The sequence below is a fragment of the Lethenteron reissneri genome, chromosome 23, assembly GCF_015708825.2.
Source record: "Lethenteron reissneri isolate LAM-NWPU_2019-01 chromosome 23, ASM1570882v1, whole genome shotgun sequence".
Lineage (NCBI taxonomy): Eukaryota > Metazoa > Chordata > Hyperoartia > Petromyzontiformes > Petromyzontidae > Lethenteron > Lethenteron reissneri.
The window spans coordinates 7,268,419-7,372,092 of record NC_083801.1 but is presented as its reverse complement, the minus strand read 5'-3'; the positions used below and the strand labels follow the sequence as shown (position 1 = coordinate 7,372,092).

Here is a 103,674-nt window from a genome sequence, read left to right as displayed (position 1 = left end):
GTTGGGTTTAATAGTAATATTAATTGCACACGTTGTGTTGGGGGGGGGAGTGAAGAGTACGTGAAACTTTGATGAATTTACCTCAGAGTCGCGTGGTGGGTGTCGAGGCCTAGTAGAGTGCAGAGCCTCCGGCCTCGCCTAAATTGCCCACCCGGCAGAGGCAGGGTACGGGTGGCGTTTCCCCCCCCCCCCCCCGCGCTACAATAATACTGTCTAATGCCTATTATTTTATTATCTACGGAGCCTATAATAGTAGTTGAACACATTGGGGTGGGAGGGGAGTGAAGAGGACGTGAAACTGTGATGAATTTACGTCAGAGTCACGTGTAAATGCATGCGCCTATTTTTAAGGGGAATTTAAAATGGCGTCCACCCCGCGCCGAAGGCGTCGCCACCCGTTGCCAGGGGCAACCGCCGTCCAATGAAACTGCTGCCCGCGGCGAAGGCGTCGCTACCCGTTGCCAGGGGCAACCGCCGTCCAATGAAAGCGGCGAAGGCGTCGCTACCCGTTGCCAGGGGCAACCGCCGTCCAATGAAAGTGCGTATGGTCCGGCGACACACAGACACACAGACAGACAGACAGATTCACGATTTTATATATATAGATGGGAAAAATTTGTTTGGTATACGTCATTTTCGGGATAAGTCCTACCTTCTGGAACGAATTAACGACGTATACCGAGGTACCACTGTAATTTGACTTTACTTCTGACCTACCGCCAGAATCAACCGACCATTGCTCAATGCGAAAAGGCACAGCGTCTCTGCTCAAACGGGTCATGGGGGCACCATGTATTTATGTTGGCGGCCCCGAGGCAGTGGTAGAAATTTCAGATTCCCATGGCTGCATTAAGTTCTGTGCAGGATTTGAACAAGCAACCTTGAACTTGTGAATCTCTCTCACCACAGTGCCACCCTGCCAGGCTGCACATTAACCCGGAGACAATATGGCATGTGGCCGTGGTGCAACTCTAGAACCCATTCTAGATTTGAAGTTTTCGTGACTGCAGGGATCCATACTCTTTGGTTCTTTCGGTAAAGTCACGTAGGTTATAAAATAAAATAAATTAAATCACGACGTTTCGATTGCAACACAAGCAATCATCATCAGGTGGGAAAACCACGGCAAGAAAAAAACATTCTCTCCCACTTCAGCAAAAACATTTCTTGCTGTGGTTTTCCCACCTGATGATGATTGTTTGTGTTGCAATCGAAACGTCGTGATTTAATTAATTTTATTTAATACCTACGTTACTTTACCGAAAGAACCAAAGAGTATAGAATCCACCTTTCTATGTTGTTATAAGATTGTACCATGTCATTTCATTCATTGACTGCTGTCCAAAAACATAATGTGACAAGATGATTTTTGTGTCATTCGATATGCCTTGGAGATTACTATTGTTTTGAACACATTCTGTAAAGCAACATGGTGTCTGTGCCTTACAGTTGGAGTTCACTGTGATATTGACTGTCTGAAATTGTGAGGCTGGGCTTGCAGAAGCTTTGAGAGTGCAACGTTGGCAAAAATCCAAACACTTCTGAAGGCACAAATGCTCTGATATTGCTCGTTGGACAAGAACCCCAATATATTTTAACAACTCAACCATAAAATTAAGTTGTTCATGGTGTGGAACGATTTTTCACAATCTGTATTTGAATAGTTTGGTTTCCCCAAAGGACATATGTTCACGACTGAAACTAAAATTTTCCAGATAAAGCCCCACATTTTGATAAACGTCATAATGTATTACAAACACAGCATTAACTAGCAGGCATTCGGTGATGTCTCAACACAATGCACTTTGAACTCAATGTTCTCTAAATCATATCGAACATTCAACCTAAACCCAGTGGGAGGCACCTTTCAACATGATCTGCAGCAATATTTGAAATTACGTAAATGGAGCAAACTTTAAACCTCACAACTCACGTTTCTTATAACATTACATTGATTTTCTGTGTAGTTCTACAAATTCCTTATATTTGAATTGTAATCAGCGTGTATTGCATTGCGCTAATCATGGTTTATTTATGATACAGTATTATATACAGTTCAAGCAAAACTATTTATTATTAAAATATCCATTTCGTTAAATTACAGAATATGAAATGGTTTGCTTCTGCTTCATCAAATGAGAAAGATTAATACTGGTAAAAGTGACCCCTGCATTTTCAATTCACTGCACGATGTGGGCCTCCCCAAAGACAGAAGGCCACCGAGATGACTAGGGGATGTTATCTCCTTCGCGTGGTACACAGAAGGTCGTGGGTTCGACCCCGACCCCGACGATGCATATACATTAGGGGCCGTCCATAAATGACGTCACGCACCTAGGGGAGGGGGGGTCAGATATTTGTGACGATGTGTGACGAGGGGAGTGGTTTGAGAAATGTGACGTCACATCAAAATGCGCAACTTTAAATAAATATATAATTGTTATAACAACACTAATTGTTATAACAACACTCCTACAGCATCAGAGGGCAGCACCACATTAAATACGCACTACAATGACGTTCGTTTAAAGCGATTTGAAGCATGTTTTATTTTCAAAATGGAAATATGGTTTTGGGGGGGGGGGCGCAGAGCTTTGTGACGTCATATTTGAGGGGGGGGTCTGACTTTTTGTGACGCCGTGTGACGAGGGGGGGGGGGGTCAAAAATCGTCCAAAATCGCGTGACGTCATTTATGGACGGCCCCTTAGGAGTTCCCGTGTACTCTCTCCCTGTGGTCACATGCTTTTTCTCCGGGTTTTGCCCTTCACATTTATAAACTTGCTTTTGATTATGTTACTGCTACTATATAAATCCCCTCGTAATGATATAAGCCACTTTGATCAGCTATCACCATGTGTGGCCAGTTCGCCTTTGAAAAATAACGAATGGGTCAGTGGGCTTTACCTGCTTTAAAAAAAATCGATATATAAAATCACGTAAAATCCTCTGCTCATTTTGCCGATCCAATCCATCCCACACATGACACATTGGTTTCTGCGTCTCCCCTTCGAGCGCCTGCTTGTGTGCATTTCCTTGCTGGGAACCGTCCGTCGAGGCGGTAATTCGCCTGGGCGCTGCCTGTCCCTCGACACAACACCGTGAATGGTGCTGGATCTCATTTCGTTATTTTCAAGTAAATTTTACGGTAAAAGAAAAAATGCATCGCTCCCTTTTTCTCAGAATGTCAATGAAGTACACACTTCAAATGATGCATTCTCGGACGATATTCCACGTGGTAGCGCTTGGTGGCTAACTTTGGTGAGGTTTTTGAGAGAACGTATCATCATGAAAATGATGAGATGCCGCCCATGTATGATTTTACGCAACATAATTTGCATCTTTTATGTACAGTATAGAACATTTCATCTCATATCTGCGGTAGGGTTTTTTTACCCCACTTCATTCAATGTGCCTCTGTCACCACCCAGTGGTTGAGTTTTAAGATTGACTTTTGGCTGAAAACGGCACAGTACAGGGTACGAACATTGAAACACGTTCCTTCGGAGTGGGCAGGTAGGAACTTGGTTGGACAGCGCATGCGTGCACGACAGACAGACAAATCATCCCTGGTGGGTAGTGTGGAACCTGTTGGTCCTACCTGTAAAATAACTGCAGCCCTGAACTATACGGGAATGCAAAACAAGTACAGAATACATCTTCTTTGTTCTTTCGGTAAAGTCACGTTAAATTGAAATAATACCGACCTGGTCTTCACCTGAGGACGGCTGCTTGCGTTGTGGCCGAAACGTCGTGAGAATTATTTTATTATGTTTTTATTATTATTATTTTATTATTTCCATTCTACGTGACTTTACCGAAAGAACCAAGAAGATGAATCCCTGCAGTCACGAAAGCTTTAAATCGAAAAGTACAGAATAATTATAGATCAAACGGTAAATAAAACAAAACAAAGTGTTACATTTCCATGTTCATACGTGTAGACTTTTGAAGTAAGTGCTGTTCGGGAGTACACGACCTGATAAGGGACCGTCCATAAATGACGTCACGCACCTATTGGGGGGGGGGGGGGTCAGACATTTGTGACGATGTGTGACGATGGGGGGGGGGGGGGTGAGAAATGTGACGTCACATCAAAATTCGCACTTTAGACAACACGTTCTACTTAATTAAATATACTTTTTAATAAATGTTTTCTCCTACAACATCAGAGTGCAGCGGCACATTAAATACGCACTACAATGACAATAGTTTAAAGCGATTTGAAGCATGTTATATTTTTTTGGGAGGGGGGGGGGAGCTTCGTGACGTCATATTTGAGGGGGGGGGTCTGACTTTTTGTCATGCCGTGTAACGAAGGGGGGGGGGGGGTAAAAAATCATCCAAAATCGCGTGACGTCATTTATGGACGGCCCCCAAGGCCACGATGAAACATGATCGGGGTTAGTGTGGATGCAGCCTGAGCAGGGTTAGTCATCAGTCTGCTCAGTGCTGATGTTAACGCACCACACAATGCAGTCGTTTGATGCCAAGTATGTCAATTGGAGAGTCGGCTGTGGCGAGATGTTAACCATCTCACCTGGTGTACAGGATCCCGACCCTGACGCCTGCTGTATATTTGGAGTTTGCGTGTCTCTCTCCCCGTGGTAGCGTGGATTTTCTCCGAGTCCTCCGGTTTTCCCCTCCACATTTAGAAGCATGCGTTTAAAGTACAATATTGAGCTGCGATACATTTCCACAACATTTGTGGCGAGGTTGCTTTGGAAAAAAAGAGGTATTTATTTGAGTGGGCGTTATCTGATGAAATTAAAAGTTTAGTTTATCATGAATACTGGCTATGGACAGTCTCTTACATGGTTATTCGTCAGTAAGCGTGGTGCGGATATGATGCTGCCAACCCTTATAAACCAAGTTTTGTAATATTTATTGCACTTTATAGAGGCACCTCAGAAAGCGCTGTTAACTCTGTCGGAGTGAAGTTATCATTTGTTCGAAGAGCATTCACAATCTCGCGTACCAAAAAACTGTTTTTGTTTGTAGTTGACTCACAGCGAGATATTCGAGTAAAGTCGACGAGCATACAGTATATGGTGTTATATGCCATTAAGGGGTGGGGAAATATATGGCCCGTAATCTCTACCCTCTCCTGCGACTTCATTCCACACGACCTTTGCTGCCACATGCGACCGACCAAACATAATCCTGTATCCTTCGCTGCAAAAATCTTAGCAGGGTGGTGGTGGTGACGACGCACGCCTGTATTGGAGCACTTTGGAGGCAGCTAGGATTGATGGATGACACAAATGTTGTTAAACTCCCTTACCATGGGCATCGAGGGACCATACCCTGGTTCGCCAGAAGGTGGCACAGCTAAATGTGGACTCCACCTGTTCCACACGTAGGCTTTCGCGACCAATATTCACAATGCTTTTGGGTTAGAACGCGTCAAAATAAGTGTCGTTAACCCACCCGACACAGCTAATTCATAAGGTTTGTCACGTAAACACATTTTTGGCATATCGCCTGATGATGCTGGTTTTAATCACCAGTAAAACGCCGTACTCAAATTTAAATGTTTTGGGTTTACTCTCCAACACTAGTGTGCTGAAGTCATAATTGGCACATTTTATTTACGAGACAAACATTACTAATTGGCGACGTCGGATGGTGGCGGGTTAATGACACGTTTATATTTATGCGATCTAACACCCCAAAAAACTATTATAAATACACCTGTTCCGTCTGTATGGGAGTGTTGCCCTGTCGAACGCGTGGGTTTCCTCCCACATGTACACACTAATTAGCCAATAACATCTTAACATACAGAGGACCACAGAGATCGGGTAATTTGTTGGCCCCGGCTCGCCGATGGCTGCCTTACCGCTCGTCTTTGCTTCCTTGTCCCATAGCAGTCATTTTATCTTTGAGAGTGAGTGAATACGAGTTGCATTTAAACTAAAACACATTCCTGCGGAGGGAGCTGGGAGGAACGTTGGGTTGCTCGGTCAATGGCCAGGGTCAACGGCGGCGTGGTGTATTCCGGAAATATGGCCGACTGAGGGCGGGTACAAGCCGGCGAGAGTAGGTTAAACGTTGAGTTTTATAAGGGCACCACCCAGCCCCACCCCTCCCATCCCCCCACCCAGCCCCACCCTCCCCACCCAGCCCCTCCCCACCCACCCCACCCAGCCCCTCCCCACCCTCCCCACCCTCCCCTCTCCACCCAGCCCCACCCCTCACATTTTTGGATGCACGACGGACGGACGGACACAATAATCCCCTGTGAGCTGGTGTAACCAGGAGGTTCCTACCAGTATCAAGATGTGAATATTTTCGACTTGGCAACACCGTATTTAGTTTTGGCACACGCAGTAATTATTGTCACTTGCGAAGGCTTCTTCATACCCCGTCAAAACGCGCGTGAGTTTTCATGTTATTGTTTTGTACCGAGGGGTGTGTAATAATGCATAACCTGCCAAGGGTATTGGGACGTTCTATTCGGCCCTCAGTAAGGTTAAGGTTCCAGTACAGTTTCACTTAAATCTTGAAGGTAGCAATATAAATACCTTGTTCAAAACCCTGTATTTACACATATCCTGTTAAATAAATACACGACGAACACTCCTTATGCTGCAAATTAAAAGGCAAATGTGCAATTACTAGCTCACGACACTACTGCCAGAAAGGCCTCTTATTAGAGGTCACCCTGGAGATTTATTTTAGAAGGGCTACAATTTATCCAATTAGCTACAACTAAACTGATAATTACAGTATTATATATATAAAACATCTGCATCATCACCATTGTTATCAGCAGCTGTGGTTAATCCGCTGCTGGATGAAGGCCCCTTGAAGCTGCTGCCATCTGTCATGATCATGTGATGTCATGATCGCTTCGGTGAAGCAGGTTATTCCCATGTTAATGTTTCAGCGTTTTCCTCGTCCTTGTACGGTTTGTCTTTTCGTGACCTTTGGTTTAGCACCGATGGTAAGCAAATCCGTTTCAAGGACAATAAATTAAATAATATGTCTGATTTTTTTTTTTACCACAAATATGCGTGGTTAATGCAGACTTGATACCTTGTAATGCGTCTATTTGGTGTTTGAACATATTAACACCTGTATTTATGCCGGAAAGGGTAAATCCTTTTCTATAATTTTATATCTTTATACTGGCAAAAGGGTCCCATAGATATTAAGAGGAGGAAGTTCCACCTGTCACACATGAAGAACTAAGCCCTTCGCTGTATGGAAGAGAGCAAAGCTCTTCGACTGGATGGTATAACTGTGGATATTATCAAAGAAGCGGGGTCAATTGTTAAAACGAGTGGACTTCGCTAAATATTTACACAGAAGGGAATTACCACGATCATGGAATAATGGTCTAATAATTCTATAACAAAAAAGGGTGATAACAATAACGTTTCAACATTCACATGAATAACACAAAACTCAATAACTAATGATCCATATTCTTAGGTTTTTTCGGTAAAGTCGCGTAGGTAAAAACATCAAAATTAATGAAAATAATTTTGATGTTTTTACCTACGTGACTTTACCGAAAAAACCTAAGAATATGAATCCTTGCAGTCACGAAAGCTTCAAATCTAGAACTAATGATCCATTAGCCTTTTCTTGAATGTACATACATTGTTCGTGAAGATCATTGGAAGTAGTGGCTTATGTGTGTGAGCTGTTGGGATTGTGCCCCACAAAACCTTTTTTTTTGGTTAAAACAAAGTATTTTAAATGAAAACACAGTTAAAATTTGCCACAGATCAATGCAAAGCTACATTGTGTTCGATATCACAGTTAACGTAGCCACATCCTAAAGCTAACATATCGCACAACATCGCCCACGACTAAAATGAAAATTACACGACACTTACAACAACATGCTATTCAACACTCAATTTAACTATTTGGGATAAATGTTGACAAACTAGGCTTAATTGTTCGGCAAATACATTATTATTTTTGTTCTTCTCTTTTGATCAAATGTAGGACTGTTTATTTTATTTTGGCTAATTTGCTGAAAACAAGAAACAACATTACTGTACGCAACATGTACTATTGATTTAACCAAGTTAAAGTTACAGCAACATACGTCCACTTGTACAGTTTTGTCGTGAAGAGTAAATTTTTTTCACCGGTGATAATAAATCACATGAGTTTTGACACCACACATTTTAATAATAATAAAACCAATACAAGTAGCACATTATCTTACTCAACCATTACATTACCATGGCAATCAACTTGATTATTAATGCATTAGTAGACGCTGAAATACCACACCCTCGCACTCCTCACATCGTCATCTATTGTAAAAACCAAAATGAATTTTTATTGTAACTTTTGCTTTTACTTTAGAAAGTGCGGCAATTTATATTCCGTTCAAGCATGAAAGCTCAACCCGGAATGACTACTCCACTTACAGCTCCAATCCACCATGAATTATTACACTGGATGCATTGAATAATTATAGCGCCACTTCCAAATACTCGTATCCCTGAAGAAAAATTCCCAAAACGAACACACTTCAATTTTACAAGGAAAATGTAAGCAAAAAACAGCAACACCTGCCATTCGCCACTAAGTGACTGAGGTCACCACAGCGCCTGTGCCAGCCCAGGTGCACTTTGAGGCCACGTGAAGTGTCGAAGGCTCGCTGACAGGAAGTCATGGGACTGACCCAGGTGCCATGGGTTGACCGACTGAGATGACTGGCAGATGCACCAGCGATGCCCCCGACTGTGCCAACTTGTTGCATATTAGCCACATGGCGCTAGGCTCGTTGTTGAACATCGCTCCTCTGCCCTCCGTTGGTTGTTGGAGGGCGACTGCCTCCAACTGATTAGAATCATACTTCACGAGCCTCCTACATAGAGGCGATCTTGACACCGCTGGCACCAGTCTTTGGCAATTCCACTCAGCTCCACATCCTCCTGCACCGCATCAGTCCTTCTCTTCTCCAGCCTGTGTCGTGCCCATTTACCTCCGTCTATCCGGCCAAACAGAAGTTACTTGGGCATGCGGTGGCTTGACATATGGGCTATGTGACCCAGTCAACGCAGCCTTGCCTGCCGGAGGAGCTCACAGATGGGAATGGGTCCTGGGTGCCAAATGCTGTTGTAGTGTGGAGCAGTGGAGAAGCAGTTCACGCATTGCGCTATAAACCCAGCGACCTGAGTTTGATTACGGGCAACCACTAACATCGGTGTCGAGTGATATTTGAACCTACCCTATCCCCCCCTTTACCCACCTCCACCAACCTGCACTCATCAACATGAAGTATAGCAAAACAGCCCCCATGACCGACACAACTTGAGGAGGCCTTCATCCAGTAGTGGATTGACTAAGACATTAATTAAGATATATGTATAATTTACTGCTGATATACTACCCATACAAAGGCTGTTTAATAAAAATAAAAGAAGCTCAAAGCATCATTACATAGTCCATCACTACAACGCAAACAGAAGTTTGATCTTTTCCCTGGCTGGATGTACTATCTTTGAACTAATTTAAAGCTGACCAAAACAATATTAAACTAATTATAAAACATGTTTGGAATATGTTAATGCACAGTTTGGTTACCTAGGAAGACATACAGGCACTCCGATTTAAATTTGTAAAGCACGTACAGACTTTGGAATTACACATTCGCATGTTCACACAAGATGACTTCATTATGGCAACTAGAGTGCTGTAAATTCGAAAAATGCTGAATGTATTCGGCATGTATTTCCTGAATGTGTCCTAATTAAATTCCTTGCGATGAACACAACTGTAGAATCAGAAGGCTACAAACTAAATACCACGCACCCTTTTTTAAACAAGGTGCTCTTCTCTCCCTCGGCCTTGCATATTGTGGCACATTCTGGTTTGCCTAATCGCTGTCCTCTTCCACGAACGTCACGTTGTTGTTGCTCTTCAGCAGCTTGACGCCTGCAACAGAAGCACGTGGAGGATCGTCGATTTAAATCCACGACAAATGAGATATTAACGGACACTTGTGTAAGCAGGTGGATCAATTTAATTGCATGCGACAACCTTGCTAAGTGAATGGAGTTGGGAGCCTAGCTACCCAAGGGACCGTCCATAAATGACGTCACATGATTTTGGACAATTTTTGACCCCCCCCCCCCCCTCGGCACACGGCGTCACAAAATGTCAGACCCCCCCTCAAATATGACGTCACAAAACTCTGCCCCCCCAAAAAAATTAAACATGCTTCAAATCGCTTTAAACCATTGTCATTGTAGTGCGTATTTAATGTGGCGCTGCACTCTGATGTTGTAGGAGCAAGCATTTATTAAAAAGTATATTTAATTAAGGAGAACGTGTTGTCTATATTTATTTAAAGTTGCACAATTGTATGTGACGTCACATTTTCAGACCCCCCCCCTCGTCACACATCGTCATAAATGTCTGACCCCCCCCCCCCCCTAGGTGCGTGACGTCATTTATGGACGGCACCAAACCCTTGCAACTTTCTGCCTCGGTGGTAACAAAGGTACTCGGTAATATGATGGCATTGTTGTTGGATAGAAGCGTAAAACTTACATTACAGCAGTTTTCAGTATGAATTCCTTGTTCAAAATGAATTGCCTCAAAAGATTTGCAGGATAAAAAATGTACTTCGTCTTTTCTGCTCATTTGGTTCATGTTCTCTCCTTGTTTTTCTAATTTTAAATGAATACATCGTTATTTTAAAAAGCCACATCTAAGGAGAGAATCTGATATATGCATGCAATTTGATCTGGAAACAGCTTCATACAAATTCAACGAAATAGACAAAGTAGGAGGAATCTATTTTGTTCAATTGATTCTGTCATTGAAATGAAAGTGAGATCATTTTTGAAGAGAAAAATTGTTATGCAATATTTTGATAGAAGCGGAGAGTCGGACACAATGTACGTCTCAGACACGTGGTTGATTATCACAATAATTAAGATGTCAAAACATTTGAAAATCCACTCCACAGATTTACAGAAAGATGAATGGCATGGATAAATATGAAAAAAACCACAAGGGATTGATTAGTGAATTGACAATAACGAGGCATCGTAATCAGTACTCAAAACGAATCGACTTGGGGAGGGATATATTGACAAGTATAATGGAATGAAAACCAAGAAAGAGGGTAGAACAAAGGAGACACGTGATGATGAAATTAGTGTACATATTTGGGGGGTGGGGGGGGTATAGGTGAATGTTTGGTGGTGAGGAGTCCGAGTTGAGGCTCTTGACAAGACACACACATCCTATATTGATCATAGTTATATGAAAAACATCCACTGTTAAGATTAGGTTCAATGCGAGAGATAGTTTTAATGCTCCATTGAGGTTAAATGGAACTTCATCATTTACCTAACTAAACATTCAAATGTTGGTTTACATTTGCATACATTCAGCTCTTCTCTTTTGGGAGAAGGGACGCAGATTACCATTTGCCAATCCAGATGGGGGCACTGTTACAGAGTGGACACTCTGCCATGGACTACGAGAGGGAATTACTTTATAATTCGCATAACAGTAATGCGGACATTTAATAGGCTCATGCCATGGGTTAAAAACATTTCACACAGAAATAGCATATGCAAGTGTAGCATATCATGGGGATGAGGGATGAATCGGTGGCTACTGCATTGTGCTACGAACCTGGCGATGTCAGTTTGATTCCCAGCCACGGATAACATCAGTGGCGAGTTATCTGAACCGGTAGTGGCATGCCATCAAGCCACCTTCTTTACCAACCCACAATGAACAGCATGGTGAAGTATAATCAACCAAGCCCTATGACTGACATGGTTTTGGGATGTCTTCGTCCAGGCAGTCGATTGACAAAGAGATATAAATTATTGTATTATTGTGATTGGAGTGTGCTGCTTTTGGGCTGGCAAGAAAGATAAGTAGAATGAGAAGCAGGGGAAAAATATGATTCTGATAATGACAGTGTGTATCCAAAAAAATAATACGTTTGTTAGGCAATTGCCTTAATGAATAAGCGTGATTTAACTCTAAGCGAATTGAAAAAGTTTCGCCATCATTACTGTCATCGTCCCATTCAAAAGAGATAATAGCACAGATTAATACCGGGACGGGCTGTGAAATTACGTTTGGGAATAAGTGCTCAGCAGTTTATTTTACTGTATGGTCCCCATTACTGGAAAACACGCAACCAACAATAAACATGAATTATTTGCACAAGCGAATGCATTACTTGCCATCGGAGCCACACTAGCATCACAGTCCCAGTGCAGCTGTACAGTACTTTAGCTGGAAGAGGAAATGTTTATAAATAATTGATTAGCCAAGATGAGGTAATGTCTGAGTGCGGCTTCAGGCAAGAGTGCGAATGAGAAATGGAAAATGTTGATAACCTTGTTAATGACAAACACACAAAAGCACAAACGTGCACACACCTATTGGGCACGATGTTAAGCAACTTAATAAAGACTCTCCACTGATATTACCTACCATGTTGTAGTTTGTTAATTTAAATCCTTTTTAAATTTCACCACCTTCATATACAACTTCACTCGGTACCTTCTGGGTAGTTTTATCCCGGAAAGCTTTCACTTTTTGAAAGTCGTATTTCACATGATACCCCAACAATAGCAACCTCCATGGTGTGATTCTCTTTTAAATAAATATGTATAACTTGCCCCACTGAATCCAACTTTGTTTCTAATTACCAGTCACTTATTGAGCCAAGATCGACCAAACGAAGTTAATATTAACCCACGAGAAACATATATTTTAATAAAACAGTTTCCATTTAAAGCATGGGCATATTTGTGTCCTATCTGATTGAACAAAGTACATGGGTACCTGTAAGTGCTCGACATGGCATATGATGCAACGGCATCACTTGAAGTATACATGAGTGTTTATGGTGATTTTTCTCCAGAAATTGGATGAAGCCGGATGAGCTGACAGAACAAGAACCACTCAGATTGTGGGTTCAAGCAATATGCCCCCAAGTGATATCAACTAATAAGTTAGTCTGGCTACCAATGACTGTACAAAAAAAATCACTGTTTATAATTAGTGATTTTTATGCTTCTTTGAGAGATAAATCGCAGTACAAAAGCATATCAATCATAACTTAAAGGATGTGAAGCACCCATATGCACAGCTAATGAAGCATCATCCTGTGGGTTGTGTTCTGACAGTGGCCATGCCACCTTTTCCACTCCTTAGTGGTGGAGTTCGTGGCTCTTTTTGTTTCCTTACTTCGCCGTGAACAATTCATGGACAACCATTTCTACTAATGAGGGGCACTATTGCACTCCTCCACCCCCCTCTTTCCCCACCCTCAAATGGGCACGGCAGAGTGGGTACGGCCGGGTAAACTACTGGGCTGTGGCCCAGACAATGGGCGAGGAGTGGGCATGCTGGGGCATGCTGGGGCATCCGGTACAGCTCACGAGTGGTTAATATTGCGTCCTCCCCCTTCCTCTGTGTCAGGAAAAAACAATACCAAAGCAAGCAAGCCATTTATTGGTAGGAAGGCGGCGGCTGTGGCATAAATCAGCTAATTGCACCAGAGATGGCGTCTGTCTGTCTTTGAGTGTCTGTCCCATACCCATATCTGTCAACCCCTTATCAGTGCCTACCTTATTACAGACCAATTTAGACCTTATTGGTCACCCTGTACCTTTATAAATCTCTATGTTCATCCTACAAAATCCCATCACAAGGGAGAAACACAAACAAATAGGCACATTTTTTCTTGCCCGTATTGAAACGGCTGTATGCCATATGCACCTGAAAACTCAATTTCCCTGTACAAGAATACAGGCAAACCGTATGGATTGGCAGGTATGCACACAGCGCATATACAGAGACTTCTATATATCCTTAACAGACTGTTGGGGCAAGTGCTGTAAGCAAGCACCTATATTAAGGCCAGCACTGTACACCAGGGAGTAGGAGGCCAGCACCATGCCCGACTGCCTTTGTCTCCCCAGTGGCGATGTCTACACACCACACCAGGTGTTGCTCGTGAGCTAGAATCAACCTCAGATGTCTGGGTTTCTAGCACAGCACTAAACTCATCTAAAACTAAACTAATTTTATTTTACCAGGTAAGGCCCACTGAACTATATAGCTCTTTTTCAGAGGCGACCTGGCCACAAATGATAGTCCAATTAAGTGGCCTATGTGGAAACGTATAGCAGCCTAATAGTCTAAACGCTTGTTTCTAAATGTGGAGGGGAAAACCGGAGGACCCTGAGAAAAATCCACGCGACCACGGGGAGAACATGCAAACTACACGTCAGGGTCAGAATCGAACCCACGACCCCCTGTATACCAGGCAAGGGAGTTAACATCTCACCACCCTGGTGCCCTGGTTAGCACGTTAACAGCCCACATATATATATATGCATATACACACATCATAATTGATAGGATGTGAAGCATAAAATACACACATACACGCATACATACAAGGCCAAATAGCTGCTGTGTCGCCGAAAAGATTGTTGATGCAAATGTTGTCATGCAACATTCCTTCAGGTGAGCATGATACACAAGAGGTGGTGTGGCCAGCAACTGAGTGATGCACACACAAAGTCAAAGATTCCCCATGTAGCCTACATAGACTGTTGCGGCAAGTGCTGTGAGAGCACAACTCTGAAAGATCTGCATGGATCACCGGCAGCATGGTGCGCTTAGCACCATGCCTGGCCACCCATGTCTCCCCATTGCTGAAGTTTAATGCACATCACACAAGTTGCCGATTTAACCTAGCCCCCTAAGTTTTAATTGGTTGGCAGCACAGAGCAGGCCCATTTGCACACCCATTGTGCAGGTGGGCAAAGCGGGTCTGCCATGGTCACAGAGATCAAAACCTCCACGCTTGACATGGTGGCACGAGATCACAGCTTTGACTGCAATATCACAAATAAGTTATAAATCATATTATTTATATTTATATTCACATACGTACGTATGTTGAACTTCTTTCACACCACACGTAGCCAACGGTGCCAATCGGAGGAGTGGGGGACGGTACAAACTAAACACACAAAGCAGTTTTAAAGAAATCGTTTTTTCGATCTCGTTTTAAACGTGCATAGCTCCAGTGGCTTTCTAGATACTACTCTCCGTATACAAGTGACTTCATGATAGTCTGGAGTAGTTAGACTGTACAAGGCTAGAGGCGACGGTCGTGCGCTGCTTGGCGCGAGCTTGCCTGGCACATGGGGGATGATGCGATGCACGGGCGTGTCCTTGCGTCGAGGTTTTTGGAGTTCAGGCTCCACCGTTTTGGCGACACTTGGCTGGGAGTCTCTGAGCGAGGCTGCACAATCCCTCTGGCCCACCGCACTGCAGCCTGAAGGAGGACCGAGCGGGGAAAGGGGACAGTTGAACGACGGGGGGAATTCACTGGAGCGTCCCCCCCCTTCGTGGATGGTTTTTGTGACGAAGCTCGCAAATAGCTTTTATCGTAATATAACTGTCCATCACAGATAATTGCTGGATTATTTGCAGAGGTCGCAAACGGGTTTTGATTCCTTACCCGTACCCGTACCTGACCGCACCAGGATCGCAAATGGGTACCCGGCTACCCGTACCTGGCCGGGTACGGGTAGCCGGGTATCGGGTAGGGTACGGGTATCGGGTACCCGGTTGCGACCTCTGATGATTTGTCATGCAGATTTAGCGCCCGGTGCAATGTATTAAAATGTGTCGTCAACTTATAAGAAGGCAAATTAATGAATACGTGTATTGAATTATTTAGGCGTCTCAAAGTAGTCTATTATAATAAACAACACTTTGGAGGTGTTATTTAATTTCTTATAGAGCAACAGAGTAGGGCACAGTTTGTAAAGGGAGTGTTAGTGTAATTGTCCCAAAAGGATGACTGGTATACACGTAATTGCATTGCATTTAAACAAACAAGAAAATTATGTATACAAGGCACCAGCAATTAGTGGTCTGCACTAATGCACTAAAAAAAACAGTTTGCCATTTATAGAATTGGAAATAATGCAAAGCCCTTTATTAAGCCACTACTGGGGTCGGCCATGGGGGTACGATTAACGATATTTCACCACGCTGGTCAAAGACAAATAACTAGGCTAAAGACAGTCACTGTATCACTACTCTACCAATTTTATTTGTAAAAAATCAATAATAATTTACATTTATTTGGAAGGCATCTTCCATAAATTAGTTAACGGCACTATAATGTTTTCTGGTTTTAGCTTAAAATTCAGGACAGTTATATAAAACAGGCACTGTACATGGCAAATTCCAACGATCATTCCGGGTGCACGTTTGAAGCCACGGTCTTCATCGCCACCAACGCTGAAGACAATTTAAAGTAATTTTGGATGCACAGTTATATAATGAAAACAAATATTTCTAGATCCTGATAACAGTTGAATCATAAAGTAAGCGAAATAATTAGGATTTATATATATACAAATTTTAAATATTTTTTCTTAGGGGTGAATGTGTCTTTTACGCAAATAATGTATGTAACTTAAGCTATCCACAATGAAAGAAAAAATCCATTAAACAAAATGCATGATACATTGTTGTATTTCCTTACTCTTAATATAAAGGGGTATTCCTACTATACATATTTACCTCTTATTTTTTGTTCGACAATACAAACACCGCAATTGTTTATGGGGATCGCGGGCTCCTAAAAACTGCAGAACAAATAAACCAACAAAACCACAGTGAACAGATGTCACAATCACAGAATTTACTTATAAGCTCACCCACGTACAATAATAATATCACTGATCTATCCCATGACCGAGGCCAGTCCAGAATTAAGGGAATTGTGGGGGGGGGGGGGGGGGGGGAGAAAGTGGTGTGGGGTGTTTTTGCTGGTTGGGTTTTGGGTTACATTTCTTAATGATCTGTCCCAGCTGGACCTAGCTCAGGCACCATGGGCTAAGTGCAGCATTATCAGTGACAACCATTAGTGTGTCACCCCTCGCTCCACTGCCTACCCCTCACCCGAGCCCACTGCCCCCTCACCTGTGCCATTAGTGCTGCCCTCGCCATCTGGCCTGGCCGGATCTGGCCAATTGTGCTCCTTCTTCTCAGCCACGCCCTTGTGTTTCCTTGTCAAGCCGTCTGCATCACATTCATGAATCTGCCAAGCAGGTACTAGTAGCAGGAACATTACACGTGTGTGCCCGTGTGCGGTGATCCGTGTAATGTGCGCGCGTGTGTCTTTATAGACGTGCAATGTCACTCATTGGGGTTGTTTAACCATACTTCACCGGGCTGGCCTGTGCAGGTTAGAGAAGAAGCGTGAAGGCCGGTTCTGTGCTCCCACTTCTCCAACCCACACCGACCAATGGTGATGAAGTACGGTCAAACAACTGCCATGCCTGCCACACCGTGCAGAGGCCTTTATCCATCAGTAAATCGACTAAGGCCTGAAAACGAGCAATTTAGCTCGCAATCTCACATTTAAATTGAGTACAGTACTTCCTTGTTAGAAATCAACACTGATTGTGCAGTGGACAGACTGGCCTATGACATAGGAACATGGAATTTCCACCACCGTTCAATAGAGCTGAGCACTTCTCCATGCTCATTTGAGCAAGAGGATGACTATACTGGATGTTGAAGTGGGCGCGGATTAACTTGCATATTCGTCTATTATAGGTGGGCGCTGCTACACACAAAGCAGGCGTGAAGTTAAAGGTGCTGCCCTGCAATTTCTTGCTTACACCACTGCATGTGGAAGGGCTTCCATCATCAGAGGAAGCTCCAGAGAGCCCCTCTAAAGAGATATCTTAGCCTACTCTTTCACTCTGGTCAGACATTTTGGAAGGAGGTGGGGGTACCCACCATACACAACGATCTAACTGCGGTGTACACGTACCGCTGGGTGGACAAAGGCGTGGGGGGATTCAAGAAACCTTCCGCATTGTTCCAACTGCCACCCAGGAAGAATCAAGTCGAATCGGCGACCTCTGCATTGCAAGTTTCAACAGCGTTAATTGTTACAACCAAGAAAGCGTCCCGGTGCAAGCTGCGCACAGCGGCAACCACGTGCGGAACCTCTACAATATGGGATGCTGCAGACAATCAGCAATGCCATAGGCAGCAGCAGAGTCCATGACGCCAGTGCGAGCGAGCGTCAGCATCCTCACGGCAACGCTGCCTACCTGCTCGGGCAGGCTGTTTCGCGGCACTGGCCGCCCCGTTGTCACGCACGTCCCCACTAGGCCTGCAGCAGCACTTGGCCCTGCCCGGCGGGGGCTTGGCCAGCGTCAATCTCTCCACTCCACCAGAAGGAGATGGTGGGAAGGGATCGACAGGAAGGGGCTCGGTGGTTTTTCCGACCCCGGTGTCCAGGTGCCAGTCCAGGAGGCACTGCAGCTCTAAAGGAGCAGAAACTCTCCTGGGTTACAATAGGGAACACTGTGCCATGCTGTGCTGTACTCCCATGCATGCGCTAGTTTAGGATATGTTATGCATCGAAATGGGTAAGATTTTAAAATAGCTTATTATCATCGTTCCGGCATATGTAACATGTATGTAGGTATGTTCAACTTCTTTCGCACCACTTAAAAGCGGTACATTGTTCAAGCAAAATGCTATTTCAGTGTGTGGTATGTGGCTCATAATACCAGTCATATCCCATGTACATACATACGTATGTGAATTTGGTAGTTTCTAAAATGTTATATTCAGCTTGTTTGATAACTGAAAATAAAACTAATTGTCGGTTTTTCATAAAAAAAACTGGTATACTGATTAATTATTCTTTGGCTGTTTTTCGGTTGCAGCGATGGCTATAAAGGGCTCATTTTCATGCATAATGTATAAACGGTGTTCTTTTGGCACAAACTCATAGAGCATGTGATATTAATGTTTCCTCAGAATAAGAAATCACTCCCATGGCCCAGTGCCTCACATCTGAGAACCGAGGCAGCCACGCCCTTGCAGCTTTGGCTACGGATGCTAAGCTAATTTGCTTGAATATATTCAAGCTGCGTTTATTTTAGTGTGGCATGTGATATTTACTGCAAAGGAAAATTATGAAACGAAAAGATTAATAATGTCATGCAATACTGAATTTGAACAACAAACGGTACACTCATAAGCTTCCTCCCTGATATTCACATTTTAAGCCCTAGATTTATTGGTCAGAGTTTGGACAATATGCAATTAGGTTAATTGGCTCTATTGCTTAAGTTTTGCACTTGTTGATTACCTGTAACGATAGGAGGTGTGTAAACACTTTGCTTCCTCTGCTTTGGCGATGGAGTTGGAGCGGTGTGTACCTCCAGCACCTTTTTTTCAGAAAAAATATTTAACGAATTCAGTCACTCACACACAAGCACAAAGGTCCCCTCTCAGCATTCATGAACTTTTTGAAGCAAGTGTTGTCAGTGAGCCCATGTCAAAGCAGACACAACACACCAGACTGCCCCTTCCTTCTTAGCGATGTTGACAAACTGTATATTCTCAGTTAAGCATATTGAGAGAAGACTCAAACCAAGGTAAATATTGACAATGCAATTGTACCCGAAAAAGAATAAAACCAATATCGCTAAACCTCTGTGCACCTCCAATCCACTGAATAAAGACAAAGATCTCCCGAAAAGGCTAAACAGACAGTTGGGGCAAGTGCTGTTAGTGAGCACCTACGAAGGCCGGAATGGCACACAAGGGGGTAAGGTGATATTTTTTTACACGCTGCACCAGGTACTCATTTAGGCTGAGCCGACCTCGAGGAGGCTCAGGACCTGGTTCAGATATTCGTCACCGGTGTTGGCCATGAGTGCGAATCAAACTCGGGTCGCCGGCCTCATAGCGCAGTGCACTCACATCGATGCCACCACTCACCCCAACTTCACTCAACACACGCACACAGTGCATGGACCAACATTTAGATCAACTACATTATCTATGCATAATATGTTCTGTGAATTAATATACTGCATTTTCTGTGAAACAAACCCTAATAAGAAAACCGTAGTTTTTATCACCACATGGCTCGCTGGGACCATTACCGTCTGCGGTTCCTGGTTTCTATTCTCTTCTGCTGTACGGGAAAAAAGGAAAAAGTAAAATCACCCTTAGCAAGGTTCTGCACAGACATCGCATTAAAGACAAAAGGCAGAATTGAGTTTTAAAAAAAGGAACCTTTCTATATTTACTTATTAGCTCTTCTTTTACACATTTAAATTAAGGTTATGTGAACTTTATTTTTATATTACCCACCTCGTATTAAAGTTACAATCCTTTGAACACAATATTTAGTATTTATAATTGAAGAGCTGCTATCTTCTGCAGTAGCCACTGCAGTTTTGTCGAATTTTTTTGTGCTTGCATTTGATACAACAATAGGACAACGGTTTGAAGTTAACTATCAGCATTTCCTACAATTGCCCCACAATACTTGATTCTAACTCTTGCCTGATAAGTACTACAGTAAACGACACCAGGGTGAAAATTCCAACATCATCATCTTGAAACAAACCTGGTATACCAATGTTAAGTCATCTCCCATTCAACAATGGAAGAGCCTCAAAAATGTCTTTGTTTTCCTAATTTTGGCATATTGGATTATAAATCACGGTTTGCATTAATATTTCACCATCTAATATATCATTCATTAAGACAAAAGTAGGTAGTGTCCTGCCGTAGAACATCAATAATGTAGCGGGACATACCTGACGTCTGGGCATTTGTCAGAACAAGATTCGCAGGCGTCGGCCGTCTCCTTCGAATCTACAAAAAGGTTGCATTTAATGAACAGCACACACCCACTGCTCTTAACGTGACATTAAGCCAGGGGCACAAGCCACACTTTTAAAGTCGGGAGTGTCCCACTAGCGAATGGTTACCGGCGGCTATTGGCCAGATGACAGAGCATCGACAATGTTTACCCACCGCTATGTCACGGACAATTAGAGTCGTACCGTACTATAAAGCAGTTATTAAAAAAAAAAACACTTCTGGCTACTAACAGAACTGAACCTACGTTGTGTGCGCTGCTGTGAATTTAAAGGTTTCATCACGAGCGTAACCAGCATGTCACCTTGTTCAAGGGAGAAAACGGCAGACTCAAACATGCCACGATTGTTATCCAAACATGCTGCGTCTCTTTGCCATACCCAAAACATGTTGGGGGAGTATACAGACGTCCATGCCACCCAGTGACAATGATATTATTACAAATGGCCAAATTGTCTCCATTATATTATCAATTGGATAACCACTCAAATCCACTGCGCCAGCAATTGAAAGGCCATACCCCTGGTAGCAGGGGGACAGTCTCTGTAGAAGACGACCACTGACAACATTCCAGTTATATACTTATTTTACGAATCCCCGCTGGGATGCTGAGCGGAACCAACCCCCGAACGGTGTCTGAACTCGCAATATTCTGAATACCAGTAGAGCACTAACTAGTGCCACCCTTCCACGTTACACTCGCATGTTGCACCTCCGATTAGCACGGTTGGCTACCTACGGTGCAAAAGAAGTTCAGCATACGTACATATGTTAGTTAATCTCACATGGTTTCGAGAAACCATGGCAAGCCAGCAGAAATCTCCAACCTATGGCAGAGACTAGAATTGAGATATTCCTGCTCTCCACCCCCCCCCCTTCCACCTCCTAGGTAGACAGGTGGTGGCATCAAGCACGGCCGTTTACCTGCTCAGCAGAGTCTGGGTCCAGGTGGTCGTGCACGGCTGGCGTGGAGAACTGCAGCTTCTTCGGACTTTTGGGTTCCATGGTGAAATCCGGCGAGAGGAGGGTTCGCTCACCCCGGCTTGGCGGCTGGCGGAGGACCTCTCCCAGCCGGTCGATCTTGGGCAGGCTAATCCCTCACCCCCCCCCCCCCCCCCCCGAGGACGAAGATATTAACGCTGCTTGCTCGGACACACACACACACATCTGAATCTGACGTCACCCACATCCTCCCCTCGCCATCCGCCCCGACCACCCACCTCATCGGATTACGTTTCCGCACATCAGTAAGCAAATAGGACACCCGTCTGCCATAACAGTTATACGCAGGTGTGATTTCAGCACCGAAATCGGAGCCCACTCCTTTTGCAACCAATTACAGCACCCGCAGCTGATGCCTTTAAAGTGCAACGGATTGAAGTTTAGCCTCACAAAAAATATGGTCCAGAAACTTCCACACAATGGCAGCGTCCTGACAGAGCCTCGCCCTTTCAATGAAAATTGCTGGTAGTTATCAATTATTCAAAGCAGACGCATATGGCCTCGCAGCTGATAAGACCTCACACTGACATCAACTATTATGATTAACTCCTTCGTATGAAAACAGCATTATATAATTGATATTTTGTCAGCAAGTCACGTTGACAAATGAGCACCACTAGTGATAATGCATTATGGAATAAGCTGGCTGGTAGTGGACTGCTTCTCATGCTCAATCACTACCCACTTTCGTCTTCCCTCTCAGCCTCATTGTTCAACTCCCCATCAACACCGCTTTCATCCCAAGAGCACTGGGGAAAAGTGTTATCGAGCAAAACCACTTCAACAGGTCTCACCCCCAAAGACACACACTCGCTTCACTACCTTGTCACCTCATCTACGAGCAAAATTTACTTAGTCTGGCTCCAGAAACTAAGGATTCTCATAGACAAAATCAAAATTCAAATCTCTTAAAAAAAAAGAGACTTGTGGTCTCCAGCTTCTTGTACAAGGTCCACATTCCTATGGCAAGGGGTCGATTTCCCATAGGCTGGACGAATGAGCCAAAATCCACAAATTGGATTTAAACCGATGAACTGAAGCGGTGAGCAGTGGGCAATAGTAAAGACTATGCTACTGTTGCTGCCATAAAACAAACACATATTTTGATTCTTATTAGAAACCAAAGATTGTATCGTCTCCACACGTTGGTCAGTCAGGGTTTAAGTAATTAATGCACCAATCAGTAAAAATGTAAAACAAAACTGTAATATGCATATGTAAGCAACCTCAATTACCAACAGGCACCAGCTGAAGGGCAGCGATTATGTTTTAGAAACGGCAGAGGGCACTCGTCGTTTGCTGGAATTGGCCACTGCTGTGCATGGCCGGAGAAGGCACTGCAACCCAGAGCATCACACTGTAGTCCAGAAGTAAACTCTCCACCGTCGTTGTGAAAACGCACGTGATGAAGATCTTAAACCCCAGTTCGTACGCCTTCAGTGTCCGACTTGGCGAGTTAAAGTCGGTTTTTCTTGGAATGACAATTAAACGGTGATCATTTTAGAAAGCTCCTAAATGTAGACCTACATGCAGTTAGCTCTTAAGTTATATGCAACAATTAACATAATGCACGAAATAAACATTAGACCTGGCAATTTAACTGCCATTAATTTAACAAAGAGTCAGCCTACCAAAATGGGTGTTTTAATACCGAGACAAAAGTTACCAAGGTATTTATTTTCAGTTGTCAAGTACTGCATTGCCAAGAGCCACAGAAACCCCCCAATTAAGGGAAAATCTAATAAAACAGCAAAAATATGGACATTTGTCTGTCAAGAATTTGCAAAAATAAAAAAAAATCACAATAACCCAGGTCTTCTTTCATGAGGTTTATTAGGATTACATTTGTCAAAACAAAATGCAATCTATTCATATGCAGTGTACTCATTCACACATTCATTTTAAAACAGCTGAACCCAAATAGGTATCAAATACTGTAGCACACACACGGGTGAGGGCATTTTAGAGATATATATTAAAGCATTAGATACAAATCATTTGTGTCGAAAAATAAAATGGGTTTAGGAGGAGGTGCATGCGTCACCATTCTACATTTAATCTCAAGTACCGTCCACATCACAATGCACTCATGGCGCTGCACATTCATAACGCTGGGCGACGACTAAAATAATAAATCACACATCCGTTATTTATTGTCCATGAAGTAGCATTAATAAATACACATACGGAAAGACGAAAACATGTTCAAAAATAACACTCTGACAATAATCAAAACAGCAGCATGTTCCGAATACAAGTGCACAACTATTGGGTTACAGTAGGCGCACACACGCGAGCAACTGTGAAGACATTTACAGCAGTGAAAAAACCATGGCAGTATTGCACAAAACACCCAATGCTTCCCATATGATATAATAAAGCCCAAGTATAAACTATGAAGGAACCAAAAACGTAGAACCTGCATTTACGATTTTTAGCGCCACAATTATATTCTCATAAATTATAAAAGCATATTTATTAAATCTGAGTGTTAATTGTAAGTCAAGCTGGCCAAAGGGCACAAAAGCACCTCAGCACTTTTTAAACTCAGTACAATTTAATGCATTCAAGTCACAATGTACAAACACAAGGCACGTTGCAAAATATTCAATGTAATAGGCATATGAAAGCAATTTCAGATGCAAAACTGACTTGCTCAACTCCTTAAGGTATTAGATATTATGAAGTGTACTTTTTCTTCATCCAGTCCCTGTGCACCAGCACTTGTGTTAGAGGGAGAGGTTAATTGAAGCCAAACTACTTGATGCAGTTGCATTACCGCAACAACCTGTGGTATTTTCTGCCAATAGAATTTCCTTTAAACAGTTTTTTTATCAGTCTTACAAGACATTGTAAACTTTCAAAACACGAAAGTATCAATATTTACCCAAATTGAAATCTACTTTGAAAGTGATTTCTTTCAAGCAACTGTTTAGTGTTCACAACAAGGAAAAGGTTGTTGCCAGAAACTACCACAGAGCCTTGGCGTTAAGGCACAAAAAGGTGAGACACAAATAAACATTGCTGCCCACAGATAATCTGACCAGTCTCTTCCTCAGAAATCAACACCTCTCAACCCGTTGGAAAGCATTTGTAACAATGCACACATATTTCAAGTCTCAATATAAAGTGTAAATAAAATGTCAATGAAGAACATGAATATCATCTTAATTTTAAATAACCAAGCTGTCTCCAAGAACATAAAATAGGGAAGCACAAAATACCTTATCACTAATTTGAATGTTACGTTCCACAGAATGTGTAATGCAGGTAAACTGCTTGTTGCTATCCATTTTTATAAACACGCAAGAGGCTTTGCTTCTTACATTGGCATCAATTCTGGCTCTGGGTTGAATCTAAATAGATGCAAACCAGACCCAGGCATACCCAGCTGGAGCATAATCCCACCAAACAAATGATGGAGCACAATCCCACACAGGCAGAATGGTGCGTCAACAGCAGGAAAAACACAAGTTGCTAAGTGATAAAACCCCTCTGTATGCCACCATGGGAGGCAACATTACCTTCATTTAGGGACAGGTTTCAGAGAATGCTGCAACTTATTTCAATTACAACAATACCTCTTGTCGTCAACCAACTTATCAGTGTATCTCACAAACGCAAATAAACATGATGAATGACAATATCCAGTGAGTACCACACATTAGTGGAGCTGGGATAAAGTAGGCAGTATTTAGTGCAAATTATGTAACAGTGTCTTCAGAGTAAATAGCGTTGCGATCTTATAAAGTAATCTTCCAAGCAGGCTTGACACCTTGAAACAAAACAATTCACAAGTTAAGATGAGAATACAAACCTATTACATTATGCGTATTAAAACATGTGCATGAAACACAGGTTAATCAGTCTGAATATATCAATGTTTGAATCATTAAAACTTCCGTACGCTGTTGCTTATTAAAATTATGCTCGATGACATTTTTTAAAGATTATATTAAAATGATAAATTACATTTCACGACGGAGGAAAATCCAAGAGGCCATTTTTGTTTGTTTGAGGGTTCCCGTTTAGAATGTTCTGCCATTACAGTTTTTTTTTAATTACAGTGTGTTTTGCATGAAGGGAACCAGAGTATAGAGAACCCCCCACACACTTGAGGAAATAGTCAATCCTCAATATACCGAGCCAATTCAGCTGCCCCAGTATTTAAGTTCTTAACGAAACCAGATTATTTCCATAAACACCACATTTTAGGCCAATTGCACCTTGTATTATTATTTATTAGGACTTTTAAAAAAACTTAACAGAAGCAATGTAAAAAACACCAACAAAAGCACGCAAAATAAACCACAAGCACATGTTGTAACCCCACAATAAAATGGCACAGTAATTACGGTGCAGTACTAAACTAGGACTGCCTAGCACATAAACACGTGGTCAATGCTGCTTTACAAGGTATTGAACTTTTTGGCACGGGGAGAGTGATACAAAAATAAATCTCCACAAACAAAAAAAATTGGGGTTCTAAAAAAATGCCCATTTATATGAGAGATGGTCTATCCTTCCATGGTATATTTTGACAAACCCCACTGCATTCACAGCGCCCTGAGAACAATTATTTAAGGGCGATTTATAAAATTGTAATTATTATGTCTATGATCCCCTGGAGTTTACGTAAGAGTCACTCAGTTATCGGTGTGGCACAACAGTCTTACCAGAAGTGCAACTACTCTTCCCCGTCCGTGTTCTTAGGATGTACTGGCTTGGTCGAGAACTTGAATATAGGCAGCAGCTTTTCTACCAACTCCCGTCTGATCTCTCCTACTACAGACTCCTTAATCTGGAAGGAAAGAAAAATCAGAGAATACAAGTGGAATAATTAAAGATGTCTTTAAAGGATATAACGTTGAGCACGCACGCAATACATTTGAGCATTCGTGTATAATCTTTGTTTACACTGAAGCACAGCACATACACAGCATACCCATATTTGGGCTGCGGTTTTAATACACGAGACATAAGGATGTCTGTGGCACGAGCCAAAACTCGCTTGAAACCGGAGCAGTATGTACAGTGAAGAGATACAACCAACTGTAATATACTGACAATAGGTTTTTCCCATTTTTTCTGGCAACAAAACAGGTGTTAAGGATGTTAAAACACCAAACTTAAACCTTTTACAAGGAATCATGTCTGCATTAACCACAATGCTCGTGGTCAGAATGCAAACAAAATACTCTGATAATATATGCATTGTCCTTGAAACTGATTGGTCCACACAAGAGACGGCTTTCTTTTGAGCCTCGTCTGAAAACAGTGTTATAGACCAGAGGATGCCAAAAAGGCATACACAGCCCAAAGACAATGCACTAGAGTACTGAGAGCTCGGGGTGAACATCTACATCATGGGATCTCCTTTGCCAGTAGCAAAAAATGGTTATCAGAGTATGTTTTTTCTTTGCATTCTGACCACATGCATTGTGGTTAATGCAGACATGATTCCTTGTAAAAGTTTCAGTTTGGTGTTTTAACATCTCAACACCTGTTTTGTTGCCAGAAAAAAAAGGGGAAAACCTATTATCATATTTTGGTACTGGAAAAGGAGATCCCATGATGTAATATACTGCTTATTCACATTACAATGAATTAATTTAACAAGTATAAACATTTTTAGCCACTTAAGTCAGCTTAGGACAGATTTCCACAAGCAGATGTTAAACAAAGTACACGTATACTCCTGCTGCATATGCAGTAATACAAAGATAATGAAATTTCGATTCTTCACCTGAAGACGGCTGCTTGCGTTGTAGCCGAAACGTCGTGAGAATTATTTTATTTTATTATGTTTTATTTTTATTACTTCCCGTCTACGTGACTTTACCGAAAGAACCAAGAAAAAGATAATGAAACTCCATGAAGCTATCCTGACTGCAAGACCGAGTGCTTTTAGCGAGCACCAAGGTCGACAGCTCGCGAGCGAGGGAGGGAGCAGGGCAGCCAACTCTGCACACGGCTGCCTACATCTCATCTTCTCCATACCAACGTTTACGCCACTCGTAAAGTACTAATTTAAGAATAAGTCACTCTCGGGAAGAGGCCCTAAGCACGCGTACTATACCAACTAAAATGTAATCTGGGTTTCAAGGATCATCAAGAGCAGTATATCAATTGGCATGCCACCACTCCCCCTCCCTCCTCTCAATACTGTACTTTGACTCTGACACGCACCTTCACATGCAATGAAGTTGCAACACATGACATTGGGACTGGCCAAAAAGAAAAAAAACGCCGACTGAAGTGTCGACACATAAGCTTCTTTTCCTTTCGATTTGTTGATGTCCAAGTAAAAGATTAAAAGGATGAAAATATTGCACACATGTTCAAGCAGCTGCTCTTTCGTAAACACCTTGTGCTGCAATATAGACAAACTTGAAGAAGGTCAATAGTGTTTGGCAAAGAAACACATTTGATGCCATACAAGAGCAATGACTAAAGTCGTTCTAGTTTCAGACACAATAAGAGAACACCACTTGTCTTTACTCCAGTTGTAATGATACTCATATTCTATACAACCCAACATCAATAATTGATCATAATTTCAGTTCCTACTCAATCTGTTTGATTGCACACTCTCGGTTTCTTTCGATAAAGTCACGTAGGTGAAAAATAAAAATGTAAATAAAAAATATATTTTATATTTTTATTTTATTTACATTTTTCACTTATGTGACTTTACCAAAAGAACCAAAGAGTATGGATTCTTGCAGTCACGAAAACTTCAAATCTGTTGGATTGCACTTGTAAATATAAAAAAATATATTTCTTCAAGGCTTATCAGTGCATCTCGCAGACAAATGTATCCGTATAAACCCAAGGCGGCACATCTCAGTGACAACACTGCCATAAATTGTGTCCACCAAACAGTACAGTCGTATATTGTAGCCAGTTGCAATAGATTTGTAAAAGGCACTTTCGGAGCAGGACTATAAACCCCACGTAAGGAGAGTGTAGTGCCAAAACGTGAAAGAAAGAAGCGAACAAAACAAATTCTTCACACGTCTGTCACTTCGCGTAAAACGTACGTTTTTTTCTCTTGTTTACACATCCCATCGGCCACACAGCCTTCTGGGAGTGCAATATTTCAGCAGAATCGATTCAACTGAAGCAAACTCTGGACCGGTTTTGACATACTTCGTGAACCAATGTGCTACGATAGGCCATTCGAGCTCAAGAGTAGAAAATGCAGAGTAATAAAAAACGTCAATTATTTAACTGTAGGTTTAAAAACTGCGTCGAGGCCTAAAATAACTATACCATTGGGCTAACATGTGACCAATCAATAAATACACTCCTGCAATGCTGTGGAAGTCCATTATATTTTATAAAACATATTTAGGTTCAGTTGCTCTTGAAAAAAAACCAAGCTTCACGATTCATCTTTGTTTCATGTAAAAGTTTTTTTAAGCACAAATGAATGTCGGTTGGTGTTCAGCTTAAGTTTGCCATTCAATCACCCCAGAAGGGTGATCATGGATAGATGACCCTGACGGCGTTGTGAACACAAACTTTCAAAAGCAAGACCGCCGCACGAACAACAATGCCACCCGGCTCATAAATCTCACCTCGTGCAAAACTTTGGCTATTTCTTTCGCACTGGCAAACTCCTTTTTCATGTCTGGCTCCGGGCCCGAGGATGCCCCCTCGTCGCATTCAGCTTCGGCGGAAGGAAAGGACGACTCGCAGCTTTCTGAGCAGCCCGCATCCACCTCATCCACCACCACCTCGTTAAAGATGGACGGCGAGCACTCGCCTGAGAGGGTTCTCGAAAGGCTCGGACTCCGAGCTTCCGGGCTCTGGAATGACGAGCGGAAGTTTGACGTCTGCGGCAAATGAAAGCACAGCAGGATGTGTACGACAGCCAAGGAAAACAATGCAAAAGTAGATTAACTACAGGCGCGTTCCGATATGGCACAGGCAAAATTGTAAGTCTTTCAAATCAAAGAAGTTATTTTTGTATTTAAATGCACCTTCTAGTAGGTTACGTCATATGCGGTACTTGTGACCATTTGCCAATAGCCTCCTCCAACCGAGGGTGAAATGGTGCTTGTTGTTTAAGAACAATTAAAATAAGTCAGTACAGTACCTTAAAATGGTTGGATGAGGAACGAATTTTTGATAAGGTGTACAAATTTGTAATTTAACTAAACAAAGCAACCAAAAAAATGCATGTTTTTTTAAGATGCAGAACTTCAGATCTACAAATGTAAACAATGCACACCAGCCATCTATGGAGGCAAGTTTGTGTATCCAGGGCAAGGAAGCGATAGCTCTTTCTCCAAATCCATCTATGGATACATGTTTAGCGCTACCGACATCGTTAAACATTAAAAACACAAGAAACGCAGGCTACCAATGGCAAAAATGTAAATCGTATAATAAGAACAAAAACACTGATAAAAGAGTATCAAAGAAGCATTTGCTTCTTGTCAATGAGAAAGGCGTAACACTCCAGCTGTGGCAAATCAAATATTTCAACTCAATAAAACTGCACCAAACATCATGTTCTTCAGCTTTGGCAGGTCCAGTATGTGTTTAATATCTAACAATATAGTCAAGTGATATTTTAATTAAAATAGTCCGTGAAAACCTTTCCATATGGTTTAGTCGAGTGATAATTTATATGCAGCTTTACAATATGCATTGCGTTTAAGTAGAATTGATGTTTGCAAACATTTTATTTTCAGATTATTATAAAATATAAATTACTAGCAGGAAGTACCCGGCATTGCCCGGGCAAAAATGACAGACATACACATCGACTTACACACTCTTACAGACATTGACCCACACACATATATATATATGGACTAACACACGAACAGAGCGCCACACACACACACAGACTCACACATGGACTTAGACACAATAATACAAATATTGATATTGACCAAGTAAATTTAGAAATACGAGTTGTCAGCACACAAACAAAAATTTTAATATTTCCAAGGTGATTATAAAAAATAGGTTTCTATGTACGCGAGTTTAGCGAAAGAAGCAAGAAAATTGTACATAACATTGCCGTGGTGAGGCCTAGTCCCGTGCAGAGCCCCCGGCCTCGCCTAGATTTCCCAGCCGGCCAAGGTGGCACCTTGGCAGGCTGGGCCGCTACCCCCCCCACCATCCCCCCACCCACGCTACAATAATACTAAGCGCTATAATATTAATATCTACGGACTCTATAGTAGTAACTGCGCGCATCGGGGTGGGAGGGGGGAAGAGGACACACTGTGAAGCATTTAACCTTAAGCGTTGTGTATTTTTATTGAATTTTTTACGTGTAAAAGAAAATGTCCCCCCAGCGAAGGCGTGTGAGTTGGTATGGTCGATCGAGTGCTATTTTATAAATATATAAATTGAAACTGCACAAAATCGCTAAATAAAGTGCTTAAAAGTTGACGGATGGGAAAAATGATTAGCGCATGGCTATTTTTTTTTACATCAACCCCACCGTTAGAGAGCCAAATCCTTCACAAGCGTGTGCACACACACACACAGACGGAGAGACCGACAGACAATTACATTTATAGCTAAGATGTAAAATTCTTGACAGATAATGATTAAGTTCGCTTGAAAAAAAAGCCAGTGGTTACATTTTGAAGACTTTGTGTATTGATAAAACACATTCATTCATATACAAATCCCTTGCCCGACTCGGTTAGCGACTTGCTGCACAAATACTGCAGGCACTATAAAAACAAAAATCGGACTTCATCTCATAGACTTGTGAGAGTAGCCAAAGATACTAAATTCTTGCAAGAAAGACCTTGGACAATTAGGCAGCCATGATGATCAGCTAAAGTCGGAAAACACATCCGACAGTACGCACACCGCAGAGATGGAGTGATGACATCAGCTCCTGTGCAGGAGTCGCCGCATGGATTGTTGCAGCGCAGAGTAAAATAATATGGTAGCGATAGCTCGGGAAAGCACTTCACCGCTAACTAGTCGAGAAACTCTTCCTAAACCCAATTGTGGTTGTTTGGCCTCTGAATATTATATTATTCCATTCCCAATGATCTTTGGAGAAAATGCGTTAACACCAACAGTGGGAGCAGTTGTTGGCAATTGTCACAATGTACTAAGTTGACAACTTCCGTGACTGCAGGAATTCATATTCTGATTATTTCGGTAAAATCACGTAGAAAAAAAATTAAAGCAAAAAACCCACAACGTTTCGATCTTCTATCTCCGTGACTTTACCGATAGAACCAAAGAATATAATATACTGTGTTTACACAGAAATCATATTCGGATCCTCAAATCGTGGAATGATGCCTCATTCTTCCATTAACAAATGCTGACTTGAAGAATTTAAGACCCATTTTCGTCTTAATGAATGCGCCAAATAATAAAACACTTAAAACCACAGAATTTGTAACCTCCAGTTACATGAACACACTATAGTGTACAGCTACTGTACGAGCACGTCATGTGTAGGAACCGTTGAACACGACTGGTAGGGAGGGGGGGCAGCCTGTCCTAAACATACGTCACACACTGGAAATTCAGTTACAACAGAAAGGCTGATCCTATGACGCATTACACTTCACTGCCAGATTTGAGGGAACCTTTGTTGTGACTTTGCCCACATTCAATAGGGCTGGAAGAAGCCCTTTTTTCTTTGACCAACTCACGCTGAAGAGAACCGGTTTATAAAAAAAAAAACCCCGTGCCATCAGGAATGTGGATGGGTGAATACTTTTGCCACAAAGCCCCCTGGTATTTTGCTCAAAAAGCCAAAATTGTACGAGAGAAAATACAAAACACGGCGACGAGCTAAACGTTCATGCTTTCCTCAAATATTTCCTGTCGGTGAATAAGCTTGGCAACAAAACGCAAAGGCAACGCTCCCACAATTAGCCCTAACTGTTGGGTCCGTTCTGTTACTAAGTGCCTATGAAGTCAGGGATGAAACAAAGAAGGTATGGCTAGCACCATGCTCAACCACATTCATCTCCCGGGGGCCGATGTTCACACAACGCATTAAGAACTCGCTTAAAGTCGATTCAGTCGAGGCGTGGCCCTTACAAAACCAGATATGAATTGTAAAAAAAAAAAAAATCGGTTAATCTTCATATAGCGAACGTCTCAATGTTGTTTCTGAAAACTTCACGTAAAATGAAACGTATATGAATGCCCCACATGAAGAATGTATACATACAAGCCATTTAGTGTAACATATCAAAGCAATGTACCTTCAGAAACATAATTTACCAAGTATGGCTGAAATTCAAACCCAGAATGCCAAAACTGTAGTGCAGCATGTGAACCATTCTGGTATGGTTCCCACACAAAGACAAAGATCCCCCTGTATAGCCTTACCATCCTGTTGGGGCAAGTGCTGTTATCAAGCACCTATGAAGGCCGGCACGGCACGAGGGGGTGAGTGACCAACACCACACCCGACCGCTTTTGTCTCCCCAGTGACAATGTGTACACAAATACTAATTTGAGGCCAAGTCGAGCTAGGGTCGGCCCAGGACCGGTTCAGATAATCACTGGTGTTGGTCGTGAGCAGGAATCGAACCTGGGTCGCCAGGTTCGTGGCACAGTGTGCTAACCGCAACACTACCGCTCCCCACCTCCTACACAGACACATCCGTGTACTGGTCAATAGGAGTAGCACAGGCTAAACTCGCAGGGCCTGAGATTGCTTATCCCTGCCCCAAACAATTTGGGCCATGTGTGGTGTGTTTGTGTGCCGACCTCCTGGTGCAACTCCAGCTCGCGTGTCCTCTCCTCCAGACACCCCTCCAACTCCATCAGTTCCTTTCTCACCGTCCACCTCAACCCACGCAAGTGCTCTCCTTGCAGTCTGGCAACACAGACCCAGCAGGTGCAACACCCATAATTCAGAACGATACATAAAAAAGGTGCCAATATAGTCCGATGGGTTAACCATAAATTGATGCAAAACCTGCCGACTGCTGTAATTAAGTCGGCGTGTAATTACCTAGTTATATGCTCACAGCCCCCATTACCGCAGTGGAAGCAATTTACAAGGTATTAACATTTGTAAAGATTGTGATTATAGAAGAGATTCATAATGCAACACTTCGGGTTGGCTCATTAAAGACGATACTAAATGATGTTTTACATATATGCTCACTCCTATGTATATATTTACACAAATACAAGTTTTGTATATATAGAACAAATAAAGAATGCTAATAAAAAGACAGAAGCATTAACGATTTGGTTATCCTGATGTATTTGTAAGGTATGTAAATAAACATGGTTGTAACTAATGTATATTCATGAACTATCATGCTGCCACACGAGTGGATGAGGTTTTTCACCAACCTTTCTTGCTCACTGAGAGGTCTGCGAATTGAAGCTTGCTGGCTCAAGACGCCAATCTCAAGTTCCGTGAGCTCAACGTGGAAATGACGAACGTTCTGCTTCAGCGCGTGAAGTTCCACCAGCATATGCATATTCTGGAATAACAATAAAAGCAATTCTAAATTAAATTTCACAATGCTGATATGGTTGACCTCGGTCTACAAAAACCTCTGTTACATGGAATGATTATTGCATGCAACATTCATTAACCTCAACCATCCCATTTAAGTTTAAGATTCATTTATTAGAAAATAACCAATTTCAATGAGAAAGCAGGTGCCTACTATATTTAAATCGGTATCCTGGTCCAGTGATAGAGCTTGTGGCAGAGGCTAGCGGTTACAATGGGACAGGCTGACCTGGTTATTGCTGCAAGTGTATTGGCCAAACAAAAACGTACTTTTCTGCGTCAGTGGACGTTAAAATATCCCCCCCCCCCCGCCCTCAAATAATTTGCATGCCATCGTGTACTGGCGTCATAGTCCAAATGATAAAAAATAACCTGCAAATTACTCAATTAAGAGGACTTAAAACATAACAATATCATTCCCTACTGGCACTGGGCTATAAAAGTGGTGCGAATAGAAAAACTAAATTATTATAGTATATTAATTATCCAGAATATAAATACAATTGTAGGCTGTATGATAAATGCATCACAGCTGTCCGTGCTTTGTTAGTTCTGCATTTTATGTTTTATTTATGTGCATGCCTGTAGCTTGTGACTTAACGTGCACATTTTTTGGGGGGGGGGGGGGATCTTATTCACTTATGTCTTTCATGTATTAACCGTGTCTATCCCAGGGCTAAATTTCAATTAAAAAGTAGGTGCTAATTTAATAAACGAGTACTGTGAAAAATAACATAATATGCAAACCCTTACTGCACCTGCACGTCAAACGTGGACAGCTTGTTTGTCGAGGTCCTGATGTCAAAGAGGATCTTATGCAGCTCGGCCTCAATTTCTGGTCTGGAGAGAGATGGCCGCATGGGGAAGTGGTATAGAGGAGAGGTGACCCCAGGTGTGGTTGGGTGGCTATGGAAATCCTCAAACTGGCCAGGCTGTCCACACACACTGCTGCACCGAACCCTCGGGCAATACGCCTGGGTTTGCAAAGCATGGCAGCAGGGAATGGGGCGGTGACACTGAAAGCAGCAGTTCTGGCAAGACTGGGCTCTTTGGAGAGGCGGTGTGTTGCACCCCAGTCCGGCATCCAGCGAAACGGTTCTGTAGAGGTTGGTGTGATCTATGGGCTGGTTGTGTTGGGGCACAAAAATTACAGACCGACAAGATGTCGTTGCAACCCTGTCCTGTAAAGAAACTGGTGCTTGAGGCAAAGTTTGCTGTACATCTTCTGAAAAGTGGGTAATTTCTAAAACAGGGGCAGACATCTGCTTGATTAGCCTTGGCTTTCGCATGGCGATAGGCTCCTTCGGTTTGTCTTCTTCGGTGGTGTTATATTTGAATGTGAAAGCCACAGGGCTACAGGACATTTTGTGATCCGGTGTCATTTGAATGTTGATAGTTGAAACCACCTTTGTGGGACTAAGAAATGGACATTGTGCATGCTCCAAAGTGAGGGTGCTATCTCCATCATGACATTCTACGGGGTCTAGGGAAACGGTGGCCATCAGATCATCCACACCAAAAGGACTGTTTGATCCTTGCGGGGTCCTCACTGGTTGTTTCATTGCTTTTCTGAAGGACAACCTTTGAAGTGCAGATTCAATATTCTCATTTATAGGGAAATTTTCAGTTTGTGCATCTCCACTTTCCTGAGACTTAGCAAGCAATGGGTGTTCTGTTGCCATGTCCTTGTGACGTTGAGAATCATCACCATCATGGCCCTCTGCTCCAGGCTGAGGGGTGAAATTACACTCGCCCACTGCGATGGCTGTATCTCGTTCCGCACACCATTCTTCCGAAGCCGACATTGGGAAATTAAAAAAACTTTCTTTTTCAGGGCTTGCTCTTGAATTACCTTTATCAGAGGCCATTTCATTTCCAACAGCATTCTGTGGAGAATTATGTCCTGCCACATTCTTTACCGAATTCACACTACCCTGAATTTCAAGTCCAACACAAGGAGGCACGAGTTTTAAAGATTCATTGTAAATCACATGATCGGGCTCCACATATTGCATTTCCGACACTTGACAATGCTGCAAAACACTTGCACTCCGCTTGGACCCACCGGAGTCCGTTATGGATGCAGACTTCTGTAAAAAATGTGGCGAATACTCGGCAATACATTCTTCACACTGTGGCAGTGCGGGACTTGTGTTTGTGTTTAATTCTGCATTCCTCACAGCACATTGGTTTGCAGCTGCATCAGTTTTCGTTGAGTCACAAGAATGGTGGTCATGCTTGCATTTTTCAATCTCAACAGGTTTTGTGTCCTTATCAGCAACTGAATTGTCATCATCAGACCCTTCGCCTCGTGGGTTACTTTCAGTGTCACTGCTTGGAGAACTATAAATTGCAGACACAGATGGTTTGTAGTGAATGGCAATGCCCACATCATCAGAGGGCTGCGTCTCGGAGGGCAGGGTCAGCGTAGTCTGGCTGTCAAAACTCTCCGCACTGCTGCCCATTTTCCCCAGATATGTTGAATGCGTCTAAGCAACACAAATAGAAAAATAGGTGAGCAACAAACCAATATATCACATACTTTGGATTAACAATATAAATTGTGTTCATTTACAACCACAGTGGCCGAGTATGGCTTTCATTATGGATTACAAAAAAAAAGATGACCCCCATGGAAGTTTTGAGAACGTGATGTTCGTATTCAACTTTACTTTCATGAGCTGATTTGTGATTAAAGTGGTATGCACTGCATAGATGGGTGCTGCCAAACCAGGAGGGTACTTAAAAGAGGCACTGCATGCCTCACGTGCGAGCGCATGTGCTAAGAGACGAGATCTTTCGCGTAACATAGATGGTATCGTCACATAGCCAAGGACATGCATTTTTCATTAAAAAAAATATTAGATTTAGCTTCATATTATTTAACAAATGACAGGACTAGTTCAGATATTAGCCATCACCAATAATTAGACTTGGTTCAGTAAAATACAACAACCACTGCATGACTGCTCCCACACCTTGATTTTTTTCAGAGTAAATGAACATTAACGCACGATTGAATTAACCCCCGCCACTCCCCTTGTTATGATTAAGAGCTCGGTTAAAGAGTTCCGATTATTATTAGAATTTTAAACACAATTTGGACTGGCCTGACCCGTCTGTTACAATGTATTTAAGTCACATGCTCAGAGGGATTTTTTTCTCTTCCTCTTACTGTATTTCCGTCTTTCACCATAGCTGGTGAAAAAAGAAAAACCCGTGTCGTCTGAACCATGAACAGCTGTTTAAAAGCCAACAAAGACAAACCTCTGATGGTTTGCATAACACTTTCCTCTTCACCTCATTTCTGATAAGTGGAATTTAAATAACCAGTTTCTAGATACATAGCTGAAGTCACTTACAATATCCATGTGTAACCAAACTAAAACTTTTCTATTCAACATGTAGACCTGTAAATGCTGCCGAACAGTTTAATGCAAAATAATACAAGCGCTAGATATAGATGCAAGAGCTCTGCCGTCCTTAAGATTCTTACCTCAAATTAAATTATTATTAATCAAATACACTTCCTCATGGGATCTAAAATCACATCATCAGAGCGGGAGGCTTAAATTGCGTAGAGTCCAAAGTGGCATTCAGGCAAAAAGGGAGGGGGCCACGTGAAGCATTGCAGGCTTGGTAAAATCAGCAATTAAATATATGGCCAATACATTTGTGTAACCATTTAAATGGAAAATCTGCTCGATACCGGTTGGCAGGCATCAGCCCCAACACCAGGCGGGCAGCACTGGCATCTTAAATGTATAAAAAGATGCATATTGCGCAAAAATGGCCAGATTCCACCCCAATTCTAGTGGGGAAATCAGATTAAAATGGGAGATAGCATCAGGCCTTCATGGCCATAGACACAGTGAAACAAAGAGTAAAGCTACGTGTACAGCCTTGGCACTGTATAACAACTTAGCTGCGCCGCACAGCGCAACCTCCCCCCACTGAGACCAGCACGGACTCGGAGAGAACCCGTGGGTGACATGACTGATGTTTGGACCAAATGGGACTACCGGTCAGAACAACAAGACCACCGCCGGGACCAGAATGACGATTCCTGCAGGAATTTTCGAGGGTGGAATTGTACGAATGGAGAAAAATATAAGAATCACGCATAAATTGTCCGGCTCCAATAGAAAACAACTTAAAATGCACAAATTATTGCTCAATACTAATATAACTTGTTGTACAAGTGCTCATTTTATTTTGTAGCAGAAACATTACCAATAATATGTCTGCTGTACACTGCTTTAAGGCTGTGTTGGTGGTAATGCTAGTTTTGCATTCTACATAATTGCAGACTACTTGCTGATGCTTGAAAGCCACAGCTCAGCACAAATTGGTCTATTCTCGACAACAATGCAAATTGGCACAGTACCGGTATGAGGATTATGGAATACAATCATAACCATGGTCAAGGTGGGGTTTCAACCCAACACCTTGATGTGTAATTATACCCAGACTTTAAAAGGCACTCACTGGGTGTTTTACACACTACCCAACATACAACCCATCTTCATAAGTAAAAGTCCAATTTGTTCAACTATTTGTAATTGTCCCCAAAACATAGTAAATCGTCCGTTTCTTTGAAATAATTGCATTTTTTATTATATCCGTTTAAGAAAAAAAAGAATAAATATTAATCACTACGACTAGGATATAAAAAAGCAGAATCACATTGCTTAGTTTCCATACTTTTAGCATCTATAAATACCTGTATGCTGGTCATTGCAATACACTCCGTGTTGATGTCTTCAAATCCACTGCTGTCAGATTGACCACTGTTGGCTCTTAACAGCATTTCGCCAGCATAGAGACCTAAGGAAGAATGCAAGAGGCTTGCGTCATAACGCAAAAAACCTGCTGGTGCAGATTACACCCTCAACACACCCACTCTTACTTTAAACAAGAATGCACATTTTCATCACCCATCGAGTGCTCCTATCAAATAAAAAAAAGTCAAAGGTAATTCCAGTCTCAAACCAAGCACTAGGAAGCAAACGAGAGCCAGTGATAAAAACAAACTCTTATGGCTAGTTACTTAAGAAAACAACCACTGAACTTTACACGAATTATGTTTATAGGCTGCACTTTTATTGCACTAAAACTGGTGTAAACAAGAGGTATATTTAATTAATAACTATAAACAGTACGTAGGTCGAAAGCAGGAAATAGTCAAATCATACAATAACAGTAATTCCAACTTTTGTCGATCCACTGAAAAATTAGGGCCTTGATGGGGTCTGTTAGACCAAGAGAAGAGACTCTGGTCCACAAATGCTTCTGTGCGCCAACCACTGTGGCGTGCAGCATGGGAAGCTTCAATCGGCATGCACGCATATTCTTTACGAAAGACCTACCATCACCAGGTCAACGCAGAAGTTCCTTGCCGCAATGGTATTCAACTCGTAAGTTAAGCAAGGAAGTCTCCCTGCTCAAACCAGTCCTGGTGTGGTTACTTGTCTCTATTGACAGCTCGGGGTCAATTGTGAAAATTCCACATTTCCATGGCAGGGGCCAGTGACTACCCAAAGAATCGCACCCCGTTCACGTCCCACAAAGTGGCACTCAAAAGTCAAACGCATTAACGCAATGCGTGTTATAATAGGCTCCTGTAGAAGAATGCGTGGTCAATTCGGGGTCTGTACATAATACAATCGAGGACATCTTAAACGAGACGGAAGGCTAAGATTATGTCTGACGAAGTTTGATCTCATGCTGGCAGTTTAACTCAAAATGTTATAGGGTTTCTTTGAATAATACTAAAGTGGTACATTCTTGCATATGCAACATCTGCTATGTGGACAAAACTAACTTAATAAGGGAAAACACCATGCTGGAGGCAAAATAGCTCATCTCATGAAATAGCATTAATGGATACTGCAACAGTACATATTGCATTGCAAATTATATCTTAAGGAGATAATTACACTTAAGTATCTCTGCAATTCGTGTTTAAAACACCAAACAATAAAAACAACAAAAACTGACAGATGGCAATTACAAATTCCTTAGACAGGAATTTAAAAAAGAAAAAACCAGCAAAACAGGAAAACCTGGTCACGTTTATCTATATTTGACACTTTTTGGTATTCTGGTCAAGTTTTACAACTGCAGTTCTGAAACAAACAAATTTGCCATTCTTCAAAATAAAAAAGAATGCGATTCTTGGTATAAACCATAGGGAAAACATGACGAAGAATAACTGAAAGCCTTGAGGTATGTTTGGGCAAACATGACATTCCTGAGAACAATTAAACATTCCGGGAAATCGAGCGAACATGAATTAACACTGCAATTCAAATGCGGTCTTTACCATATATAATATAGCTCAGTAACGCTGCCGATAAAGCACTCTACTCGATCGAAACATCGGAATGTCAAATGGAGCTTTAACGTGCCTCTCAAGTGGATCCAATAATTACAATTTTGAGCCATGTCAACAACAGGCTTTCTATTAACATAGAAACAAAAATTCAACCAATGGCTCAGGGCTGTTAACAGAAATTGGCACAACGCAAGCTTGTTTTGGGAGGCAACATTAAATTGTGTTGACTCGATAAGGAAGCAAACTATGCTGTTAGTCAGCAAGTTCAGTTGCACAAACCTTGGCACTACCTTGCTCTGGTTGTGAAACGTTTTAGGTGTAACGAGCATCATGATTCGGAGGCTGAAACAAGCACCATATGGCTTAAAAACTAAAAAAAGGAAACCTAGATATTAGCATCTTAAAAATACGTGTCCAAGAGCATTAATGTTCACACAAATAAGACAGTTTTATGCATAAGTATGCTAAACGAATAAGCGTCGACTGCACTTGCCAAAGATGCACGCAATATTACCAAAAGCACACTGAAGTTGGCAGAATAAGTGGCAAGACATTCACGATGAGGCCAAATTAAGATCCAACAAGATGCATGCCTCAAAGAAAACACTGCTCTGTGCTAACACCCAAGACACATTTAAAACGATTACTTTCAAAGTGTCCATGAAAATGGTCTTAAAGGAATTCACCACTTTACTTCAAATGTAGTTATTCAAGATAGATCCAATGAGATGTAACATCTTGCCTTTAGAAAAGCCCACCCCATGGGTGCAAGTGATGGATTTCTCTTCACAACCAATTTAGGCAAAGCAAGTAAACAGGATAAAATCATATTTGGGCCATACAACGGCTTGCTGTTGCAATCTGGGTTATAGGGTATATAAATCACACATCTTTACAGCAAGCTGTATTCTTGGTCAAGACCATGTGGCATTCATGAGGCGAGTTAATAAAGTTGATCAAGTTATGTCTCCTCTATATTCTAAGATCATGCAGATAATAATAAAAAAAAACTTCCCAAATCACCTGTGGGGAGGGGGGGGGGGCGTACTTTCATTTTAAATTTTTCCCATAGAAACCAATGTCAGGATCAGTGGTATACCCACACACTTTTTATACATTCTCGACATGCCCAGTCTTGTTCAAAAGGGGCCATCCTTTAGTACGTACGCATGGAGGGGGGAGTTAACCCAAATGAATACGCTTGCATATGAGGGGGGGGGGGGGGTCTACTTACTTACTATGTATGTACGCATAGCGAACGGGGGGGGGGGTGGTGAAGCTGTCTACATTGGCCTTCGAATGAGCCACTGTTCAGTTTCTTCAGCTGTCAGACAAGTACTACCAGGAGAGGTAGGACTATGGGAGAGGTAGGACTATGGGAGAGGTAGGACTGTGGGAGAGGTAGGACTGTGGGAGAGGTAGGACTGTGGGAGAGGTAGGACTGTGGGAGAGGTAGGACTGTGGGAGAGGTAGGACTATGGGAGAGGTAGGACTGTGGGAGAGGTAGGACTGTGGGAGAGGTAGGACTATGGGAGAGGTGTCACTTGTATGCCACCGTACCCCTGACTGCAGCTATCACGCAACTCAGCAAATTAAGTGGCAAAATGTACGCAACTTAATTATTTAATGCAGCCAGCGGTGGACTGTTTGCTTAAACACCTTGATCGTTTCTGCGTGGATTAAAAAAAATCGGCCGTTCTACAGGATTCGAGGGGGGGTGCGTCAGGCGTACGTATGCAGGTGGGGGGGGGGGGGGTGTAAAATGTTTGCGTGCGTACAGGGAAGGGTCACTGACAGATTTTTGCGTACCTACTAAATGTATGGCCCCTAACCACAAGCTCCACCACCCACAATTTGGATATCAAAATTTTATTGAAGACTGCTCTCTAGGATCTGCATGTAATTTTAATCCTATAAATGGTTTAGTTTTCACACCTGATACTTTTAAGATGTCGACGGCTACAAATACGCGAGTGGTCATTTAGAAGCAAGTCAATCATTAAAATCGCTATCACTCAGTTTTTCTCCCACCATATCCGAAAGCTCAATCCCCCACAGCGGGGAGGCAGAAGTTTCTGTATGTTTTGTATATCAAACATGGGATGTGCATTTGCCTGCAAGTTGTGTGCACGTCACTGTAATTTTATTGTGTATGTGTTATGTTTAGAGTGCACAAGCATGTATCATTTAATGTGCATTATGCAGTACTGTATATACATACATGGGCAAACCTGTTCAAATGTGTGTTGTGTACTGTGCACACGAAGTACTTTATCGTGGGCAGCCTATTATATAGACTGTGCAATGGATACTGCCCTAACCCTCGCCCAGGCATTCACCACTCACCCCTCACCATTATAGATAATACTAGCTGTACTACCCGGCTTCGCCCGGGACTTGTATCTACCACGGCCGGCCGCCTTTGTCTCCCCAGTGGCGATGTTAATACGCTACAGTAGTTAAGTTACTCGTTTGAGGCAGAGTCGACCTAGGGGAGGTTCAAATAATCGTCACCGGTGGTGGCCGTGAGCGGGAATCGAACTGGGTTTGCCGGGTTGGTAGCGCAGCGTAGCGTTAAGCACTACACCCACCGCTCCTCACACACCACACACGCACAGACACACACACAGACACACACACAGACACACACACAGACACACACACAGACAGAAACACACACACAGACAGCACGCTAACCACTACACTATCGCTCCCCACACACCACACACGCACACACACAGACACACACACAGACACACACACACAGACACACACACACAGACACAGGCAGCACGCTAAGCACTACACTACCGTTCCCCCTACACAACGCGCGCGCGTCCATAGGTACACATACACGCGCTTGCTGCAGACACACAGGACTTTCAGGGTGCATACGGCAGTAAACGACTGAAATAATAAAGCGGCAATGCTGTGTAAGGAACGCCTTAGACCCGCATTATACATTTGTGTAATGCGAGCGTAAACACACAAACACACACAAACACATATACAATACACACACACATACATGCAGACACACAGACAGACACATAACACACATACAAACACAGAAACACATACACACACATACATAGACACACACATACATACACACAAACACATCCACAGACGTACATACACACATACATACAGGCACGCAGACATACACATAAACACATACAGAAAAACCCACATACATACACACACATACACACAACACATGCACACACATACATACACACATGCATACAGACACACAGACATACACATAAACACATACACACATACACATGACCCGGCTTCGCCCGGGACTTGGATCCACCACGGCGGCAAAACCGACATACATACACACACAGACATACACACAAACACATACACACACATACATACACACATGCATACAGACACACAGACATACACATAAACACATACACATGACCCGGCTTCGCCCGGGACTTGGATCTACCACGCCCAGCCGCCTTTGTCTCCCAAGTGCCGATGTTAATACGCCACACCAGTTACTCGTTTGAGGCTGAGTGGACCTAGGGGAGGTTCAAATAATCGTCACCGGTGGTGGCCGTGAGCGGGAATGGAACTGGGTTCGCCGGGTTGGTAGCGCAGCGTAGCGTTAAGCACTACACCCACCGCTCCTCACACACCACACACGCACAGACACACACACAGACACACGCAGACACACACAGACAGACACAGACAGACACACACACACACAGACACACAGACAGCACGCTAAGCACTACACTACCGCTCCCCACACACCACACACGCACACACACAGACACACACACAGACACACGCAGACACACACAGACACACAGACAGACACACACACAGACACAGACAGCACGCTAAGCACTACACTACCGTTCCCCCTACACAACACACGCGCGCGCGTCCATAGGTACACATACACGCGCTTGCTGCAGACACACACGACTGTCAGGGTGCGTAAGGCAGTAAACGACTGAAATAATAAAGCGGCAATGCTGTGCGAGGAACGCCTTAGACCAGCAACACATTTGTGTAATGCGAGCGTAAACACACAAACACATACAAACACATACAAAGATCCCCCGTATAGCCTGAACAGACTGTAGGGGCAAGTGCTGTTAGCGAGCACCTATGAAGGCCGGAACGGTACACGAGGGGGTGGGTGGCCAGCACCACGCCCGACCGCCTTTGTCTCCCTAGTGGCGATGTTTACACACCGCACCAGGTACTCATTTAAGGCTGAGTCGACCTAGGGGAGGCCCAGGACCGGTTCAGATAATCGTCACTGGTGTTAGCCGTGAGCGGGAATCGAACCCGGGTCGCCAGGTTCATAGCGCAGCGCTACACTACCGCTCCCCACATACAAACACATACACACACACACATACACACACACATACACATACACACAAACACACACATACATGCACACAAACACATACACAATACACACACACATACATGCAGACACAGACAGACACATAACACACATACACACACACACATACACACACACACATACACACAAACACATGCACACACGTACATACACACATACATAGAGACACGCAGACATACACATAAAGACATAAAAAAACCCACATACATACACACACACATACACACAAACACATACATACACATACATAGAGACACACAGACATACACATAAACACAAACACACATACACATGACCCGGCTTCGCCCGGGACTTGGATCCACGATGCCCCGCCGCCTTTGTCTCCCCAGTGACGATGTTCACACACGACAGCAGTTACGCTTTTGAGGCTGAGTGGACCTAGGGGAGGGCCAGGTCCGTTTCAAATAATCGTCAGCGGTGGTGGGCGTGAGTTGGAATCGAACTGGGGTCGCTCAAGCAGCTTAATGACTGTTTGTACAAAGAACATATAAAGAATCGATTATAATAACCAGGCAAGAGTCCACATTATAGACTGCCAGTACACGCACTCAGCTTCATAAGCAGGCTAGAGTGTACATGATAGAGTGGCAGTACGCTCACCGAGCTTAATAAGCAGGCTACAGTGTACATGATAGACTGGCAGTACGCTCACCCAGCTTAATGAGTATTTGTACAGTGAACATTAAAGTAATCGATTGTTGGCGCGTTGGGTTTAAAAGTAATATTAATAGCACACATTGTGGTGGGGGTGTAGTGAAGAGTAGGAAAAACGTTGATGAATTTACCTCAGAGTGGCGTGGTGGGTGTCGAGGCCTAGTAGCGTGCAAAGCCTGCGGCCTCGCCTAAAATTGTCGGCTTGGAAGAGGCAGGGTACGGGTGGCGTTCCTTCCCCCCCCCCTAGCGCTCCAACAATACTGTGTAATGGCTATTATTTAATTAAATACGGAGCTTATGAAAGTGGCGAAGGCGTGGCTAGCCGTTGGCAGGGGCAACCGCCGTCCAATGAAACTGCAGCCCTTGGCGAAGGCGTGGCTAGCCGTTGCCAGGTCCAATGAAAGCGGCGAAGGCGTGGCTAGCCGTTGCCAGGGGCAACCGCCGTCCAATGAAAGTGCGTATGGGCCAAAGTCCACACACACACACAGACAGACAGACATGAACGATTTTATATATATAGATAGTGGGAAGCCCATTGACTTTCAGCCATGCTCCTGCACATTCCCCCAGTCTCACTGCCCTTCTATCTAGTTTTTTTTCAGGAGATGCAAGCTGTTCATTATTATGCCTTCAGAAATTAGTGAAGAAATCCCCCCCCCCTCACCCAGACAATACCAGGAGTACAGCGAGAAGGAAAGAAAATGTAAGATACCTCTTTTGCATTTTGGCAACGTATGATGAAAGCTGCTGGCAACGTTAGCTGCACCCTCATCTTCATTGCTCTGGATCTGGAAACAAGTTCAACCCAAGGTATTCCTTAGCAAATAACAAACAATACTTCAATTTAATGTCAGAGGAACAGGCTGAAAATACAAGGTTGAGCACCAAACATGGATAATGACATGAGTGGATTTTTTATTTTATACAATCCATTCACAACATACACAGATCACCATTTAGTCTTACGGACTGTCAGTGCTAGTGTATAGCAAGTACCTATTAAGGCCGGAACGCACAAGAGGCAGTGGTGTAACAGCACCATGCAAGGCTGCCTTTGTCTCCCCAGTGAGGATGTTGACACACCAGAGCAGGTATTAAATTTTAGGATGTCAACCAAGACTTGGAGGGGGCAAATGCGGATGTAAATTCGAATTACCATCGATTACTATGGGATTATAAGCAAGTTAAAGTTGGTCACATTAAAACACATACCACCCCCCTCTCGCCTTACCAGAACCAATATCATTGCTTTTTTTATAGCAGGAACTTTACTGCATTGTACAGTGTTGGGAAAGTTACTTTAAAATACAGTGCACGTAGTAACCGTCTTCAAACAGCAAGGTTAGACACTCGTGAAAAAAGGTACAATTTATGCTCGCGAAAAGTTACTTACGATGATTTTTTTTGTACAACCCTTCGGGTAATAATACCAAAATTTCCTTTTAGAAATTGTACTTGTCAAAAAAGCAAACACCAATAACTATTACCGGAACACTGTGCTCACTTGTATGCACACATGTATAGTACTGACGTGATGTACATACGTACACACACGTACACAATATTGCAATACTTAACTTAAGTTTAAAGTCAGAATAACTACTGCACTGGCGCAAGACTTAACTATTGCCTGAACACGAATAACTAATTAGCATTGAATATTTACAAAAAACACTTTGCAATTAACTCAATTTTTATGACTATTAACTACATGGTTATAATTTAAGTCAACTGTGAACAACCGAGAAAGGATAGTGAACAATGGTCAAGATTAATAACGGAGAATGCAGCCAAGGAATGGACAGCAGTGGATTGACAATGGCCGATAGACGAAAGACCACTAATATCCAAACTAAAATTAAAGATGCATCACAATAATCATGTTAATTAAATACAAATGAAACTCAATACTAATGACAACCTCATGTACTTGCTAGAATGTCACCATCATATGCAAGGGTCTTTTGCATGCTTTAGGCATCTTTCTGAGCACAGTGCTGGGATGAAACTAGGGGGGGGGTAATGACGGGTGTTTTTTTTACATCATCATCGCCTGACACTTACCCATATAAATAACTTTTAAGAGTAAAAATTTCATAGCGGTAAAGTTACTCGTAAAAAAGTCAAGAACCATGAAACCGGAAATGTCACCCAAATAAGCAACTTTTTCTGGGAAATACAATACTTTTCAAAAATGAATTCCCAACACCGATTTTACAAAACGGTGAGACGGGACGACTCGAGTGCTCTCTTACCTCCTCAATGTCAAAGGACTCCTTCTGCATCGCCTCCGCAAGTGGTGGACGATGTGAAGGCTCGACCTCGGTGTCTGGAGTGGAGGTTAGGGGTTTCCTGGGCCATTCCTTCTGCTCCGGACAAGGTACGGCACGTAACGGTGTTTTGGGACCAGCTATTGATTCGCCGCACGCCACTCCACCTGCAGACGTGCTCCGATCGCTCACAGGCACCATGTCCGCCACAGCAGTGCTCACTTCATCCTGCTCCAAATTACCAGCCGAATTGTTGCTTTGAACGGTCACTACTTCACACGGAGAAGAATGATGCCTACGTGAAGATTCTGTTTCCAAGGGAGAGGCACGCCGTAAGTCAGGCTGCGGGAGGCTCGTGTCGACAGACATAAAAACAGGCGTGTCATCTTCTGAAGCGGGGAGGATGGCCTCTTCAGTCAGGGGATCCAAACAGAGCCTTTCAGAGAGACGCGTTGATAACCTTTGCAAGTTGTCTTCTCTCAGTTGACGTATGCGCCCTGCTGGATTGTTCTCACACTGCTCATCGCCTCCCATTGCTGTAGCCGTACAACTTTGCGGCGCAGGGGTCTTGGGTTTCTTATGCCGGGCAGCACCCGCGGAGTCTGGCGGAGTGCGGGCTTGAGACAGGAGCGTGCGTCGCTTCTGCTCCATATCCGAAGGGCTGCTCAGGCTGCGTCGAGTGCGGACGGTGTTCAGGAGCTTCGTGGCAGCCTTCACTGTGACACCCCCCGTGGCTTCCTCGGTCTCGGGCGTCGAAGGGAGGGTGCCCGCTGGCTCTTTCATGATCATGTCGACTGGCATGCCACTCACACGCGAGTAGAGGCTCGAAAAGGCGTCTGCGACCGTTGCAAATACTTCCACCTGCCGGAAACGATCTGACAAGATAAACAAAAATTGGGATTAGCGTGAACAAATATTGTTACTTCTAAATATGTACAACGTCTCTTGAATGTTTTGCATATGTTAAAAGCATAAATTATCTTCATTACCAGTGTAGATTTTTAACAGCACTTTAATAAATATAAACCATATATCCACTGGTGGATTACCTAGCCATGCGAGTTTTTTTGACCATACTTCACCACACTGTTCAGGGTGAGTCGGTGAAGGGATTCCCGGAATAACTTCAAGGTCTTACCTCGCCACTTCTGTCAGCGGTAGATGAGAATTTAATTCAGGCCACCGGGCTCAGTGCAGCGTGCCAACTACAGTGCCGAATGCTTAATAAAAGAGATAATTGTTTGGGACAGTGCTTCAAACCCATATTCTTCAATAAAAGGTCAGTCACCTTAGAGTATTCTATGTCGACTGGCATGCCACGAAAGCTTCAAATCTAGAATCAGAGTATTCTACTTTCCTCTCAAGTGACATAGCGACATAGAAAATACCATAAAATGTCACATTTGAGTAAAAATTCTGCTTTATATGGAAAATGGTTTGTTCATAAAACGCGGGACGGCTCGTGTTACGTAATGTTAAAAATATTTCTGACCAAGGTCCATCCGACCACACTCCCACAGCCCAGAATACAATGTGCATTCCACGATTTAACATTACGACTTGCGATTTTTAATTAAGCATTTATAGAGGTTATCATAGTTTCGATAAAAAAAAATTTGGCCAAGCTAAAAAAAAATACCTTAAATAAAACAATGCTTGAAATACCAAGCACGCAAGTGTGGTGCATGCCAGATTTTACAAGCTTTAAATCATATTATTTACACCAGGCACTTTAAAGATAATCCCGATGTTGCTGAACATTAATTAACGTAACAAATTTGTAATGTCTTTTATAAAAGAAACATCACAAATCATTGGACATGCAAAAAAATAATATTGTAATCTACAAAGGCAAAGGGTTTTAATGCCCAGTTACCAGTGTGTTTGTTGTGCCAACAAAATCCATTCCATGTGGCCCTCAACCAAACGTACGGTTGTTCGGACTGTCCACATTTCCCCTCATTCGACATAATTTTGAGCTTTGGCAGGCATCTCATGTATGTTTAGTGGCTAGCACACATCATAGACAGCATTTTATTAATTCATATATTATCATCATTCATACTCCTGATGCTAAGATATGCATGTTTGGATGCACACTCATGCATATAGTATTGTCCATATCAACCCGGGATGGCACGATGCGCCGATTCGGTAACGAACAGAGATTCTTACCACTTACAAAAAGATGTATTGTGGTGGAAGTGAAAATTAATTGGAACTTATTCATATATGTTGCATGTCATGGGTTAAAGACACCACTTGAGCCACTTGAGGCGGTACCACTGACGACAATGGTAAAGAAGAATAATCTAACTACAGCCCTGATTTGTAGCAATTTGTAAAATTGTTGAGGGGGGGTGGGGGTAAATCATCCCAATCGTAACAGCCACACAAACAAACAAGTCCCCACACACACACACATACAAACTCTTCAGAAAACCAATGGGTTCCACATTTTACTTCACTCTAAATTAAATAACTGTACTTGGCAATCAATACGATACACATGCTGATAACAGTGATGCATTGGTAGTGTCACTGTAGGGCTGGCAAATCAATGGATTGCATAAATGAAAGAAACATTTCAGGTCTAACGTCAACAAAAGCACACGAAGTTGCTTAACGTGACAATTTTTTTTATGATGAATAAATAGAAAAAAGTCATCTACGGCCCTTTTGTCAATCAATCCACTACTGAACGAAGGACTCTCCTCATCATTGTGTTTATCATGCGAGTTGTTTGACCATACTTCGACATGCTACTGGTAAGTATGCTCTGGCGACGGGGGAGCACCAAGGTGGTGGTTTAAATGGCACTCACAACTGATGCTAGCCGTGGTCGAAACTAAAAATAAAGACTGGCAGGTTCCTAGAGCAGTGTGCCATCCATTGTGCCACTGCTCCACCTTATTACGCAAATAATTCAGTTCATGTCACAAACTTTTTTCACCTAGTCCGTGTAATTATAACAGTTTGTAAAAGGTTTTAGGATTTCTAAATACTTCATGCCACGTGGCATTGATTTGGACGACTGCATCAATTTCCACCAAGTCAATTGCCTTCTCTTATTCTACATTGGCCAGGCACGATGGTATTTGTATTCAATTAGTTTTTTTTCCTGGTTTCGATTGACATTGCATGGGGATGATAGAGAAACATTTCAAGTCAACCGAGGATGTTATTACAATTTTAAATTCCGCCATAAAAAACGATTCGCAACTTAGGATACATATATTTAAATACATCCATATCATCCGTACTTAAATAACAATTTTCAAGTAATTGTCTGATACAAATATAATCATACATATTATATTTAAGCTGCAAGCCATTTCCACGCACACTTACTGGCCAGGGTTGGATTCTCACGATCCATACGCAAGAGCTGGCACTGCAGGAATACTCTGAAGTCGATGCCTGTGGCCTGTGACGGTGCAGAGAAAAACCGCGGAGGAATTTTGCTCGCAATATCCGGCTCGTCGTGACCAAATCCCAGGTTGTAAAGGATCTCCTCCGGGTTCTCCTCGCACAGGTCTAAGAGCTCGCACACACTGGCAGGGTAAGGAGAACATGATTATTTGTGTGTAAAGCTTCACTGTTTGCATCAAACAACATTGACTGAAAAAAACACCACAAGCACTTACAGACCACTTGGGGGGGGGCGGGGCGCTGGATGAGACACCTGCTTATTACAGTTGTTTACAGGACACTACTTACACAATGGACTGCTGATGTCTATCTCCTCACATCAGTGTTCCTTTATTATCACCATGGAGAGAGCATATCTGTACTCCCAGTTCAGCAGAGGATTCCCAATACAACATCTAAGATTGGGTTGGGGGGGGTGGGTCAGAGGTTTTGTAATTTAGTTGAAGGGTAATTTACAATGGTTGAATTTGGTCAATGACACAGGAACAGTGTGGACTTTTTCATAAATGTTACTCTATGTAAACCACTCGCAATCCAACAGAGACACATTTGATCGTCTCACGCAGCATCACCAGACCAATAGAAGATTTCACCCAACAAATACGTGTAAACGTGCGAAATAACTTTATCAGTAGTTACACACATACATTTCTACACATCCAAAATGTGTACCATTAATCTTTTCAGAAAACTGGCACCAATGCCACTACATAATTCTACAGTAATTCCAGGTTGTCCCTACGATCATCTTCAAAGTTTGCTACATTTGTTAATCCATGCATTTGTCCTTTCTTCTTGAGCTAGGATAAATTGGTTGTCCGCAGACTTTGGAGACACTGAGAAACGAGCCCTGAAATTTCGGCACACTATTTTTGGAAAACATTTTTTTTAGGAATGTAAAGCTGCCATTCCTAATCGATTTACTATTTCTAAACGTAACCGAACTTTTTAAATCAGTTTGAATATTATTATCTGAAAGTTATTAAGGCAATCGGAGAGCCCTACTGTTCAAGGTAAATTATACTCTGATGATACTTATGTATGGTTGGTATTGCAGTCTGTAAATAATAGTTAGTTAGACAATAAATCTTGTTTCTATCAAAACAGCAATCCTAAATCCCACAAATCATGCTACAGTTTTCTACCCAAAAACACGTTTTTTTACAATATCAGTCAAACTGTAAAACAAAAAACTTCAGAGCAAAGGATAGTGAATGACTTCACTCGGTGCTGTAATTCACTGTGTGACAGTTCTGGGCAGAACTGCAAGTAACTCTAAGTAACCTCAAATGGCATCAAGAACACATGTACAATGGTATGAAGGGGGTTATTGTCCAGAGGGGTCACAGAAACCCCCGAGGGTACAAACATGGTTCCACTTTTGTTTAACGGATTTGCTACAAGATAAAATAAAAATAAAAACAATTTGTTAAAAAACATTGCAATGACCCTCAAAGCAGGTAGCCCGAGTGACCATACAAACAAAAAAGGACAAACACAATTAGACTCGGAGACTGGGTGTCCCAGTGGCTAGAGATTTCAATTCGGCCAGCTCAAATGGTTCGATTCCCACTAAGTCCGATACGATTTGGCACAAATAATTTATGTTGTGGCCCAATGGTTATTTTACAGCATAAATTATAGTTGTAAAAAACTCTAAATGTCAAATTGGCATTCTGCTATAAAGAATGTGGAGCAGTGTTCATCGGCCATTTAAAGCCTTGAACAGTGGCAGGAATTTCACATCCCTATGGTCAGGGCAAGTCGATTCGTCATAAATAATAATTTTATCGGTGAGAGAAGAATGAAGGTCTGAATTCACAACCTTGCAATTGTGTGTCAAAGTGCTTTAGAAAAGCCACACCGATCTATGAAATTAACCACAAAAAATAGTGTGCTACAGTGCACATGCTCCCATTGTAAAAATAAAAACTTAAGAAATGTTAATGAATCAATGGTTTTAGGCTACTTTATGAATTTGAGAATGTGGGTATTTCCTGCTGCCCAGTTGTTTGGAAAGATTATTTAAAAAAACTAATATACTCTTGAGACACTTCATTAGACTACGTTTTTTGATTTATGCATTGAGAAGACATTTCATCAATACCCCCATTGTTTTCCCCAAGCTTGGCAGAATTGGGTTCCAGGTGGCCAGGAAGGAAGGAAAATCTCATCTCAGATTCACAACACTAAGGAGGTTTTAGGGAAGACCCTACATGCCTTCGAGCTCCAAGCATTGTGTTATAGTACACGGTGAGATGTATATTTTTTTTTTATATAAACTATTACCAAACATAGCAGTTTTATACTAAAAAAAAACACATATGCTGCAGAGAATGTGTATGCAAAGTAGAATCTGCATTTAATACGAAATTGGCTAAATATGGCATCTGTAAAAAGGATATTTAGTCGGTATTAGCCTAAATAGCTTTAGAATTGGACATCTAAAATAATAGGTCAATGCCATTATAAAACGAGTACTGCATTTCAGCAATAAGCATCTCAACTTGATGCACGTCACTGCTGCTTGCCGACTCCCAAGACAGAGCACAGAAGGCCTCGTGGAGAACTCTGCAGAGGTACCTCACCTTGAGATGGTGTTTCCAGAGCTCGAGGAATTGAAGCTCTGACCCATGTTGTGAAACCCCACTTTCTTTTTGTTGGTTTTGGGTAGATCAAGCACTCTTTCTCCACTGTTATCACAAAGAGACAAAGATCCCCCCGCATAGCCTTAACAGATGTTTGGGGAAGTGCTGTTAGCAAGTACCTATGAAGGACGGCACGGTACACGAGGGGATGGATGGCCAGTAACACGCCCAACCGCCTTCGTCTCCCCAGTGGCGATGTTTACACATAGCACCAGCTACTATTTGAGGCCAAGTCGACATTGGGGAGGCCCAGGACCGATTTCAGGTAATCGTCACTGGTAAGCCGTGAGCGGGAATGAACTCGGGTCACCGGGTTCGTAGCACACGCGAAAACTCCCCACCAGCCACGTGCGCACACACACACACAAAAGAACACCTTCATTTGTGTCATCTATTAAGTTTTGTTCCGTCAGCGAGCAGCTAATTAAGGCTAAATAAGTACAACCCGTAAAAACAAAGTTTTTCACTATAAATCCTTTATATGCGTGGCAGCGAACTTAATATAAAGGATTTTAAAAAATATATATGCCTGTGGAGGACGCGGGGATCGATCCCGCGACCTTTGGCATGGGAAGCGAGGGCGCTACCAACTGCGCTACTCCGCCACGGCCTGTGGAGGGGTTACGCTCTGGGCTCTTACACTGTGACGTTCAGCCAAAGTGATGAATGAGTTCTATTTGAATATATGAAAAATATTTTTTTTTTGCCTAAAAAGTATAACATTTTGGGAATTTTTTTTCATGAACATTAATTGTCTGGCACAACGAGTCTGTGTGGAAAATGTCAGCTCGATTGGATCACGGGAAGTGGGTTAAAAAACGACCGAAAGATTTGCACGGTCGTAAGCAAGCAAGCACGCAAGCAAGCGAACTTAATATAAAGGATTTAAAAAGCACAGACTTTACGTGGTTAATGCCATTCACTATCGCCTTTGTCTCAAAGTTGAGGATGTTTGGCACATCGTAGGTACTCAACGAAGTTCAGATACACATTACTAATGATGTAATGGTTGGTCAAGAATGTAGCCTGGGAGACCAGAACTGAAGTGTAATGCAATAAGACAAGCTAAAGAACAGGATATCATTGTACATTACTTTGCACGTGATTTGTTTTTATATTTTTATACAAGTATATGTATAGCATCAGTTTTTTTAGTGGTGAAAATTACAGCAAAAGTTTTTGCTTTGGGGTTGTTTGTCTTGTTTAATAAATCATTGATTTTTTTTTCTTTACTTTCCATTAAGATAAAGGCAACATTCCAACTGCTAACATAATATTTAACACCCAACACCATACCCGATTACACATTTACAGACTGTGTTCCATTACACAAAGGGGTTATCAATTCCATTACTTTCAATGAAAGCAACAATACAATGGTAACCCTACCTGTTAAGCACTCTGTTAACGACCTTGCTTCCGCAGAGATTTTGGGCTGAATTTGAAAAAAAAAGTCAACATCATTACGCAGAAAAAGTGCAGAAAACATCACCAGACAATGATAAAAAAATGGAGATAGAGAGTGCTCCAAGACAGCACCGTTAATTAAAGCCTGTGGTGTCAAATCCTCAATTCCTTCTAAAATCAAGGACATGGAGGTCTTCCGCCAGGCATTTAAATGTGGAAAACCCAGCCAACAGGGATGCTTTGTACAAAGCTGCCTGCATTGGTAAAACAAAGTGGGACACAGTTTGAGTTTTATGGCTTCAACTGGTATTTACCAAATTCCACCTCAAAATACTCGTCCTCATCCCACTGCATTTTCTGCAGCGAAATGTCTAATTATATACAGGCTTCGCATGTCTTACTAATAAACATGTTTAAAAATACACAAACACATCTTGCACATAAATACGGACACTACTTTAAATAAAAGGGAACATTTCTTTGGATTTGCATGCAAGTGTGTAAATAAACTCTGTACGAACAAACGGAAACCTAAAAGCAGACTTTACAACATTCCGAAAACGATTGAGGCAGTGGTGCTCACATTTTACAAAAGCAGTTCATTCATAAAGATACATTCACCTTGGACAACAGCTGTATACATCTGTTGAACAATACATCTAATGCGATTATGTGCTAAGAATGCAATGCTATATTCACAATTACCAGCAGCACGACTGTGTAAAATGTGTTCCATTTAGCGAAGAAGGGAAAACCATTAGAATATTTTTTAAGACGGCATGGATGCACATGCCAACTCTAGTTCTCACACCTCACTCTATCCTACAATTCTGTACTCACACATGCTCACCAGACAGATGTATATTAAGTTGTTGCATAGTGCACACGTCTAAAATGACTGGAAAACTTCCAATCTGGCTCATGGTTTTAGAAGCTGTCGTCGGTAAAGAGTCCAGGAAATCCCATAACCACCGACACGGTTATTACATGGAAAGTCGTGTCAATTGCGCGATCCATTCATCACCATCAGGATACGTTACAAATATTAACATTTGCAGCATTACAGACAACATTACTGTGAAAGTGATTAAAGTTTTATATCTCGAGAATTGCAGCAGCAGTCCTAAAATCTGCAGTAGTACGGATTCAGTGAATCTTACTACACAGCAGCCTAACAGCTCACTTGACGATACAAAAAAAACTTTTAAAACGTTAATATTGCTCTTTTATCTTTGTTTTCTCCTGTTCTTCTCCCTCTTTCCTGTCTCTCTCCAGATTACAGTTGGGGGTCGCTGCGATCATTTGTCAGGTCGCTTGAAGATTGTATTCCCAGGTTCTTTACGTCTCTTATTGTTGCAAATAAACACACGACATTGCTATTGTTTTTTTTACCGAAAGACCCAAAGAATATTAATTCCAGCAGTCACGAAAGCTTTAAGTTAAAATGTATTGCTATTGCTTATTTATAAGGTTAACAAATACAACAAGGTTGAACATAGTATATGAATCACTAAACGGGGGGTGAAAACACATTCCTTATTACAAAAGGAAGTGTTGCAAGAGCACCTGTTTTTAACTTGATAGGTATTTTACAGCTAAAGCTAAGCATGTTTAAAAAAAAATTCCCAGGCCCTTTAACCATTAGCTATTTTTTTAAATAAATGAACATTTGCTTTGCATAACAATTAGCAACATTATTAACATAATTACAAATGCTATGCAATCCCAAATCCTCTCATTTTATTCTACGACTTGTCAATTAGATACAATTGTGTGAAGAGTATATACCTTCCGCTCCAAGCAACAGATCATCTTCAATGTTGCTGCCAGGTTTGAGCTGGTTGGCACCTGCACGCCAGTAATTGATTAAGTTATTAGTTTGGAACACCCATAAAGCACCACAAAACCACAACCTTGCCAAATACAGTACAGCAATAAAAGAAATATATTTTGCAGGTGGTGTGGCAAGGTGTGAGGATTACACAGAGGCAACAATGCATGCCCTTGAAGAACCAGAAAGGAGTTGAGTTTTTCTGTTCTCTTTTTGAGTTCAATTCAGTGAAGCAGTTACAACTTGCTGTTTGGTTATACAGTATGAACGTGCAATTTTGTTGTTTAAAAAATGTCACGTGAAAAAGCCCTCATCTCCCTGCTCAAACAAGCAATGGAGTGGCACTCATCTTAATTTGTGACCCTGAGGCCAGTGGTAGAAATTCCCTACGGCTGTGGCAGGAGCCAGTCTTTCTAAAGACTTGCATAGCGTTAAAACACGTTCGATAAAGGAGTACTCATTCAATCGACGACTCGCAAGAGAGAATGGACCGACTTGCGTACAGATCACCATTTGTACTCGAAACCCTTCCTATTCCAAGCAGAGCAGTCTACCAAAAGTCACGCAGCTAGATCTGCATAATGTACGCTAATGCACTTAACAAGCATTTCAAATCTGTACCTTTCTGGGCAGCGTTTCCATTTTTATCTCCAGTCGGCCTTCAAAAAAATGACACCATAATGGACAGTTAATGCTCGGTTCTCTAAATTTCGACCACTCCATGTACAATTTCTATTAGGGATTTATGATTTCCGACAAATTCCACCTGTTAAAGCCTTAGGTCACATGCTTCTTCGACAAAACAGCGTATACATCACCTCATTTCAACCATAAATTGTAAGCGCACACAAATTAGCATGCAAGCACGGAACACGAACGTGAAAAAAAAAAAGAGTAATAAGGGGTACTCACACGCAGTTTGTGAGCCAATTTTCCACAGAGTGACTGGTGAGGTTCTCTGCGTAATAAGAACCACAAGGAATCATATTACTGCGTTGGTGTGATAACACATTACCTAATCATGAGCTCTAACTTACTCTGCTGAAGGACAGCGATTCAATTTTATTATTACCCCCAAGGGACAGGGCTCAAATTTCTTTCACACTGCAGAATTGTGAACGTCTCAGCCAAGCGGTATATAGTACCAATTCTTACTTGAAATAAAATACATGTTAAGGGCCACGTCAGTTCAGCCATTTTAAATATTATCAAGATGCTTACTAAAACAAATCAAACACAACCCATGTAAGAATTGACATGCATAGCCTTGTTGTCAATCCACTGTTGGATGATGACCTCGCATCGCCCTGCGAGTGGTGGGGAATATTTGTTCACACCTCCCCACGGTGGCTGGTGTGGGTTGAGGGCTGCCAGCATAGACACATGGGTGCATAGGACGTACAGGAAAAACTAAACAAGAAATAAACCTTGACTTAAAAGCTTTCATGACTGCAGGAATTCACACTCTTTGGGTCTTACTGCAAAGTCCCGTAGATAGAAAAATAATAAAAACAAGAAATGTTTTTCAACGGACCCGCCTCTGGTTTAAATGATAGCAGTCCAACATTGAAGCACTAATCCAGGCTCACGCCTGCTCGGTGTCCAAGCTATGAACAACAGTGTGCATTCCTGGTGATTTGGTGAAAGTCCTAAGAATGTTACGCTCGTTTGTGTTATTGCATTAGATTTACCAAGATTTCTGCAGAACCTGAAAAATATCATACGGAAATAGACTCCGACTAGCAGAAAAATGTTGGTGGTCTCTTGCGGATATTTGGACGTCAACAAACTAGTTTCCAAATACTCAAAGTTTTTCATCCCCGATGTAAATCCAACTGTGGTCCATTTGCTCAGTGAGTTTATACGGTCAAAATAAATCGTGCCTGGGTCTACTGATTAAACCAGATTAAGGGGAAACTAGTTCATGGCTTTTTCGAGTATGCCTTACTATGTCATAGAACAGCCACAATTTCAGCTGTGAAAGGTTACAGTTCATTGAAGACTGCTATGAAAGTGTATATGTTAGTAAAAAAATATGGGACACCACCTATAAATTAAAAAGCACTGTAATGTGTAGACTTCATAATCGAAATCGGTATTCCTTTGTGCAACTACAACAGTTTTACATGGGGACTATTGTTTTATTCAAACCATCCATCACGAGTACTTCAGCTGCATAATCAGCACTCCTCTACCCCAAAATAATAGTTGCCTTAAATGTTAAGGAGTGATTAGAAATGATTTGTGCAACTGACAAGCTATTTTGGGTCATGGTGGTTCACAAAGAGGTCTCAAAGCAATGAGAAACCATTTGGATGAAATACCACAAACTGAGAGTTAGGGCTGTGGCCATCCTGGAAACAAACAAAGGAAAAGCACCAGCCTGGGTGAGGTTTGTAAACTGGAAATGCAGTTAGCCGATAATAAAACACTAAAAACTAGAAGAATGATGAAATGTAAATTAAACTGGATTAAAAAAAAACAATAACGGGCATGTAACTACAGTGTGCATGTATTCAAGATCCTCTAAACTGTTCATTTGTACAATAGCTGTATTAGCGCTATCACTTCACTCAAGGATGCAGTAAATTGTAAAATCATGCATGTTTATATGATGAAAAAAATGTGCGCATCTAGATTCAACTCTTACTACTTGCCTGTTTATCAATTCAATGTCAAAGGAATTTAAATGACACTTGCGTGACAGATGTGTATAGTACTATGGAGTACATATTAAAGTAATTAATCTCAACACTTAATACCAAACAAATTAACCGTGCTTGTTTTATGTTATAAACAATACCACTTTTGGCAAGAGCATTTCAACAGCCACATGACCACCATAAATAGTAAACATCCCACAAAACAAGTAACAGGGCAGATCCCTTAACAATTAAGTGTTCCTTTTAAACAGTGGCACAAGCTAATGCAGTAATCATGAACCAAACTTGGCATAAGTCAAGATAAATTGCATTTTAATTACCAAGTCACCAAATTCTTGGAATATCTAATTAGGGTCTTCAGCCAGCAGCAAATTAGAAACAACTATTTTTATTCCAGAAATATAATTCTCCAGCAATACAAACAGAAGGTTTATCGATCCCTTATGTACCTCTGAATGTCATTAGTTTGTGTGGATACACACACAGTTGTGGAATGTATTAAACCAGGCTTCACACGAGATCTCTAAATATGGCATATTCAGAATTTCAATTTTATTTACGATCTGCATTACTCAAACAATGAAAATATGAACATCATGTATCCGTGCTAATTATTCAATTTGAGAAAAACACAACTGCTTTATTTCTGTTTTACTCACCAGGTTTCTGGGTCCAGCCATTGCTAAGATTCTTCTCTGCAACTTGGCAAGCGTCGACTTCTTCCAAAACCTCTTCTTCACCGACCTCGGTTTTGTGTAGCGACTTGCTTGCAACAAATGCTGCTCTCCTGTCTTTGGCTGGACTGGCTTTATTAAGAGTAGGCCTCCCAACTTCCTCCATGTTGAGGTCTCAATTGCCACTTCCGGCAGTCCCGTTCGTTGCTCAGCAGTGCCAGGGATTATCGTTTTTCTTGCACTAAAACAGAAGCACAATAATAAAATCAAGGGTAGCCCTTTAGACGGTGACAAGACAGTCCAAACAAACAGTGATATCAACCTGCCCAACCTGAGGAAATCGCAGACAGGAATCAGACCGAGCCAGGTGAAGGGTCATACAACCACCAAGTTGCCACTCGTCATTTGTTCATACATCAAGAGCAATCGCTCAGTACACTTCATCCGTTCTCTTTCAAGGACTAAAGGTGGCATTCAACTTTTATACAAACCGGTGGGGGTAGCGATGGTTGCATTAGCAGATGCTCTTATCCGACCCTATGAGCAGTGTATATGTCAGCCATTCTGGTATATTGTGGAAAGACACTGCGGAAAGACTCCGTCACATACTGGATGGCATCAACGATTGGTAGCGGAAAAATTGAGAGAATGCCATCATCCGAATTAGAGGTGCATCCCACCATCCAGCCAATCGGAAAGGTTACTGCCCGGCAAGCAATGGACGACACTGGCCACGGCAGGTACAATCACTTACTCCACTCAAATGTGACTGCAGCACACCGCATAAAATAGTGGAACACATCATGAACTCGTGTCCACCGATAGCGTTCTCAGAGCACACGTGGTATTGCCACTCGCTGTCCTCCGAAGCGAGCAGCGGGATTTACAAAAGAGACATGGATTTATAGTTGCAAGTAAATTCAGATCCATACCCGAGAGAGAGATGAGTAATGGCAAAGTGCCTCAACATCTCCTGTTTGAGAACACGGAATTAACAAATGATTGGGGCAGGGCATTGCCTCTGTGGCAAATGCACTAAAGCAGTTACTGTGTATAATTAAAAGTACTCAAGATATAATTTGGTTTTCTTTCATTGGATGACTTAGAGGTCAGAGTGCAAATTTTGACAATGCTAAAATCCTGGGTTAGAATCTGGGCAGCCAATCTTGATTACAACTGTTACATATAGTAACGTGGTCATCTGTGACTGGTCAAACAATGACTTGCACACACAAACAGTACATTTGGTATTATACTTGATTTGGCTATATTCAATCTGAAAATTAAAAGTAACGGATTGACTCGTGCGATTAACATTTATCCCCGTCGTAACATGGGTAAGAAAGTTACGCCACCTAATTTGGATAAGTCCATTGCATCAATTTCAGAACCAATTCAAGGATATCTCGTTTCAGACAATTCTCCAAAACGGGGTGATTTCACTGCACCGCGAGAGCTCCGAATGAATTATCCATCCTGACGAGGCCAACAGCACAATTGGGATAGCATTATGGAAAAGAGGAAATTAAATGCATATTTAAAAAACACTGCGTTATATTTGGAAATTCGTAAGCAAAGAGAAAAGCAAATTTTAATCACCAAAAATGTTACAAAAATATATATTCCATAACGGCATTTAATATCTCCTTACACCCTCCACTAATGACACAAGTCAGGCATACGTGCAAAATGAGCACCATATTTAAATATAATTTGTATAATGTTACAAGGTAAGCATTACTTTCAAAGTGCAAAGAAATACAGATGTAGAGGGAAACACGATCAGACATTTGCCCTGATGTCAAAGCATGCTGCCTGCAAGCACGCAAAACTGACTGGCACTATTGTGCACTTTTAAAGTTTCTACAGGGAGGCAGCTACATTTTTACTTGGAAATGTTTATATTCCAAGTGGTGCTCTCATTGGCAATGTTTCCGAATGCCAAAGCTGTATTAATAACCACACGCAAAAGGAAGCTACAAATGCAATATCATCAAAAGGAACGTATATACAGGATAGCAGTAAATAGTTAGGCTTAACAAAACTGTCACTCCTGCACTTATTAAATCAAAATTAAATCCACAGCTGTGCAACAGTAACTATTAAGTTGCTATGCAGATGCGAGGGTTTCATTTATAACCAATTGAAATGGACAACCCAATCACTCTTTATACCAGCTGGTAGACTCAGTCGTCAATTCACAGCTTCAAAGTACTGAAATTAAAACGAAACACCTTTTATAAGTAACTTGATTAAAATATACAGTTCTATATATTTTTTTATTAAACGCTGAAGATGCCAACACACCCATGAGGGAATCCAGTGTCGGGTTGGAATTGATTATCTATGCCATACACATGCACAAGGAAAATGGTCACAAAAACATGGCCTTTGCAGGCCAAACCCACCCACACCCATCTGCCCAAACCCACAGTGCCGTATCTCACTCAGACGGCTTCCTCTTCTACCCACAAGCTGGGCAGGCAATATTCTAGCATTTCACATTCCTCAGAAAACGCATCTCTTTTGCTCAGTGTACTACACTCAAACAGTACAAGGCATGTAACTAAAACACATTATACAAGCGAGCCAGAATGCATTCCCTGTTATATAGAGCGTAACATGAAAACATCCCAAAATGGGCAAATCTTTCTAAGCTCTTGTTTATTTTTCAAAATACTTCATAACTGTAACTCAACTGCAAAATGTATGAAAATAAAACTCATTATGCACCATCATTGAGGGTGAAAGGCAATATTACACGTGATAATTTGTGTAAATTATTAGCCATAATCCTACATGGTGGTGGCACAAGTTAAAAAGGCCTTTTTGCCATTGTTTAGTGCTGACTGGGCCCCATGACACACATAAAAGCAAACCAGCAGCATTATGATAAGACTCAATCTATATATTGGTGGACAGTTTTCAAACTTAAAAAAAATGTTACTGTAAAAAAAAAACTGTCCAGGAACAGCCCACAGGCTGATCCATTGCAAACGATGCATAATGTACTGCACATTTAATCAGATCTCCAAAACGTTAATAGTTGAAACTCCTTGTTCAGAGCAAGATTAAAATACAAATCATGAGGTTAGCATCCATGTGTGGCCAAGGTTACAACAACGATTCCCATTCGTTACAAACCGCTGACGACAATTATAAAAATAGCAAGCAGTTGCACAACTTCAGCAATAAAAACAGTGCCTCTGCTTTACTATGCCACAGAAGCAACAAGCAATAACGTGTCAGTTGTTGCCCGAGCTCTACATTAACACCATCTGGTCATTCTACACAGATACGTGATGAAAGACGTGCCTATTTTCTGGCCTGCACCAACAGGAAGTCACGTTTTCATTGAGTACGATGATGACAAAAAGCAGCTCCATAGAGAAGCGGGCCATTAAAAACCACACTGCAATTTCATGTGGCCATTCATTACCGTTTTGTAAAAATGTATTGTGAAAGCTTACACAAAATTATACTTACGCATGTTCCTTTATTAAAAATGGGGATCAAGGACCCACAATATGAATACAGGACAGAACTTTTTTTAATTACAATAGAAATCTACAGTACTTTAAACATGCGACTTCATGTATATATTTGTCGTGTTTGTTTTTTCCTTTGTCATTTTGGTGACCTCGTCACTCTTGCAAAGGTGACTCATTATGGTCTCTAGAGCTCTCATCTGGGTTAAACAAAATAAACTTGAAACTTATTCATTTGGTAAAACCATAACCGATATTCGACTCGCTTTCTTAGCACTATATCGCGATTGTGGGATGGCACGCAGTTAAGAAACCCTGATGAAGTTGAAAACTAAATATGCAACGTTCAACGTTGCTGCGCAATGAACCCAGCGATCCAAGTTCGATTCCCGCTCATGGCCAACGCCAGTGACGATTATAGAAATCGGTCCTGGGTCTCCCCTAGGTCGACCGAGCCTCAAACGAGTACCTGGTGAGATGTAAACATCGCCACTGGGGAGACAAAGGCAACGGGGCGTGGTGTTGGCCACCTAACCCCTTGTTAAAGCACTTGCAAACAGTCTGTAAAATCTATGCAGGGGTCTTTTTTGTGTGTATTTGACAACATACAATTGAGCACAGTCACAAAACACACTATCATCATTTAGTTAATAAGGACACTCCATATGTACTGTAACTCAACTCTCATGTCTTTTAACAAGCTCAGGCATGATTTCCTAAAAGGTGCTTCTGGCTAAACCCAAACATTCCACCGATACAGTATTGTATTGGCAAATCTAGTGCTTTCACACTCGGAAGATCTCACATCAACAGTAGTGTCCATTTGACCGACACATTACACTGCAAACCTGCAGCAAAGGAATACTGCAGCTGTCATGTTGAATTTTGAATGTCCTTTGATCCCATGTAACAACCCTCATATGAATCCACTGACAGATTATTGGGACCTCCCCACACGATGGAGGTTGTGAGAGTTATTTGACCATACTTTAGCAATGTATATCATGGGACCTATGATAATAGGGTTGTCTTTTTTCTGGCAACAAAACAGGTGTTATGATTTTAAAACGCCAAACTGAAACCTTTTACAAGGAATCATGTCTGCATTAACCACAATGCTCGTGGTCAGAATGCAAACAAAAACTGAAAACTGATAATATATGCATTGTCCTTGAAACTGATTGGTCCACACCAGAGACAGCTTTCTTTTGAGCCTCATCTCAAACGGTGTTAGACCAGAGGACGCCAAAAGGCGTACACAAGCCCAAAGACAATGCACTATCAGAGTAATGAGAGCTTGGGGTGAGAGCATCTAAAAAAAAGGGGAAAAAACTATTCTCATATTTTGGTACTGGCAAAGGAGATCCCATAATGTAGATGCTCACCCCGAGCTATCATTACCCTGATAGTGCATTGTCTTTGGACTGTACGCCTTATTGTGTCCTCTGGTCTAACACCGTTTGAGGTGAGGCTCAAAAGAAAGCTGTCTCTGGTGTGGACCAATCAGTTTTAAGGACAACGCATATATTATCAGAGTATGTGTTTTGTTTGCATTCTGACCACAAGCATTGTGGCGAATGCAGACATGATTCCTTGTAAAAGGTTTCAGTTTGGTGTTTTAACATCCTTAACACCTGTTTTGTTGCCAGAAAAAAGCAGAACAACCTATTATCATATTTAGCAACGTATGTTAGTCGCACTGCTCTCAAATGCAGGCTGTTATCTGTTCGTGATGTTGATATGCCCATATATAAGCAGTATTCTATATAAGTAAAAAGGCGCCTCCCTCAATATCCCCTTATCATCATCCCTACCCCCAAGACAGGGAACAAATATGCAGGAGCCAAAAGATCCGGTGAAACAAAGTATTCTCTGCACCGCTCTCCACAGCCCACAATGTTTTTTCCAGACCAACAACAACCTGCAGTGGGCCACCCATCCAAGCAGTACCCAGGCCCAGTCCTGCTTCGCTTACACAATTCTACGGTAAGACGTACATTCCAGGACATTTGGGCACAGGCTCTTTGATGACATGCAGCACGGATTTAACAAAAACACACCTTACCCCATACTTCCCAAGTGTTGCTATAGCCCTACACAAACATTTATGCATTGCAGCAGCTCCTGAATGTTCCCAACTGTGACAGGTTTCCTGCAAGTTCTCGAAGCCGTTTCCTCTGCTTTGGTAAGTTGGATGAGAATGATGCAATGGTGTTGTGTATTGTACGGTCAGCCTCCAGTGTTTTCCTGCTTATAAACAGAACCAAGTTATGTTTACCTGTGCAGCTGCTGCTTATTTTCTCAACGTTACGTTTTCCCAAGCTTAACAATCGATGTAATTTCGCAAATTGTGCACTATGCGATCGTTTAAATTGTCTCGTCTACGGAAATGCCCCAATGTATAGTCCTTACCTCATTAGGTACTATAAACGTATGCGTTAAATAAAAAGGCACGAGGATTTGAAACGGTAGCACCAAAATAAATATAAATTCAAATGTTAATTACCATAGATGCAACATCATAGACATTCTTATATTGGGAAAAGCCAGTCGAATTTAACAAAGTGTCCACTTTAGAAGATACAACCAAATTTGGGTGTCACCAGGGGAAAAATCCTGATAGCCACAAGTTTTACTCAAGGGAGACTTTTTTCCCCTGCAAGTAGCTGGGAGGAATTGGCGTGCCATTACATTCTTACAGTACGGTGGCCTGCTGACTTTATTGAAAAAAAAAACATGGGTTGTCTTCTTTAATGTTGTTAAATTATAAATTCTGGTTGAGGGAGAATTATAATCCATTTTCTGGATTTTAAGAAAAAGCAACAGACTAAAACATAAACATGTATACTCTTTGGTTCTTAGACCACTGATCTATTATTTATATTTTTTCTACCTACGCAACTTTACCGAAGGAACCATAGAGTATGGATTCCTGCAGTCACGAAAGCTTAAAATCCACATAAACACGTGTATATATATATATATCACATCATTGTTCCATTTCAGTTTTCCAAAAAGAATATGGTTAAACTACCACTATTCGTGTTTTTGTCTGTCTATTGTTGACAGTTTAGTCGCAAAACAAGGATCTCCGAAAATTGAAAACTCGCAAAAACGCTCCCCATACCGCCCCAGATTTATAGTTTTTTCACTTTGCAGTATTACCCTGGTTACCTCGATGGGTAAAACACATTACTCCGACAAATAAAAAAGATAACTTTAAACGCAGTATACCACGAATACATTACAACCATGATGGGGGGCCTGGGTGAAGTGATGGGGGTAGTTGTGTAATTTCAGGCCGCAGCTAATGTCAGTAGCATGACATCTGCACCAGTTTTACTCCATCCCACCACATACCCTCCCCTTCACCAACCTGAGACAACTCGTGCGGCGAGGTATAGTCAAACAACCCACCGCAACGAACACAGCACGTGGGGTGGACGGTGCTAATCCAGCAGTAGATTGGCAAAAGGCATGTACATTGCTATTGCAGCACTGTGTGTATAGAGGGTGTCCGTAAATCAATATACCAAAAGAAAACGGTTGAATAAATGTATTGTTATTGGAGATACTGACATACGTTTGATATTAATTTATGCATTCGATGTACAAGTTTTAGTTTTTCGTGAATAGTGATTTAGTACGGTTTCAGGAGAAACCCCATTTTCTGATGCAAGGACAGATTTGCCCGTTCACCCGACTTATCACCATTAGATTTTTTTTAAAGGTAAAGTCTACACCCGCAAACAAAGGGACCTTGAAGAACTTAAACATCATATTGTTGATGCGGTCATCCATCCCTACGGCTGTTGGAAAATGTTCAGAGTTTGAACGCGGAATTAATCAACACCACAAAAAAACTTTAAATGTATAAATCTTTTACATGTATTCATATCCTGTTTTCGTTTGGCCAATGTAGCTCCAAAGCAACATCAAGCCATTCATATTAAACTTATGTCAGTATCTCGAATATTTTGCTGTCTTTTCTTGGATTTTCTGTTTGCACATAGTCACTTTAAGATGTCTTCTTGTTCATGTTTTTGTTTTCTGTTTGTCGCGGTTGCACCCGATTCAAGAGCCGAATGGCTCACCAGGGCTATACCTAATAAATGGACTTGAACACACAACACACTCAACGTTCTTTTTTTGGGACACCCGAATTACGTACGCTGTAGAAACGTAGATGAGATGGCTAGTGACTTCACCTAAAGCAGGACCTAACAGAGGCCACGCACCCCACCACCACCATGTCCCGCACAAAGCGTGGTGCCAGGCGTGACGCGGCGCGGTTGCCACTGTGACGCAGAGGGCGGCGGCTTGAACTGTGAACGGTGACAATCCCCAATCTCGATCACGCCCTACCCCGTTACCGTGCCGCAAGTTACTCTCTGCCACGGCTCTCACAAGTGAGATCTCTTTTTAAATCCTTTATATTAAGTTCGCGTGCTTGCTTGCTTGCTTAGGACCGTGCAAATCTTTCGGTCGTTTTTTTAACCCACTTCCCGTGATCCAATCGAGCTGACATTTTCCACACAGACTCGTTGTGTGTGACAATTAATTTTCGTGAAATTTTTTTTTCCAAAATTTTACACTGTTTAGGGAAAACTAATTAAATATTTAATTACCAATTGCTTAATACTGGCAGACAATCATCTGACCCATAGATTGCAGCCATCTCAAGCCAGAGGACGAGAGAACTCTAGCCGCCACGCATATAAAGGATTTAGAGTGAAAAACTTTGTTTTTACGGGTTTACTTGTTTTATTTAAAGCTTTCGTGACTGCAGGGATTCATATTCTTGGTTCTTTCGGTAAAGTCACGTAGAAGTGAAGCAATAAATAATAGTAATATAAAACACCTGATGACTGATTGCTTGTGTTGCAGTCCGAAACGTCGTGAGAATTTGTATTGTTTTATACTTATATTATTTCACTTCCTACGTGACTTTACCGACAGAATCAAGAATACAAGTGAGATCTCGTGCTCAAAAAAGAGCATCGAGGCGGACGGTGCTCAGCTCCCGTTTACAGCCTCGCAACCAGTCGTGGAAATTCCACGTTCCTCTGGCGGGGATGGGGGGGTAGAGAGAGGTCCATAGGACGACGACTTGCCGACATGCGCGGCTCTAGTTGTTCGACGAAGCTGTGGAGCTGCGGTTAACTCGAAACTCGCCTATGCCCCCCCCCCCTACACACACCACAGCATCCCCGAGCTCAGACTGCAGGCCACGGCTAACATCAGTGGCACGAATGAACCGAATCCTTGGGCCCTCTAAGCCCCGCCGGCAACCCACCACATTGATGACCATCGCGGTTAAAGTTCTGGCTCGAAACCAATTCCCATGACGGGGACAACAGCAGTGGATGGGGACTACACAACAAGCATCATTATTATGATTATTATCTACCACAAGACTACTCCGTAACTCGATACGCAGTTGAGTGGTGGTTGGGCTCGACTTTCAAGTGTATTTCGTGGACGACTTCGGTACTTCTTAGTACTATAAAAGTCCATCGAGCGTTGTAAACAACGGGGTTAAAGTGGCTCTTGTCGAACGGCAAAGCCACTCGCTTGTCAAGTTCAACCATCGGCGTGGAGTTGCAAGATTTTTTACGCGGTGGGTTTTTCATTCACGAAAAAAAAACCGGACCTCATCATCCGCCAGAGTTCATCCCAGTTGCTGTGGCTACTACCGTTGCTGTTGAATGCGAATGTTGGAGAGACAATGGTAGCTAGGCAAGGACTTGAATCGACATGGCATCGAGGGGAAACTGTGCAAGGCGATCCGAGCCGAGCCGAGCAAAACCCCCCAGCAAGTCACGGGAGTTTGGGGCCGACGAGACAAACGTGGGCCACGAAACACGAGCGGGGAACGACGGGGTACGACACAAACTTTAACCACGACAATAACAACAACAACAAAAGTTTGGTACGGTCACACGCACGACACACGAAACACACACGTTTGAAACACAGTCGGAAGTCATTTAAAACACAGCCACGATTGTGAACCGGTTTCTGAAGAGGGGAGAACAGCGACGGCGCAGACCCGAGTCGAACCAACAAAACCGCAGGGCGACGAAGCGGGAAGCTCGCACGCTGCGTGTTGTTCACGTTTCCTCAACGATCATAAAAGTCGCTTATAACCAATCGCCTCTACTCCTCCTCCCGCCAGCTAGCTATCTAACCAGCTAACTAAAGGGTTGTCGTAGAGCACACTTCGGTGGCGTTCACGACGGCCACACACGTACGCGTCGCCACCCGGCCCAAAAGCAGCACTCACCATTCAGTTGCGAGGCACAAACCTCCCGAGTTGTGGGAGCCGCTCTCTCTCCCCTCTGCCTCTTATAGGGCGGCCCCCAAGCGGACGTGGGAGGAGGGAAGGGCCCTGGCAGAGCGACGCTTTTTCAAGCTGTACCCCAAAAATATCAAGAACCCCCCTCCCCACCCCCTCCCCCTCCTCCTCCCCCCTCCCTCCCACGCGCGCACAACAATCATGCACTTGCTGGATTAAGACGCCTCTCACAGCGGCGGACTTGAACCACCCACTACCCACCACCACCCACCATCACCACCCCCACCACCACCCCCACCACTACCACCCCCCACCACCACCACCCACCACCACCACCACCCACCACCACCACCACCACCACCCACCACCACCACCCACCACCACCACCCACCACCACCACCCACCACCACCACCCACCACCATCCCCACCACTACCACCCCCACCCCCACCACCCCCACCACCACCACCCCCACCCACCACCACCACCATCACCACCCCCACCACCACCCCCACCACCCCCACCACCACCACCCCCACCCACCACCACCACCATCACCACCCCCACCACCACCCCCACCATCACCCCCACCACCACCCCCACCACCACCATCCCCACCACCACCACCCCCACCATCACCACCCCCACCATCACCACCCCCACCATCACCACCCCCACCATCACCACCCCCACCACCACCCCCACCACCACCCCCACCACCCCCACCACCACCCACCACCACCACCCCCCACCACCACCCCCACCACTCACCTTCACCAAATCCGCAATGCGATGGAATGCACGCAGGTTGGGTGCTTCACAATTAATGCTGCTTGGTCATGATATTGCTCCGCCAAGGCCAATGGGCTGGATTGAATTGTTTTTTTATTTGTGTGCGGAGAGTTCTGCATATGCAGTATATTTTAACTAAAGTTTATGATGATGATGAAGATAAAGCGATTGTATGGCAGTGGTGTAAACGTCTGAAAAAATAGCCAAATATTTTACCATTTTCTTACATTTAAAAACATGTATTCATGAAATCATTTATCATTGAATCTTGGTAATTTCGGAAATTATTTGGGTAAATATTTTGAGACGATAAGTGTGCTCTCGTCAGGTGGAATGGGACTCATATTGACCAATAGGAGAGCTTCCGAGCAACTTTTAACGAATAATTGAATATATGATCAATTACTGGTTATGTTCGTACTATGTGCAGGGATTAAACACAAATAACACTTGATTGTAGTCACGTGGGTACACAGCAGTCACTGTGGTATTTAGAGAAGAACTTATTCGGATTTGAAAATAAATAGCATTTGATGATCCAGAAATTAGAAGTAATTTATGAATCCTGATTTAACAAAAACAATGTCCATTCATATCCCATATATAGTAGTTTATAGGAAGTACTCCAGGAATTAATTTTTAAATGTTGGGAAATAATGTGATACAGTACTAACAAGAAGAAGATTAAATTAATGTATTCCCACACTCAAATTGTCATGGAGGTTGTTTGACGATACTTCACCTTGCTGGTAAGTGCAGATTGGTCAGCTTCACACTTCTATTCCTGTTGATGTTGCCGTGGCCAGGAATCGAATGCACGTCAACAGGTTAATTGTGCAGTGTGAAAACCACTGCACCACAGCTTCACTCAATGGGAAATAATACATTTTTCAAATACATCGTTTTTATTTAACACCTTAAAGGACACCACATTTATATAGTGCCACAGTTTGTCTACATTATCTCACCCGAGCAATGCTAACCTTCCCATGGCTGCACAATATTGAAAGCGGCCTGTGTTTAAAGCCAAATTGAATAGCATTATTAGGTGGTGGGTGACTGCTGATCCACGCCCTCTGTGTACACATCCTCGCCCCTTTACTGGGTTGAAAGTACACACATATTTACCATGCTATGCACTAAGTTCAATCGTGCATTACTGCAACTTTAAGTGTTCAACACCGGTCTAATGTAGTAAATAATGTACGATATGTCAGTCGCTCAGGACACTTGTAAGAAAATAGGCTTTTCATCTCAGGTTGTTTTTTCTATTTAAGGATTTTCAGAAATAAATAATCACTACATTTGTACACACGTGTAATACAGTATATGCATTTGAAAATAGAATGTTCATGCTTTAATAAGATAATCTGTATTAAAATAAGGTATATCCATACAAAAAAAACAGTTGGGTATGATTATATCAATTTGGTAGTTTGAGCCAGGGGTGGAAATTCCCCATTCACCTGTTGAAGACCATTCATCAATAGGCGTAAACCAAATCAATATTACAGCAAAGTGTCAGGAGCAGTTACCCTCCATGTATTCTTACCAGGTCTTCCTTTTAAAAGAGACGTGTTGTCTCACTGGCCATTCAACTGGTTAATGATGATGATGTTTTCTGTGCGACATTCGTGCACGGAGAAGTGTGCTGTCCTTTAAATATCAGCCCTGTACAACTGTATTCTAGTTGTCCATTCAACCCAATCAAGTGTGTATAGATTTTTGGGTGCACTTTATAAATATGCATCTGGGGCTGGTGACAAAAAGGTAACGCAATAGTAGAGCGTTTCGGGCGACAGCTCTTCACTCATCCAAAATGCGATGGATCGGTGATTGTAAGTGCAAGGTGTTGTGTGTGTTTTTCTTCACGGATCACTTGCATGTTGGAGAAGCCCGAATCAGGCTGTGCATACGTCATGCAATTACGCAAGGTGCAAAAATATAAGTAGCATGTATATGGGCAGTGAAGTCACTTGTTAATTACATCACAGCCTGGGTTAGAGGTTTCATTTACTGGGATGAAAGAACACCAGAAAATATTTGGTACACCCAGCAACATGCCACGTTTGTGTAATGAGTTTCGTAATTGCTTGACTGCATGGTATTATGTTGGCACTATGAATGCAGAGCTTTACCCCAACTATCGTGTTTTAATTAACCATTTTTATTTCGCTTAAATAATTATTTAAAGCAATATTATTTGAAAAAAAACACCAAAATTGTATAGGATAAACATAGGCATAATATGGCTGGAGAAAACATGAACCTATTTCTCGCATTTGTTGACGTTATAGTCGTAGTCAGTATTACATCCAATGGGAAAGAACTGCATGAAATGTGAGTGGAATTTAATAATTAAGGCTTTAAAGTTGGCCTCAGGAACACTTGGCATAGACAGGTTTCAAATTTCAAACGTTGGTAACAATCATTGTACTTCGCAATATGTCTATACTGGTGCCAATTCCCATACATGCCCTCTGTGTGTGCCTGAATCGTTTGTTCAGTAAAATACTTTTGTGAAAAAAATTTGGGCTCAGGATAAATGCGAGCAAAACAACCACCATGCACAACAAGTGTGCGCAATAATTGGAGATATCTGTCAGAGGGATGCCACTGACAAACACAGCATTTGGGCAGCTATTAGACGGCAGACCGAAATAAAAAAACATATTAAAGAGCGAGACAAGATACAGGGGTTGAAATACTTTAGGAAAGCTGAATTTGATCATGAAAAGCAATATACCAATGTTACTGAAGACTAAAGTTTATAAATCGGTGTGTCCTACCTGCCATAGTATACTTCAGCAACCTGGCAATTCACTAAAATATAAGAATGAACAGATGTTATGCTTGGAGTGGCAGTGAAATGCAGAAAGAGGAACACATGAATTAGAGAACATGTGCAGGCTAAGGACATGGTTCAAACTATGAATATTGTGTAAGTTGCTTGGACAGAAAACGTCACTCGAAGGGATGATGGCTGCTGGCCAAGAAAAATAAAGAACGAGCAGATGGAGTGATGAAATCCATTTTAGTGCAGGCGTTGGGATTTTGAAAAGTGGCACTTGCTTGGGCAGACCTTTATCCACAGCAGTGGTCTGACCATGGCTGTTGGTGAAGAATAATACCGAGTGAGGGAAATGTTTTTTTTGTTGATTCAGGCTTACTTTGATCATGGTGTGTTTATAGTGGTCAACTGTAGGTAATTTGATCAAGTGTATTTCGTATTCACTACTCTGATTTTTAACATTATCTCTCAACACGGCACATACCCTACTTGTCTGAGGGCTCAGACCACATATTTGTCAGATAATACGTGTTGCTGCGTGTTACACATTCCACGAAAGACAACAACACTTACCGGTTTTGCTGATAAACCAAATTAATTGGCATAGTTACCCACTTGACAACTTCATTTGTGATTGGCTCTGTCGAGTGGTGGAGTGTTATTGTTTCACATTAACATTATACCGACACGATCTAACCCAAAATAAACGAATTATGAATAATTCTAGATTTGAAGTTTTCGTGACTGCAAGGATCCATACTCTTTGGTTCTATCGGTAAAGTGACATAGATGAAAACTAAAAATAATAAAATGAAAATAACTACTCACTACAGTAATTTTGCTGTGGCTGTTCCACCTGATGACGGAAGCTTGTGTTGCCTCCGAAACGTCGTGATTTAATTGAGTTATTTTCATTTTATAATTTTTTCTAATTTTTTTATTTTTAATCTACGTGACTTTACTGAAAGAACCAAAGAGTATAATTATGAATCATTGAAGAGGCCATCATAGGCAGATGAGAAGAGGGAGATCTTGAGCCCAAACATCTCTTGACTTATTTACACACGCTCATTAATTAAGGTACAATAACATACAAGGCATATTGAAATACAGCAACAAATCCTACTTGCATGGCACCCCACTAGCTGTAATATTATGTTGTGTAACAATTGTTGGGTTATGCTGGCGCAGTGGGGGGGGGGGGGGGGGGACTTTGACTTGTTTGTTGCTATTTCTGGGTTTAATATATTCTTCATATTCTAAACATTTCTTAAAATCACCAGTGCACAAAAAAAGTGCGGACAATACGTTCTCGTGCGACGTCACTGACTGACGCATTCGAAACATGAAACACAATACATGATGTCACAGACGTAGGAAATATCACCCTTTTGTATTGTAAACATTCTGCAAAACGTTCATCTTACTATTTAAATCCATCAATGAGTCACATGCACATTTATAAATAGCACATGTCCATGATACGCATGATGAAATTGTGTTATTTTTTAATCGTTTCGTGAGTGACTAAATTGAGTCAGGCAGGGGTGATGCACGCCTCGATCCAGCATTGCGGAGGCCACGGTTTGTGGATCACACAAATGCCGTCAAACTCCCTTTCCGTGGACGTCAAAGTGCCATAACCCAGGCTTGCTGGAAGGAAGTGTGGACTGATTTCCGTTTGTTCCATCGGTATGGGATAGAGTGTTTCCCCCTCGCACACGTGGGTGCTGTAGCACATGTATAAACCCACATTACCTCACGAAAGCATCTTAATATACAGAGGACCACGGAGGTTGAGCAATTGTTGATGCCGGCTCACTACCCGGCGTCCTTCCCACTTGTCTGTGGTTCTTGACGTCTCTGGGTGAGTCTCTCTTCAGGAGTGAGTAAACACTGTGCTCGTTACAAGTTTGATATTATTTTTTAAAGCTTGATTATATTGCACTGTACACCAACCACAGTTTGTATGTATTTTATTCCTGAGAGCCATGAATCCATTGTATTATAGTGATTGTATCATGTTTTATATTCTGTTCACGATACAGTGAATACTATTTCAACATGTTTCAGGAGGAATACTGCAGTGGCCACGTCTGCCTTGAAGCAAACTATAAAAAAAAGTTGACTTAAACCATTTAATATATTTTATGTATCGTCTCTTTAAGTACTCCTTCATAATGTGTCAGTTGTCTTGTCGCACGCGATTTCAAGTCCACAGTACATTTAGACTCAGATGTTGTGAAATAGATAAACATTTACATAATGTTTACTGGTAACAGGATTAAGTTATATCCTTTGGCATCTGCACTCGGACTCCTGGGCTGTGTCTGGTCATCATTTCAACTGAGTGGTTTGTATTAATGGAACATATAGTACCATACTGGAAAATTACCTAAATGGTGCTCCTCAGCTAAGCTCTCTAAGACCTTTCGATCGCCTTCTGCGCTGTGAGTTCTTGGCCCATGATAACATTTTACCTGCCACCAATGGCACCACCACTGAGTGCCATTATGTTATTGGCTCAAGGTAAAGGCACAATTGGCTCTGATTCCGAATTCTATGCGCCTTTGGCTCTCTGCAACTTTATATTCAAAATATGTTTCCATTTTTTAGCATGGTACAAGCACTGGTTGAGGGGCACAAGCAACTTCCATTATTGGGCATCGGGTCTCTAAGCCAAAACATACTAATCACATGCATTACTTCTCCGATTTCTTTATCTTCTCTTTCAACTTTACTACTCATCGTAGAAGTATATAATTTTCTTTTAATCACTCACATCCACCAACAGATACGTGTTCTCTTTAATGCTAATTAGAGCAGAAAAAATATGCAATTATACACGACAGAGCGAATGGGTCCAACAGATATGTCTTAGTGTTTCAAATAATACACATTCTCCATAAGTGAGAAAAACAGGAGACAAGACGCATCTGGCCTTGATGCCTAGAACACGATTGCAAATCGATAAATAGCCCATGGAGCACATCTCTCTTTCAGGCGCTGAACATCAGTTACAAATGCAATCACGTGTTCACAAATACGACATTTCATAATCCTCACCTTAGTACTCTTTGTTTTTTTCGGTAAAGTCACGTAGGTAAAAAATTTAAATAAATTAAATCACGACGTTTCGGGCGCAACACAAGCGTCCTGATTGAATTTATTTAAATTTTTTACCTACGTGACTTTACCGAAAAAAACCAAGAGTATGAATCCTTACAGTCACGAAAACTTCAAATCTAGGACCTCACCTTAGTGTTCACAAACACGGTTTTGGGGGCAGTCCAAGATAACAACGTGATATTTAAGGAAACTTCCTTGAACTGGTTGCGTGCCATAGTTTGCTTACACTATCGTGCATTTATCGCTCGCTGTGTTCCTGCGTGACTGCATATTTTAGCTTGTTGTTTGTGACATTTCACATTCTCTACCGTCACGACCTGACGTATCTCTCTACCTGAAACTGGAACGGGCAACCACATGGTGTCCCCATAATAAAACCTTATGTATGCATATCTAACTCTGTATTCTATGGCTATGTATTCATATCTAAGAGTATAAAGATAACAATGTATTTTGATACTAAACAACCAAATTCAGTTTACTGCTTAGCACTTGTGCGAAGTTAATCATTAAGTTGAAGACTTCCTGCTCACATGAGCATGGGACAATGCTCATGTCTGTTGGTAGCTCTGAACCAAGAGAATATTTTCACATTGTTATAAGTGAGGACATTAATCACTTTTGACTCTTTACTCGGTAGTACTCATTTTGCAAATCCCAGAGGAACTATAACTTATTTTTGAATCTCACATGCTATCGTGCGTTCTCAAATAGTCTGGATTCCTATTGTATCAATGAACTGTCTTTACAATGTTTGTCTTTGGCTGACTTGCTTATGTACAGAATCGGCAACTTGTAGCACTGAATTCTCATCTACAGCTCTGCATGATGATTCATGATTGTCTTAAAAGGCTATGTTGTTGATTGTCCACCTGTTTTGCATTTAAGTATTTGTTGTGTTATGCTTTGCTAACGTATCTCTATCACTCCGCGTGACTGTTTCCGTCGTGGGACATTTAGCTTGCGAATGTTAATTATATATTCTTTGGTTCTTTCGGTAAAGTCACGTAGATAGAAAAAAAATGAAGAAAAAAAGTGAGTAAAAATACAAATTAAAATAAACCACTAATGTAGACTGTAGCCTGGTTCTAAATCGGAGTGAGTGTACTGGCAGTCTATAATGTAGACTGTAGCCTGCTTATTAAGTTTGGTGAGTGTACTGGCAGTCTATAATGTCGACTGTAGTCTGATTTTTAAGCTGGTGAGCGTATTTATAACCATTGCTACAGTCTACATTATAGACTGCCAGTACACGCACCAAACGTAATAACCAGGCTACAGTCTACATTATAGATTGCCAGTACACTCACTCCGATTAAGAACCAGGCTACAGTTTATATTAGTGGTTTTTTGTGTTTTATTAGATTTATTCACTTTATTTTTTATTATTATTTTTCTATCCATGCGACTTTACCGAAAGAACCAAAAAATATTAATTTCTGCAGTCACGAAAGTTTTAAGTCAAAACACACAACATAATTGAAGATAGTATATATACTAATTAACACGTTTCTTGAATTGACGCGAAGTTATAAGGACCGGGGAGAACAGACGATGGGAAATATCCAAAGTTAAGCGAAGCAAAGAAATAAGTAGCAAGAGATGTTCTTTGACCTGCAGAACACCGTCTGGTAAACCGAGTTCTCAATAGGGGTGGAGGAATCCAGGAGTGCAGTTTGGTGGGAACAGTAACCAAGGTAGTAGGGTGAAAGTTAAAAGAATGATCAGAAAGTGATTGACCACCAATGGAATCACTGTGGTGTGAATCAGTGAGTTCATTAATCAACTTGATTGTTTAACACTGAATTATGTCAAGTACAGCACGGGTGCTCCACCCCAAATATGACAACAATCCAGTACAGTATTCAACGTTTGCCAAATGTTTGCTTTGTGTAATACTGTTGTAATAATTGTAGTTAAAGAACGCTTTGGCACAAATAATAAAACGAAGCTTCTTTGATGTACTTGGATAGGGGACTGCCTGGAAATGCCAAGTTTTCTAGGCTTGGGTTGTAAAGTTTCCAGGAAACTATCTCTGTGGAGATTTGAGTATTATCCACGTGTGTGAGTGAGATATCATCAGTTACTCTAGTTTCATCTTACATGAAGCAAACCCCCATTAGTGAAATTGGTTAAACATCTCAAAGCAGGATCCTACTGGAAATATCTTGAGATACAGAAAGGCTATTCTGGATGCAGGGTATTATCTGTATTCATATACACATCCACAGAAACTGCCCTAGTATTAAGTCCATTAGCAACCATTCTATACAATACACATCATCGTCCTCAACCACATAATATGCATGGTCAATGTGGGTATTCATGCTTAAATGATCGTTGATTGATAATTATCTATCAATCAACGATCATTTGGGAAAATTGTGAAAATTGGGCACATTTTCTCTAGAAGTCAACCAATTTGTCTTATACTTGAGACATTAACCCACGACATCCCATTGCTGAACTGTGTTCCGTCCATACTTATGCTTACAGTCATACTTGCATCTTCACATTTAGACTGGTATAAGTAAATGTGCCATGTACAGGTGGAATTTTACGAAAGTATTTCTGATGAGATCTGCAAAAAAACTCATGGCAATTGTGTTTGGAGAAAAGTGAGCATTTGACCTGGGCTCGGACTATGCCTATAGACCAATATTAAGAAATGTGCGTCATTGCCAGTAAAATACTGGACGAGATACAATAGCAGAGTGACGCATGTGGCAGTGTGGGTGATTAAATTGCACAGTGGAGGCAGGACAAAGTGCACTTGATTCTGTCCCATTGTAGGAAATGCACAGATTCCTTCACCTACTGTAAAACAATAACATCAACCAGTGCTCGAGCCATAGCAGTTGTCGACCAATTGAGCTTGTAAACAAATTTGGCAATCATCAATGTTTACTTACTCACTTGATATCAGTATCTAGGAGTTCGTAGAACTCAAGTGAAAGGGTCGTGCATTAAAGAGTTGACGCAGAAAACAGACTAGCTGATGTAGTTCACGCAGATCTATAAGTAGGTATTAAGACATACTAGACAAGTCGCCGATGCTGCGACATACTAAGCTCGTGCATTGACATGCTAATCTCTCACAATACAATGGCCACTTCCACAGCCTCAGGGAGAACATCTCTAGCCCCGCCCTATTACCCTGAGGGGACTCCCATCTCAGCCCTATATAAGACCTTGTTTCAGTAGCTTTCTCTCTCTCTCACCTGAAGGCGGTCGCTTGTGTTGCGATCGAAACGTCGTGATCTATTAATTTTCTATCTACGTGACTTTACCGAAAGAACCAAAGAGTATAGGCATTAAGGTCAACACAAGTGTGAGAGTTGAAATCCGGGTGAAGGTCAACTCAAGCCATCGCCTCATTGTTTCAGTAAAATTAGTATTCCTGGTGAACACCTGTTGGGAGTTAAGTGGTTGTCCTATAGAGAAACTGGTTTCCATCACAGTAACGTAAACTACACCACATTAAACATTCTAAAGAAACCAGTTTTAATGGTGCACTGCCCCAGAAAAAGGAAAGGTCTATGCAAATTCAGCGCTATGCATGAGCATGCGACACTGACTTTCTGAAGTTGGGTATTATTAACTGGCTAATGCTTAATCTGTCATGTTTACCAGTCACTGTTGAACTTAGCTGACGATGGGAATATCTCAGAGTTGTGAGGACAAATCTACAACATACATTCCAGATGCCGTGTTTAACCATCATAATAATGCGGTATGTAACATAAGTAAAAATTTTACTATGCTACCCTTTGGGGCCGTCCATAAATGACGTCACGCACCTGGGGGGGGGGGGGGGGTCAGACATTTGTGACGATGTGTCACGAGGGGGGGCGGGGTTTGAGAAATGTGCCGTCACATCAAAATGCAACTTTAAATAAATATAGACAACACGTTCTACTTAATACTGGTAGGAACCTCCTGGTTACACCAGCCCACAGGGGATTATTGTGTCTGTCCGTCTGTCGTGCATCCAAAAATGGGAGGGGTGGGGCTGGGTGGAGAGGGGAGGGAGGGGTGGGGCTGGGTGGGGCTGGGTAGGGGCTGGTCACCCCGTGGTGCCCTTAAACGTTTAACCTACTCACGCCGGCGTGTGCCCGCCCTCACAGTCAGGCATATTTGCGGAATACACCACGCCGCCGTTGACCCTGGCCATTGACCGAGCAACCCAACGTTCCTACCACCTCCCTCCGCAGGAATGTGTTTAAATAGACTTTTAAAAATATTTTTTCTCCTACAACATCAGAGTGCAGCAGCACATTAAATACACACTACAATGACAATAGTTTAAAGCGATTTGAAGCATGTTTTTTTTTGGGGGGGGGGGTGGGCAGAGATTTGTGACGTCATATTTGAGAGGGGATCTGACTTTTTGTGACGCCGTGTGATGAGGGGAGGGGTCCAAAATCGCGTGACGTCATTTATAGAGACCCCTTTTCTATAATTTTACACATTAAAATGCATAATTTTTACGATCTTAAATTTGGAGCTTTCGTGACTGCAGGAATTACTCTTTGGTTCTTTCGGTAAAGTCACGTATAAAGATAAAATAATACATTAAATAATAGCATACGACGTATCGATTGCAACACAAGCAATCATCATCAGGTATAAATGAAATAGCAACAAAAATCTAACTAGAAAACTATAGACAGACATATAAGCAGACAGATATCACCATGATACATAGAGAGAGAGAGAGTAACACATAGGCACAGAGAGGGATATCGTCTCTGTGGTGAGGCCTTAAATAGACAGAGGGGGGCAGGGGCGGAGAGAGGGAGGGGTTAGAGAAAAAATTAACATGTCAATAAGTACGACGACGCGTGGTCAATTACGCAAGCTTGAACATTAGGAAAGAGGGAGAAAGAACCCACTAAATTAAATAACCTAGCAAAATATCGAAATGTTATGTAATACAACACAGAGAGTCGGTCAACACACAATTAACGCATAGCCTGGTCGATTACGTATTTCAAAGATTGCTAAGTTAGAATTTAAGTGTGAAAATTCCAAAGAGAGACAAAACATAAAACAAGAGGAACGGAGACACACAGACAGAGCAGAACATAAGAACGACAAAAAACGACAAAAAACGAGTGGAGACAGAAAAAGTACACTAAATACACAGGCAGAGAGAAAAAGAAAAACTTGAAACTTCCCCGTAGAACTGGTTCGATCTTAAATTTGGAGCTTTCGTGACTGCAGGAATTACTCTTTGGTTCTTTCGGTAAAGTCACGCATAATTTTTACGTGTATTTTCAATAGGGGGGTAGACGTTCTATCACATACTCAAATTAGGGGAATGTTCCCTAACAATTAAAGGGTATTAAAATTACTGCACGTAACGTTAAACAGTGGCTGTCCTTTGGAAATACTACCTCTGCCAATGGGAAGGGAATGTGCAATTCCTAAACAATTTCTCAGAGCCACTAATGGAGATGAACACTGCCAACACACACATTTGAGAGTGAATACACTGTGAGTGAATGGACCAATCCCATACTAAGAACCATATGAAATCAACTACAGGGACGACGCCTGTTCTATAGAAGAGGTGAATCTTCATTGTTAGCTCGGTCTTCCGAAACTTCGTGATTTAATTGATTGATTTCATTTATTATTATTTTATTTATATTATTATTGATATATTTTTATCTACGTAACTTTACCGAAAAATCCGAAGAGTATAAATGTGAAAACACCACATCATGCTGACGTCTTATTGGAGAAAGTGGCCCCCTCTGAAAATTAGTGCAGAATACTGCCATAGACCCCTTGTTCCTTCTGGTCAGAATTAAACGTTTGGTTTATTATATACAGTGTAAGAAATAGACTAGAACGACAGTCAATTTCTGCTTATAAGCACGAGAAGTCGCTGACTTGTAAATGTTAATTTTGTATAAAAACGTGACATCTACGATTGTTTTTTTTTAACACTACATGTAATCATTCACATGCACGAGACGAAGGTCCTTCAAATATTTGTTTTTTTCCGTTGGGCCACAAAAACATTTTGTTGCCATGTGTTGGTGGGCCAGGTGACATCATACGTTATGATGCCGCGTGGCACGATGACGGCAGTGAGCCATACCACTCGGCAGACTCCAGCCCGGCAGGCCACTCTGAAAGCCTTGACGGGCCACGTTAAGTCCTTGGGCAGCCAGATAAAGAACCCAGTATGAAAACCAATAAAGAGTATAAGATATGTTTTGTATTTTTTAATGAGTATTTTTAAGATCCATGAAATTGTAACGGCATTGCCTTTCTTAATCTCATCACTTGGTAATGTTGGGAAAACCTCCGTTAATGCTGGATTATACTGCGTATGAATATGTAAACGTAAAATATAAATGTAATATGAATAGCTAGTGTGGTTTCATCATGGGCTTCATCAACTAAATAACAAGAAAAAATGTCAACAGCATTGGTTGCTTGCGGCTAGTATGGAAATCATTGCCTCGATGCATACGATCCTGCTGAGTGTGTGGAAAGAGATTGGGTAATGTGATCCACCAGAACTGCTTCCTTGATCATCAGATACTAGGCTCACAGGGCCTAGTCTTGAGCCTAATTAATGAATGATTCTTACCTTGTAATAACTTTGGCCAAGCTATTCATAGCAATATTAACACACACAATTCATAAAGTGCGGATGTTTAAAAAATCAGACGCATAGTTGGTTTGAGAACTTGTCTAGACTCCAAAGAGATCAAATCCATGGCAAACTATAGAAAACGAAATATGGCTCGCTGACAATGCGCTCAACTCCCAACCCTCTAAAGTTGAGAGTTAAAATCCTAATTTGGTGTCGCGTCAGTGCAATATCCCCCTGGGGTAAAAAAATACAAGAATCACTTTGTAGGAAGCCATCAGCAGTGATTGTGCTATGGAGAGACCCCTTCCCCATTTTAGAAATGTGGAATTTCCAACGACTTGCTGAGGGCCCACTTGTATGAGCAGCGTAACATAGGGCACTATAGACGCGTTTGAGAAAACTGAACACGAACAATGGTGGTGGCATTGTTGGGAAAACAATGCTGCGAACGGTGATATGACAGCTGCAGGTAGCTGTGCAACTCATATCGAGTGAAACTCCTTATCTCGTACTCTGGTTATCTCTACCCCTAATTGATCCGTGGGAATGCCTACTATCCATAGGTGGATTATTTATATTTTACATGTTTATACGCGATTAATAGAGGTCAATTGGAAGTGGTCTCCCGTAAGTGTTCAATTTATCCGGTCACCCTGTCTTTTCACAGTTAAGAATAGTCACCAAGAAGTGCCGGCAGATCGTGTCTATTATCTGCGTGCATAGATATCTGGAGTTAATTTCGTGCACAAGTGCCAATAATAGGATATGGCAATTGTGTTCCCTATAGCGACACGAAAAAATTGAGTTTCACTGAATATATATAGCGTAAATGCTCGATAACGTCCTATAAATTGACAGAGCAATCGTTTGCTACATGTCACTGCGTATATATTTAATACTGGTCAATATCTAATTTATACTGTCAGCATCTAAATGCCCCTACACTTCAAGATTAATTTCTGTGCACTATGCAACAGGTCAGGTAATAGTTATTTCCCCACGTTAAAATCCAAGCGGGCACTATTCTATTCTTGCACATGGCAGGGCAAATACGTTCATGAGTCAATGTGCTCTGAGTGCTTTAACAACCACTAGCGCCACATGCTGGACCATAAGAAAAAACACCACTGGAAAAGGATTATTTTCAATTGCGCACTGGTACAAAAACAACATGAAACTAGCTGTCATTATCAATAGTTCATACAAATTGTAAACAAACTATGACCATGACCAAACTTAATGTAAAATAATATTTCCTTTTTGGAGGATTTTATTGGTCTAGGTTAATCTTTTTTTTTTGCTCTCAGATTTATTGCCATAGAGTGAATCAGCCCATCTGCCATCAGGACGCAGTGCCAAACCAATTGGTTCAAATCACTAAATTAAAGCCGATAGTGCCAAACACAGCCTTGCCAATTGTCATAAAAGATAAATACTGTAATCTCATGCATGTTTGATTAAAGGTGCTATTTTAACTGTCCATGTGTGCGAATCGAATACAAACATCTAATCAAATACAGTGCTGTAAGCATATCAGTCCAACTGATTTTATTTTTGTGCAATAATATTTATAGGATTGAGGATTTAAGTATTTGTGATCTCTCGTCATTAACATAACATAATTACATTGCTAGATTCCAAAGAACACAGGATGAGATGTTACTATCCTTTGTGCAAGCACTTCCAAGAGTTCATGAACAGTGAGCCTGGTGAAATTTGGGGAGCGCATCGTCAGTAGTGACCCTTTGGTTCCTAGGGTGTTTCGGCCTTTCATACTATACACCCTCCCCAAAGGCGGCCAGCGACAGGGTGATCAATCCTACGCTTGCGTCCCATTCCCAATTAGTCATAGGAGTTGCCTGGAAAGTAGCTAATATATTAAGATAAAATCCACATTTTCAGCTACTGCAATAGTCTAAGTTGGTTCACCATCATCATTGTCAGCAGCAGCCATTGTCTATCTACTGTTGTATGAAGACTTCCACACACCTCATGGTCTCGCGATGCCACGATATTCCAGCTCACTCCTGCACAGTGGTCGTCCCTTCAGGCACGTTCTGTCCCACAGAAACACAAGCCTTCACGTGGTTTCATAATGGTACATAATGGTTTTTGACATTCATTTTGTTTTTTTCTCAGATTTAACTGATAATAATAATAAAATTTTATTTTGTATATGCAGAGACAAATATTAAGGAGACGTATTGTCTATTGATGGTGTTACATACATTCTCCACAACGACGCTAATTATATATTATTTTGTGTTACTGGAAATATGTCCAAAGATCGTGTTTCCCACCTTCACTGTTTTGAGAATCGAGTCACATTGTTTGAATAAAGCAGTTGAGTTATTGCTCTGGAGACTGGGAGATCGTTGATGGATGTTTGGTCACTGGGTTCACGGCATAAGTCGTGATTTCTCACTTAACGAGTGGGCCACGTGAAGGTAGCCATCGTCCACTCCACATACTTTAAGGTCAGCTTTACACCAAAGCTATAACCACCTCTAGGTAACTCATGGAATATTCCCAATCCGTGATTAATGGTCCTTTAGCAGATACACCAGCCAAGCCATGTACGTTTCTAAGGATTGAAACGCAGAGGTGCAACCCTGTAATTTCTTGTTCACTCCACTAGAGTCCCTCTAGGGGGCATTTGGCCTACTCTTCCTCCCTGGTCAGACGTCTTGGAAGAAGTGGGTATACCCACACTTTACCCAACCACACGTGATCTGCCGATCGACTAACTGTGGTCCACGTATTCATACTTCTGTGTTGACAGAGGATGGGGGATTTAAGACACTGACTTAATTTTTGTAACTGCCGTGCTGAGGGATCAAAGCAAACTGGCGACTTTTAGGATTGTACATTCAGTGTACTAACCACTACACCACCGCAGCCTCCCACACATTATATTTACTCTCATTTTAAACGATGAGAGTGACCATGGGTCAGTGGCACCCAGAGACTCATACTAAAACACTCGTGGATGGTCGCAAATGGAATCTGCGAGGGGGGGGCATTGAAAATGTGGTCAATTTCACCTTTAAAAAAATAATCTTCATGATAATGAAACCAATTGATAACCCTGCCAATCCACTGCTGGATGAAGGCCTTCCCAGATCACCAACTGGTCAGTGCCAGTTGTTGAAGGATAGGGGCCCAGGACCAGTTCAGATATTCCTTGCCGCTGATGTTAGCCATGGCTGGGAATTGAACTGAGATGTTTGGGTCCGTCGTGTGGTGCGCTAACCACCGTGTCACCACTCAAACCCCTCGGCAGACTGTAATACAGAACACTGTAAAATATGGTTATTTACATAGAGCAGCATAAAGTAATAAAATGCATATGATTATAATGCTTGTAAAACATTTTAAATAATAGAGAAGTAAACTACGATTTTTTTCATAACTTTAAAATTTCCATTTAGGCCTGTTTGAAATGCTTCTGCTTAAAACAAATCCCGCTGCAATGAATCTTCATGCACATTTCCATGTTGTTGTTTTCAGATCATTAACTTATCGACGTAGGCTTCTTCCAAGCAAAATGCTGTTTATTTGTGAAGAATGACATTCAATAGATTCCCCTGATTTCGCTTGTGCCGAAGTCCATTTTGAATTCATGGGACAGCATTTTATATTTCCCGTGCATTAAATGAAATGTCCAGCAGAGACCACTGTTGCATCTTGAGATAAACCAATACCGCAATGCATAACACAGTTCGTTTCCCCAAGCCTGCTCGAACCTTTGAAGTCCATCACCAGTGCATTTCTACTGACTACAAGTGTAAAACTGTCAGACTCCTAACTCATATTTAATGGTTAATGTGCACACAGCTCCCAACTCAAAGGCTGGACACTGCGCATTGTGCTACCATTGCCACTGGATTAACGAACACAATCCTTCCAATTCCTGCGTTGCATAGCCATAACACTAAATCACCATCTGCATTACTGCCAGCTTCCATTATTGTGATCCGGCGACTTCCTGGGCAGCTGTTAGCTGCACGATGGCGGGAGCTAGCCCACACTGTTATGCGCAGTGTTATGGACACGGACGGTGCACCAGTATACGAGGAAGTGTGACCAAATGCACATGGTCGGACAAACACATATTTCAGAATGCTTTGGTACCAATCGCCCACGAAACAAGAATGTTCACCTGAGATGTATAGCCTGTGGCACGTGTGGATTTTTGTTAGGAGACGATTATAGCAATTACATTTCAGCACGGTGAATGTGTAAATTAAAGTAATTATAAGTTATGAGAGTTTACCTGTAAATTTGGGGTTATTTGTGCGTTCGTGTACACGATTAATGCTTTTGGAAATTGCATATAGAGTTAGATCGTTTGGTTTTATTTTGCTTTGACAATCTGCTCCATTTGTTTTGAAATTTTCTGTAAAGGACACTAATATTGTGTGTCCGTGTGTCTGCCTTGCAATGCATGAAGTAAGCACAGCACAATTGCTGTGACGAAACATCAGGCTGGCAAAGCAGCTTCTTTGTCGCCATGCTTTCCCTGTGAAGACAATCTTGGGTGCTGGTCAAGGGAAACTCACAATGCAAGTAGTCTAACCCCACAAATAGAATAGCTTAACATCAGAACAGATATGCAAACTACAGTTTATCACTTTCGTGTTGAATGGGTGTTAATGTTGTACCTCTTAAAAAATTACGCTGACAGTACTTCTAGGCGCTATTGCTGGGTTGCCTCCATTTAAATAAAAACACATCCTCATTACAATGAAAGCCATCTGGCATTACACACACGGTAGTTTTATTTACAGCCTATAAGCAAACCACAATTCAAAGTTCTGGAAACCTGAATCTATATGCAGCCAGTGAGCATCAGGCGTGAAGAGATGGTCCAGTGAGATTATTTTTCAGTAGCTTAGTGTGCAAAGGTAAGAGCTTACACCTTGAATCCCTCCCTCACTTGATGCAGCAAATCTGGTTGTGACGGTCCCACCTGATGACGGAGACTTGTGTTGCCTCCGAAACGTCGTGATTTTTATTGTTTTATTTTTATTAATTTTTATTTCATTTTTTACCTACGTGACTTTACCGAAAGAACTAAGAGTATGCAAACAGTTACCGTGCAGCTTGGTGTAATAAAGTCTGAATAATTCTTAAATTGCCTGCAAAAAATCACCTTCAATCAGAAAAAAAAACTTCCGCTTAACTGCTCTCTGTGTGTACCTGTAATTGATTGTGTGTTGTCAAGATTGCTGCCAATGGAGATGGCCGTGTAAGTGCCGGAGAGCAAAAACTTTGTCATTTCACTGAGCCGGTACCACCAAGACACTGGGTTTGTACCCGGGTAGCGACCCGTGATTACATTGAGTTCTCAAGTGTAGTGAGCTCACGGCCTTAGCCTGGTCACCAACGTAACAAACATTTTTCAGGGAATGTTTAAAGCGTGTCTCTGGTTGTGCACGAAGATGCCTGTTAAACTGACTACATGTGTAGTCCTATGGTGTCAACTTATGTGGCCATTCTCTCGCACGAGGTTGTGCACTGCTAGCTGTGAAAGTACCAAGTGAAAATATCAAGCGATTGGGAGAAGAAGACCAAAAAGCACTACTTATTTCTTGTAGAATTACCAGAAACTCCAACATAAAGTATCCATGAGGACCTACCATGAATCACATTCTCTAGGACACTGGCCTCAATATGCACATGATTCCTTCCGCATCTATCTGAAAATATATTTTTTATATACAGGTTCATTTCTGATGTATTGTTCAATGGGTTTTTGAGTGATATCTAAAAAGGAAATTCAATACAAATAATGCATAACCACTTTTAATGCATTTGTTGACATATTTATATATTCATGTACTCATTTATTTGTTTTTATATTCAAGCATTTCATATTTATACGAAGCGGCTGGATAGCCTAATGGCCAAGATGATTGCCACTGAACCATTTTGCATGGGTTCAACGGATCTTACATTGCATTTGCCCCTGCGATGACACAATCCATTGCTCACACCCCAAATGATCTGTAGGTTAAAGTCTCATGAACATCATTTGAAAAAGTGGCCTGTTGTGTGCCGCGATCAATTCCCAAGTTTGGTCAATTTTGACGTTGAAAAAAGGCAACAAGGTTTCTCTACACTCAAATGATAATTTGTCAGTGATCAGCATCATTGGAAACTTTGAGCCAGTGGTGAACTTTCCACATTCCTGTGGCAGGGAGCAGTTTATCCATTGTACAACTGCCATTAATTTCAGACGACAAAAAAGTCCCCATTTGAGCAACCCTTGACAATTATGGGTAAAGTCAACCCCCCCAACCAGGATTTGAACTCACAACCATTCTGCTGAATATGTCACGTGCATATTTTACAAAATTAAATACACTGGGTAAATCTGCCTTTAGTATAAAATATGCATTGCCGATTGCTGAACGTCTTTAAAATAACAGAACCTCTTAAAGAGGACATGTACGACCTGTAACACAGGGCGGTATATGTGTTGTCGGTGTACCGTGTGTAGAAAAACACGTACAAAGAAATGTATCAAAAATAATCATTTAACCTTTTCAGGTAGAGCGGATATAGGAATGGCTTCAGGAGATGCGAATGGCAGATGAGTGTTTATGGGCGTGAATAGCTAATTCCCTGTGATAAACAAACACTTACGGCACCGCCATCTTCACCACGCTCTGGCATCGATGTGACAGGAAAGGAGCAGATGGTCATGCATCCGTTGTCATTTGCTTTTGGCTAATAAAACAATTGCGTGAATTTTCACGTGCCAGGTATGGGTGAAGGTTAACTCAATAAAGGTCCAAATATCATATTGGTGTGAGTCATTTTAAGCCATCTGTGATGAGACACGGACAAAATGTTGGCCGCTTGACGCGACTGAATTTAACATGAAGAGTAACGCAGATGCGTTACAATACGGAGCTCAGAGAGTTTTCTTATCAAGCGATGAATTACTGATTACCAATTACTTTGGAGCTTTCATCATGAACTCAGTCACGGTAAAGAGGAGTACTGGCTATTGTAATTCATTGTATCGACAGTTGTAGATGTGTGTATACATTTAGAAAGTGTAATAAATACTCAATTTAATTTGTATCATCATGATTGAACATGTCACCCTTTCCTTGGTCCCTTGATCCTCTCTTTAATTCAAGATTAAATAAGGGAAATCCTCAAAGCCACTTCCTACTGTCAGGAAGAATCAATGCCCGGGTCTGCATGTACACTGCCACTGCTTTTCGTGCTATCCCCCATGTACTACCGAAACTGTGTGCACTCATCTTTATTGGACATTTTATATCTGTAACGTATTTGTCTCACTTGTAACATATATAGTTTACACATACGAAGTATACACACACACACAAATGTAGCGTATAAGTGCACGGATATACATGGCGAATATATGCACATAATCCATACCATATGGCGCTTAATCACACCATATGGAATAGGCTTGGCTTGAATGTTCAACAAATGCTTCTCCACTTACATTCCTTGCACATGTAGATACTTTCTAGCAATGTGTGTTTCCCATGGCATCTCACCTTTCCCAACATTCAATATGTCAGAATAAGCTTTATCGCCATCGGTCCTGATCAGTGCACAGCAGGATGAAGGCTGTCTCTATCTCTCGCGGGGGCTGCTACGTAACAATCCATTTAGCACCTGCACTTGAGCTGATTTCATAACTCCATCTCCGCGGTTGACATGCTTGTTTCGCGAAGTCGTCTTTACCCCTCTCTGTCTCTCAGTGGAGTTCCAAAAATGCAACTCTGCACGCTTCCTTGGGCACTAATCAACTTCTCTTCCATGTTTTTGTCAACGTTGATCTTTACGATCATTAAGTGACATTTTCCAAAAGCACTTCAACCTGCTCTCGTTGGACTCCTTATTTAATCATTTTTGACGCGACCCACCTTCAATAACTGCAAGAGGTACACTTACTCTGCTGCGTTTTCTAGTTGCGTGGCTTCAACAGATATCGACGATTGTTCAGTGATATTGTTGCGTCGCTCAGATTTGTCTCAAGCCCAACGTTGCAGCCTCCTTCCCATCAGTCGTTATAATGACCATGTCGTCAGCACATCTTGGATGGTACATATTATCTGCCTTTAACAGTTGCGCCGCTATTTCCCAAATACTGTTCTTCTAATATATTAGAAGAAGCCTCTTCTAATATTAGTGTGAATAACTTTGACGAAAGCGTGTCTCCTTGTTTGACTCCACTACTAACATGTAGCAATAATTTTTTTCATAAATGTTATTTTTATATTATAATTCATGGAGATGTATATATGTAGTTTTAGGCCTTTGAGCATTTGGATGACAGTATCATTTCCACCGAGTCTTAAGACTTTTCATAGCCTGCTCCGGAGAGCCACAATAGTTATTGATATTCGTGAGTATTTTCCAGAACCCGAACCCGAACCGACTCATGTGGTTGCATGGCCTCTACATTTGCTTAATCTATTCCCAATGATCGTCACGAACAATTTATTTGCGTGAGACAAGGGGCACAGTAAGGAGCATAGTAATGGGCAGCGCATTGGAAATGCGGAGAAATGTTTAAAAGCAAGTAGTAAACTAATTGCCTGAGAAAAAAACACATGTTTATGAAGAAGGATCTTAAAACGAAAAAAAATGTGTCACGAAACATGGAATGCACCTAACTCTGGAAAACGATTAGAAAACGTATAAGAATGTATGAATAAACAAAAAGGGAAATATTCTTCAATCATTCCCCACTTCAAAAAGGTTAATGAAACTCGCTACAAGAATTACAGACCCATTAGCCTCTTCGATTAGCACGGCTGGCTACGTACGGTGCAAAAGAAGTTCAACATACAGCACATTATATAGTGTACTGTCACAAGTCTGTACATTTGTAAAAAAAAAAAAAAATGCCTTACATATTTGACCGTAAAATGAATTAGGTTAACAAGGTATGGGGTTATAAAAAATATATATAAAAAAACTGTGCGTAACAGTTCACCCGACAACATATTGTGTCAAGTAAATGGCATTTTTAGATTGCAGTGCGGTGATATTTATGTTGTCGACAATTTATCTTCACAAATACCTGGTAATACAATTTGGTTGTTGTATAGCTTCACTACACCAAGTGATGCCTAATCCCCACAGGGCCAAGAAAGGGATGGTTTGTACAATGAGGCACTTGCAGGGAATGGACAGATAGAGTATTTTTGTTTTATCTAATAATCGGTGCACTATATACAGTATGCAGTTTATATCCACGTATAAGGTATATACATACTTGGTCATCCCTTCTGTATTCACAAATTAAGAATTGATATGCAGTATGAAATACAAACTTCACCTTTATTTTTACTATACACCATAAAGCAGTGTGATAAATCATGCCTATTACTGTAATTATGACATAGCTACCACGAACCGGCTTCTATTCACGAAGCTGATTGATGCCAATGCACGTAAGGTCGCCATAGAGGGTCCACCTCAGGTGCAGTTGTGAATGGTAACCTGTGAAATTCATTTCAACGGCGTGAACTCTTTCTGCAGGCGTCTCATATTTATCAGCATGTCATTGTTTGTGTCGAGAGGCCCTGAAGTAGCAACCTACCTGGCCATCCGAATTGTCGAGTGAGTGTCACTCATTTAGCAGTTGTCGGGTTTTACTGGTAGGAACCACCTGGTTCCACCAGCCCACAGGAGATTATTGTGTTCGTCCGTCCGTCGTGCATCTAAAAATGGGAGGGGTGGGGCTGGGTGGAGAGGGGAGGGTGGGGAGGGGCTGGGTGGGGCTGGGTGGGGCTGGGTGGGGAGGGTGGGGCTGGGTCGGGGGTGGGAGGGGTGGGGCTGGGTGGGGAGGGGCTGGTCACCCCGTGGTGCCCTTATAAAACTCAACGTTTAACCTACTCACGCCGACTTGTGCTCGCCCTCACAGTCGGGCATATTTGCGGAATACACCACGCCGCCGTTGACCCTGGCCATTGACCGAGCAACCCAACGTTCCTACCAGCTCCCTCCGCAGGAATGTGTACTCTGAGCGATGTGGTTGCATATCTGGTGCGTACATTGCCACTCACATAATGTGGTGCTCAGCGCTCATGAAGGTTGCTCATGAGTGGACGAACCAGGCGAAAATGAGGGAGATGAGCTGTCGGCCTTGTGAGTGTTGACACGCAACACCTAATATGCGTGTATTATTCATCATTCAAAATATCTTTACTGCTCAATGCGCTGTGAACCAGATTGATTACGGGATCTTGTTAAAATCAGTGGTGAATGATATCTTGATCAGTCCCCGCAAGCTTCCTCTTCACCACCTCACACTGATCAGCATGGTGAAGTATGGTTAAACAGCTCCCATGTATGATGTTGAAGATTAGCCTTTCGTCGTTATATCACGTGACATTTGTTAAATTTCTGCACTGAAATGTTGCACTATTTGCATTCAAGACAGGTATCCGTTGCAAAAGAGACCCAATCCTTAATGGACTCTCACCTGATTCTAAATCAAGTCCATTGACTGATTTAACGTGTACATTTAACCTGGAATCACAATGTAGAGAAAGGATCAATCTTTCGCCTCAGACGTTGAAACAATTTGCAGGTTTCTAGAATCCCTCTATCTTTATCAACTCAGCAGTATTATGATGAATGGGTACACCAACGTTGATCGGAAGGTCGTGTGTGGTAGAGTAAAGTGTGGGTTCTCCCAACTCTTCTGAAACGTTTGGCCAGTGTGGAATATTCTAGATTTGAAGTTTTCGTGACTGCAAGGATCCATACTCTTTTGTTCTTTCGGTAAAGTCACGTAGATGAAAAAAAATGAAAATAACTAAATTAAATCACGACGTTTCGGAGGCAACACAAGCTTCCGTCATCAGGTGGAACAGCCACAGTAAAATTATTGTAGCAATTTACTACCCACTACAGTAATTTTGCTGTGGCTGTTCCACCTGATGACAGAAGCTTGTGTTGCCTCCGAAACGTCGTGATTTAATTTAGTTATTTTCATTTTTATTTTTCATCTACGTGACTTTACCGAAAGAACCAAAGAGTAGAATTATGAATCATTGAAGAGGCCATCATAGGCAGATGAGAAGAGGGAAATATTGAGCCCAAACATCTCTTAACTAATGTACACACGCTCATTAATTAAGGTACAATAACATACCTTGCATATTGAAATACAGCAACAAATCCTACTTGCATGGCACCCCACTAGCTGTTTGTTGCTAATCCTGGGTTTACTATATTCTTCATATTCTAAACATTTCTTAAAATCATTTTTTTTCATCTACGTGACTTTATCGAAAGAACCAAAGAGTACAGTGTAGAATAGTGGAGGCACATCCACCAGCAGTTGTGCGAGCAAGCAACTGCAAAGCTCCACATTTATATTTTACATTCATGTTTACAGTGTTTTTAAAAAAAATATTCTTAGAGCTGCTTCATAAATATTTGCAAAGTATAGCTCCACCAATGATATTTTTTTACATTCGTATATATATCAATAATTTGCTTCCACCATCAAAGCCCGCTCATCGCCAGGGTTAATGCAATTTACTCTATCAAAGTAATTAAGCCACGCTCTGGCTAAAAGCATCGTCAGCACTCCTGATCTTTGCAAACACGCGCGCGTGTGGCGCAAACAAGCTGCGGCATGAGCAACCACCACCGAGATAACCAGCAGCGGCAGCTTCGCACAGAGCCTATACCTGCTCGAGTCAGCGCCTCTGATAAATTCACCCGGACGCCGGCGTATTAATCACCGTGGCCTGTGACAAGGTGAATGATGATCGTCATAATTAGGACAACGCAGGCAGTGGCAGCAGATGACTTGCTGTTTAATCAAACAAAGGGAATCACTCGGGTTTTGGCACTTCCGCAGTTGATGCAGTAGTAGGTTGAGGTTTTTTTTTGTTGCAAGGCGAATCGGAGTTAGGGGCAATTAGTGTAGAGCAAACCTAGACTTCAGGGCATTAGGGATGTGAAATGTTTGAATAGAACACGGTTTCAGGCGTGGCATTTTTACAGGCCACATGCATGACACTCGGTTGACCTTTTGATGTTCATGCGTGGAATGAAAATTGTGTGTTTCACTCACCGGGTACCGTTTCATAATTCTGTGATATGAAAAAAGAGGTAATGCAGCTCAATGAACTCACATTTGATGAAACAAAAATAAACAATTGTCATGGTTGTTTTTTTTTTCTTGCAAATAAATATATCAAATGTAGTTTTTAAACTGGAATATTGGCAGCACTTTAAATTCCAACATATACGTTATTTGTAAGATACAGATGATGTTGAGAAAGGCTATAGAGAAAAGTAATGTTATTTACAGTTCATAATTTTAACAGTCATGTTCACATGCCAACGGTTTTTTTTCACGTCTTATTTAGGCATAACCCGGTTTACGCCCAGGATGCGTTCCTGAAAACCAGAACGTAGATCGAAAGTACTTCAGTCGAAGCAAAGACACGGGGATGGCGGATCGTTACGTGGTCCAATACCTAAACCCATTGGGCATCTACACTGTGCAACCGCTGGTGCGAGCAGTGAATACTATTGATATATTACTAATATAATGAGCCAATAATGTGTGTCCCGCGCGTGACGTCACTCCACATGAGGCCCACCCCCCCCGTGTGACGTCACTTCACATGAGGCCCACCCCCCCGTGTGACGTCACTCCACATGAGGCCCACCCCCCCCCGTGTGACGTCACTCCACATGAGACCCACCCCCTCCTCATTAATATTCATGAGTGGGTGGATTATTACACTTACGCAGAGGAAGGTTGAGCTGAATTAAATAATTTATTACGCAAAGTCGCTTCAAATATGACGTTTCTTTACATAAAGTGACGGTTAAAAATAAATATACGCAGCACAGTGCTACATACGTGCGTGACGTCACTGCAAAAGAGCCCCCCCCCCCCCCCCTTCATTAATATTCATGTCCACGTGGAAATTTACACTAACGCACAAGAAGGTCGCGCACTCCACATGCCCCACCCCTCCCCTCGTTAATAATCATGAGTGGGTGACGTCACTCCACATGCCGCACCCCTCCCCAATAACCATTAGCGGGTGACGTCACTCCATATGGGGCAACCCCCCCTCAATAATAATCATGAGCTGAACAATTTTTCTATTGAATATTTCAGATTTACTGCAATATACACCCGTCCTTGGACAGGCGATAGGCTAGTTTACACGGGTATTTAAAAAGATGTGTCGTCGTAAATACGGTATGTTGGGGGGGGGGGGGGTAAAATACGAATAGAGGAAGTGTGCACATGAAAGAGACGAGAGCCAGTCAGGGACCCTAACGCTTGGTCGCCCTCTGGCGCATGACCGTCGCCATGCAACGTAACAATGTTGGGCCTTAACGGTCAAGTTCGTTCTTGATTTGAATCTCGAGGGCGTGATGGCGAGGTACATGATGTGTACTAAAAACGGGATTGGGTATCAATAAGTTGGGTATGTTATAGCGACAATACGGAAAGCGGGAGGGTGTCAATCGGTGTGTTACTGCATTGGCATTTCACGCAAGCACCCGATGCTCCGTTTAGAAGTTTTAAAATTAAACATCTTTGATTAGTTTCGATTTAAAGCTTTCGTGACTGCAGGTATTAATCTTCTTGGTTCTTTCGGTAAAGTCACGTAGAAGGGAAGTAATAAAATAAGACATAATAAAATAATTCTCCCGACGTTTCGGCCACAATGCAAGCAGCCGTCCTCAGGTGAAGAATGAAACACCACCAAGCTTGGAGTGTATATTTAAGCTGGGTTGGAGGGGGGAAGAAGAGCGCCTTGACAAAAGAATTTGCATATCAAGAGGAATTTAGCATATTTATGGGAAATGCGTAGGAGGTGGGCGGGGGGTTTCAAAGTCATATTATGCCCGTGCATTATGCAGGATTAGCAGCATCAAAGGGAGGGGATGGGGGTAGCATTAACAAAGGGAAGGAATGTTAACAATATGTAGCTGCAGTTAGTAAAGAGCTAATTCAAAACGCTCATCTTTGCTGATGTTACTAGCTGGCATCTTACATCTGGAAGACCTAATTGAAAACGACATTTCGTGTGAATTTTCTCTCGTCGTTAAGTAGATGGCCTTGCTGGGGGTTCGATTTGATGTGGAATTTCACCTGTTTGGGATTGCGGGATTGAGATAAGGCGACATAGAGCTGCTGGCCGTGCGAGAAGACCGCCGTCTGCAGATCGATTCCAACGCGATCGAACGTCTGTCCCTGCGCCTCCATCGTTCATGCAGGGGGCGCGTAGGTTTACAGCGCCCCCTGCATGAAAACGACGGAAAGTGCAGCGTTCATCACAGATAAAGTTGTGCGCTTATTTTTCCTACTGGGATAGCGGAGTCCATGTGAATTCGTGGTTTGTGTGTGCTGACTGACATCAGCAAATCATATTTCTTCTACCATTGGAACCCACAGAACCCATTTGCAGTGATCGTATTTTGACTTATGGGTCGATGTCCTCTTCCTGAATGGAGGTAGCTGAATTGAGAATAGAAAAATCCACACCCGCGTAAAACGTCATCATGACAACATCAGTTTAACACGTAGTAGGTTTTGTCAACAAATATTATCCATAATAAAGCTTTTTTGGGTTAGATCGCGTAAATATAAATGCGTCGTTAAACCCGCTACTATCCGACACAGCCAATTAGTAAGGTTTGTCATGTATACAAAACATGCCAATTCGTTACTAGTACAGCGCACCGGCGTGTTGGAGAGTAAACCTACAACGTGTATAATTACAACTAGCATCATCAGGCTACCGCCTACCTACCGCCTGATGATGCTAGTTGTAATTACTGGCGAAACGTCGTAATCAAATTGTGAATGTTGTGGGTTTACTCTCCAACACACCAGTGTGCTGTACTAGTAACCAATTGGCATATTTTGTTTATGTGACAAACCTTACTAATTGGTTGTGTCGGGTGGTGGCGGGTTTAACTACGCATTTATGTTCACGTGATCTAACCCAAACATCTCTATTATGGATGACAGTGTCGCTTAGCACCAATGTTTATCGTTGTCCTATAATTAAGTTACACATTTTAATTTTACATTAAAAGGACAAAAATTAATTACACGTTCACAAAAACTCTCTGTTCTCATGCAATCCACACCATTTTGAAATTAAAAGTATTAAACACGTTCAGAGGCATCCTGAAAACTCACAAATAGTGCAAACGCTCAGTGGGGTGTTTTTTTAAATGCATGATGTTGATAAAACTGGGCATCCTAAAAGTATGCATTTTTTATTTTTAAAAAGCGAAGTAAATCATGAAAATGTGAAATATTTCACGTGAACCTGATTGTGTATAATGCACGATACTAAAAAAAACCGAGCCTATTTAAGGATGGCAGAGGTATTCAGGGATTTATGAGGTAGACCTAACCTGTGCATGCATAATATTGTTTATATTTTTGTGGTATTGGAAGATCTCAGCTGGCCCCCATCGTCTCTACAAAAAGAAGGAAGGGAACTACTAAAGAATAGAAGATGGTATTGGTTTAGAACACATTATGCAAATGTAATGCTAAATAGCAATACTTATCACGTAGACTCATATGCCATCCATCCTCAGAGACGGTAATATTTTCAGACCAAATGACTCATTGATACCCATTCCCTGCAGTGTGATGGTCACTGTAAACAGCACGTCATCGCAATAAAAGGTAAGTGTGATCTCATAATTGAAGACAACAATGATCTATTGTTGAGATTACAAATAGAACATCACAGGCGTATTTGGCGACATCGGCATCCAGTATAGATTTTGAAATGGTACAGATCATTACACGGGAGTGCTCATGAGGCCTTAAAGGGTTCTGATCAGGAAGTTTACATGTGCCGTAATTACAGAATACTTTCTAAAGTTGGAGCCAATAGTGCATTGGGACTGAACATAGCTTTGTCCTTTCTCTGTTAGACTTCTGGCACAATTTCAAGGGATGGTCCCCAACCGGTATTGACTTTCTGCCGGGTTTATTTGTGGGGCTATGCCGCCTTTGTGACTGTATGCAGTGAAGGTGGCAAGGGACCGATTGAGCAAGTCATGTCATGAGAAAGGGACGTTTTCACTCATACATAATGCTTACAAACGCCTCTATTCCATGGTCAAAACATTGCTTTGCCAAAAATGTCCAACCTTGCACGTTATGTGGTAGGAATTGTAAAGTGTAACATTTATCAAATAGTTGAACAATGGATTTGGTTCTTTGTTAAAGTGCATAGAGACATTAATAATTAAATCAAGGCCAAAAGCAGTGATTACTGGAAGCCCTGTATTTGAGAAATACATGTTGGGATACTGCATTGGCAGTGGTGCACAAGCACAATTAACAAAAACCCAACACATGTGTCAATAGCACTACCCCCAATAAAATTTCGATTTAAAGCTTGCGTGACTGCAGGGATTCATCTTCTTGGTTCTTTCGGTAAAGTCACGTAGAATGGAAATAATAAAATAATAAAAATAGAACATAATAAAATAATTCTCACGACGTTTCGGCCACAACGCAAGCAGCCATCCTCAGGTGAAGAACAGGTCTGTCGGGAAGACAGCGTCTGAATGGGCACCACCACGCTTGGCAGCGTATATTTAACTATCAATTAATAGTTATATATAAAATTAATTAATAGTTATATATAAAATGGAATGTTTCAGACAGGTCATGGCCATTCTTCACAGCATGATAGATCAATAAAGGCCATTGCCTAGAACAGAGAGATCATCTCTCTGCTATGAAGGGACTTTACCTGAAATATAGTTTTTTCCCTTAACAAATTAAATGTCTGGGTGGTTGTGAGTTCAAATCTCATCAGGGCCTCGACTCAGAGCCTCGTCCGCTTCGGGCCTATAAAGGGAGTACCACTAAATCAGAAGGCAATTCTGGTTATCCAATGGAGAGACTTACTGGTGCCATGGGAATGTGGAATTTCCACCACACACATGTGAGTGTCATCCCATTGCTTTCTGATGAGAACACTTCCACTGTTCGACCTGACCAAATTAATTAAAGTGGCAGCCCCATATTTGGCTGGCATAAAATCACTAAAAACACCTCACATGCTCTGATTCACACCCGCTACAGACAATTGAGTGTTTTCGGTTTCATTAAAAATAATTAAACTGTGAGAAGATGCATTTGTGGTTTGTGTGTATTTTTTTAGAGGCAATACTTGCGAAGCTTTTTCGACAAAACACATTGAGAATGGAATAATATTTATGGAGTACTGTGGAAGTATTGGCCAACAAAAGTGTCTATGTCTGGCTCTTATTTTGTGTCAATCACCACTTTTGGAGGAGAGGAATAGAAAATGTAAAATGTTTAGATTGGATGACAAAACCACTACCCTAAACCGCCTGTGCCATTCTGTTAAAACATTGTTGTGAATAACACCAATGGGAGGAAACCTTAGATGAATCTTTATAACGTACAACATTTTGGTTACGTGGGTTAGGACTTGCCAAGCAGCAAGAGTAGAAAGCAAACATATATCACGTGTATTTCCATATTGATATTTTCTTTAACATTTGTAAGAGTGGTAATGCTTTCTCTCTTGGTTTTGATTTTATTTTAACAATCAAAACATCTATATAGGTTCTTAGTTTAGGACTCGTATCTGTCACTAAGCACGAGTATCAAAGCTTGCAGAAATTATTGTGATGTGGAAATTGGCAGGGGAAAGCAAACGTGAGATGGCACAAGGGGAAGTCTATGCACTTAAAGCTGCTGTCTGCACTTTCCAGCCGTACTGTTTATCATCAGCAAAAGTGGCGTTTGTTTGCTCCATGCAAACACCACCTGGTAATGGGCACTAAGCAAAGTTTATTTAATATTTTTGATACAGTTGAGAAATGTCATAAAAGGGAGCGGATTATTTTTGTTACTTTTGATGGGTGGTTGCTGGATATTTTACTTCTAACTAAGATTCATCTAGACTCAATCAGAATGCTGGTGATTTTCACTCCTAGTCACATCGATGACCCATGCCCATGGTCCCTCTGGGATTAATGATGAGTAGTTTAGGTAAGTTACCAGTGTCGACTCAGGGAAGACTTTTTTACGTGTTTTTTTTTACTTAAAATTAGAAAATAACCCATAGGAAGAAAAAAGTTCAACTCTCTATGACGATGATGATGTCCATTCGAAGGGATTCGATCGTGAGCTGTGGCAAGAGCTGTTTGTGGTCAGCTGCTAAACACATTGGAAGGCTGCTGCTACTCGTGTTATTGTCAGGGGGCAGGCACTGCCATACCGTTAACCGTTTGCCTCATTTCCCTAGGTGGGCAAACACGCTTCTGGTGATGCTGAAGCAATATTTCAGTCGTACAACCAGTGAGAGCTCGACCAATTGTGGCCACATAATTCGTGAATGATATTGTCTCATGCACACGAATTATACAAACACCAAATCACTCCAATGAAAATAAGTGAAGCATATGGTAAGATGTAACAGATAACGTCAGCAATTGAACACAAATGAAAAAATTTGGATAACAAATCTAATTGTACGTATTTCAGTTTTGTGTTTAAAATATTAGAGCTGGTCCATGCACTAACGCGTGTTGCATTTATCTCAAAGAGTGTACATTTCATTAAAGCGTGTCTTTTTAGTCTCTTCGTATGGAGTTGTTTTCAAATATCAGAAGTAAAATTAACGACTTTTAAAACGGTGCATTATCTGAAACCACAATTAGCTAATACATGATCGGTGTTCTTGTTGGTATTTGTCTTGCTGGTGGTATTTCTGCATAACTGACGCCAGATTTGATTCTCTCGCTCGGCTCTTTTTTTCCCCTTTCCCCCTCCGAAAGAGAACAGATGGCGTCTCTACCAGAGACCGGCCGACCAAGCAACAAAACTGCCACTCATTCGGACGCTGCCCTCCTGTGCCCTTGTCTTCATCCTACACATGCAGCGTGATATAACATCTTTCACTTTCTAGCCGGTGGACGGTTTTGAATGTTTTCTTTGTTTTGCTCCATTACGTTTTTTTTTTTTTTAAACGTACATTTATAAGAAAGAAAGAAAAAAACAAACCTTGACAAACGTGGCTTCCTAAAGACCATTATCATTTTAGGCAATTCAGAATTAAAATGCATTTTGAATGTGCTGGAGGCACCGGATTGCTGCCTCTACCTCAATATGCCAATGAAGAGGCGGTGTTCCCGTAGGGACGCTCCCTGGCGCAGGTTCATTTCGCGGACTTGGCACAGATTCGGCAATTAGCGAACGCGCCAGAATTCTTTCGCGAGTCTTTCCATATCGGATGCTCGTCACGATTGGCGTATTACAGAGATTGCCTTGAACCGTCCAAGATGTAAATTGTATTAACGGACGCCTACAGGACACAGCGTGTGTCCGCGCTAGAGTGCGCTTTCTCAAAATAAAGGGAATTAACGCAATTGCGATTAAATTCGTCCTGGTTAATGATACATAGAGGCAAATCTTCATCTAAAATGCAAATAAAGCGAGCCTCATGTCTCCCCGCCATCCCAGCATGATTTATGACTTGAAAATACCAAGGAACTAATTAGCGGAGTAATTAATTCACACTCATTTGCATTTTTGCATGCGTAATTAGAACACGGGACTAATCATTCTGAAATGGAAAGTTTCAGTCATTACGTGTAATGTTCACTGGGGTGGAAAGATGCGATTGACGTGATTTTTTTTTTTACCAAACATTAACATATACAGTATTATCGCAAACTTTTTCGTGGCCATTTTAATTGCACAGAAACATATTCTACGTAGAAAAGGAATATTTCATAGTAGACATTCTATAGCATTAAGTATGATTTTGTTTCAAAGAAAGTATTGCCCAGGGAATTAAAAATGCCCCCAATAACACCGCCTCATAATAAGATTAATTTCTGCAAGGGGAATCAATTTGTATAGTGGTTCAGGTAAATCATTAGGTGCTATTTAAAGCAAACAGTCGGGGGAGATGACAAATGTAAAAATGTAGTTCTCCTT

The 103,674-nt window shown here is 41.9% G+C and overlaps 2 protein-coding genes across 3 annotated transcripts; both read right to left on the bottom strand.

Moving 5' to 3' along the window:
- Window positions 1-8,104: 8,104 nt before the first annotated feature.
- On the bottom strand, window positions 8,105-21,809 carry PPP1R1C (protein phosphatase 1 regulatory inhibitor subunit 1C). Of its 2 annotated transcripts, none has more exons than XM_061557006.1 (8): window positions 21,626-21,809; window positions 20,638-20,695; window positions 19,975-20,006; window positions 19,173-19,251; window positions 18,121-18,336; window positions 16,976-17,074; window positions 15,171-15,311; window positions 8,105-9,910 (listed from the first exon to the last, which is right to left on the bottom strand). In XM_061557006.1, exons 1-8 carry the CDS (start codon window positions 21,704-21,706, stop codon window positions 9,852-9,854), a joined length of 765 nt encoding a protein of 254 aa, XP_061412990.1. In that variant the 5' UTR covers window positions 21,707-21,809; the 3' UTR covers window positions 8,105-9,851. The 2 variants fall into 2 exon arrangements, with proteins under 2 accessions (XP_061412990.1, XP_061412991.1); XM_061557007.1 differs by having other exon boundaries at window positions 19,975-20,003.
- Window positions 21,810-23,506: 1,697 nt separating this feature from the next.
- ITPRID2 (ITPR interacting domain containing 2) lies at window positions 23,507-70,378 on the bottom strand. Its single transcript, XM_061557005.1, has 17 exons — window positions 70,319-70,378; window positions 60,530-60,785; window positions 58,120-58,165; window positions 57,829-57,866; window positions 57,165-57,224; window positions 55,359-55,404; window positions 53,910-54,014; window positions 51,241-51,443; window positions 47,875-48,764; window positions 46,332-46,407; window positions 38,920-39,023; window positions 34,955-36,685; window positions 34,028-34,161; window positions 33,431-33,539; window positions 29,287-29,544; window positions 26,380-26,504; window positions 23,507-25,478 (listed from the first exon to the last, which is right to left on the bottom strand). The coding sequence occupies exons 2-16, from the start codon at window positions 60,708-60,710 to the stop codon at window positions 26,391-26,393; spliced, it is 4,095 nt and encodes a 1,364-aa protein (XP_061412989.1). The 5' UTR covers window positions 60,711-60,785; window positions 70,319-70,378; the 3' UTR covers window positions 23,507-25,478; window positions 26,380-26,390.
- Between the last annotated feature and the right edge of the window lie 33,296 nt (window positions 70,379-103,674).

Coding starts and splice junctions, on each gene's coding strand:
- ITPRID2 (XM_061557005.1), bottom strand. CDS start 60,710: ATGGAGGAAGTTGGGAGGCCTACTCTTAATAAAGCCAGTCCAGCCAAA. Junction 57,867..58,119: donor AATTGGCTCACAAACTGCGT/GTGAGTACCCCT, acceptor ATTTTTTTGAAG/GCCGACTGGAGATAAAAATG. Junction 34,162..34,954: donor TGTCCACGTTTGACGTGCAG/GTGCAGTAAGGG, acceptor TTGTTATTCCAG/AATATGCATATGCTGGTGGA.
- PPP1R1C (XM_061557006.1), bottom strand. CDS start 21,706: ATGGAACCCAAAAGTCCGAAGAAGCTGCAGTTCTCCACGCCAGCCGTG. Junction 15,312..16,975: donor GGGCAGCACTAATGGCACAG/GTGAGGGGGCAG, acceptor GTCCTCCTTCAG/GCTGCAGTGCGGTGGGCCAG. Junction 9,911..15,170: donor CATCATCCCCCATGTGCCAG/GCAAGCTCGCGC, acceptor CTTCTGTTGCAG/GCGTCAAGCTGCTGAAGAGC.